General features: G+C 37.0%; 5 protein-coding genes across 6 annotated transcripts; 1 reads left to right on the plus strand and 4 right to left on the minus strand.

Moving 5' to 3' along the window:
* Positions 1-6,079: 6,079 nt before the first annotated feature.
* LOC136209099 (leucine-rich repeat receptor-like tyrosine-protein kinase PXC3) lies at positions 6,080-9,745 on the plus strand. Its single transcript, XM_066000479.1, has 2 exons — positions 6,080-8,894; positions 9,161-9,745. Exons 1-2 carry the CDS (start codon positions 6,554-6,556, stop codon positions 9,484-9,486), a joined length of 2,667 nt encoding a protein of 888 aa, XP_065856551.1. The 5' UTR covers positions 6,080-6,553; the 3' UTR covers positions 9,487-9,745.
* Positions 9,746-10,607: 862 nt separating this feature from the next.
* On the minus strand, positions 10,608-13,614 carry LOC136209052 (uncharacterized). The gene is made up of 3 exons (XM_066000402.1): positions 13,396-13,614; positions 11,048-11,148; positions 10,608-10,951 (listed from the first exon to the last, which is right to left on the minus strand). The coding sequence occupies exons 2-3, from the start codon at positions 11,139-11,141 to the stop codon at positions 10,806-10,808; spliced, it is 240 nt and encodes a 79-aa protein (XP_065856474.1). The 5' UTR covers positions 11,142-11,148; positions 13,396-13,614; the 3' UTR covers positions 10,608-10,805.
* Positions 13,615-30,164: 16,550 nt separating this feature from the next.
* Positions 30,165-37,609, minus strand: LOC136209269 (zinc finger AN1 and C2H2 domain-containing stress-associated protein 16). 2 transcript variants are annotated; one of them, XM_066000695.1, is made up of 3 exons: positions 37,410-37,609; positions 32,830-32,930; positions 30,165-31,213 (listed from the first exon to the last, which is right to left on the minus strand). In XM_066000695.1, exons 2-3 carry the CDS (start codon positions 32,926-32,928, stop codon positions 30,446-30,448), a joined length of 867 nt encoding a protein of 288 aa, XP_065856767.1. In that variant the 5' UTR covers positions 32,929-32,930; positions 37,410-37,609; the 3' UTR covers positions 30,165-30,445. The 2 variants fall into 2 exon arrangements, with proteins under 2 accessions (XP_065856767.1, XP_065856769.1); XM_066000697.1 differs by lacking the exon at positions 37,410-37,609 and adding an exon at positions 37,169-37,292.
* A 7,883-nt stretch (positions 37,610-45,492) lies between these two features.
* Positions 45,493-66,081, minus strand: LOC136209023 (protein SEMI-ROLLED LEAF 2). The gene is made up of 20 exons (XM_066000365.1): positions 65,898-66,081; positions 65,356-65,631; positions 64,508-64,582; positions 63,335-63,450; positions 62,593-62,707; positions 62,343-62,471; positions 58,986-59,033; positions 57,725-57,936; positions 57,442-57,638; positions 57,013-57,305; positions 56,659-56,808; positions 56,145-56,558; positions 53,580-53,729; positions 52,715-52,787; positions 47,287-47,414; positions 46,871-47,059; positions 46,680-46,778; positions 46,453-46,581; positions 46,118-46,309; positions 45,493-46,027 (listed from the first exon to the last, which is right to left on the minus strand). Exons 2-20 carry the CDS (start codon positions 65,500-65,502, stop codon positions 45,860-45,862), a joined length of 3,024 nt encoding a protein of 1,007 aa, XP_065856437.1. The 5' UTR covers positions 65,503-65,631; positions 65,898-66,081; the 3' UTR covers positions 45,493-45,859.
* Positions 66,082-86,996: 20,915 nt separating this feature from the next.
* On the minus strand, positions 86,997-92,623 carry LOC136209559 (cellulose synthase A catalytic subunit 3 [UDP-forming]-like). The gene is made up of 14 exons (XM_066001053.1): positions 92,257-92,623; positions 91,883-92,078; positions 91,574-91,794; positions 91,413-91,482; positions 91,112-91,316; positions 90,741-91,007; positions 90,304-90,649; positions 90,045-90,182; positions 89,796-89,921; positions 89,505-89,717; positions 89,105-89,366; positions 88,515-88,717; positions 87,945-88,295; positions 86,997-87,839 (listed from the first exon to the last, which is right to left on the minus strand). Exons 1-14 carry the CDS (start codon positions 92,284-92,286, stop codon positions 87,255-87,257), a joined length of 3,213 nt encoding a protein of 1,070 aa, XP_065857125.1. The 5' UTR covers positions 92,287-92,623; the 3' UTR covers positions 86,997-87,254.
* Positions 92,624-144,179: the final 51,556 nt, after the last annotated feature.

Genomic DNA, 144,179 nt, shown 5'->3' on the forward strand with positions numbered 1-144,179 from the left:
CGGTTTTCTTTTCCGATTTTCGGGACAGAAAACTAAAAACTAAAAAAAAATTAGTAGTTAGCGTATTGTTTTTTTGAACTTTAGCGTATTGTTTTTAGAAATATTTAGCGTATTTTTTGTAGAACTTTAGCATGTTGTTTTTAGAAATATTTAGCGGATTATATTTATAAATTTAGCTTGCTGTTTTTAGAAATTTAGTGTATTGCTTTTAGAAATTTTTTTATAAGTAACTGTTGAATGTTTATTTTCCAGCTTGACATTGAAGAGGGTTCCGGACATCACCATCCTTCTAGACGTGGCGTCACAGCCTCTGTTCGGAGGGAACGAGGAGCAGAGAGGCTCATGGCGGATGCTCAAAGGGCGCACGTGACAGTGCAGCGGCCCATGAGTGACGATGAGGATTATGTTACCATGGATGATGGTGAGGATTTTTCCGAGAGCGACCCTAGCCCAGTTCGTCGGGCGGCGAAGGGGAAGGGTGGTCGTGTCGAGTCATCTGGTAAATAATTTACATTTTTCTCATAATTTTTTTTATTAATTTACTTTACTATAGAAAAATGGTTTAAATGTTATACGTTTAATACTATTGTAGGGAGTAGTAAGCGTTCGAGGAATGTTGTAGACGATGACTGTGTTGTGACGGATCCGGTCCCCGGTGGACCAATTGATGGTACTATGATTCCCAGCTTCTTGGGGCATGTCGCTTCTACCATATGGATCAGACAGCTGAGGTCGGAGCTCAGGGGCCACACTAGAGCGACATTCTACAGGAAATTGAATGAGTGATATAAGAGCGCTCGTCCAGAGGTCAGAGCGCTTATACGGGGATCACAACTAGCACACCTCCCATATACCATGTACACACACATTGATATTCCCCTTATATGTGCTTTTGTGGAGCGGTGGCAGCCAGATACGTCATCATTTCACATGCCATTTGGGGAGATGACGATTATGCTGCATGACGTCTGGGAGATTCTACGTATCCCAGTGGAGGGGCGACTGATGTCTGCTAGCATTGGTGGGGAACATCTTCAGTCGGTAGTGATGGAGTTGTTTGGGGTGACTAAAAATGTGCTGCTGGCTTCCCATTGGAAAGGTGGCGGGGTATTCTGCACTTCAATTGTCTCTTTATGCTCTGTAGGTCGGATGTCTGAGTTTGAGGCTATCGGGTGGATGTTTTTGATGTTCGGTTCCACCTTGTTTATAGATAAGAGTGGCGACCGAATCCGACCCGCGTGCGTACTAGAGGTGCTGGATGGGGTAGAAGATGTGGCTGGATACTCCTAGGGCACAACTACACTAGCATACCTATACCGGCAGCTAGGTGCTGCTAGTAGAGGAGATTGTGGACATATAGCGGGTTGTCTGACTCTTTTGCAGGCGTGGATATATAAGTATTTCCCGTATTTCAGACCTCAGCGAGAGGGACTCACACCCCATCCGAACGCTCCCCGAGCTCGTATCTGGATCCCAACACAGCAGCCCAGGACAGAGACTCGTTTAAGAGATTTTCGTCTCCGTCTTGATAGATTGACAGCGGCGGATGTACGATTTCTACTTGTACAGTAATTTGAATAAACAGTAATTCAAATTCAGAAATTTCACTCAACAGTAATTTGAATAAACAGTAATTCCAATTAAACAGTACTTTCACTTAAACAGTAAGTTCACTAAAAAGTAATGACACTAAACGCCATATCCTGCAGCTCTTGATAATCTATCCCACTGTGCTCGCCGATCTGCATACAAAAGGTCCCATCCTTCAACGCTACTGTCACGATATATGTCCTAGTTAATTAATATCGGCGGCACTGGAAAATCTCTGGATAAATCCCAGAAGACTTTGTTTACCTTCGTGTTTATGCGAAGAAATAACGAGCTCGAAACCATTTTTTATTGCAATGTTTTTCGCCCATTGAATTGCTTCCATACTTGTTTGAAATAACGTGCTCGTTATGAAATAAGGACTATAATCGATTCCGTCTCCAACCCAAACTCTAGCTGCCTCCTGAAAATACATGCAAATATATATAAAAAATTGACAACTATATTCAGATTAGGTGCTAAACGGGTCCGTGGACCTCCTGCACATAAGCAGGCGGGTCCAGGACCCGCCAACATTCAAAGGGAGGCGGGTCCAGGACCCGCCCTGTTTTAATATAGACGGGTCGCTGGACCCGTCTCTACTTAAAATAGGGCGGGTCCTGGACCCGCCCTCGTCTAAAGCGGGGTGGGTCCGTGACCCGCCCCTGACGGAAAAAAAAATTAACTCTACAAAATTAAAAAAATTTAAAAATACATTAGATTGTTATCTCGTCTTCGGAGTTTTCATGTTCCGACGTTCTCGGATCCATAATTTTTGCTTATGTGCTTTGTTCAGGAGAGAGAAAGAGAGAGAGGAGGGTGATTTCAAATTTTTTTGGGAAATAATGGAAGGGGCATAATGGGTATGTAGGGGGGGCAGGGGCTGTAAAAAGGGAGCGGTATATGTTGAAACACCTTTCCACATGATTTTGATTTGACAAAATTATTTAATTAATGATAAAAATATTCTAACACATTAAATTTAAAATGCTTTGATTTATTACACTAATGTGTTTGTTCAATGTTGAGTTTAATTGTGTATAAAGACATTGAGATTAAAAAGCCCAAAGGCCCATAAAGTGGAAGTCAAGCCCAAGTCAACACACTAATACCATTCGGCCCAAGAGTTCAAAACGAAGCCGTATCAACTAAAACGACGACTCAGCATGAGAAGGATCGAGAAGCCTTCGTGGCAAAAGCTTCAAGAAGAAGCTGCTGAATTGGACGACAAAGCAGTCTGGACAGCGGCAGGCAATGTTCAACTTCTAGACAAAGTATTTCTACTTTGGGAAAAGTTCAGAAGGTGCAGAAAGCTGTCTCGTGGACTTTTTCTTAAATGGCGAAACATTCTGCCGAAGACTGACGAAGACAGAAGATGCAAGAATCCTATTGGCCAACGACGCTGAGCACGCCCAGAGTGACAACGACAGGAAGCCGTTTCTTTCCAACGATTATTTCGAAATTCGAAATGACCAGGTGCCTCAAGTGTCACTATATAAAGGCCATCCATTTGCTTCAATCGATGCAGAACTTCAAGAAGTCGAAACGCTGACCAAATCCATACTCGAAGATTCTGTGAGAAAAGCAAAGCAAATACCTTACACCAATGTCCATATTATTGTGTAAAAGTCTAGAGTGATTTCCAATCATCTAAAGTGTCTTAGCAATCGTTGTTTAGGACAAACACTTTATCATTTCTAGAAGAATAGAAAGGAGAGGCTGAGCACTCGGTTATAGTGCTCAGCGTAGTTATAGGAGTGAGTAGAGGTATAGAGGAAGGTACTCTTGTTATACTCAGCTTCTATTTGTAAAAGGTTTCGTGCTCTACCTTTAAAGAGCTCAGTAGAGAATTCAAAAAGCTCGGAACGAGTTTCGGGGATTGGACGTAGGCGGAGAGGCCGAACCAGGATAAGTCTGCTGAGTAATATCTTTCCAACCCTTAAACTCCTTTGATATATATATTGCTTGCTGTGAAAACTGACTAAGTAAAGAGCTAACGCTGAGTTTAGGAATAGACTCTAAGTGCTATTTCCTGACTCAAGTAAAGAAGCAGACTTAGTCACAAGTTGACTAAACTTGTGTCTTGAATCTACTTAGTGACGCTGTGTAATCATTTTCATAGGAAAAGAAGTCAGCCTTAACGGACAAAATTTTAAATAGTTCCTATCCCCCCCTTGGAACTAACTTGTCACGTTATAAGGGACCAACAGTATATAGTAACACCCTAATTGTAACATCATCAATAGTGCAATTTTACCATTACATTGATAAATATAACCAATTTCAGATATCATTAAAAAAAAGAGTAAATTTTAAATAAAATCTCTGTAGTTTTACAAATTTTCAGATAAAAGATTATGATTTATTTTTTTTTCAAAGTAAGATTGAAGTTTTCAACTTTAACAAAATAAAGACTTTTTCGATTGATACTATTAAAATCACTCTTAACGACTTCAAAAATGACATATTTTAAGAACTAATAATATTCTAAGCAACTTTAATTCTTCAACTTTTTTATTTTGAGATTATTTAGATGATGTTTGGTAAAGAGAGAAAGTTAATGTTTAGAGAGAGAAAGTTCCAAAAAAGATGATTTTCGAAAATCGAAAATGCAATTTCATAGCAAACATGACATTGAACAACTTTAATTCTTGAAAATTTTAATTTTCAGGTCATTAAGGATGGTTTTAATAGTATTAATCCAAAAGGTCATTATTTTATAAAAAGTGCGAAACCTCAATCATTGTTTTGATAAAAAGTAAACCACAGTCATTTATTTGAAAATTAGTGAAACCACAAAAGTTTTATTTGAAATTTATCCTAAAAAAAATATGTAGATATTATATTATCATGTTCTATATATGCATTACCAATCGGTTAAGAGGAAAAAAATTACATCATAAAACTGCTCTCAAATGCCAACGTTATAAGTATATATCCACCTTTTCTGGAAAAAATAAAGTTAAAATATTGAAGGATGAGGTACTGCATAAAAAATGCACACTAGTGGAGGAGGAATCTAGTTTTATGCTCTCTAGTGAATGGCCAAATTTGTGTCTTTATCAATTAATTTTTAGAATATCCTATCCTATCCTCCATTTTCCTAACTTTATTTTTCTTTTCAGTACATTCTGTTTAATTTTCTTTTTCTGAATTACAATGGTCCTGTTTGGTAAAGAGCGTTTTGAGATAAAAAGAGCGGTTTTGACCAACTTTAATGATTTGATCACTGAAACCGCTAATTGGAGTGTTTGGTGGAGAGAGGTTTAGGAGAGAGTTTTGGGATGAAAACGCTAATTTAGAAAAAACTCATTTTAGGAGCTTTTTCAATTAGCGTTTTGCAATATTAAAATTAATGGACTTCTTTAACCCTAATAGATAGACTCCTCCTCCAATATTAAAAAAAAATGCCCTTATTCGTCTTTTTGCACAAACCGCTATTATCAATCAGCTATTTTTTACCAAACAGGTCTACACAAACAGCTAGTCAAATCAGTTAACAACTAACAACTAATGTAATCAGCTAACAGCTAATTCCCAAACAAGGCCAATATCACAAATTACATTTAGCATAAATGGAATTCCATAATAAAAAAACTCTCCATGCACATTACTTTAATTTATAAAAAGGTTAAATGATTTTTTTTTTCAGTTTGTTCAATTTTTCAATTTGAGGTTCGTTAGACACCGTTAGTTTTTCAACCAATTAAAGTTTCTGCATACGTTACTCAAACTTGAGATCTTTAACTTAATGACTTAAGGACTTTAGAACATCTCTAACAATTTTTTAGTTTAGCTCTTAAGTGAAAATTTGAGAGAGGGAGAGTTAAAAATCAGCTTCGACAGCGCCTCTTAGTAGTTCCTCAAATCACTAACGAGGTGTTTATTAGAGAGGATAAAGACACGAGGATAAGGATAAAAGAATGAAATGAGTTATCCCATGTTTGTTTTACCGTTCCCTCAAATTCTATATCAAAGAAGGGGATTGTATAAGGAGGTGGGATAAGCTCCTGCGATTTTAATAGGATGAAAAAATCCTTTTTATCTCTCAAATTAATGTTATGTAGTTTAAATAAGTTTAAAATAGTAAAATGTATTATTTTATCTTTATCCTTATCTTACATACCAACCATTAAATAATAACTCCTAACTATCATATTTTTATACTTATTCCAATCCTTTATCATTATTTATATCTTAACTTTTATCATTATCCACATGCTAATAGAATATCAAACGGCCGTAAGAGCTTTCTCTTCACAACTTACTTAATAACTTATCATTGACGAGTTTCTTTTCTCACTATTAGTAAATAAGAAGTGAATACGAAAAATGTTATTTATTTATATTATTTTGTTTATTTTCTGTAGATGCTCTTAAACGGCTCAGGCTAATATTAATTAGGATTAAATGAATATTACTTATTATAATAAAGTAAAGGAAAAAAGTAATAGAAAAGAAATGGAAGAATAGACAGCATAATGATCAATGGAAATGTAGTAAGAACAGTATATTGTCCTTGAAAGTATCAAAAAAACCCATAATAGTTGCAGAGGAGAGGGAGATTTGTGCTTTCTTTCATTCACTCCTATCTGCTCTTTTCTCGTGAAAACATACATACTACTACTCCTACTACCTTTTTTGTCTCTCTATTTACTGTTTCTTCTTCTACTCTCCTTTCCTCCTCCTGCATTTTCTTAATAAAGTTTCTCTCTTTTTCTTCATCTTTTGCCTTTCCCCCTTTCATGTCCCTCTTTTTCCTTTCAATCGCATTTCTTTGATTCACTTCCTAATTTAAGGGTTTTCTCCGCTCTTCATCCAATAAATCTCAAATGGGTTTTCCTGCTTGAACTCCAATTTTACTCTTTTCTATCCAAAGAGAAGTGGGAGTTTGGTGCCTACTACCTAATGATGTTCGATGAAAAATTGATTTGAGAACTAACTGTTATTCAGATAGATTTCAGTAATGGCGTTTTTGTGTTTGTTCTATCTTTTGCTACTTGGGGTTTTATCAAAATCCCAGCTGGTGATTGCTCTGTTAAATGATCAAGCTACACTTTTAGCCATTAACAAAGAGCTTAAAGTTCCTGGGTGGGATGACAACACCACAAATTACTGCAACTGGGATGGGATATTCTGCAATTTGAATCATTCTTTTGTGGAAAGGCTTGTTCTTTCAAGGCTTCAACTTCGAGGTAATGTGAATTTGATCTCACAGCTCAAAGCTTTGAAGCAGCTTGATCTTTCTAGCAATAGTTTTCGTAGTTCAATTCCTTCAGCTTTTGGCACTTTATCTGAGCTTGAGTATCTTGATTTGTCTTCCAATAATTTTGAAGGCTCGATTCCAAAGGAGTTGGGTAGTCTTAGAAACCTTAAATCACTTAACCTTTCTAATAACAAGCTTGTAGGGGAGATTCCTAATGAGCTTCAAGGTCTACATATGTTAGAGGAATTTCAGATTTCTAGTAATAGCTTCAACGGTTCAATTCCATATTGGGTGGGTAATTTTACAAAGCTGAGAGTTTTTACTGCCTATGAGAATAAATTAGGTGGTGAAATTCCTGATAATCTAGGTTCAGTTTCTGAGCTGAAGTTGTTGAACCTTCATTCAAATCAGCTTGGAGGGTCAATTCCTAGGAGTATTTTTGCTATGGGGAAGTTGGAAGTATTGGTTCTTACACAGAATAGATTGAGTGGTGAAATTCCTCAACTAGTTGGAAAATGCAAAGGTCTTTCGAGTATCCGGATAGGAAACAATGAGCTTGTTGGAGTTATTCCTAAGGAAATTGGGAATGTTAGCAGTCTCACCTATTTTGAAGCTGATGACAATCATTTATCTGGAGAGATCATCTCAGAGTTCGCCCGGTGCTCGAATCTGACCCTTCTAAACCTGGCCTCAAATGGGTTTGCTGGAGTTATTCCTCCTGAACTTGGGAAGCTTGTGAATTTGCAGGAACTGATTCTTTCAGGGAATAGTCTGTTTGGAGATATCCCAGAATCAATTCTTGGATGCAAGAGTCTTAACAAGCTTGATCTCAGCAATAATAGATTCAATGGGACTATACCGAATGATATCTGCAACATGTCAAGATTGCAGTACTTGCTTTTAAGTCAGAATTCAATTAAGGGTGAGATACCTCATGAGATTGGAAACTGCATAAAACTGCTGGCATTGCAGATGGGCAGCAACTATTTGACTGGAACCATCCCTCCTGAGATTAGCCGCATCCGCAACTTACAGATAGCCCTAAATTTGAGTTATAATCATCTCCGTGGATCACTGCCGCCCGAATTAGGGAAACTTGACAAGCTAGTTTCCTTGGATGTCTCTAATAATCAGCTCTCTGGTACAATTCCACAATCATTCAAGGGCATGTTGAGCTTGATTGAGGTTAATTTCTCAAATAATCTGCTCAGTGGCCCTGTTCCTGCATTTGTACCTTTCCAAAAGAGTCCAAATTCAAGTTTCTCGAGGAACAAAGGGCTCTGTGGAGATCCATTGAGCTCGCTATGTGGAAATTCTTATGCTTTTGATCATGACAATTATCATCACAAGGTTTCTTACAGAATCATTCTAGCTGTTATTGGTTCTGGTTTGGCTGTTTTCGTCTCAGTAACTGTAATTGTCCTGCTGTTTATGATGAGGGAGAGGCAGGAAAAAGCAGCTAAAGCAGCGGGATTCGCTGAGAATGCAACCAATGACCAACCAACAATAGTAGCAGGGCATGTCTTTGTTGAAAATCTCAGACAAGCAGTAGATCTTGATGCTGTTGTTAAAGCAACTTCAAAGGATTCAAACAAGCTCATCAATGGAACTTTCAGCACGGTTTATAAGGCAGTTATGCCTTCCGGGATGATATTGTCAGTAAGAAGATTGAAATCAATGGACAGAACCATTATTCATCACCAGGGCAAGATGATTAGAGAGCTCGAGAGGCTGAGCAAGCTGTGTCATGATAATCTGATGCGGCCTATTGGATATGTAATTTATGAAGATGTTGCTCTTTTGGTGCATGATTATTTACCCAATGGGACATTATTTCAGCTTCTTCATGAATCTAGCAAGCAATCAGAATATGAACCTGACTGGCCTACGAGGTTATCCATTGCCATTGGAGTAGCAGAAGGGCTCGCTTTTCTTCATCATGTGGCCATCATACACCTTGACATTTCTTCAGGGAATGCCCTTTTAGATGCTAACTTCAAGCCCTTGATTGGGGAGATTGAGATCTCAAAACTCTTAGATCCCTCCAGAGGCACTGCAAGTATCAGTGCAGTTGCCGGTTCCTTCGGTTATATTCCCCCAGGTAGCTTTTTTTCTTCTTCTAGTTGAACATTTATCATTTCTAACCTTCTACCTTCATATGCATCCCTTGGTTTTCTTTAGATTTCTTTTTTTGATGAATTCTTAGTTTATTCATTTGGAAAAATGCCTTGGTTTATAGTAGTCTAGGCTTCATAATCAATATCTTATCTATTAATTCTAGTCTAAGCTGCTAGTACATTTCATACTTTTTAGTTACCTAATCATTCACGAATTGTTTTGTATCTGATGTTCGTTTTTGGCATCCAGAATATGCATATACAATGCAAGTTACAGCTCCAGGAAACGTGTACAGCTATGGGGTGGTGTTGCTTGAGATTCTAACAAGTCGACAACCGGTGGAAGAGGATTTTGGTGAGGGGGTAGATTTGGTGAAGTGGGTTCATGGAGCTCCAGCAAGAGGAGAGACTCCGGAGCAGATACTCGATGCAAAACTCAGCACGGTTTCCTTTGGTTGGAGAAGGGAGATGCTGGCAGCCCTTAAGGTGGCGTTACTCTGCACAGACACCACACCAGCCAAACGCCCTAAGATGAAGAAAGTAGTTGAAATGCTCCAAGAAATTAAGCAAAACTGATTTTACCTACTGCAAAGTTTTCAGAAGTATTTAGTTCAAATTGGGAATGCTTTGAAGAAGGTTGGATATCTTGCTTGTACTAAAATGTTTACGAGGGATGGAAGGTTTTCAGGTTTGAAAGGGAATACTCGGTGGTCTAGTGAAAAGTTTAGAGAGGTGATGGAGTTGCATATGTAGCATATTGTGCTACACTTGTAATACTGAAAGTTTCTGATTTTAAATTTCTGCTGGAAATACATGTCACAACCATTTATAATTTCTCCCTTGGCAGTTGAAATCATTGATAAGGTTGCCATTTACATATACTCAAGTGATAAATCATAAATCCTTGAATTGCCTAATTACTTGAAAAGGTCCTTCCATTTTACTTTTATCATTAGAGCAATTGGGCTGTTAAGAAGCATCAAATACAATAATTGATTTATGTGATTTCAAATAAACAAGAAAGGTCAACTGCAAAGTTGCAACAAGCCAGGAGCTAACTCTTCCTCTCCTTGGATATGCCTTTTCAAATAAGCTTAAGAACACATGAGTTCATGTATATTCTATGCACCACATGAGTTCATGTATATTCTATGCACCTACGCTTGCGCTAAACTTATTTCATTTTCTACATCATTAACAGATGCAATACTAAGATCCACTAAGCATTCGCATTCAGCACACTTAAAGTACAAAGATGAACCAGTTTTACGTTCTTTTTGTAAGATTTTAAGTTGAATCTTAGGGTTTGATTGGATGGGAGGTTTAGAGGGGTTAATAAGGGAAGGGTTAGTAAGGGTTGATAGAAACCCTTGTTTGGGAAGGGGAAGGGTTAGTAAGGGTTTTTACAAACCCATGTTTGGAACACAAAAAAAATTAGAAGGGTAAAGGTTTGGAGGGGTTTTGAAGGTTTTTTTTTAAAGAAATTTCATCCAATTTTCAACCCCCCAATTTGATGGGTTTGGAAGGGTTAGAAATTACCCTTCTTTCCCCTTCCTTACCTTTCCCTACCCTTCTCTACCCTTCTCTTCCCTTCATCCAATCAAGCCCTTAAGAACCAGAATTTCATTCTTCACTTTGAGCAAGAATCACATAAAAACATGCATATAAAAAGCATGCACACAAAGAAAACACGAACAGATTGAATGCTTTATGGATATGTTTCCATTTAGTAGAAGTAGCTGTACTTGTAAACAAAAGAAATTTCCAGGAAGAGCCTGAGATTATTTATGGGTTAAACAGGAGATCCCATCTCAATCTATACTTGCTGCTATGTCCATGCACTTAAAAGCAGACAGAACATTACTCATAAAGGAAAAACACAGGTAAAATTAAATTCAAGAATCACGGGGCTTCACAATGAAGTTTTGGCGACTGATAGGGTTCATTACTACTGGTGGTCCTGCAGTACGCGGCCATGCCTGAAATTTTTTGTCAGTTGCTTCCCACCAGCCCTTGTTTGACACTGTACCAGGGGTGGTACCTGCATAGAAATTTTTAAATAGAAATTGCAGTGAAACCCAGTCTTATAACAGTAACAGGCCAAAAATATACCTAAAGGGAGAAGATAGCAACTCACCTCCAAATAACTTCTTGTCAGAAATAACATGGTCACATACATATGCAACTGCAAATGACCCAGCAAGAGCAAGAGTTATTTTGGCTGCTGTCATTCTCAAACTGCAAAAGAAGTACCCATAGTTATTAAAGGCATAAGGCGCACTACGGCGCAAAGGGTCCTTGAGCCTTGGTGCACAGCGTCGGCACATTAAAAGAATAAAATTATATAGAACCACCATAAATGATATTATATCAAATATAAGAAGTTGTAATTAAAATCAGAATGCAAAAAATAAGAAGTCATGTCAATGTTAATAAATTCTAACATGCAATATATCTTATATTCTAAAGTTATTAGAGTATTCAACAAAATAGTAAATACTGAGTTGACTAATAGCTACTTATTAACAAAAGTCTCCAACTTCAAGTTATGCCTTTGTTTGCTTCTTTTTTCTGGTATTTTACCATTGTTGTCTGCTTCTTCTTTCCCTTTGTTTCACATTATGCATCTTTCTCTCTCTATTTCTTTTCCTTGATTATTCAGTTCGAATGTCTGTCTCCTTTCCTTTTGTTTATTTTTGGACACTAGATGTGTCTATTCCAACAGTGGAGATTGAACATGTGGGTCAGTAATATAGAACCATAAAATTAACTTGTGACACAAAAGGCGTGCCTCTGATAACCATGTCCAGGCGCGCCTCAGCGTTGCCAGAGCAATATCATCCGCCTAATAACTGTGGAAGTACCAACATAAAAAAAAAAGGAAGAGGAATGTTCATGCTTGTTTAAATGAAATTCTTGCCAACTTCAGCAAAACCTATAAGTTTTACAGGGGTAACCAACAATTTGTGACCTTTACCACAACTCCACAAATTTCCAAGTTCACATAACAACTTCTATGATCTATCTCTGTATGCCAGGGTTTTACTTCATCCAAAGGAGTAAGAAGCATCCCTTTCACCCATTTAAATGCATCAAGTAAGCCATTACTACAGAGAACAACATTTGCCACTCGTATCTTAGAATCAGTTGGTCAAGGCCCAAAGGAGTAAAGAAGCATACCTTGTACCCATTTAAATACATTTGGTCAAGTAATGCATTACTACACAAAACAACATTTGCCACTCATATCTTAGGACCAGTTGGTCAAGACACCATGTGTTAACCACTTGTAATGTGTACAATATCAAGTAACTATCATGACTCACTCCATCTTTAAACCAACCAACATAAGTATGGGAATGGGTTGAACTAACATTTTCAGTTTAATATCATAAATATGGGCATTAGAGGATTCAACTAAAAAGCTATCATAAAGTCCAAAAATTATCCGTACTTGATTAAAAGCTTAATTTTTCTAATTTCAAAAGAAGAAACAATCAGTCTTTAATATCTCCATGGCAAGAGCAGAATACCATTATAAAGAAAGGAATGTTACGAACATATAAACCTTTCATTCAATTGTGGTCCTGGATAGTACAGTTTTGAATTCCAATCGCACTGCCCGATCACATAAAAAACATATATACACACATCTCTCAAATTGAAGCAAGAAATGGTAATGCCCTATCAACAAGAGCATACAGAATCATTCACCTAAATATATGCCTGTCAGATATTTTTCAATGTCTAGACAAACTAATGGAACTGTTAAAAAGATGACAAATTGTCTAAACGCCACCAATCAACAACCAAAAGCACTCAGTTCCTTCAGTAATCCCTGGGACCCATTTCGCACAAAATTATTAGAAACACAGAGTTAACATCGTCAGTAACACAAACAGCATCACAATTTCTACGGAGAAAAACATAGTAAATCTAGTACTAAATGAAGTCCTCAAAACAAAAAGATGATAAAAATCAGATCCCCAGCAAATCAGAACATGTATAAACCTTGTTAGAAAGAGATAAAGATAAGAATTATCCGCAGATCTGTAAGCTAGGGTTTCACTGTAACTAAACAGAACATCATGAAATCAAAGAAATTAAAAACCTAAGAGCAAAAGAGGGAAACTCACCGAGAGTGATGGATTTACGAAATCTGAGGAGACGTAAATCCAAAATTCTTAACAGAATAGTGAATACCAAATATAAATCAAAAGCAAAAGTCTTAACATAATACCAAATATAAATCAGAATGAATTCTGAAAGCAGATTTTTAGATGCACGTTTTAGGAAAAACTACAGTTGACGAGAAGAAACATAATGAAATAGGAAGAAAGAGTACCAAATATAAATCAAAACCATTCATTTTTCTTTTATTATCAGTAAACTTTCTAGGAAAAACTCCATTTCATTTTCACAAATAGAATCGTTTCAAGTATTAACCAGCAAGCAAAAGAAATAGGAGCAGAAAGAGTTCAGTACCTCAATCTGTAAACAGCGGGTAGATTTCACTTTAGAGAGGAAACGGCGGTGAATCTGTCAGGTGAGACGACGGTGAACGGTGTGGATTTGAGAGTGAAAGGCTGGAAGCGATGCTGGGTTTGGGGTTTGGAGAGGATACTGCGGTGGTCGGTTGAGAGGAAACGTCGGCTGTGGCCGGTTGAGATTGAGAGGAAACTGTAAAAGCGCAAGAAAAGGAATGTTAAATACTGAGAGTCGGACCGATATCAAACCAAATTTATCATTGGGTTGTGGGTCACTCAGATCAACTAAATGACTCGATTTGATGAGTTTGAATATCGTTACTATTGGGTTAGGATATGCTTACTTTGTTTATAACAAAGTAAGCATTACTTTGTTTTATATATATATATATATATATATATATATATAGAGTTTATTAAACGAAATCGTTAAAATAAAATAAGGAGAGATATATCACACTCTACTACTTCTGATAAAAAAAAAAGAGAAGACCTAACTAAAGTATGCGCCACTCCATTCACAGAACGATCTATACATCTGCCAGAAATGTCATTGATACTAAAAATAGGACTTCTACAATTAACCATAAGAAAAATGAAAGTATGTTTGATGAATATGCTCCACCAATACGTATCTTACTTCATCCCCACACCACTCAAACTCTTGAGTTTAGTCAACCTGAAAGCCTCTCAAATAACAATAGCTTCACATTTCCTAACAGAAAAATTTCCAGCAATACGTTTTGAAAACGCACCATAGAAGCTACTAGTGATGTCCCTATGCACAACACCAACGGCTAATAGAAAAATTTCCAGCAATACGTTTTGTGTTTACTTTGAGCTTACCAATGGAAGGTTGAGATCAAACAATACTCATAGGGTCTCCACGGTGAAAACCAAGCATCTTGTCGACATTATTTTGTAATAATTGTGCATTTTACCCGTCTTTAAGCTCAACACAAGCCAAACGAAAGACAACAGTAACGTTAGCACTCCAGCCGTTTCACACCACCTCAATCCTACAACATCAAACACCCCACACAATTGAAACACATAAACAACATTTCTCTTCAGTTGACACAAACCAGACAACAAACGACTCCCTGTAAAATTTGAAATTATCCTCCACGAACAGCGGTTACAAACTGTTGTGGCAAAAGAACAGTTATAAATAATATGAATGCTAGATTCCAGCCCTCATTCGTACAAACAACACAACTGATCAATATTAATTAACATATTGACAAATTAAATTATCAGCCGTAGGGATCAAATTTTTATGAATTCTCCAAACTAAATTACGCACCTTTGATGGAATTTTGAGACCCCAAGCTGCTTCCAATAACTCCGACACTAATCCAAACATCCGTTAAAGATAATCGTATAACCACATTTAACAGAATAATTGTCATGCTGTTGATACCTCAAAAACCAATCTTACAATTATCATTTGTAGAGCAATGAATACTGAGAATATTGTTAACATCTTCCTGGTTAAAAATATTATTAATAATCTCATAATCTCATTTCCTCCTGTCTACTTCAAACAAAGATGAGACATTCTCATTAGCATGGACAAATGAATATAAAGTAGAAGGTAACTTATTAGTGTTGTTAAGTAGCCAAGCATCCCTGCTAATTCTAATGTTATTTCCATCACCCATCTAACGTCGACATCCATGAATTAGAATTGTTTGAGCTTGCCAAATGCTACTCCAAACAAAACTAGGATTCACATCTTTACTGGCATGAAGGAAGTTGTAGTCTTTAAAATAACGGGCTTTGGAAATACGAAAAACTAAAGAACTAGGCTCAGTGAGGAATCTCTACGCTTACTTCCCTAGCATGCCCAAATTAAAGATCCTCAATTTTTTGAAACCCAACCCCCCAGCTTCCTTTAACACACATAATTTGTCATATTCCATCCATATGATACATCTGCCTCCACTACACCACCAAAACCCATTAAACATCCTTTCTATTTCTTGGCAAAGGCCAACAAGAAATAAGAAGACACTTGATATGGACGTTTTATCCCTATCTTTTGGGTTAATTTACGGTTTATTTTTAAGCTAGGTTGTTAGGTTTAGTGCTAGTTTATTGCATATTTCACTAAATTAGCAACAACTAATAAATTATGTACCTTTAGTTGATTTTCGTCATTTTTAATAAATAAAATAAATAAATAAATCAAGTAATCTCGGTGTTCATAATTGTGCTTTGCAGGACAAACGTATAAGACGGAAAAGGCGATGAATAAACGTCCACGCGAAGCGCAACATGTACCACGCGTAGCCTAAATCAGTGAGAAGTGTTCGATAAGCGTCAGTAAATCATTTACGCGGAGCATGACCCTTTCCACGCAGAGCGTGGACCTTTTAGAGGACAAAAATATGACTTCAGAAGCTCATATACGCGGTGCGTAGGTATTCCACGCGGAGCGTAAGTGTCAGGTCACCTTGTTCACATTGAAGACAGATTTAACACATTTTCGTATTTTCATCGTATTTCCCTCATACGAACTCGGATTGAGGCGATTCAAAATGCGTTCGAAAGCTAAGAGAAAGATGTACAAGTGACTAATATTGTCATCTCCAAATTCGCAGCGAAATAGGCTCAGATAATTAATCTAAGTTGCTGGACGTGTTGAAGCTTAGGAAATCTTCCATGGGTGTGAAATATGCAAGGGAGAAAATAAGAAAATAATGAAGCATCACATGCTTCATTATTCTACATCAAATTCAAAGTCTTCCTACCACTTTTACACACATTCAAAGTCTCCATTCACATTGAAAGTCTTCATTCAAAGTCTTTTCTTCACACTATGTAATTACAATTATGACCCAAGCTTGATTTGTGTATAAAATAGGAGTGCTTGGTACTCATTTAGGGCGTAGTAAGTAGTATGTAGATGTAGTTTTAGATTTAGATTCAGAATTTTATATAACCAAACTCTACCACTTTGAGAGCTTGTTCACTTATTCCGTCACTCCGTCGAAGTTCCGTTCCATCCTCCTCCACCAAGCTCGAAAAGTTCCACCTCCAAGACCTAAGAGACGGCCTTGAGTCCTGTTAGCTAGTTCCAAGGGCCGATTCTTCCCTTTCTACTTGCTAATTAGCTTGCACTCTTCCTATGTACTAGGCTTGGTTGTATTCATATTTTTCCATTCCACATTTATAATATATGATTTGCAATTCCCGTTTCTCTATACGTGTTGATGTTTACTACTTGTTTTGATATTTTTAATTGATTATTGTGTAGGGGGAGTTCGATACCCGGCGCCCTTTGTACGGGTCATCTTTAGGGAACCATATAGGCGCTGCCCTACCGGGAGTAACATTCCGGAAACCGTAGGAATTGACAAGCCACGGAACTTACGGGCCCTAGTTTCTGATCCCCCGCATTAGACAGGCCTTGACTAGGAACCACGTAGTCTAAGTACTTCACGGGGTCGACCGAACTACACGTAGTCGTCTTTGCAAGAGTAAACCACCAATCTTATATGTTCGGAGTCTTTGCTTATCATATTTATATCTTATCATAACCCGTAGCGTTTTGGTTATATAAGTCTGTCTCACCATAGTTTAGGAGTAGTTTGTAGTTGTCGCCCAAACCAACCTAAAGTATTCACCGCCTAGATAACGAATAGAACCGAGTAGTTTAATACTTGTAGATATAAATCCCGTGGATTCGATACCCGGTCTTAACCGGATTATTACTTGATACGACGGGGTACACTTGCCCCTACGTAGTAGCGTCTAGTAGAGTTTTTCATCAACGCACACATCATATTTATCATCACCCATATAGCATCTACACATCCCATTGTCCCACATTACACTACTAGGCGCCGCACATCAACACTCATTACAAAATTTGGGATTTCTTGAAGGACAATCTTGAGTAGGACCTATTTTCCTACACGAGGAAGAAGTTTGCTATGTCAAGATTATAAACGGTGCACACACGATCCTTGATAAAACTTAACACCTCTCTTTTACTTCTACCCAAGGAAGGCCTAAATACCTTCCCTGATTATTCGTTTCAATAACTCCCAAAATACTATAGACATCATCATGAAATGAGACATGCACATTTCTACTAAATATAATAGCAATTTTATTAAAATTCACAACTTCTCCAGAAGCTAATTCATGCTCGTTAAACACCTCATGAACAATTTAAGCTGCAACTGATGAAGCTTAGAAAAACATATAACAATCATCAGCAAAGAACAAATGTCTAACATAAGGAGCTCCTACTGCTACTCTATAACCTTTCCAGAGGTTTTGCCTCTCTTTTTGCTTTATAAGAGAACTTATACTTTCACAAAAATAATAAAAAGGTAATGAGATAATTGATCACCTTGCCTCACTCCCATGTAAGGCACACTTGGACCGATTTCATAACCCTTAGAAACAATGTGATATTTGATTGAAGATATACAAATAAGGATCAAATTAACCCAATGAGTAGTGAAACCAAATTTAGAAAGCATATATTGCACATAACCCCACTCCAAATGATCACAAGCCTTACTCATATCAATCTTAAACGCAACAGTACCTTTAATGCTATGATTCTTGTTGGTCCCTTTTGATATAAGGATTAGTTCCTAGGGGGAGGGGATAAGGAACTATTTAAAATTTTTATCCTTTAAAGGCTGACTTAGTTCTTATATCACTTAAGATTTTTCTTTTAGCACTTGATATTGAGTGAGGTCAGAGGCAGCTTTAGTTAATCAAAGACTAAGGCTGCTTCTATGGTTGAGTCAGGAGATAGCACTAAAGAGTCTATTCCTGAACTCAGTATCAATAATTACAACTCAGCGTTATATTAGTTAAGCGTTTTACTAGGCACAATATAAAGCAAGCATATAAGGAGTTAACTGTTAGAAGATGATATTCAGCAGATTTATCCTGGTTCGGCCTCCTGCCTACGTCCAGTCCCCGGAATCCTTCCGAGCTTTAATCCACTACTAAGATCTTTTAGGTAGAGCACAAACCTCTTATAATAGATTTACAGAGTATCTTCCTCTACAAACCTATACTCAGTACTAAGAGTAGTTACAGAGTACCTTCCTCTATATCTACCTACACTTAGCACTAGCTACCTTTGAATGCTAACTACTCAGCAACTCAGAGTCTCCTCTCAATTTAAGAATTGATAATTTTGTTCTATTAACAAAGAACACTTGCATGATCTAGTTTAAACGTTTACATAAAGATTGGAATTGGTGTAAGATTGCTTTGCTTTTTGCATAGAAACTTCAAGTGAGAATTTGCTCAGCGGTTCGACTTGGTGAAGATCGGCATCGAATAAAGCAAATGAAGGGCCTATTTATAGTGATACCTAAGCCTTCAGTGATTTCGAATTTTGAATAACCACTGGAGGGAAACGGTTTTGCTATCCCTTTCGCTCCTCAGTGCTCAGAGTCTTTGACCAACAAGAATGTTGCGTTTTCTGTGTTGATCAGTGCTCAGATGCTTTTGGTCAGTAAGCGTTAGGTTGTCTCTCCATTCATGGCAAAGTCTCCTCGACAATCTTCTGTTGCATCTGAACTTTTCCTCAAATGGATTAGCTTTGTCTACAAGTTGGTTGAGTCAACTTCTTCTTGTCTCTTATCTGTTCTACTTAGCAGCTTCATTGTGAAGCAGTTAGCAAGCCTTCTGGATCCTTCTACCTGCTGGGCTGAGTTGATCCATAAGCTTGGATTTGTTGCTTGGGCTTTAGACTTGTCTTCATGGGCTTTGGGCCTTGGTCTTAATGTCTTTCAATACTAGTGAATTAAATACTCAACACTTGAACAAACACATTAGTAACAAATAAATAAAAGCATTTAAATTTAATGTGTTGGAATATTTTATCAATGGGATTTAATAATTTTATCAAATCAAAATCATTGTGGAAATGTGTTTCAATAATTCTTCCTTCTTAGATGATGAGTAGTCTCAAAAGAAATTAAAATATTGTCTATAATGGGTCTACCATGAATAAAAGCACTTTGTAGTAATATAAGATATCGATCCCATGAGGAACAAAGTTATTACTCACTATCACTTAATCTGTTTCTTTTGTTTACAGAAATCAAATTTAAGAAAGTTGTTAATTATCTAACTAAAACTAATCTAATTACTTGAATCTAAAGATCAAACTTAAATTTGCACTTGAATAATAGGTTAGAGACAGATGATAAGAACTTAATGATTTTCTTAATTATACTTATTCAATCTAACGATTACAAGTTAAGTTGTAAATATTTCTAATTTACTCTCTCGACATAAATTAGAGTACTTAGCAATGTAAAACGATGATACTAATTCTCAGTTCCACTTGTTGAATCAATTAATCAATCATAAATATTGCTAGTTAAATAATCAACATATGATAACTATCTTATTATCCTGATCTGTCTAGTGATAAAAGATAATCAATTCTTCATAAATTTCATTAAGGAATTGTTTCTCGATCATATTCCTAACTATAAAAAACAATTAAGAACTTACTTGAAACATGTATTATGAAAAGAATACTATAAGTTGAATTAAACGAAATTAAATAAACAAATTAAAGTAGATACTGATTATCATCCATAAAGATGAAAACATATAATGTAATTGAAAAGACAAGAAGTCGAGAAGAAGAAGAAGAAGAAGAAGAAGAAGAAGAAGAAGAAGAAGAAGAAGAAGAAGAAGAAGAATGAAGGATTATCACTCTATCCTTTTACAAGAATTTCTTCTGTGCTTCTTGTTCTCCAACTTTTCTTCAATATGTTAGAACATGTGTTTGATATTCAAATCCCTATTTCTCTCTACTTTTTGTGTTTTTTCCAAGTAATTAATGATCATAAATTCCAGAAATTATGTCATTTTAAAGGTGGAGACACCCCTCTAGAGAGACACGTCTTTTGGATGGAAGGATGTGATTTTTGACAAAGAGACATAACTTTTCAGAAATTCTAAAAAATTCCACGGACGCGTTCTTTTTCGCGAGCGTGTTTCTGAAAAATCCTGCAATCCAAGCTTTTTTTCCTTCCCAATCCTATAAGGCGAGCGCGTTTTTCTCACAGACGCGTTTCAGCTAATTTTCACATCAAACTATGAATTTCGATGCATCTTTGGCAATTTTCCTACACAAAATATAACACTAAAACAAAGATAAAATATTAACAAATCACATAAATAACACACTTAAATTACCAAAATTAAATACTAAACACTGAACAAAATATTAAGTGACAAGTGAAAAAGCTGCTAGATTGTAAGCATATTAAGGAAGTGGTTTATGCGAAGTGGATTGCTAATGTGGTATTGGTGAAAAAAGCGAATGGGAAATGGAGGATGTGTGTTGACTTTACTGATTTAAATAAGGCATGTCCGAAGGATTTGTATCCTCTTCCCTGCATTGATATTTTGATTGATTCAACCCCTGGATATGCAATCTATTCACTTTTGGATGCTGCAATTGGGTACCATCAGATTCCTATGAATCCCAAGGACCTCACGAATGTTTGCTTTCGGACTGACGAAGGAACTTATGGTTACAATGTGATGCCCTTCGGGTTAAAGAATGCAGGTGCAACTTACCAGAGTTGGTAAACAAAAATTTTGGAGATGTTATTGGGGATAAGGTGGAGGTGTATGTTGATGATATGATTGTTAAAAGTAGATTGGTGGAGGAGCATGCAGCGGATTTGGCTAAAGTTTTGGCTACATTATAAGAGCACAACTTGAAGCTAAATCCCGAGAAGTGTACCTTCGGTGTATCATCAAGAAATTTTTTGGGTTTTATGATTTTGCAAAGAGGAATCGAGGCAAATCCAGACAAAATTCAGGCGATCGTCAATATGGAGGCACCTAAAAGGATCAACGATGTTCAAAAGTGGAATGGAAAGATAAATGATTTGGGACGCTTCATCTCTTGTTCTGTAAGAAGATGTTTCTACAAAAGTTTAAAGGGGATGAAGAATTTTAAGTGGACTAGTGAGTGCTAGGCATCTTTTGATAAGTTGAAAGAATTTTTATCAACACCGCCACTTTTGAGTAGGCCCTTACCAAATGAAACATTATATCTATATATTAGTGTTTCAGAGGAGGCAGTGGGCACGGTTCTGGTCAGAGAAAAAGGATCAAAGCAATTTCCTGTTTATAATATAAGCAAGGTTTTAAGGTCGGCTGAGGTCCGGTATCCGAAGTTGGAAAAGTTAGCGTTTGGAGTGGTGTTTACGGCTCAGAAGTTAAGACACTATTTTTAGATCCATTCCATTGTGGTACGAACAGATATGCCGTTTTGGAAGGTTTTGCAGAGACCCAAAGCCGTAGGAAGGATTGCCGAATGGGCTTTAAAGCTCATCGAGTTTGATATCAGGTATGAACTGAGGAAGGCTTTTAAGGCTCAGGCCTTGGCAGATTTTTTGATAGAAATACCCAATGGTACAAATTTAATTCCTGATAAAACAAAGGTTTGGGAAATTTTTGTTGATGGAAGTTCAAATAAAAATGGATCGGGAATTGGTGTTTATGTGCGAGGACCTCAAGGAATTAGGTTTCGGTATCTGGCTTCATTGGGTTTCGTGGCTTCTAATAATGTGGCAGAGTACGAAGCTTTGCTGTAGGGATTGCGAATCTTGAACATTATTAAGCCAGACAGGGCGGTTTTGAAAAGTGATTCACAATTAGTGGTCTACCAATTAACGAAATTTTTTGAAACTCGCACTGAATCAATGAAGAAATACTTAGCATTGGTTAAAAATTTTCTCGTGGAAAGTAAGGCCGAAGGCCAAAGCCTGGAGGTTCAGAGAATTCCAAGAGAAGAAAATGAGGAGGCTGATTATTTGGCCAAGCTTGCTTCGACTCTAGACGGGTCCAGGAGTTGTTCTTGTAGAATCGAACGAATCCTTGCACCGAGCATTAATCAAGCTGAAGTCATGACCATCGATGGGTCTTCTAAATGGTACTATATTATTCTTACTTATCTGCTTACATGTGTTTTACCTAATGATAAGTTAGAAAGCGTAAAGATCCAAAGAAAGTCAGGAAGGTATTCGGTTGTTGAAGGCATTTTATACCCAAGGTCATTCGATCGGCCATGGTTGAAATGTATCAGATTCAATGAGGGAAAGCTCATTTTACAGGAAATTCATGAAGGAATATGTGAGGCACATGAAGGAAGAGATGCTCTGGCAAGAAAGACACAACTACTAGGGTTTTATTGGCCTCAAATGGTTGCAGATGCTGCTGATTTGGTTAAAAAATGTGAGCAATGTCAACAATTTGCACCAATTGTTCAATCACCGACAACGACTATGAGGGTAATCCAATCGGCATGGCGTTTGCAATTTAGGTAATTGATATCGTCGGAGCTTTCCCAAAAGCTAAGAATCAGAAGAAATTCTTAATAGTAGTAATCGATCATTTCACAAAATGGGCAGAGGCTGAAGCAGTAGCTTCCACCACTTCAACACAAATTATAACTTTTGTGGAAAAATGATTTTTTGCAGGTTTGGTGTCCCTCATACTATCATAACGGACAATGGCAAACAATTTGATTGTAAGGCATTTCGGGAATTTTGCAATTCTTTAAATATTAAACTTCGGTTCAGTAGCTCATCCGCAGAGTAATGGGATGACTGAGGTAACGAATAGAACCATTGTCCAAGGGTTGAAGAAATGTTTGGGCAAGGCAAAAGGTTCGTGGGTGGAAGAATTACAACATGTCCTATGGGCATATAGAACAACTCCATGAGCAGCAACAGGAGAAACACCTTTCTCTCTGACATATGGAGCCGAAGCCTTTGTCCCAGTGGAAATTGGGAGTCCAAGCCCAAGAGCAACGTATCATTCCGAAGAGGACAATGAGGAAAGAATAAAGATGAAACTTGATTACCTGGAGGAGAGAATGGAGCAAGCGGCTATCAAAACATCAGCTTATAAACAGAAAATCAAGGCAACTCATGACAAACGGGTTTGGCCTAGACAATTCTTTCAGGGAGATTTAGTAATGAGAAATGCCAAAGCTTCGCAGTCCAGGCAAGATAAAGAAAAACTGGAAAGAAACTGGGAAGGACCATTTCAGATTGAAGAATGTGTGGGTACTCATGCCTACAAGCTTCGGGAACTGAATGGAATGCAGTTACGTTAAGAAAGTTTTATCAGTAAACCTATCAAAAAGATAGTTTGATTCAGGCTTTGTTTAAATTTGCTCATCTTTGTAAGTTCAATAAATATTGTCAAATCCTACTTTTTCAAGTAGTCGATTCAATAAGAATATTCTTTCTATCAATTTTAAACATCCATGATTAGAGTTACTTAATGATTAAATTAAAAAAGCTAATCCTATGCATGCTAAAAGGATTCTAGCGAACAATCATTAAGCAAAAAACATTCTAATTAAGGGTAATAAAATTATAAAGAGTTTGGACAAAACAAAGATACTAGTACACTTCAAAGATCACGAGGATCAGGAAATTCATCAAGTAAGGGAACTTTGGGAACGTCTTCATGATCCTCTGGAGGAAATATGTTCACCCAGAAGTCAAAATGAGCATCAAGGTATATTTCACGAAGTTGACGCAAAAACCAAACTCTAAACTTCATAGATCGACTAACTGCTAAATCTCGGGCTTGAGCAAGAACTTCAAGCATATCCTGATTTAATCTGGTAATTGAACGGGCAAAAAGAGCAGTATTGAGTAGCCGATCCTCTTTGAGTAACTCAATTCTAGCACGAAGTGCCGAATTAGAGTCTCTGGCAAGATTTATTCCTTTCTTCAGAAGCTCAGTTCGTCCTTTCTCAACGTCCATTTCTTCTTGTGCCTTAAAGAGTAAAAGTTCTAAGTTTCCACACTTTTCAGATAAGGTATTCAACTCAATATTGAGTTCGGAAACCTTATCTTGAGTAGTATTCCTTTCCTTCAAAACTTCATCATAATCTGTTTAAAGGGCTTGGAGATTGTGTCGTTGTCTTCGGACAAGTTCATCCCTTTCCCGAACAAGCTCATTAAGATCATCTACATCTTTTGCTTTCTGCAAAGCAAGTTTTTCCCTCCTTTCGGTAGCCGCTTTTTCTGCCTTAGCTTCGACAAGCTCTTTCTTCAAAAGAAAAATGTCTGCAGCTTGTTTTTGGTTGATTCGATGAAGTTCGCTGTACTTTTCAGCAGTAGTCTAGTATTGGTCCACTAAAGTGGTGGTAGCTGCTTGATCCTAGAAGAAGAAGAAAAGTAAAAAACCTAGAATATAAATATAAAAAAAGAAGGAAAACAGCCGAAGGAATTACCAAAGCTTTTCTCTTCAGAACCTCTTCACAGGCAGAAAGAACGTTAATCTGTTCGAAATACTTTGTATCCCGGGGAATAACAGAAAGACGAGAGATGTCTCTTACTATCCCCAGAACATCAAGTGAAACTTGGTTCTCAAAAAGTTTCTTCCAAAGCTGCAAAAAATTGTTTTTTTTATAAAATATATAAAAGGATTAAGCAAGTAAAGAAAGTAAAAAGAGAGGATAGCTTACCTCAGGTCGATCATATTGTTGGAATTCGAAAAGTTCATTTAAATTAACAGTATCAGTAATCTGATTCACTGTTCGATAATTTACTCATTTCAAGGATTTTCTTCTCTTGGCAGAAGGCTCCTCAAAAGAGATTGAAATTGCCCTTTTGGTTGGCTTTGTTATTATAACTTCTAGGACGGCACTTTGTTCCATTTCTCTTTCAGTAAACCGCTCCAGCTGAACGGATTTTTCAGTATCAGATACATCAGAATCGGTATCTGAAAGAATACCTTGATTAAAAGCAGGCTCTAGAGCTTGGGAGGAGGAAGCAAAGTCTTTTTTCGAAGGTTGAGGTTGGGGTTTCATTGGTTGAAGATTGACCTTCGAAGAAGGAACGATCAAACTTGAGTTTTCAGGTAGATGAGTAGAAACTGCCATTTCTATTCATGTTTCAACCTCTGGAATTATAGGTGTAGCACCAAAAGGACCAAGGGATGGAGGAGTGTCCATTTGGATATTACTTCTGGTAGGAGGAATTGAAAAATTTACTGTTGGGATAACAACCTCCGGAGTAGTAGGCTCTAGAACCGAAGGAGGGGCAGGCTTCGGAAGAGAAGGTTTCTTCGTTTTATTGGAAGGGGTGGTTTCGGCTGCCTTCGCTGGTTTGGCCTTCGCAGTTTATGAAGGAATCCTTTCGGAGGTAATATTAGTTGCATCCAAATTCAGAGGTTGATTCTCAGTAGCAGGTGGTAGATTCTTCTTTGCAGCTTCTTCTCGTTTATGCGCTTTTCTCATTCGATCTAATATGGTCGCACGAGTAGACATGGTCAGAATGACCTGCAAAATAAAAGTAAAATAAGAATTAAGAATTAAATTGAGAAGATCACCTTCGGCGTCAATAAACATTTGAGTTTTGGGGTAGATAATCCCGAATCGCCGAGAGTAAAAGCAAGTTCGGCCTCGAGTCTGAAGGACTCTCAGCATTTCTTTGTAGTTCCAATCATATTTATAGTCTTCAATAAGAGAGCAAGAAGCTTCTTCGGCGGCAAACAAAGGCTGTTCGGGTTTCCAGGATGTAGACGAAGTCGGATTGGCATTCCATTTAGTGGAGAAAGGATATCCGCAAAGGGCGTAGGGGTTTCGGTTGAGGTCTAAGCCATTGGGTTCAATCCAAAACCATTTCGGTTTGAAATCCTTATGGCTCAGATCTTTGTCTTTAATGAAGCCACCGCGTCTGGTATGATATTTCTAGTATATCATATCGTCATTTCCCTTTTTTAAGGGTTTCCAGTAAAAACTAAAAAGAGGACCAGTAAGTTCTAAACCCATATCAAGACAAACTTCATTGAAACTTAACAGCTCCAGCCAAGCATTTGGAGTAATTTGACAGGGGCTAAGGTTAAACTCATTGAGCACAGAAACAACACCGTCGGCCAGATGGAAGGTCTTTTCCCATTCCAAAAATTGGAAAAAAATGCCTAATTTCAAAAGAGAAGGGGGAATATTGGCTCTTTCATTGGGAGACGGGAGGGATAAAGTCATGGTATTTAACCATTCGTATTGTTCCTTCAAAATCGTTAAATCTTTTTCAGTAAGAATGGATGGTTGGTCAGGAACCCTAGGGTTTAATTTCTTGGTTTTCTTAGGAATTTCGGGAATTTATTCATTTATCTCTTCTATGGGGGGATTCGGAAGAAGAAGTAAGGTTCTAGGTTCACGAATCTTTTTCGTAACAGCTTTAGGTGCCATGGAAATAAAGGAAGAAGAAGAAGAACTTACAGTTAGATCAAAGAAGTTGAAGAGGAGAGTTTTTTCTGCTTTTTCTTTCTAAAGAGCGATAAACGGAGAGTTCTTGTCAGGGCGTCTATTCAATATTAGTAGGAGGGGTAAGGTAGCGGCAGTAATGATGACAAAAGGTCAGGTTTGTCTTCTTTCAACACAGGTGACGTCGGCAGAACAACTGCATTAATGACGGATCAGTAAAGTAAATCCTAAAGGATGTATTCAAAATAAGCTTTTTTTTGGGGGGGGGGGATCCTGATATGGTAAATAATATCGGATAGGCCTCCGAAAAGCCCATAACTTACTCTTTGGGCCGACTCATTTAGGGTCCCCGAAAGAATCCAGTTACGAAATGAGGTTTTCAGACCTTATAAATACGCTAAGCTCAATTAGAGAGGGAATTTAGGTTCCAGACTAATATGATGTTGACACGTGTACATGAGTGGAAGTCCGAATCACTATAAATAGAGGTTCAGCACAAGGAGAAAGGTACACATTATTTCTATACTCTACAACTCATAATTTCCATCTTAAGTCCTTTATCCCCATATTGACTTAAGCTTCGAAGAGGGTTCGCCGGTCACCGACTCCCTATTTGACAGTGTTATGTTTTACAGGTCTTAAGGCGTGGTGATTTGATATTACGACATCACAAACTTTCACCACCTCTGCCCCTAATAAAAGGCCAAAAAGTCTAATAAAAAGCGAGATTCATCCCATCTGGCCTTAAAGCTTTATCGAGATGCATACTGAAAATAATAGTTCTTACTTCCTCCTTTGTCACCACACTAATAAGCTCTTCATTTTGATCTAAAGAAATAAAAGGATCAATACAATCTAGCACATCTACAGATAAATAATTAAAGAAAGTGAACAACTCTTTAAAATAATTGCACATTGTTTCACTTAAACCCCATTCCCAATCCATCCACACACCATCATAATCTCTCAATCTCTCAATTCTATTTCACTTCTTCCTTCCAGTTGCAAAAGAGTGGAAATACCTGGTATTCACATCCCCTCCACATTACTTCCAACAAATCTCCAAGGTTCCCAACAATTTGAAATACACCCCTTGCCTCTTCCTAAACTCTTTGTCTCTGATTACTTTGGCTTAATAGGCACCCAACCCCCTAAACTTGTAACTTTTTTTCACCTGGCCCTCTCAACTTAGGGGACAACCTCTCAACCCCCTCAACTCTCCAAAAACATCACATACAACCCCTTACACCCTTATGTTCGGTCAAAATATTGACCTGTGTAGAAAACGCGATTGACTGTTGACCACACCAATGCCACGTGTCATTTTTTATTAAATTTTTCCATTGAGACCCATGCTCGGCGAGCAAGCCCAATTGTGCTCGGCGAGCAAGTACCAGAGATGGATTTTGATCAGAATTCTTATGTCAGAATAGAAAATTTTAATAAAAAAAATGACACGTGACATTGGTGTGGTCAACAGTCAAGCGCGTTTTCTACACGGGTCAATATTTTGACCGAACATAGGGGTGTAAGGGGCTGTATGTGATGTTTTTGGAGAGTTGAGGGGGTTGAGAGGTTGTCCCCTAAGTTGAGGGGGCCAGGTGAAAAAAAGTTACAAGTTTAGGGGGTTGGGTGCCTATTAAGCCGATTACTTTTATACGCTTCACATCCTTCAAACAATTCTTAAACTTCCTTATATGCTCATCACCTCATTAGATAAGCTCCGTACTGCATTCACAAATTTTGTGTTGAAAAGGTAAGGAATTGCAACGACGCTTGAGCTCCTTGACAATATGACGACACCTTACATATTTGAGCCACACATTCTCAAATTTAAAGCATTTAACCCATACCTTGTGAGTTTGAGATTGCAGGTTAAGAAGCAGTGGCAAGTTATCCCACGAAGAGACATTCATGAATGTTACAATAGCGTTTGGAAACATATCGAGCCATGATACAATAAGAAAAAGCTCGGTCCAACTTATCCTCCACCCAATTAGCAGAACCCCTTCCTCTTTCCCAAGTAAAAGAAGGTCCAATAGAACCAGACCAATAAATCTACTATCAGCTATAGTATCTCGAAAACCTTGAAACAAAAATTGGGGATGAGGTACCCTACTCCTCTTTTCTTCAGGGGAAAGTAGATCGTTGAAATCCTCCATGTAACACTAGGAGGAGATTAACCTCTAAATTTCTTGACAAAGTGAATCGGGTAACAAGGAACATGACATCACATACTATGAGATAGATTAAGAGAGATTTAATCAAATTCTCCTTTCCCCTGTAGAGAGAAATTTTTCTTTCCATCCTTTCGAACATTTCTGAACCCTCTCCTTTATGGCACAAAAACAGCCTTCTTTGATCTTCTTACTAGGGTTGGCAAACTCAGATAATGAGGCAATTCTCATGTTTCACAAACTTGTAGCAGAGACATGATTTGTTATCCGATTTTTGATAATTGATTATATGCCCAGAAGATATCTCATACTTATTTAATATCTCTGGAATAGTTATAATCTCACTTATAGTTTCCCTCTCGAATGTCAGTGAATCATATGCCAAAATATATAAGCGAGATATACTCGAGCTCATACGGCTAACTTACACACCATAAAGTAATTCATCTCTTTCTGTCTTTCTGATATTGGCGGAAAATCCTTCAGTACATAAAAGCAACAAGTAGGAGGAAATTGGACCCATTTGACGAAGACCTTTTGAAGTACATTTGTTTCTGTCCCCGAATTTCAGCCATTCCACTTTAGCCTGCTGCTGCCAGTATAATTCCTCTCTCGGTGATTGGTCCGCGAGTTGTAAAGCCAATAAATCATCCTTAGTTTTAAGGTTAGGGTCGGTCCGATTTTGAAGAGCTTCAATTTTGACATTAATTCTTTTGATATTGTTTGCAACTACACCGAAAGAATTCCCATGCCAAGCTAGTAAAGCACCTACCACATTTTTAATTTTATGTTGAACATCCCTCGCTTGATTATCTTGTCAATTTTGTAAGATTATGTCTCTACAACTAGGCCCACGGCACCACATATTTTCAAAAGGAACATCTTTCGTCTCATATTGACTGCTTGAATCAATCAAAATTGGATCACCGGGGGAGATGAAAACTGTGTGACCAGGGAAGAGCAAACTCCATTCGTAGCTAAAAAGGAGTCTAAATGTTCCCAATTTGCATTGGAGTCCAATATTTTAGTTATCTTCATCCACCAAAACTACCTCCCCAATTCTAGAGGTATATCCCCTAATCGAACCCAAAACCTACAGAAATTCATATTCAGTTTAGAGAATTGTATCGCTCCTTACACTACCACGAGAATAACCGATCGTAATGCCAATAGGCATCCTTCATCACCCTCTCCTCATTTTTAACAAATAGCCTATTCCTACACTCATTGACACGAAATAGAAAATGCATTGGCTGTATTTTTTGATTTATCTTCATAAAAAAAATACATAAATACATATACAGTGTATTTATTATATAGGAGCTAGAAATTAAAAGGAAATTTAATGTAGTATATTATATAATTTGAATCTCCAGAAAAGTGAAAAATTCACAATCTTCTAGAAAAAAATAGTCAAAATTAATTAATTTGACCGTAACCAATTTACAGTACACACATAACCATTTTAGTCTTTTAGATTGTATGTTTGTTCAAGTTATAAAACTCTGTATAATGATATCATGAACAGAAGTCATTTACACTTCTGCCGCTTCACCCATTGAACATTTCAAAGTGAATCCCAGTAGCAATTTGCTGTTTCAATATATAATCAAAACTGTCTAAGCTTTTGAAGAACCAGCATGATCCTTCTCGACGTGCTCCACCAGTGCCGCAGGATCACGAAAACCTTTACTGCACTTAGGGCATACATCCATCGGCAACTTCAAGACTCGAGATTGGTTTCCACTGCTTTCATGCACCTTCTGCACATGTTCCACCAGGGTCGTAACTAAAGCAAATTTTGCACCACATTGTGGACACTCCTCTGCTCCACCGCTATCACTGCTTGGCCCTGCAGTATTCTTTGTTGTCTGCCAAGCTTGATTGATCTCTGTACCCAATTTTGTAATGCCTGCCTCAGCTGAAGCTCGAACACTCGAAGCTGCATTTCGAAAGGCTGTGGCCCACTTGGCTGAAGATGGAGCTGGTGTTTGATTGGGTTTTGATCCTTCATTCCTACTCCTATTTAAGAGACTCAGAAACTGAAAACTCGCCTCAGGTTTCTTGGGTCCAGGGCAACTGTGGTCAGGTCCAAACCGGTGCTTCAAGCAATGGTCTACAGTGCAATCCCTGCATTTGATTGTATTTGAGAATGTAAGCACCTCTCTACAACCACGGACAGGGCATTTTCTCTTCTTCGTGACCTTGTCGTAGTTTGATGGATCACATTCCGTATTAACATGAGTTTCCCATGAGATATTTGGGTCTTCATCAGCATTTAGGCGAACTCCTTTTGCACATAATGGACAGATAACAACAGTAACGTCCTTTTTATCAGCATTTGGACAGTTGTGTCTACCATAGCTTCTGTGCTCCAAACAAAATACCTACAAAAGCTTACAAATGTATATTGAACATAATCAGCAAGTCCTATAGCACATAAAACATGATATAAGGGCAGAACAAAATATACTATCAAAACAAACAAACAATCAAATCAAATGTAACTAGGGACAAAATTTTCAAAGTTATCTTATCAGAATATTGCGATCCAATTTTAAGCAACACACCACAGACAATGACATTCCTTGACATGATAATCAAAAAAGAGGCAAGACGAGCACAACTAATCTGCCCAAAAATTTCACTACTTATTTATTGCAAGAGAAATCAATCAAATGATGTTATCATACTAATTGTTAATGGCATTGCATGATCAATAATCTATATACTCAATGTAAGAATTAAGTATTTGGCAGCAAAACGAGGAAAAAGAATTAAGTATTTCGCTGTGATGGTACTATAACAATGAAAACTTTTTGTCCAATGCATCCAGCAGGTTGACTGTTTGTTAAGGATATTAGCAACATCAGGTACACAACTTCATAAAATCCAAACTGAAACTGCCTGATAGGCCTCCATTGGTCTCTTAAAGGTGAGTCCAACAAAAGAGACAACTCAATATTACTACCTTTGTCAGTTTTGTTTTCCTCAGTATTGAATACAGAAGAAGTATTGAGGTTTTATCATGCTGCCAGGTATTTGGGTCCTGCTATTACAGAAGGTATGGGTCTGAAGGAGGTAATTCATACTTGAAGGACATAGGACATCCATTTATTGAGGTGGAAATGGACTGCTTGGTGCTCTATAATGACTTGACTCACTGATTCCAATTATGATGGTTCTTACCTTAGTTTACTGGTTCAAGAAGGTCTGCAACTAAGTAGTTATTTGAGTTGTCATTTCAAGTTTATTACAACGAAAGGGGGTAACATTGCTGACTGCCTTGCCAAGCTAGTTAGGGAGAGAATGTGAGGGTGTGGCATAATAACTACCCAATATGCATCCAACATCTTCTAATTTCAAGTTAATTTAATACCTAAAAAATTGAAAACGATCAGGAATACTAATACAATGTCCAGCTTGGTGTGTGATTGCCACTCGAATTGCTGTTTGCTCTCAATTTGTTTGCTTTTGCAAAGTAAGCAAAATTCCAAAGCAAAAGAAAAGTTTTGGTGTAGCGAAGAGGTACTCAATTTCTCTCCAAAATAACATAAATTGAGCTTACAAACATTGGGCATAGAATCTAAAAAACGAATCAACCCATTCAACATCTTGCAGTGCTATTAAAAGTGCCACAACACGTGCTTCAATTTTAAATACATTGAGCATGCATTCAAGTGAAGCAAAATCTTTTCACTATTTTATTGAAACATTAACAGTTACTCTACTTCCAACCCCATTTTCAACCCTTCAAAACCTAAAGAATCAACTGGTCTCACAAGTCAACATATCGATGCAAAATCCTGGATTGCATGATATATTACTACTTTCATTCCAAAATTGGCTTTTCTTCTTCCAATTGAAATTGAAATCCAATCTCAAAACATAAAAAAACAAACAAAATATCAAACTTCAACTCCAACTCTCTCTCTCTCTCTCTCTCTATATATATATATATATATATATAACAATGGATAGGTTGAAAAAAAATGGAGGGTACCTGGCGACAAAGATCGCAAGTGAAAGGTAAGAAATCGATCAGCTTGCAATCCTCTTTAGTGCAATGTTGACCAAGATTTGGAAATTCTGGGGTTCCCATAACTGAAATTACAAATCCCAAAGTCAAATTATGAGAGAAATAAGATACAGTCAGGAAGGAAATATTTAGGACATAAGGAATAAGAATTTATTTTCAGAACTCAGTACAAGATTATGGAATTCAAAGTCCAAACCTTATTTTTCTTTTATCTGCTTAATTTTTTTTTTCTCTTGTTGTTTGAAGTCTGAGTATATAGGAGCCTGGAACACAAAGTTCGAAGAAAGATTCATAGCTCAAGTCACAGCTGGTTCCTCATTATTAATTTACTCGACTTGTTCCCTTATCTCTAAATCTTAAGCAATGAGGGTCTACTTTCATTTTCCATGACAGCCAAATAGAGATATGGATTATGAAACAAGATTTAGGGTGTTTCAGATATTACCTCTACTCTAGGAGCTTATCCCACTAATTGGGAAATTTCAAGGCCAAAATGTATAAAGCAACTAATTTTCAGGTGTACTAATCTCACCACTTTCTCTAATTATTTTTGTCTAAAATTATCGACTTAGTTAAATATTTTTATCAGCCGCTTCTTGAGTTAATCTATTGGTTTATTTGTCAAGGTTATTTCTTTTTCTTGTTTCCGTTTGCCTTTAACTCCGCCTGTGAGGGTCACTTGGTGGCCTTTACAGCCGGTCCCAAGCCCGGACAAAGGAGGAGGGTTGCGGTAGGTTTGTGGCGGCCAGCGTAAAACTTAGCCACATCTTATGACATGAACCATAATATAAATACCGTTGGGGCGTTCCCTACTCAGCGACGCGCTGCACTTCCTAGACCCGGGTGTAGTGATAAATGTGCAAGGGTTGCTAGGTCGTCGCCCCGAAGCGGCGCGCCACCCCAGGACCCGGGGGTGGTGTCAAATATGCAAGGGTTGCGGGTAAATAAGCTAGTCCACGGTAATGGTAGGGGTAGGGGTAAGGGTAGTAGGTTACGCTTTGGGACATGGAACATAGGTTCTTTGACAGGAAGATTAGCTGAAATTGTAGATGTTATGAAGAGGAGGAGAATAAATATATTATGCCTACAAGAAACCAAGTGGGTTGGAGCCAAGGCTAGAGAGATAGCTCCTTGGGGTTATAAGCTTTGGTACTCAGGAAAGGATAAGGGTAGAAATGGAGTAGGTATTCTTATTGATAGGGAGTATATTGATGAGGTAGTAGCGGTGTCTAGGAAGAGCGATAGAATTATGAGTGTTAAGCTAGTGATAGGGGATGAGGTTGTGAATGTCATTAGTGCATATGCGCCACAAATAGGATTAGATGTGTCTATAAGACAAGCTTTTTGGGATGACTTAGAGGAAGTGGTGCAACAGGTTCCTAGGGATGAAAAAATGGTACTAGGGGGTGATCTCAATGGACACGTGGGTTCTAGGCGAGATGGGTTTGAGAGTGTTCATGGAGGGTATGGTTTTGGAGATAAGAATGAAGCAGGAAATGATATTTTGGAATTCGCATCAGCCTATGACTTGAGTATCATGAACACATGGTTTATGAAGAGAACATCCCACTTAGTGACTTATCGGAGTGGCGGTAATGCGAGCCAAATTGACTTCTTCTTAGTAAGGAGTGCTTGGAGAAAGAGCTATATTGATTGTAAGGTGATCCCTGGTGAGAGTACGACAACCCAACATAGAGTAGTGGTGCTAGATTTTCGAAGTAGGAAATGTATAAGAAAACAAACACCTCAAGTAGAGACTAAGATTAAGTGGTGGAAATTGCAAGGGGAGAATCAACAAAAATTTGTGGATGAGATGACCAAAAAAGATATTTGGACTTGCAATATGGATTCAGATATAGATTCAATATGGAATAAGATGGAGCATAGTATAAGGGAAGTAGCGAAGGAAGTTCTAGGGGAATCTAAAGGTAGCATGCCACCGGGTAAGGACACATCTTGGTGGACAGAAGAAGTACGACAAGCAGTAAAGAGTAAGAGAGAATCCTATAAACTATTGGGGAAATGTAGGAGTGACGAGAACTACGAAAAATACAAAGAGGCTAAAAGGGAAGTAAAGAAGGTCATACGAGATGCTAGAGCAAAGGTGAATCGGGATCTGTATACAAGATTGGATACGAAAGAAGGGGAAAGAGACATATATAGAATTGCTCGGATGAGAGATAGGAAGACGCGAGATCTCGGAAAAGTTAAATGTGTGAAGGATGTGGACCAGAAAGTCCTAGTTGGAGATAAGGATATCAAGGAACGATGGAGGTCCTATTTTGATGACTTATTTAATGGAGATCGCCAACAAGATGTTGGAGATATAAGTATCCATCACGATATGATAAATCATGAATGCCTGCGGAGAATTCAAAAGGGTGAAGTCAAAATGGCATTAAGTAAGATGAAGTTGAAGAAAGCAGTAGGACCTGATGGCATCCCTATTGAGATTTGGAGATGTTTGGGAGAAAGAGGAATCGAATGGTTGACGACGTTCTTCAACAAAATTTGGAGAAACAATAAGATGCCATCAGAATGGAGGAAAAGTACCTTAATCCCTTTGTATAAGAACAAAGGCGATGTCCAAGATTGTGCCAACTATCGAGGAATCAAATTAATGAGTCACACTATGAAACTTTGGGAGCGAGTGATTGAACAAAGGCTAAGGAGGACGGTGAAGATCTCGGAAAACCAGTTTGGCTTTATGCCGGGAAGATCAACTATGGAAGCCATCCATCTAATGAGACAATTAATGGAGCACTATCGAAATAAGAAGAAAGACTTGCATATGGTTTTCATTGACTTGGAGAAAGCATATGATAAGGTACCAAGGGAAGTACTTTGGTGGGCCTTGATAAGGAAAGGCATTTCGCGGAAATATATTGACATCATAAAGGACATGTATGAGGGAGTATGCACGAGTGTACGTACTAGTGTTGGGAAAACTGAAGAGTTTCCTATTACGATTGGAGTGCATCAAGGTTCCGCACTAAGCCCATTTCTTTTTGCCATCGTTATGGATGAACTAACAAGTTCACTTCAAGATGGTATACCATGGTGCATGCTGTTTGCAGATGATATTGTGTTGGTTGATGAGACGAAAGAAGGAGTGGAGATGAAGTTGGAACTATGGAGGCAAACTCTAGAATCTAGAGGCTTTAAGTTGAGTCGAAGTAAGACAGAATATTTGGAGTGTAAGTTTAGCGGCCGTAGGAGTAGGGAGGCAGGGACAATCACCCTAGATGGGAGAGTTGTTCAGGCCTCGGATTGCTTCCGGTATTTAGGATCTATTATCCAAACGGATGGAGAAGTAGATGGAGATGTTGCCCATAGGATTAAAGCTGGTTGGTCGAAGTGGAAGAGTGCTACGGGTTTCCTTTGTGATCCCGGCATGCCTAATAGATTGAAGGGAAAATTCTACCGGACGGCAATTAGACCAGCATTGTTATATGGTACGGAGTGTTGGGTAGTGAAACACTGCCACATCCATAAGATGTCGGTGGCGGAGATGCGTATGTTGAGATGGATGTGTGGTCACACGAGAAAGGACCGGGTGCGTAATGAAATAATTAGGACAAAAGTAGGGGTTACATCTATTGAGAATAAAATGAGAGAAAACCGACTAAGGTGGTTTGGCCATGTAAGACGTAGAGCGCTTGATGCGCCGGTTAGGAGAACCGAAGAGTGGCAAAGGGATGTAGTGGTGAGGGGTAGGGGAAGACCTAAGCAAACTTGGAGGAGGGTGATCGAGAGTGATATGAGTTTATTGGGAATTGAGGAAAATATGGTAGTGGATAGGACGGAGTGGAGGGAGCGAATCTGTGTCGCTGACACGACTTGATTTTCACGGTTTTATATGATGGTTCATGTTAGCCGACCCCGAATCATTTCGGGACTAAGGCTTTGTTGTTGTTGTTGTTGTTTCCGTTTGCCTTTTAATCATTCATCATTGCCATGCATATCAAGGTAATTAATTACAAACTAAGAACTTTTATTCATCTATGCAAAATTTACATGATGTTTATTTGAAGGCTTGGTGATTTATTATTTTATATGATTGATGATGTATATATCTTATATATTTGAAGAATTCATTACTTAGAATCCTTGAAACCAATGCAGCAAACATTACATTCATCTGCAAAGTTTTTGGACAGATTTGTTAGAATCCCAGGATTACAAGCAGCATGAATAACACAAACAGCATCTCATTTTCCTCTCTATTAATATCAAATGGATCAGATTTAAATGATCAAGAAGAGATGCATAGTAAAGTTCATAGATGCAAAGCAACCATTACCATAACTCTACGAAGAGAAACATCAGAATCAAAAGAAATCAAGAAAATGAATTAGAATAATCCGCAAATCCGTCAGCTAGGGTTTGATTGCAAAGATCAGAGAAGCAAAATCCGAAAAAAAAAAGGAAAAAAGAAGAAGAAGAAGAAGAAGAAGAAGAAGAAGAAGAAGAAGAAGAAGAAGAAGAAGAAGAAGAAGAAGAAGTAGAAGAAGAGAGAGAGAGAGAGAGAAAGGGAAACTCACCTAGATTGATGGATTGTGAATCAGAGAAGGAAAATTGACCGCTACAAGTCTCTCTTGGTCTTGTGTATTGACTTATTGAAGCATTTGTGCAGAAGGCCTTACTTTTCTCCTCCAACGTCTAACAGAATGTGAGACGTACCAAATGCCGGATTTGAAGCATTCTACATTTTCTTATTTTTCCTCTTTTTCTATAATTTTATTCAAAAGGTGCTTGTTTTTTTTTTTTTTTTTTGAAACGAATTCAAAAGGTGCTTGTTAAACCAAACAATATTGGATTTGTTTTTTTTTTAAATAAAATAACAATATTGGATTCGTTAACTATGAAAGTGTTAGCAGACAAAAAAAAAAAAAAAACTCTATTCTTCTCCAGCAGCAACCAGGTTTTACAGTTTTTTTTTAGGGTGTTGTTAAACCCAGTCCAAATTTCCCACCTCTAGCTCTGTGAAAAGACGAAAATACCCTTTGAGATGGGAAATGGGAAAAAAACCTCTCCCGACACGCGGGCATGAGTTAATCACGCCTCACCCTGTGGTGAGGCGTGAGGTAAACACGCCTCACCACATGGTGAGGAGTGAGGCTATCACGTCCGCACCTACGGTGAGGCGTGATAGCCTCATGCCTCACCCTGTGGTGAGACGTGATTACCTTACGCCCGCATGAATAAATCCAAAAAAATTTGTTGATGATTGTGGTTAACTCGAATTATCCGTTTACAAATAAAAATTACGGCATTTTAACTCGGATTACCCTTTAACAAATAAAATTTAACAACATAAACATTAAAATAAAAATTAATAAACATAAAAAAGTACATATAATATCAAAAGTGTTAAAATGTATAAAGTTCTACTAAAATAATTTAGTTCGCCCGACGCCACGTGTCCATAAACTCATCCATCTCCCTCTTAATGAGTGGAGCATCCTCGTCAGATCGGTGGGTAGCCGCTAGTTGGGTGACACGCCACAACCAGCTAACCCACTGCAAAAATAAATAAATAAATATTAAAAAATAAACACATATAAACTAATACTAAATAATAATATTAAATAATAATAAACTTACAAATTCGCTGTTGGCGCGAGCATACTGGACCGGTCCATCCTGTGGTGCATGAAGGAGATGAGGATGCGAATATCGCATATACCAGTCCATGTAAGCAGGATCACAAGCAGTGGGATCGTATCCAACTGGCCGGCATCTCCTCCGATCAATGCCCCGAGCCGATGGAAATCTCCGCCATGTATCCTCAACTGTGACAGAGGAATGCGTGAGCCTGTACGATAAAGACCTCCATGGTCGTACTGCTTTATCAGGTCTAATACGCTCAGTTGGGATAGGCTGAGTATATCCGACCTGTCGCAACGCTCGATCCGGCATATACGGCTCGACGATGTCTCTACACCGTATCCAACCGGCATAGGACACTCGAAGCCGATCATCATCGGGGACAGGACCATAAGGCAACCACGTCACCTAAAAAAAATAATACTCAATAATAAATAATAATATACTATAAATAATACTTAAATTAATTATAAAATTTTATAAAATACATCTGCTGCCGTCATACTGTCCAGCTACCCGCGTATGGTATCTAGTCGGGCGGTCGTCTTGCCTGGTACCCCGACCTCCCATCTTAGTGCACGGGCATGGTCAGCTGGGATCACGTGAGCTAGTCTATGCAGCCGGAACACCGGAAAATACTCGTATATCCACGCCTGTTGTTGAGCGATTTCCGCAAGTGCACGGTTTCGCTTGTAGTAATAAAAAGATATCGATCCCACAGGGAACGTTTTTCAACAAAAACTTATTTATGTGTAGATTAAATACGACTTAAGGTTTATATAAAAAGATAATCGTTATTTGAAATTGGTTTTGAGACTGATAGAATAAGAATTAGGTTAGAATATGTAGAATGTTTAGAAATCAATTCTGTTTTGAGTATGAATTACAAAACAGAAACGTTTAGTGTTTAAAATAAGTGAATAATTGTGTTCGTTTGCATTAAGCAAAGAAAACAACTTTAAACTTTGTATAAATTATAAAAATGTAATAACGTAAACTCCTTCAATTAAAGGGCTTTGAACCGCAAACAATCCTCCTACAGTCGGGTTAGATTGCTACCTTAACCAAATTAATACTTATTTCCGATAAGCCGACTTAACGATCATATCTTCCTTAAGAATGAATTTGCTTAAGTGTTCAACAAAGTTTCCTTGTAAAGATATTGAATTTAACTACATTTTAATGAAAACACCAGAACTCACTTCCGATCATTTACAGAAGTGCTACATAAAAATTTATTGAATTTCATGAACTTTATTAGATGAAGTATGAATTTGATACAAGTTTACAGAGAATAAAAAGCATGGAAGCATTCGAACGACATTAGAGTTCGGGGTCGTCAATCCTTTCCTCAAACCTCGTCAAAGAGTTTGTCAGGCTCCAGGGTCGAATCCGCTACTCAATCTTCTCGCTGAATCTTCGGAATAGAGATGGTTCGTCAACTACCAGAATGTAAACTAATATAAACAGATCTTAATCTAAATCTAAATGCTATTGTGTATGTAATTATTTGATAAACAATGTGTGTACATCATATTGCTTTTTACAAAATCGAATTTCTAACTCTGAATCGTTTGACTCAGAATTTCTGCATTAATTCTATACTAAATCTTAACTCTAAAAAAATCATATCTTAACTCTGAAATCAACTCTCTATTTATAGATGTTGAAGAGTCGAGTCTAAGGAACGTGTCTGCTGCGAAGAGACATTCTTATCCAATCGAACGGACGCGCTTCTTTGAAAACGAACATGTGTAAGTTGTGCTGCCAAAATTTCTGAACTTACCGAGAATGGAAATTCTCGGCCGAGAATAGGGAAACAATTTTTCAGCCTTCGAACGAAAGGGGGGAAGTGTCTGGACGATGCGTTTCGCGACCGAGAATGGGGAATCTCGGTCGCGACACAGGTATTTTTTTCCGTCTCTGACTTCGTTCCTCGTCTTCGTTTCGGTGCGTTTGATTTTCGTCGTCTTTGACTCCTTTTGTAGGGGGTTTCCTTCGTTTTTGACCTCTTTTCGTTCCTATTCGGATTTTACCAAATATTTAGGTACCTTGCATGAAAGAAACATATTCGGACGTAAAAGTACGCTAAATAGATATAAACAGCACAAATTCGTAGTAAAACTGATGTAAATATTGATGATATTTTAGGTATATTTTGGGCTTAACACCTGTAGTAGGGTCAAACATCCGCATATACCAGAACAGTCTCCTCTGCTCGCTATCCCCAGCTGCCGGTACAACGTGGCAAGTGTAGCAGACCCCCATGAAAGTCCAGCTGCCCCTCTGACATCGCCGTAAACCTCAGCAAGATGGGCCGGCCTAATCATATCTCCACTCTTATCAACAAACAAAGTGGATCCGAGCATAAGCCACATCCATGATGTGGCCCGAGTAGCGTCATCCCTACCCTCGATGACAAGCCTGTGTACAGCATCAACAAATACACCTCCACCACTCCAGAGATGTCGGGTCGGCGACAGAAGCTGCTCCCGATCCACCCCCAACATCATCATGCACATGGCATGCAGCCGGTCAGTAGTGGGAGACTCGGACACCATCGCACCGTCGATCGGGATCCGAAGAATCTTCCATACATCATGCAGCTGGATAGTCATTTCCCCGAACGGCATGTGGAAGGAGTTCGTATCGGGCTGCCACCGCTCCACAAATACAGTCAACAGCGGAGTGTCGAGGTTCCTAAACATGATATGTGGAAGGTGAGACAACCCAGTCTTCTCGATCATATCCTTCAGCTGTAAAATGACACATATACAATTACTGAATGTTTTTGAGGTTTATAGTTACAAATTACAATAAATGTTGACAAACTAAATTATTCTTACCTCGGGTAACGCACCAGAAAACCACACCCACAAATCTCGGCATGCTGTTGATCTGTTGTAGCATGTCAGAAACGACCGAAACTCTCCTCTCAGCATCCGTGAGGCAACATGTCCTAGAAAACTAGGAATCACGGAACCATCAACGGGGCCACCATCCACCGGTCTACTAACAATCCAGCTCTCGTCCTCACTAGCTTTGGGACATTTGCTGGCCCCTGAAAGTTATAAAATTATACTAAAGTTATAAAATTATACTAAAGTTATACTAAAACTATTAAATTATACTAAAATTATAAAATTATACTAAAATTATACTAAAACTATTAAATTATACTAAATTTATAAAATTATACTAAAACTATTAAATTATACTAAAATTATACTAAATTTATAAAATTATACTAAAGTTATAAAATTATACTAAAACTATTAAATTATACTAAATTTATAAAATTATACTAAAGTTATAAAATTATACTAAAATTATACTAAAAAATACATGTACTCGCAAAGCGACCTCCTATGCGCTGGGTCGGCTGTCTAATCGGAGTCGGCTGCTCATTGACATACTCACCCTCGCGATCACGTGCAGCTGCAGACTGTCGCAGTACTTGGGCTACCACATCCAAGTAGTCCTCCACAGAATCGCTATCAGGCTCTTTGTCATCAAAATCTGTCGTCCCCTCTGATCCATGAATATCGGGCTGATCCACAATCGGACCCCTCTGCACCTGCTCCATCACAGCCCCTCTCCGCCTACGACCAGATATATCAATACCACGCAATCTCGTATGCCGTGGTGTATCATCCTCGTCGTCCATATCTAGACGACGAGCAGATAACGGGATGGATTTCCCCCCTTAGTAGGTCGATCCGTCTATAAAAAATTACACTAAATTAACCTAAAATTGTAACATATAAATTATAAATTAAACTAAATTAATTAAAATGTAAATATAATTTAAAAAAACACCCTCGGGCGTATGAACATCACGTCTGAACCACTGGTCGGGCGTATGAACATCACGTCCGACCTATGGTTCGGACGTTTGAACATCACGCCCGACCTATGGTTCGGGCATGTGGCTATCACGCCCGCACCACTGGTCGGGCGTGATGTTCTTACGCCGGAACCACATGTCGGGCGTGATGTTCATACGCCCGACTGCGATTCCGGCGATTTTTAAAAATATCCCACAGATCTCAAATTGAAGCGTAAATCAACAAAATAAAACTGTAAATCTTACCATTTTCGCTTTCCCTTTACGGCCTCTGTCACCATCCATGATTTGGTTCAAAAATTAGTCCGGATTTGATCGAAGAGTGTATAGGGTTCTTGAGAGGTTTTGTCTTTTTTCAATTTTTGTGCAAAGGGTAGTTCGGTCAATTCCCGAGGCTAGAGGTAGGAATTTATGGCTAGGTATAGTAATTCACTTTTTTTATCCGTTGGTAAGTCAATTCTTTATTTTGTTTTGTGTTATCATGTTTATTTTAATGGCTTATTGAAAGATCACGAAGTAATTCCTAGAGAAAGAAAATTATGAAATCGATTATGATAGATTGTGTTTCTCGTTGTTGTATCAAAACAGTTTCAAGCACGGTCTATTATTGTTCTGTCACGATATATAATATTAAAGATACAAATTCAAACTTCTCTAATATATTTCTGGATTATAATTTTTTTCTTACTTATATCAAGATTTACTATTTTTCCTATAAATAAAACAATTATTCTTCTTCTAAAAAAAATTATTAAGGAGAATTTTATGGTTACTTTTGTTTGTTTACAAAGTAACCACGATGGATTAATTACAAAACTCACTCAATTAAGAAGCTTGTTTATATTTTTAGACCTATTACAACACATATTACCAAACTAGACACTTTCATTGTTAACTTTTCCAAAATACCCTTACTATATAATTCAAACCATGAACTGCGAACAAGTTGTTATGCGAAGCAACTGCAAACACCTCTAAACGCAATTTTTGCTACTAACAACTGTTGCGATTTTTGATGAATTTTTGCGTCAAATTCAATGGTAAAGGTCGGAGAGTAGGTAAGTTTCAATCTCATTGCATCTAATAACAAGAAATCATGTAAGTTTTGGGATTTATTAGGGTTTACGGGTTTAGGTTATAGTTTTTAGTATGATTTAGCATTAGAGTTATATTCAGTAGTATGTTTATGCATTAGAAACTTATTTGGGATGTATTTGAATGATTGAATATGGTAGAAATACCCTTATTTCAGCAGCTCGATAGTTTTATAGTCATGAAAAACCTTCCACAGTGGAAGCAACTGTGGAGGAAATTCATATCAGTCGGTTGAATTTCCTCCGCAGTTGCTTCCACTATGCAAGGTTTTTCATGACTGCAAAAACAATTGAGTGGAAGAGTACCTTCGTACTCTCATACACTGCGAAGAGATTGCCGAAACTGCGAAGACAATTGTCTTTGTAGTTTTATTATCTGTTTCATAGTTGTTTCAACTGCGAAATATTTTAAACTTGTTTGTTTTCGCAGTTGGGTTAACTACAAAGTATTTTTGTTTTTCTTATTTCCCTTACACTAAATGCCATTTTTTTATAATGTGAAGGTTTCAACCAAAGGATTCTTCTAAGAAAGTGAAGGATGACTTGGAGGTAATGAAGAAAGTGAAGAGTAAATTGTCAAAAAAAAATCAGATTGAGTTGTTTCGGACATTTGGTGGATATGAAATTGTGCATATTATCTACTCTCATATGTCATGGTGTAACAACTAGATAGATTAGTCCACTTAAACCAAAATATAGAGAGATGTGGTTCAACGGCAAAAGAGTTGAACTAAAATTTGAAGATTGTGAGTTCGGACTTATCACCATGTTGAGATTTGGTGATATGAAACCAGGTTTGCAAAGGATGAGTGATTTAAAGAAGAAGAATAGATTGGAAGATATGTACTTTGGAGGAAGTCGAAGCATAACTCATAAATAAATATATGAAGCTTTCGAGAACACAAATTGGGATGACGAAGAAGACGGTGATGTAGTATTCATGGGATGTTGTAAGTCATACATAACATCTTCTTCGTTACTGATCCATCTCATTCGGTCGATAATAATATCATCGATTTCACTGACTTTCCTAAGCTGTTTGATGAGTTTTCATGTGGAGTAGTTGCTTGGGAGGAGACACATAGGACCATGGGAAAGGCTACAATTGGTTCTTCAAGAAAAGAAAAGTTTTGAGAATTTCAGCAAAGGAAAGATCGATAGCATCGTTCCATAACAACTAATGGTTTAGCACACATATTCCAGGTATGATTCGTATATATATTGTTGAATTTAGATTTGTATAGTTTAATTGATTTGAACTTTTGTACATGTTTGGATACTCGAAATATGGAAGGCGCTACGTAAATTATAAATTATATCTCAAGAGAGCAAGTTCCGTCCTCCCACGTGCAAGTAGATGGATAACGACAAAAAACCCGACATTAAAAAAAGTAGTGGAACTGTTCAGTATAAGTAAATAAAATGTTTTGGGTATATGTACACATTTAACATGTGTTTTGTCCAGTCTATACTTTTGTTTACAATTTGAGCTTTGGAAATTTGTTTTATAATCCTCTAGAGCTCTAGAATCCCAACTTATTATGGAGGATGATGAAAAAGTGTGTTATAAGAGACTCTATGACTATACCTCAACATTTCATTCATCTGATTTTTGATCTTGCAAGAAGATTGAAAAGTATTTTGCTTTACTTATTTATTTTGTAATTACAATACATTAATAAAAATTCCTGTTTTATTTATGTTCGGTTCTTTTGAGATTGCTATTCCATCTATCATCATAAAAGTTGCAACACTTTATCACTCATAAATAAGTGGAACAAAAGAGGCATCCTTAAAAAAAAAAAATGGTAAATTCATTTAGAAAGAATTCCTAAATTGGTCTTTTAAACTAAATGATGCATTATGAGCATATGGGACAACCTTTAAAACACCTATAGGAATGTTCCCTTACCGTTTGATCTATATAGGAAAGCATGTCCCCTTGCCCTAGAGCTTGAGCATAGGCCATAATGTTGTGCAACACTCAAAATAAATGACATTCTGATTTAAAATATTATACCTATTTGATTTATATTACTTAGTTATTACAAAATTTTATATATAATTAATTAAAAATAACATTAACCATTTCCATACTTTTCATAGCACATCATTCATTATAACAATGTAATACAGGTTTATAGCTAGTTGTATGTATGATCACAAGTTTGAAGTTTACACACCGCAAACATTGCACTGCAGGATAGAATAACATACAGATTAAGATTGGGGCATAAAGAGATGAATGCTTGATCAGAAGAACATGTACGTACATTCAGGAAAATTTGGAACACTTGCTGCACAAAAGAATAAAAAATGAAAAAATTGCAGAAAACAAGACACGAAAAGCTAAACAAACCACCGCATCTCAGCAGGTTTTCAACTGTTTCGTAACTTAAGCATCGAGTTTCTTGCCTGGCTTAGTAAGTAGTCTTTATCACAATCAGCAACCAGCAGCTTTCAGGAAGTTATCAAAAGGGCTTGACGATGGCAGCCTGAAGTGATCGGGTTGCTGTTGATACACGGCTCCACATGGCATCGGAACAGTCACAGTGGATAGTGTGTGTGAATTTAGAGTGAAATCCAAGTCAAGGAAAGGACTGCCAGCCTCCTGATTTTGACATTGAAACAAAATAAATTTATGAAAATCATAAACCAAAGCATCACATTGAACACCACAAGACGGGTAAAAAGAATTCACCTTCTTTGCCTTGTTGCTTTGATCCTGCTGACAGAAAGAAGAAGTTTCTGGCTTGACATGGGAGGTCATCACATTAGACATCTTCATTTGCTTTCCCGATATAAGTGCCTCACAGTGAAGGGCCATTTCCTTGTAAGTAATATCAGGTGCAGTTACAGACATTCTTCCAACTTGATGTGATTCATCCGTCACCTGTGCAAAAACAATGGACAGTCTATAACAACTATACATAAATGACAAAGTTCAAGAATGAGTAGTAGTATGCTAATATAAATTTTGAATAGAACAATGAGAAAATAAACTGAAACTAACAAACTAGGGCTCTGGTAACATACTGATTCTATAATTTGATTGACACTCAAAAGTTTGGAATTTTGGAAGACCAACTCCTTAGTAGGTTTGACCTGGACATCTAAAGAATCTGAAAAGAATTCATCTGCAGTGACAAGTGGAAGTGGACCACTCTGCATAATAAAATAGCCTCGATCAGCATTAAATGTAAAAAGTAAAGAGCGGGAATGACCTTTGTAACTCGTTTTGTTCTAGAAAAGGATAAAAAAACCTGATCAGTATGGGTATCCACAAACTGGCCTCCTAATGGACACACATCATCAGGTACAAAGTCATTCATGAGCTGCTCACGAGTATTGGAAAATTCTGACTGCAGACAAGATCATTAGTCATTAGTGGCTACACAGTAAACTAATTCAAAGGAAACCCATAACACTAGAATAACTCGATTAAAAGCTTTACGTCTGACAAATTCAAGCTCTTCATAATCTCAGATGCAAAGAATTCCCTGCTTTGCTCCCCAGTGATGTCTATTTCTGAAAGAAATTTTGATGCTGAATCATCATCGTCCTTAGATCCATAAATACTCGAAGGATGATCAGGAACAGCCTTTAACTTCTTATCATCAACCAAGTGCAGAAATGGATCAACCTGATACAAACAACAACAAATGCTTAGTCCCGAAATGATTCTGGATCAACCTGATACAGAACAAAAAAAATATAAAGTTCATCCACAAGAAGGGCACATGCAAACATTTAATAAAAGAATTGTCAGCAAACAAAAGAAATCGAAGATCCCTATGGTGGGCATATTTTAATTCAGCTACTTAATGTAAATCTATGTAAGAGCAATTTCATTTGCATCAATTGACTTGCCATTTTTCTTGTAAGAAGCTCCTTGGTAGAATGGACAAGTGAATTAATATCCTGTGCTTTTGATGACAATAAAAGCATCAAAGTTGCTAAAGTAAAGAGAGATCTTCCGCGTGATGGTGGGAGTGGCCCTGCCAAATGAAAATAAAATATGTTATGAGTTTGAGGAGTTAACATCAATTGATTAGACTGAAATTTAACTTGGTCATTCCCTGCTCTTTTATGCGTGAAAAAAGGGGGAAAACTATTGTTGACCAAACTTGAATTTTTTTTTTTTTTTTTTTTTGCTTGACAAGTTAAATCTTGTGTTTTCATGTTAAAAAATGATGGTAAAACCATCAGCCCATCTGTCAGTGCTGAAATGTAAGGTCAGACAAATATATCATGCCATCTAAACAGACTGACACCCATAAGGGTTTCACCATAACTTGCCAATAAATAGAAACACAATGTAGTGATTTGTTAAGAAAAAATCACAGCTTGCAAGTCAAAAGAAGGCCAAACCAAAGTTCTTTTCTTTTTTTCTGTACTTCCCCAGAAAACATGATGAAAGATTGTAATGTGCTACTCAACTCAATAATCTTAAATTTTGCACCATTTTTCGCTGTAATCCTAATGTCTAATTTTTGGCAGTTAAATATGTAATTTTGATTCTTTTCTTTTTAATTAATGTGATTATCTTCGGAGCAACTGAATTGGAATATTATTGCTTGATGAGATATGTAGGGTTTAGGCCATAATGTAGACTATTAGTTAACTTAACTTATATTCTGTGACTATTTGATGCGCAGCAGGCACCACATATCGCACCCCACAAAACAATAATCTTTATATTAGCATGTCATACCACGGTTTTCACAAACAATTGAAAGAAAAATATATTTTGATATTCAATTATGACACCCCTAAGACTTCTTATGTTTTTCATGAAATATTCTGCTAGCGTTTTAAGATTTTTTCCATTTATATAGTCAAATAAAATCTTAAAATTCCAAAAAAAAAATGATTCATAAACACAAAACATAAGAGAAAAAACTGAAATAACATGCTAGCAGTTATAAAACATTCTGTTAGCGTTTTTTTTTTTTCTTTTCTGTTTGTGCTTGGGTTTAAGTGAAAACTGGTCAGTACTCAACAACTGAAATAGAACTTCTGTTATTTTATTTTTCTCAAAAAAAATAAGCAAAATCAAATACGGATTAATGATGGTCAAACCTAAAGAGGTTATGTAATGAAGCCTATAATCTAATTATGCCAAACAACTTCTTGATAGGGCTTTTCTAGAGTTTGGACTCGTAAGTACAAAACACATACAATTCTTACCATAGATTCAATCACCAACATTAACCACATCAGTGGTCCATCTAGCATAACAAAAGATCTATTGACAAATTATAAATCTTATGGCTGACCTATACACATAAGGTTCAGGCTGAAATTGGCTCATCTCATCCGGAAGATACCAATCCATGCCAGATACAAGAGAGGTGAATTAGAGCGAAACTTGTTGTAAGTTTGATGTTAGGATACTATTTTTTTTTCCTTATTCTAAACGCATATACATAACTAATTTCCAGTCAAAATCATGCAAAAAAAAAGGATTAATTGACTGATGGTAACAAAACTTTGAAGTTAGAACAGAACTGTCCTCAAAATTTAATGGGCAACATAAAACTCATAACACTATAATTTGATTTCAAATAAAGGTAATTTTGGCCTGAAACAAGGCACTCCAAGACAAGAGAGTCCATCTTGCTTACACATTATTTTAAATTAAAGTCACGTTAAGAAAAATCAGCTTTTATTGTTTACTGATTCTCCTTCAGTAAATTGGCGGCACCATGTTTTTTAGAGTAAAAAACGTAAAAATGTCAAAAAGAAAGAATAGAAATCATATGGTTTTCTTCCCCATATATTTTTTTCACTAGATGTATATTTTTTTCTCCAAGATTGTGCCAACTATCGAGGAATCATACTAATGAGTCACATTATGAAACTTTGGGAGCGAGTGATCGAACAAAGGCTAAGGAGGAGGGTGAAGATCTCAGAAAACCAATTTGGCTTTATGCCGGGAAGATCAACTATGGAGGCCATTCATCTAATGAGACAATTAATGGAGCACTACCGAAATAAGAAAAAAGATTTGCATATGGTTTTCATGGGTAAATTTCATGAATTGTGTACAACCTTTGCCCTATTTCACACTTTGGTGTACAACCTTCATTATAGGTGACCTCCCACTATTGTGTACAAGAGGTAAAAATGACCGGTCAACGCTCAGTCAACGTGCCAGCTCATCTTTGACCGGTCAAAAACTAAAAAAAAAATCAACCATTTAATATGAAATTACTTATATGCCCCTATCTCTCCATCTATTCATCTTCTTCCCTTCATTTCTTTCTCTCTCTTCAAATTTCTCTCTCTAATCTCTTTCTCTCTCTAAAATCAAACTCTTATCAATTCTATTTCGCAAATGAGTAAAATTTCAAAAAGATTAAATGTAATAATAGTCACCAAATGTAACAAAGTCTAAATCAGTGACTTAGTGAAAATGTTCAAAATTCAGTTGTCACTCAGCAAACAAAAATTCAAGCCTTGTGGTGTAGAATAGTCTGAAGCTCACAAAAGTGGTCATTTAAGGGATTTCTTTTTTCAAAGAAAACACAATAAAATAAAATCTATTTGGTTTTTCCAGAACCATGTTATCATAATTTAATATCAAGCTCTTCCAACCAAATAACATCACTTCAACAGCTAAAACATGGTAAATCAGAAGGTCCATTTCTGTTTCTTGTTCTTCTATGCAATTCTTCTCACCTCATCTTGTAGGCAAAGAAGCATTTTGTCAGCAAAGAATCGTGTTGGTGTTGCCTGATTCATCTTTGGAGATTCTATATTTGATTCCGGCAACAATAACCATCTCAAAAATGCTGTCGGTCGGACTAATTTCTATCCCTACGGCCAAACGTTCTTCAACCGAAAGGTTCTCTGACGGTGTAATTCCTGATTATATTGGTAAGAATCAATTTAAAATTAAGACTCTAATATTAATACTCTTCATTGGCCTTAGTTTTTGGTCTTTTACAGCTGAGTATTTGAAGTTGCCTTTAATTCCGCCATTTCTTCAACTTGGAAGTCACCACTTTACAGATGGAGCTAATTTTGTATCAGGTGGGGCTGGTGTTCTGGTGGATACTTATGTAGGAGGAATTATGTGATTTTGACCCTTTACTTTTCTTATTCATAAATCGATTTCAACAATACCTCTACTATTTCCTTTTGTAGATATCGTAAAAGTAGTTTAAAGAGAGAGAAAGAGGTTAGAGAGAGAGGAGTTAGAGAGAGAAATTTGAGGAGAGAGAAAGAAATGGAGGGAAAAAGATGAATAGATGGAGAGATAAGGGCATATAAGTAATTTCACATTAAGTGGTTGAATTTTTTTGAGTTTTTGACCGGTCAAAGATGAGGTGGCGTGTTGACTGAGCGTTGACCGGTCATTTTTACCTGCTGTACACCATAATGGGAGGTCATCTATAAGTTCGTATATAAGTTCATAAAGGACATGTATGAGGGAGCGTGCACGAGTGTACGTACCAGTGTTGGGAAGACTGAAGAGTTCCCTATTACGATTGGAGCGCATCAAGGTTCCGCACTTAGTCCATTTCTTTTTGTCGTCGTTATGGATGAATTAACGAGTTCACTTCAAGACGGTATACTATGGTGCATGTTGTTTGCAAATGATATTATGTTGGTTGATGAGACGAAAGAAGGCGTGGAGAGGAAGTTGGAATTATGGAGACAAACTTTGGAATCTAGAGGCTTTAAGCCGAAGTAAGACGAAATATTTGGAGTGTAAGTCTAGCGGCGAAAAAAGGAGGGAGGCAGGGACAATCACCCTGGATGGGAGGCTTGTCCAGGGCTTGGATTGCTTCCGTTATTTAGGGTCTATTATTCAAACGGATGGAGAAGTGGATGGAGATGTTGTTCATAGGATTAAATCTGGTTGGTCGAAGTGGAAGAGTGTTACGAGTTTTCTTTGCGACCCCGATATGTCTAATAGATTGAAGGGAAAATTCTACCGCATGGCAATTAGACCTGCATTGTTATATGGTACGAAATATTGGGCAGTGAAACACTGTCACATTCATAAGATGGTGGTGGCGGAGATGCGAATGTTGTGATGGATGTGTGATCATACAAGAAAGGATCGGGTGACAGTTCATGTTAGCTAACCCCAAATCAGTTCGGGACTAAGGCTTTTTTGTTGTTGTTGTAATCTTCATCTTGAAACCCTAAAATGGCATTTACTTCCCAAATGTCTGATAATTTTGAAATTAGTGCATCCGCTAATGACATACAAGTTCAACTACTTGCTACAGCTGTGGTGAATCCAAGGAGGAGGCTCTAGTGATCATCCAGAAAGCAAGCATTCACAGACAGAGTTAGGAATGCACTCAACAACCAGATCTTAATTCTTTGATGTCTTATAGTGCTTTTTGACAAAGACTGTTGTTCATGACTAAAGAGAAAGGAAAGAGGAGCAAGGACACTAGATCTAGAAATGAAAATGGGGGAGAAAGTCGACAAGAACAGATGTGAGTCATGTGACATTGAAGAAAAGGATAGGAACATAACATTGATTGCAATAGAGTAGGGGATAATGAGAATAAAGGGTAATTTGGGAATTAGGGGACAAGTGGTTTTTGGGCTTAGCTGGAGTTTGTTGGAGAGAAGAGGAGTGTTGGTTATATATATATGAAAGGGTTTAGCTAGTGACAGGCAAATTTGGAGAATTCTATTTTCTGGGTCTCGGATTTCAGCTGAGAAAGAACTGCCCTGTCGGGGAAACGAGTTTGTTCTTTGTTCATTCCCGTTATCTTTTCCTTGTGTGTTAGTTAATGCACTGATTGTTCATCCATTAATCTTGTCTATGTATCAATTCCTGATCCTAGAGGTCTGGGATTTCATCAATGAAGTTCTTTTTTCCTGTTTTCGCGCATTTGTGTGAATTATTCTCTGTCTGAAAAGCCACTGCGCAATGGATTGGAGGCAATAGAAGCTTGATTGCTTGGAATTTCAGGAGAAGAAACTCTATCGAGAAAGGAATCAACGGGTTAGAAGTTAGTGTCAGGAAACTTTCCCATTCGCTTACCAAACTGAAACAGCGTGTCGTCTAAATTCAAATAACCCATATTCTCATTATCCTGTTCCCTATAAAATTGTCAACCTCAAAGTTCAAATTCTATTACAATGTTGAATCATGTAAACCAAGTGGACATTCTAGTTCTGGCCAAAATGATATTTTGTTTGAAACCAAATTACCATGAGTGAATTAACCATGACAGAACCCATCTACTAGTTTTTTCTTTTTTTCCAAAACTCATACGTAAAATCCATACAATTGCAAGTTGAACAAATTTGGAGAACTTACCTCTAGCAAGAGCAATGTTTCTCAAGGAAAATGCCAGCTGAAAACTTCGAACTAAAGATTCATGACTAGAATTCTGTGACAAAAGACAGTAAATTAATAAAGCAACCGCTACAAGAGAAAAGAATAAAAGATAGAGCTTGATTTGCTAACTGAAAAATTATCCAGCAATTAGATTTGAACTGTGGAATGAATTATTATCTTCAAAAGACATGACTTTACATCCTTTTCGAAGAATTTTCAGAAGAACTAAAGTTGTTTGTCAACGTCTCTTAAATTAAATTACTATGTAACCTATTTATATGTTGTAACACTTGAAAACTTGATAGATATCACAATAAGAAATTATAGAAATAGAGGAACAACAAAGTTGAAATATTGGATCACTCTACTAAAAAAACAGACCTAAGAGCCAAACAACAATAAAATTCTCCCCACTTCATCCTTCTTTCATCCTCCTAGAAATACCCCTTATAATTCCACCTCTACCCTCCAGCTCACCACCCATATAGGACACTATTAGGAATAACTAATTATACCCCATCTCACAATCACGTTCTCTTTCAGATTATGAAGCAGCCAGCAGCAACTATATACAAAAATACATTTCTAGCTATTGAAATTGGCCAATGAAGAGGAAAGAAAGACTTGGCCTGTAAGATAATTTGTCAATGTCAACCATGATAAATCAATTTGAAAGTTTCATGTAAAAACAAGAAAGAAAACATGCATAAATCTTATTGACAGACAAAACTACAGATGGTGAGCAGAAAAAGGGAAAAAGAAAAAAAGAATTTAAATCTCTAAAAGGCTCTAATCAACAATTTACATTCAGAAATATTATCCTGTGACATCATTAAGCAATTACCTTGGCTTGAGAGAACAGCAATACCAGGCCATATGTATGAGCGATAGCTTCATAGTTTTCTGGTGTATTTGCAGGAGAAATGGACTGTGCCCAAATTGATGACAACAGAAGACTAATCTGATGGCTACTCAACCTTAGAGAACCAGCCTCCTGAAGTTTAAAAATGATACAAGATTCAAGTACATGTCTATCATGGACTAAAATAGGACCAGCATATAACAACCAATTGTGAAATAATAGTTTATAGCGGGCAATAATCTGCTGCAAGAAAAAACATTGCTTAGATGCGATAGCATGATGCCTAAAGCTAGGGCTCTACTTGTGGACAAGATAAATTGAAGCTTTAGGGCCACTACAAGAAAAGTTCAGACAATGTTTGAATGTCGAATTCCAATTGATCATGAATCAGATAAACTAAAGCTTGGCTTATTTCGCTAAACAAGTTGAGCGGAGCTTCATCCAGTCTCATTCAAATGCTAGTTTGTTAGAGATGTAAAAAGAACTATGATGTTGCTTTCTTTGTTCCATAGGTTCCTGATCAAGGCATGAATTTTGTTGATGAATACAGATAAATGAGTTAAAAGAATCTCGTGGAGAAAACCCAATTATGGATTTATAACAAACAGTTGCTCTGTTACATCTTTATTAAAAAGAACATTCGTGTGGAATACTGCAATTACTTCAAAAGCTATTTGAGAATTTCTCAAAACTAATTAAAATATCTACAATATTTGTTTAAGATTTTCAATGGGTTTATCAATACTTGATCATTTCTACAGCTTTATGCATGACAATGCTTTAGTAACTACATCATAAATAATGTGAAACAAAATATAATATACTATGGAAGTAAAAAATATTTAAAAACCTAATGAACAAAAATGTCCCTATCCTTGTACATAAAAACCTAATGGCTGTTTATACTTTCTGGCTGAACTGTTAGTTTCCGATACTTGCAGCTTCTGTTATAATTAACCCCTTCTTGCTGATCCGGCAGTGAGTATGATGTCAAATTACATCAATACCAACTTCAAGAAATCCTTTATTAAGTAGAGCTTTGACAATTCACCAGTAGCTCAACTCATTTGCAATCCTAAGCCAACCCAAAATTCAATTCTACAGCCTTGATTGACTTCAGTTCTATACATGATACAATTTAACTGTTTCAAGTATCTATTATTATTTGAAGCTTTACGAATTCCTATATGAAGAAAAAGCGAATTTTCTAAGAAATTTCTTTATGGAGTAAAAAGAATATCCCAGCAAATATATGTTGGGCCCACGAGTTCACCAACAGCTCCACCATTAGTATGATATTGTCCGCTTTGGGCCAAGTCCGCGCACGGATTTGTTTTTTTGGGCTCCTTCCCAAAAGGCCTCATACTAATGTAGTTGGTGAACTTCTTTATAAACTATGCAACTCCCTTGAATCTTTCCAATGTGGGACTTGGGATGTATACCCAACAATCCTCCCCTCAGACCAAGGACCACAAGCCTCCCCTTCGGCGATAATCTGTCTAATCATCTTGTACCGCCGCCAACCCGCGAAACACGCCGCCTGACCACCGCAATATCAGGAAGACTTTCGACACAAGGCACCAAGCACAGATTTCCCACCGCGAGGTCACACTGAGAGCCTTCCACATCTCCTTAGATCTCATGCACATTCTCACAGCCGAACCATCGGCTCTAATACCATGTGTTGGGCCCACGAGTTCACCAACAGCTCCACCATTAGTATGTTATTGTCCGCTTTGGGCCAAGCCCGCACGGATTTGTTTTTTTGGGCTCCTTCCCAAAAGGCCTCATACTAATGTAGTTGGTGAACTTCTTTATAAACTATGCAACTCCCTTGAATCTTTCCAATGTGGGACTTGGGATGTATACCCAACAATATAAAACCAAAAAAAGTTTCCACAAGTTAGAAGAAATCCGAAAGGGATCATATGATAAAAACGATACTTGCATTTTGTAAGCCTCTACTGAATAACTGCCCATGGAACACCAAAAGGACCATATTGATATGGTGAGGTGACAAGCACTATCATGGAAATGTCTGTGTACCTCTAAGTTCTACTGCTACCACACTATTTAAGCCAAGAGCATATAGTGTAATGGGGCATATCATCACATGGTTCTTTGCACCTCAAAATTAAAAAGTTCAGTAATGCTTTATTTTAATACTATTTAACAATAGCTATTTGCACAACATTTAAAAGTTCTTACTAAGATAACATTTGCAAAACTGATAAATATAAATATCTGAAAATGCTCAATTATAGGGCTTTTTAGAACATTTATAGAGAGCAATAATATACCCATAGAATATCTTTAAATTATTAATAATGAAAAAAGAAACTGCCTACATACATAAAATCGTTGGACAAAGTGGTTAATTCGATTAGATGTAGTGCTCTAATTTTTTGTGATACCAAACATTTTATGATTTAATAGTTTCAGTATTCATAAAATTCAGTACTTTCAATTTTTAACACCTAAGTAGGAATACTATGCAAAGAATTATGACATAAAAATAAACAGGAAAATCCAAATGCCATAACTTACGGATTCCTTATTCGGAGCACTTTCAGAAATTTCATCTTCCATCGAAGGTGCATTAGGAGTTCTCATACTGTAGACTCGACTATATGATGATTTTAACCTATTCAGCATCCCATTCTTGACTCCAGCCTCAAGAACGACTGTTTCTTTGTCATGTTGGCAGTTATTTGCTGTTTTGGAAGTTTTCTCCATCCTTAACTTCTCAAAAAGGGCAGCTGAGGAAGAAAACACTGAGACAGTTCTCGAAAGTGATAGACTTAAGCCCTTCTTTGAGTCAGGATTAGTTGGGGATGAGCGAGGAGAAATTGAAGATGGAACTAGAACAACAGAAAAGATTCGGTGAGCTCCAAGTCGTATTTCATGGTCAGGATGGACCATAGCTGGGAGTATCTGATGAAATAAAGTCTCAGGGAATGCCTGAAAAAGAGATGACGAAACATGTAGTAGGATGAGCTAGAGAGATAAAAGTATACAATGAACTCAATACAAAAGCCATGCGTTATTACTTAGTACTTACCTTGTTTTGATATGACAAATTTGGTACTGAAGCTGCAATTTGAGCAGTACGATAAACAACAGAAATTGTTGTTCGGGCAATTAATGTAGGAGCAGAAATGCTCTCCAACATCATGGACATAACATCAAGAATCTGGCCGGAATCTCCAACCTGTGGACCAATAAAATCCAGTTATCATTTTAAATAACTAGAAGCAACTAGTCATAAAATGGCAACAAAAACTTTTAGGTGAAAACTGAGAAAAAAAAGGAGTACACCCTAATAGAGCATCCAACAAGTGTTTTCAGGTCCATTATTAGCCACAAATCTTTTCAGTGTAAAATTGATTCAAGCACCAATAGAGATGAGCACGACCTTATATGATAATTCCACAAGACATTTATCCACTGCTTCTCTAAAGTTTTCATTTGTACTTTTTGAATCAGCTCCCAATTTTTCATCATTAACTGAACAATGCATGCTCTTCCGCCAATGCCTCATGATATCACGTACTGCACCAATTATTGCTACAGAACACTCAACTTGTGCATGTTCAGCAAGAGATGTGGTAACCTCGACAATGTCAAGCTGTATGTTGGGTTGTTTTAAGACATTTTTGTGATCAAGATGTTTAACCAATGTGGACAGCAGAACATGTGTATTTTGCCCTTCAAAAATTGAAAAGAAAAAGAAATTGGGAAAGGGAATTATTTATCAAATTCCAACTAATATTATAGAAAAAATAAATTGCAAACTTTAGTATTGAACTCAATCGTGAAATGAAGTGATAGATTCCTTGATTACCAGAATCACCCATTAAAAGTTGCACATCTTTTAACACTGGGAGGGCCAGACCATATTTAGGAGACCATAAATTTGTATTATCAAAGTAGCGGAACAATGATTCCAAGACTCGGCGAATGCTTGTGGCCTCCTTTCCTAGCTGTGCCATGTTATGCAAGCACACTCTAGACCAAAAGGAAGGATTTTTTGCATCTTCACTGCCAAATAAGAGAATGATCAATTCTGAAAGGAAATTACTAAAATCACATACTTGCATGCATAGAAAGTTGAGCCAAAAGATTACACTGTAACATTTACTTCTCCTTTTTCATTAACAATTGCTTTCCAAGGAGGAATGCTCATTTGGACCTCTGGTTGACTGTTTTGAATCACATGACCCTCATTTTTTAGCACTTCTTGTACCCACCTATTAGGAGGAGGATCCTCCCTGTTGTTGTCAGGGGCCTCTGAATTTTTTTTGGGACTGCCATAATTTTCCAAGACAGCTGAAACAATCTGTATAATGATAAATAACACACATCAATCAATATTGAACAATCTGTATTAAAAATATTATTGCAGATTCTTTAAATTATGGAAGTACAGAATTGAAATAAAATGAGTTATATATTTTTGTTACTTAAAGAAAACACGAGCAGGCTTTTCTAATAGCAGTATGTAGACGAAAAACTTATCTTCTTTAGGCCCACTGTTCTATGGTACAAGTTGCACTAATTATATAGAGTTTAAAACATGCATTGGAACACTCATATCCAGTGCTTTCTTCGGAGGCCAGCTTGAAAACCATTTTATAGAGACATGATCATTTCTAGGAATACCCTCACTAGTTGCGTTATGCCAAAGGCAGGGATTTGAGCATGCTCGGAAATTATAACTTGCTTACTGTTTTTCTCTTTCTTTCTTTGGGTGTTTTTGCTTTTTAGTCACCTTTTTAAGCTTCTTTATCCTTGGCACAAAATGCAGTAACTTCAATTATTTGAATGCAAGATTAGTTTAATTAGTTATTTGCATGCAAGATTTATTTAATTGACCATAAACTTTTGATATGATTATTTATTAATAAGAAATTATAAATTGCTAGTCAAATTTGATATCCTAAAATACAAGTGCCCTGTCAGTGACAAAACTAACAGAAGATACCCTACTGGACACTAGAGATTAAAAAGAAGGAAAAATAATTAAACTGGGGTTCAATGAAGAAAGAAAGGTGTTCAGCCCATTAACCCTGGCTATATTGTAGGGCTTACTCTCTCTCTCTCACACACACACACTTCTTTTACTCTAACCAGAAAAAGAATATGAAAAAAGAACTGTCTTGACTGTTGTGAAACAAATGCATCAAACCATATTGGACTGATGCAATGAGAATCCAGAGAGTGAACAATTACAATAATTGTAAACCCTGCTCAATAAAAGAAGCGAAATAGATTTCAAATGATAACCTTTCCACCATCAGGACTGAGAAGATTTATATAAAGCTCATCAAGAGGCATGAAATAAGCAATGCACACACTACCATTTATTAAGTCAAAGAATCTGCTTACATTGTCAAAGTCCAACGAAATGTGAGAATGTTCACCCATCAATTGAACCTACATATGAAAAATATGAGCAATTCACAGTATAATTCTTGAAACAATGTATACATTTTTGTGCAAACATTACAAATGTAAATCAAATATGATGGTTTATTTATAATTCCAAAAGCTTCACTGGTTGCATATGATCAATGAACAGATCCTGGAGATGTAATGAAGAGAAATCTTGTAGTTGTAAATACAATGAACCCAAACTTACATTCCTTAAGTAATTGAATTGCCTTGAATCCATTTTCAGAGAACAGGGGACTTACTTCGTTTAGGTGTAACAATTTTAAAACAGCAAGCCAGTCCTAAGGTGGGCTCTTAAAGCTACTTGGAGCGAATTTGAAAGTGCTTTATAACTGCTACAGAATATACAGCTGTAGATAGCTTGATTATAGGGATTATATTAAAGTCTAGTTATTTCCATTCCTAGTTTAGAACATATTCTATGTATATATTCATGTACTGCTCCCTAATAAAAATATACTAAATATATCCAAATTACACTTCTTAAGTAGACAGGTGGTTCCTCCTTCGTCACGCCTTGTTTTCACCAAGTTTATTCTCATCATGTGCAACATTCTTCTGAGGAACATCTTGTCAGACCTGATATAAACTTTGCACCTCCCAACGAAGATCCCGCACCTACTACTTCGTCTTCAATTCTCAACCACCGTCACACTCTAGTCTTGACCTTCCTATTGCCATTTGTAAAGGTAAATGTACTTGTACTTACCTGTCTCTTCTTTTGTATCTTCCCATGTTACCCTCTGTCTTCTTTTATATCTTCCCATGCTTTATCACCTTCCTCCAGTCTTTTGTAGCCTCCTTAGACTCTGGTTGTTCCCACTTATGTTACTAAAGCATTGACTCATAATCGTTGGCATGCTGCTATGAAAACGTAAATGATCGCTTTAGAGCATAATCATACTTGGAATCTCATGTCTCTTCCTCCACAAAAATGAGTTAGTGGCTTTAAATGGATTTTCACTATTAAAATGAATCCCAATGGTTCTATTGCTCGCTTGGTTGCTAAGGGTTTTGCTCAAACTCAGTGGGCAGACTACTCCAAGACTTTTTCCTCCAGTTGCAAAACTTGCCATTGTCCGACTGTTCATTTCATTGACTGCTACTTATAGCTGGTCACTTCATCAATTTGATGTTACGAATGCATTCTTACATGGTAATTTACATAAAGATGTTTACATGGAGAAACCACCAGGGTATGTTGCTCAGCAGAAGTCGGGAAAAGTAAGTTAAGAAAGACTTTGTATGGATTGAAGCAATCTCTTTGTATGGATTGAAGCAATCTCCTTGTGCCTGTTTTTGGAGATCCAGTGATGCAGCGATTGAGTTTGGCATACAAAGAAGTGTATATGGTCACTTTGTTTTCTTTCCATCATCTAGTTCTAGGTGCATTTTAATAGTTGCATATGTGGATGGTATAATGATTATTGGGAGTGATAAAGCAGGGATCAAGAATTTGAAAGCATCCATTGGAACTTGAATTCCGACAAAGATTTAGAACCATTGCAATAATACTTTAGGAATTGAAGTTTCTTAGTTGTAAGGGAATATGCTCATTGCAAAGGAAATATTGCCTAGACTTATTAGATGGACTTGTGATACGCCTATGATTCCAAATGTATAGTTACAAGCTGAAGTTAGAGACTTAAAAATCCTAAAAAGTATACATAATTGTTGGAAAGTTTACTATCTCACCATAAGTCATCCTGATATTGTTGGGGGTCATTTCATGTCATCTCCTAAAACCTCACATTGGCATTGTTGTTAGTCATATTCTGAGATATCAGGATGTGATATCTTTTATCAAAATCATGGTCACCACACATTAAAAGGCTCCACAAATGCTGATTATGCGAGAGCTCCTACAAATCGGCGGTCTACTACTTGTTATTGTGTTTTTGCTGGGACAATCTCATCTCTTAGAAGAGTAAGAAGTAGAGTGTAATAGCCCGGTCAAGTACATAAGCTGATCACAGAGCTATGGCACAAACCACTTGTGAACTTGTATCACTTACTTGGTGAGGTTTGTTTAGTTTAAACCAATAAAATGTGGTGCGACGTGAAGCATGTGTTTCATCAAAAAACCAAGCATATACAAGTGGACTATCATTTCATTCGGGAAAAGCTAGAGGATGGATCAAGTGCAACTATACATGTTTTGGAACAAGGAGCCAGTTAGCTGATGTGTTCCAAAGATATTGGGTCACTTTGTATTTGTAACAAGTTGGGCATGATCAATATCTATGCTCTAGCTTGAGGGGAAGTTTTACAGAATATATAGTTGTAGATAGGTTGACTACATGGATTAGATTAAAATCTAGTTATTTCCTTTCCTAGTTTAGAACATATTCTCCTGTATATATTCATGTACTGATTCCTAATAGAAATATACTGAAGAATATATCCAAATTACAATAACAATTTGACCAAATCTGTTTTGTGTCAAACTAATCAAGTTTTAGCAATGGCATCTCTTCCATGCTCTAGAATATGCTGGAGCAAGCTTTAAGGCAGTCAACCAAGACCCTTGAGTTTAAAGTATCGGGACATTGTCGATATGGTTTAGATGAGTACTAGAGGTAAATGTCCACATTTGCAACCTCAACTCCATCAAGTAGGTGCAGTGAGGTGATAAGTTTTGAAACATTATAAATTAGGATAATATGAGCAACCCGTATATGTTTTATATGACTTCCACAATAATGACAGGTTGCATCAAGTTGAGGAAAACCATCACATGAAACAATTTACTCTACTTTCTAATGCCTGATATGCTATAACCTATGTAACTACAAATAAACAGTACAAGCTTCCTTTTTTAATTTTAATGAAATTACAGCATTGAATATTATTACGACCTAAATAAAGACAATAACCAGATATAGAACAACACGGGAAAGGAAGAAAGGTAGTCTTACTGGAACCCATGCACCATATCAATAGGTAATAAAATTGTGAAGTTAACACAAAATTTGCTTGCAACTTAAATATTAAGTCACAAATCAGTGATTTTGCCACTGCACTAGTTCCATAGACTTAGAAATGCAAAGTGTTCTACGATTATATTGCTCAGAACTTTTCCTAAAGAAAACATATACAATTCTATAATTGTAGATTTTCAAAGAGTAAATGGAAAAAAAAAATTAATAGCTCTCGCATACTGAATAATATGCTCAAAAGATGAATGAAAAAACCCTCTCCTTGGACTACGTACAGTAGCACTAATACATTTTGTGATTAATAACTAATTATTCATACTCCAAAACACAAAATTTATGAAAGAATAAATACCATTGAAGAAAGTGTTTTCAGCCCTGCTGAACGTAGATTTTGTGCCCTCTCTTCTTCTCCCGCCTCCTGAGCTAATTGACAGAGTCTAGGAATAAATCCTTCCAAATTGAATATGTAAGTTCCATCTTTCTGTAAAATTTGTTTAGATGGTATGAGGTTGATGTTTCCCACTGGGAGACCAGAATCTTAATAAGACTTGCAATCAGAGTTGAACACAATAGTTCAAAAAAATTCCATTGATAGCACTAACCTGACTATTCACAAAGTCAAAAAGAGTCTCACATCCTATAACCTGTAATTCATCCTGCTGCGTTTGATCGAATAGAGTATGAACAATGCTTAATAAACTACTTGCAAATAGAGGCCTGCAAAGTCATAAAATCATCTCTAATCGTAAAAGTAGCTGCATGTAGAGAGGTAAGAAGAAAAGGAATGAAAGCTAGAGAAAAAAGAAAAAAAAAAACTTGAAGAGATCCATATGAATAGTTGACTTTAACAATAGCTGTAGAGAGATGGATAAGCAATAGGTTTGGACAAAACAACACTACGTAGCTCTTGAGAATGCAATTTTGGATAACAAATTTTGAAATCTCAAATAGAAAATTTATTTGCTCTTCTAAATACTAGAGCATAATTTGTTCTCTGTATTGTAAAGAATTGCCAATTATACCAAATCTAGCAAGCTTAAGAAGAAACCAAATTCTTTGTGAAAGTTTCTTTTATCAACATTAAGAGACAAATTAGTTGAAGTTCTGATTACTGACGAAGCAACCCCCTCCAAAAAAAAAATCTAATAGACGTGTGCGACACCAGAGACAACTATCTATTGGCTTGGAAATTACTAAAAAATCTTTGATGAAACAAACTTGATGCAAAGATTTGTGCACCTAAATTTCAAACGATGTCCTTAAACAAATGGAGAAATAGTGTGAATGTTATGGGTTTAAATGATACACACATAACAAGAAAGTCCAAACATAGCAGGAACTCACAATTGCTCTTTACAAGAAGTCAACAATTTCTTGTAGATATACATCACGATTTTCGCTGATTGAAAGTTCTCATTCCTCAGTTCCTTGTAACACCTTTGTTCAAGAGAATTTGTGATCTGATCATCAAAATTGCAGCATCAATTAATGAAATAACATTGCACATTTCCTAATCAGCTCTTTATGTCTTCTGATATGGATGTTCAGATTAAAATTTTACGAACTGCATAAAAGGATAAGTCCAATGATATTATGAACAATAAGAAGACTTGAATTGTTCTTTTATCTCTTCTAAATTTTATTGTTCTAGCCATTTTAACAGAACAATATCATGTGTTGATGCACAAAAGAGACATAAGTTTACAACTTTTTAATGGAATTGAAAGACAAAAGAATGACACTTCATTTTGTTTAAAACATGTAAGTTTCAGATATGATTTTTTCATCTAACTATTCTCTCGTGCAATTAAGAAAAAGTTATGTAATTCCCAAAGATAAAGCAATCATTACTATTTGCTATTCACATGACAAAGACCATTTTTAGATGTTTCTGTCCATATATTGAAGAACTCTTAAGGTATACAAGCATAAGGTAATTTTAGAACAGGATTAGTACTCAAAGATAAAGCAAAAAGAAAAAGTTATGTAATTCCAAAGATAAAGCAACTATTACTATTTACTATTCACATGACAAAGACCATTTTTAGATGTCACTGTTCATATATTGAAGAGCCCTTAAGGTATACAAGCAGAAGATAATTTTAGAACAGGATTAATACTCAAATTACTTTCTTCCTGCGCGGTTGACTCACTTTTGTAAGTTTTACAACTTAACTTCACAAATAATTGTTAGCATTCTAAGCTTCAGAATAATTCATCTATATAATCCAGCACTCCTGATGCAAAACTTTTGACTGTCTGGTAAAACACTATAGCCGCTAGAGAGAAGAGATCATTCAAAATATGAGAATGATTCAAGGATGGTGCAGGTAATTAAGTTCATGATAAATGTTATTTGAAAGTGACGATATTAAAGCAAAACTAATTGCAAGTGAACTTACTGCGAAATGCCAATATAAGAAGTTAGGAACACACAAACAGGCACAAAATCTTAAAGAAAATGGGAAAGCTCATATTGATCCTACTTCATATAATCTGAATCCAAAAGAACAATACCTTTGGGATGCGAAGAGGGTTTTTCCCAGCATATTCACATAGTTTTCCGATATTCCGATCATTTGGCCCATCGGCCTGCCATTCAATATTTCACAAATAAAGAATCCACAAGGTCAGATGTTGATATAAGTAAATCACTTCGCAGAATAACTAAGTCAAAACTCCATATATATACATTGTGTGCTTGCTAAAAGAATCCAAAGCATCCTGGAGATCTCAATTACTTAGTGAATAGAAAGAAAGGTGCAGTGGTGTTGTGGAATCTAAATCATTCAAAGGTAGCAAAAAGCATACCTAAGCCCCACAAACTATTTCGCAAACAGGAAAAGTATGTCCAAATTCCACATGGAACCACGGAAAATGGTTTCATTCTGAATTTAAAAAAATGTTCGAAACTCTACTAATGCAGGAAGTGGACTATATTCAGTTCACGTGTGCCCAATGGCCCTCCTTTCTATCTCACGTATGTACAACTCATAGTTGGAAGAAAAAGCTTTTCACTCATTCCAAGTTCTAGTTTAACTTGCATAATGCTTGTTCGGATTAATTATAAAAGCAACAAAAATATCATCAATAAGATAATCCAGACGGGTTTGCTATCAGTTGGTGGTTCTAATTAAACATATACTTGCTAAATTAAAATACACATTATGCTGGTAGTTTAATGATCTAACAACTTAAAATGCTTCCAATCAGCTCAATATTTCAATAGAAAAAGGGAGCAACAGCAATGTTTAATCGATTGACTTCAAAAATGCAGGACAGAAATACACATGTCAATTCAGTGACGAATGTCAATTTCCATATCTCTATAAATTAGAATCATGCGTGAACCAGAGAATTCTAACCTGGTTTCGAGGAAAAATACCGGAGATGATCTTCTTGTACCTCTTGATTGGCTGTCTGGACCTTGCCCTCAAGGCAGGGCAAAAGAAACAAAGGCTACCGCATGCAGGCAACACTTGCCTCGAAACGACACCAGAAACTAAACTCATTTCATGCAAATCACTGAAAATGAGATTAATTTTCCCTCAAAAATGCACTTTCTTTCCCTTCTAAATCAAACGAAGGGAAAGAAAGGCTCGATCTCAAACCAGGGACAGCCTGCAAATTCAATTACCAGCCTGTAGATAAGAAATTTGCAGTCACATTGATCAAAATTGGTTATTAATTAATGCGGGTTGCGAAATTTAAAAGGAAAAAAAAAAAACAAAAAAACCTACTACAGAAAAGGGGGGAGAGATTGAAGCAAAATCGAGAATTACATAAAAACAAAATCCCCCCTGAACTACCAAAGTGGTGTATGAAAGTAAAAGAAAAAGGAAACTGAATCGGAAAAGGAGAAAAGGGAAAGAAAGGAAGATAGATAATAGGATAATTGAAAAATCACCTTCAGATCAGAAGCAGGAAAGCTGATCAGAGGCTGGAAATGGCTCTAAGCCATGGAAGGAAGGAAGACAGCGAAAATTAAGCATTTTGAGCACCGTTAAATTGAAAAAGTCTCTGTATGATGTAATATTATTAAAAAGGAAATAACTAAATTATTTCTAAAAATTGAAAAGAGAGCCGGCGCCATTGCCAGCCCCCTCAAATTATTGATTGCATTCTTCCAAAACCGTATCCGTATGATAGGAAGTGGACCCACCCCTTTGACCGTTAATTCCTACCTACCATCTTCTGTCCGCCTCCCTTGAGTCGAGGATCCCGCCACAATCAATTTTTCATTAGGTTAGGCCTGCTATCACATAATCTAAACTATACAACATTTTTTTAAAATTTGGACTACTATACAGTAGTTTCATTTATCAATATATATTTATGGATACATGCACATAATAAATGCATATCTATCTGTAATTCTGTATCAACACGCATATGTCTTGCACAATACACGTCCATTCTTGTCTTAATTAGCCAAAATTATGGGTACAAAGATTTTTTTGTAATATTTTATAGTAGAGTGGGAAATTGAAAGAGATCCGGACACCGAGATAATGGATCCGGAAGGAAATGTTCGACACTCATATGTAGAAAAATTTGGCGGTGAGAGATACGTTCAAGTTAGTCATGATCCAAGAGAGAAGGTAACAAAGAACGAAATCACTTTGTATTGGAATAGGAAACATACTGAAAAAGTCGGTTTCATCTTTAGACAAGCCTTATCGACATGTATAAAGATTTCTATCTAAGAAAGGAATCCTATAACCGACCTAATAAGGGGAGGATTCGGGAAGCGCATCCCTAGATATCTAGTAAGCATGAGGAAGAGATCCAGATCTGCTCAAGACCGAATTGGATATCCACTTATGTTATCAGAAGCTCCCCATAAATCGAGTTTAGTTTTTTAAGGCTAGAGCATGTGATTTGTCCTTCTCAAGGTTACACGTCATTTCCCTTTCTTTGAGATCTAACTCACCGATGGAAACATGAGACATGCCCATATAAAGGATTCAGAAATACGAAAAGATGCCTCCATCCATTATATGAGGCAGGGATTAAGTAAATCTCATTTAACCATTTTTAGAAAAAGATCTCGAATACTCTTTTGTCATCACCATCTTTCTTCCCTTTCTAGAGTACCAAGTAAGTCTCTTTCTTTTCATTTTTCTTTCATCTTTCCCTGGCTTCTAGATTGAAGGCCTCTACCCTAAGCCTAAAAATATTACAACAAGAATTAGAGATATGGCTTTCTCTGTGACCCAAGAACGAACAGAGGACTAGAAGGAATCATTCCTCTAGTTCAAAAGTGTAAGTGCATGGCTCCACGACCACTGAAAGGGTTCACCAACCACCGACAAACTTTTTTTCCATATTCTTCATCCATATTGTTATGGGCTTCACCTACCTCCTCCCTAAGACACTAGTTGAAGCACTTGGCTATCTAGGACTCTGTCCAACGCAAGTTCATCCAAACGCATAAATGGAACTGGTGGATGTCTACTAGATCTTCCATGGAATAAGTATTGTCCTTTTTGGGCGACTTCTGAATAATATCTTCTCTTTAGCTATTCGCCCAAAGATAGAGGATCATTTATATTTCACCAAGCTGGTTGGATTCTAATATTTCAAATAGTGAACCTCATCAGTCGAGGGCTAGAAGGACACATAAATGAAGGATGAAAAAAGTTGCCTTTAAGGAATCAGGGAAGGAGCAAGGTGAAGGTGGTGAAACCTGACCTCGCGGATACAGAGAAAAACAACTTATCAATTTTGACTCGGATCCCCGAGAGAAGACATAAGTACGAATTTGTTGTGAAGTCTTTCTTAGTAGGACTGTGCTGACAACCTGAGATACGTAAAACTAAGAATTTAATTTATCTGTAGATGAGGAAGCATGTAGCGCTTCTTGTCTTTCCTCCCATCTAATTGTTATTTTTCTATTGCTCCATGTAACTGAGCAATGGACGATTCGTTCCAAACCATTCTGAAGTGCATCGATTTTATTGACATATGAATAAAGGATGCAAAGGTGCAATGTGAGGAAGCAGCGCTAGAAAAAAGGGACGGGGAGAATCTATATCTGATAGTGGAAGATATGAAAGAGGGAGATGAGAACCCTTCTTTCTAATGCAAATCTCCTTTTGGCTCTTGACATAAGTCCAAAGCTAAAAATAAGAAGCTGGTAAGAAGTTGTTCACTTTTCTGATATCGTCCTCTCCTATTCGGGTCTTTCTACTTATCCATCCATCGTTTTAGTAAAATTCCAAGGGTAAGGGGTTGCCGCCCATTTTCACATTAGTCATAATTTCGTTCATTTTGAGTGTCTTTTTATCACTTTAGTGTTAATGTGTGTTAAAATTCACTTCAATTCACAATTTCACACACCGTCACGCAATTTTAATTTAATTCACGAGTTTTTAGTTAATTTTTTACACCCTCACACACCCTCACAAGATTGACAATTTACCTGAGTGAGTTACAGGGTAAGAACGAGAATGCATTACGTGAAGAAACAACAAAACGATGATTTTTGGACAGTTTGAGCCTATTGCAACAGATTTGCACAGAAGCATTGCAATAGGCTGGAAGAGCTGAAATTGCTCCAGGGGCAGGTCTCGGCGAGACCTCCCGAAATTGGCCCAAAAAGGCCAATTTCAGCGGCAGGTCTCGACGAGACCTGCTGTCTCCAGCCACTTGCACCGGGCGGCTCCTCTTCTCTATGCAACCCCATACCTCTCTTCAATTTGACTTCTCAATGACATTTAATGCACAAATTCAGTATTTTGGAGGCTACTAATCATCAAATTTAGAAATTCATCTTGATTGGAGCAAGATTTAGCCTATAAATAGATGAGATTTTGGAAGAGAAGACACACATTTTGCACCTTTTTACATAGTTTCTCCATTGTTGTTGTAGCCAAGTTTTGGGCAATTGTCAATACTCTAGTTTTAGTTGATTTTTGTAGTTCTGAAGTACAATTTCTTGTTTCAAACTCATTTCCTTTTAGTTTTGTAAGTTGATTTCATATTTAATCAAAAGTTTGCTCATCTTCCATTTCTTCATCTTCTACTTTCAATGAGTTTCACTTTATTTCAAGTTTTGTTTCCCCAATGACAATGAACTAATTCTTCCCGACCAGGGATGAGGGGAATCTTTCTAATGTTTTGAGTCAAGTTAGAAGTCTATTAGATAAACACATGAAAGGAATTCGATTTAAAAAACTAAGAACGTAAGCTTAATCCATATTTCAGTTAATCGCTTTTTACTCACCATAGTAACAAGAGGTTAACGGAAAACTAAATTCTTAGACTCGATAGAAAATCGAAGTGGTTTCTAGCACTACATTGCTAGGATTTCTCATTGAGCCTAAAGCTTTCTTATCGTATTTAAGTAACCATTGGCCCGGTTAAGTAAATAGGAGTGAAGAATAAGAACGAGGTGGCCTAAGGTCTTAGCACCGAGTTTCTTTTAGAAATCACCATCTTTAAAATCACGAATTTCTCTTCGGTGTCTTATTTCAATAGATTTCAGTGACTCAAACTTAGGAAGTGAACCCGACTCCCTAGTGTTTTACTCCACTGTTTTAACAACAAAAAATTTCGTCACTATAAACAACCAAAATCATCTTAATCCAATTGTTTAGACTTCAAAAACCTGTGGATAGTTAATGATTATGCGGAATCCATGTGGGATCGATCTTTATACAAAAGTATACTATATTACTTGGTACGATAGAGTGCACTTGCTCTAAAAAGCATGTATACGTTTTATACGCATCGTAAGGCTCAAGCCCCTACTAATTCATCGCTCGAATTCACAATTGAAAATCTCAATGTCGAGTTGTGGGTCAAGATTTTTATGAATGACACCATCCTCAAAGACCCCTAGGTTCTAGGCGACTCTCTCGGTCTTGCCACTCTGCCAAATGTTGAGGCCAAATACTGAGAGTATTCCTCGGAGGAGAATATTGTTTGCATGATCCATGTCGTATGTCGAGTAAGTGTTTCAGATCTTTCTCCTTCTCTAATCCTTCTTCCTTTTCTCACTTTTCTTTTCTATTATTTGTATATCCTTCCTCGTGCCAAAGTGTTATTGATGCAAGTGGCCGAACAAGTTGCTAAAGTTGATAAGGCCTCCGCGTCGAAGACCAAATGTAATCATCTTACGCAAGAGGTGACGAATCTTCAAAGAAATCTTCAAGCGGATGAGAAAGCAGGGGAACGACTAAAAAATAAGAAGGAAGCAGAAATGGGTCGATCTAAGGAGGAGTGAGTGCGGCTAGAGAAGGAGTCCATCAAGCCATTCGTAGTCCCAGTTCGAGCAGCCACAAAAGAACCATCGAGTCTTCATAACATCGCTATTACCAGATTTTCCAAGGATAGTGAAAGTGTTGTAATCAGTGCAGCAAGAGAGGGAATGATTATCTATTGATATTCTTGGTTCAAAATCTGGATAAAGTTGCATTCTTTGATTAAAAAAAACATCTTCTAGTATTCGGACTACTTGTCCAAAAAAAACTCACGTTTATTGAGATAATTCAATTCTGATTAGATTGTATATTTCCATTTTTATCAATCATCTCTATTTTGACATTCTTGAACAAATTGTGGTTCATGGTCCATATTTCTATCTATAATGTCGTTTCCACGTTATATTCAAAATCATTACTTGACATAATTGTAGATAGTTTTTTAAAAATAATTTTATATATAAATTTCCCAATAAAGGAGCCATCAAATTGGTATTAAATAAGGGTCAAATACATGAATATCATAACTAAGTACAAAATTACAACTAAGTTATATCACCAAACTTAATTCTTAATATGTCATTATTCTCTATATATTATGATTTTGCAACATAATTTAAGAAATCTAGACTTCAATTCATAAATCATAAACCCTAGAAAATATATTTTAGATTTCTAATTTATAAATTTTAATCCTTAAAATATATTAAAAGCACTGATTTTATTAGTTTTGCATAATCCAAAATTATGACTTGACATAGTTGTAAATAGTTTTAAAATATGAATTTCTGTGTAATTTTCCCATTAAATAATTGAACTGAAAAAGACCCGGCCCGGCCCATTTTCCAACTCAACTCTTGACAGGAGTTATTGAACATTAAAATAAATAAGCCCAAGAAAGAGTTGTTTTATCTATTTTTATCCATTATGTAAATTAGCACAAGGTTTTTTACAGAGTTGGTGCTGTGAAAATAATTACAGTTATCAAGGAAAAGGAATACAAGTTTGACAAAATAGGACAGACTGACATCTATAAACAAAATTCTCACATTTCTAAGACAAAAAGACAAACAAGCAAAGACAAAGTTTTGAAAAATGGTAAAAAAGTTAAATAATTACAGTTTGGTACTTGTTGGGGTTTGCATAATCAACATTAACATGTGATAAGTCATGACAAATTGACATCTTAGCCTACCCTTTCAACTTATATTTAAATGCCCTTTTGTGTCTTCAGAATCTCACTATGTTTGAATATAAAAATCCAAACTATTAATTTCATTAAATAGCTTTTTCACACATTTATTTTTTTTACTTATATTTATTTATGTGCTAATCTAAAATAAGACTATTAGTTGTTACTATTATACTGTCTCATAGTTCTACATGTTATTTATAACATGGAAATGGCTTAAATAATCATTATGAATGAGAGCTCTCTTTATTTCATCAAATAATTTGATTTGAGTGGTTTCTTCAACTTTATTGATATCTTACTATACTTAATTAAAATAATGAGAATAACCGTACGTGACAGAGTAAATACAGATTTAGACAAGTTGAAGAGTGTATCACTTTAAGTAAATTTAAAATGTTTATGAGCTACTTTAAGTAAGTTTAGAGAGCTACTAAGTTATTTTAAGTAAGTTTAAGAGATTATTTAAATCATTTTAAACAAGTTCAAGAATCAATACATCATTTTAAATAAGTTTAAAAACTAATTAAAAAGAGAGTTGTTAAAAATGAATGATCTGACACCAATCCTCCAACCATAAAGGATGCATGATCCACCAATATGAGAATTAGCGATGTAACAAAAACTTGACCCGTTTATATAATTACTACCTCTAATATCTATACAAACAAAACAAGATACAGAAGATTCACCTAACCTAACTATTAGTCTAAAAATAACTTTTATTATTATTATTATTATGATTTATGATTGCCTTGTATGTGCGACACAAAAAATGAAAATTATTAATAAAGAGAGAAAAAATATTTTAGTTCATATTCAATAAATTTAATGCAAATCAATTATTTCTTTAATATGTGTGATTTGATTAAATGTAACAGTTATTTTGAAATAGTGTGAGTAATATTTTTTTGGATTTGAAACACATACAACATATGCTTTGAAAAATGGAGTTGTATTGATAATTTAATCTAAGAGTCTCTCATACCATATCTGTTGTAATTCAAATCTTACATAATTACAACTTAATTCATCAGGAGCCCTTCAACATGACAAAAAAAATGAATGATGGACTTCTGAACGTACAGATGTCACGTTAACTAATCGAATTTGCTTAAAGCAATTTAATCGGCGTTTTCTGTGGGGAGAGTCTGGGGATGGGAGGAAGATTCACCTGGTCCCTTGGAAGGAAGCCTGCCAGCCTAAGAGCAGAGGGGGGTCTTGGTATAAGGCAAGCTAAGGACAATAATAAAGTCCTGTTAATGAAGCTTCTTTGGAGAATGTGGCAATCCCCCTCCTCCCTTTGGGTTCGTCTTCTGTGCGGCAAGTATAGGAAAGATAGAATCTTTGGTGGCCCGAAGGAGAGGGTTGTCAGCTGTTCCTTCCTCTGGAAAGGGCTTACTGCTGTTTTTGCTGAGTTCTGTACGGGGATTGGCTTGGAGGTGTGTTGGGGTTTTGTGTCCTATAGTCAATTGTTGTAGGATACAAACTTATTGTAATGAATTGTTCTTTATATCATTTGTTTTAAAGAGATATATATTTTATAACTATATAAAGGCAATCCCTTTTAAGCACTAAATAAAGTCTAATAAAAGGAAATCCGTAAGTTTGTTTAAAGTGATTATAAAGTGTTCATACAAGCATGAAGTGAGACAAAACTTTATAATAAACTAATAAACTTAAAACCACCCCAAGTCAAGTGATATATTTAGGATTGATATATCGCAGTTGAGACTTGTATGTAACAATGTCTTCTGTCCGACAGAAAGCTGATCTCACAAACTTCACATATATAGATATCTGGACAGTTACATAGATCCGGTGAAACGTTGTTCATTAGGATTAGGGATCCGACTTGAGATAACAGGATGGGTAGATTCATCCTTGTCAACTGTTCATCTCATTGGTATTAATAGGTATAACTAATCCTCAGACTCAAAGGAATGTTAATTGGTCATCCTGAATTACTGAATGTGAGACTTTGATCCTGTGGTCCCACGATCCTTAACAGAGATGACTCTGGGGTGTGAACTGCAAAGGTTGGGTGTCACAGGAAGTAATTTCAGGGTAGTTATACATTGGATTGAGCATTTATCACTCCCGATTAATGGGAGATACATCCAAGGATCGCTTGTGGAAGACTCGACTCTAAACCCTTGCAAGGTGATAGCTTAAGAGTAGAAATTCGGATTTCACTTAACCTATCTTTTTGAGTTGACTCGGCCAATAACAAGTAAAACGAACGTCTCGCTATATGTGACTTGACATTACCCATAGTCATAAGATTCAGTTCAAGGATGTAGTTGATAAAGGATCGTATTATACCGTAACTAATACGGAAGGGTTAGCGACAGAATCAACCTGTCTTCTTAACGGACTCTGGAGGAATGATTACGGACTTGCCAATAACATACTTTGTACATCATTCCGTTATGCAAGGGATTAAATATAATTCTTGAAGAAATTAATTTAATAGGTTGCATACGGCCAGAAGTAGTAAGGACCTAATGGATCACACATAAGACTTGGAACCAAAAGAGAGATGAATATGATTAATAGATGGAAGCCCAATTAAGCCCAGCAAGGCCCAAATACTAGGAGGGGGCCGAAATTTATATGTATTAGTAAGGAATTAATTTTATTCCATTAATCCTAATTAGATTAGGATTGTGAATTAAATTAATTAAGAGATAATTTAATTAGGAGTTTTAATTAGATTAATATACTCCTATTATTATCTAATTAGGTTATTTATTATTATCCTAAATATATTTGATATATTATAAGATAATAATTAGGAATCCTATTCCGAATGGAATTCCTATTAAGTAACCTATTCCTATCTAACTAGGGTTTAGATACAAGCTAATATATATACCCCCCTATAGTGAATTTCGACTAAGCCTATTCCTCCCCTATAAGTGATTTTCGAAATTGCTATTTTAGAGAGAGAAAAGAATTCTATTCCCAAGTTCGTGAACAATAATTCATACGGCATTCCATCGATTGATTAATCTTATTCATCCCTCTTTCTCTTTGATCTTGTGTTGGTTTGTTAGAGGCAATCTATTTTGGTTGCATCTCATAAGGGTTGATTTCATCTTAGCCTCACCGCATTAATCTTTGTGTTTGGAATCTCGGAGAAGAATTGTGGGCGCTTCTTTAACAATGGTAGATTGTTCATCGAAAGGTATTCCTTCCTATCCCTCTTTATAAGAAATAACGATTAACGGATCCTATGGTTAAAAGGAAGTAGGCTAAAATTTTTATATTTTCGCTGCTATACCTTAGCCTTAATTTCCTTCAGTGGTATCAGAGACATCGTTAAATCCGTTATTTCATATATGAAAATATAGAAGTTTTCAATAGGATTGAATAAATATTTATGGTTAGGATTAATTGACAAATAGTATTGATTGATTAATTCTAAATATAAATAAAGTTTTGATTAATTGTTAATTAAAACTGATTATGCTTATGTTCCTAATTATTTCGGTTGATAATCATTATAACAAAATCTATTAGTTTTATAGTTAGATTGATAAAATTAGTTTTATTAATTCTAAATGATAAAACGGAAATCTATTGTAGTTTTTCCTATTTCTGAAAATCGTTTTAAAATTGTTTTAGAACTGATATATATATATATATTTAATATTAAAAAAAAAATATGACAGCAGCCCGAGTCGCGCCTCACGGCGCGATTGGCCGCTATCACACGGCTGCTGCCTCGCGGCAGCGGCCGCGTGCAACGTAGGGCGCCGCTGCGGCAGCGCCCCGCGTGGCCAAAGGGGCTGCTGCCAATCGGCAGCAGCCCGCCCTCGGGCCCGGCCCGATACCCACTTGTTTTTAAATGTGTTTAAAATCGTTTTATGTTAAATGTAAATATATGTTTCAGAAATTAATAGTTTTCTGTTTTGATTATCGAATGAATAATTCGTTTAAATGTTTGTTTTTACCAATATGTAAATCAAAGTGTTAAATGAATTAAAATCAAAATAAATGGGACGAGCATAATCAACGTTTTATATGGTTATATTAATCTAAGGATTAATATAAAGATACAAAACGATTAGAAGTAAAATTGGATGAAAGTTAATTTGACGAGTTAATGTGATTAACCTAAATATTACATAAGCCGGTTATGTAATCAACCAATTAAATTTATTTAATTGAGTCTATGCATGTTTGGAGTTATGGACATATTTGGACCCTCTTCTAGTCTTTTGGTATTTTTGAAATAGGGTCTGCGCGTCCTGCCTTTCTACTATCTATTGTAATTTCTCCTCTCATCTAATTCCCTTCAATTCAGTTGAAGTTTTCTTATAGTAGTATAGAAATTAATATGTAATTTCAAGGCGCCAAGGAGAAGACGGAGGACCTAAAGAGAAATATGTAATAGTTAGTATTTCCTTAGGTTTGGCCTTTTATTCTGTCTCTGGCTCGACGGAATAATTTAGATGATATGTCCATAACGCCAATGTATGTGAATGTATGTATGTCTGATGTATGCTAAAGCAAATCAAGACTAAGTTAGATTATGAGACTTAAATAAAATCCCTCATTAAAAAGTTAAGTAAATAAGTAAGTTATTAAAATCGGTTGCCCCTCCCCAATATTATAATTCAGCCGGCAGTACTGGGGGCCTTTGGGTTGTTGAGTAAACTCAAGCTCGGGGTCTTATGGTAACACCTGAATTATCGAAAATCATTTTTCATGAATATGGGGTAATACTTAAATTAGATTATGATAATTGGATGAGTAAACTCATGTTGTCATAAACTAATGGGCAAAACGGTTGGGATTAATATGAATAGCATATTAGTTACTAATGTGGTTAGTAACCCAATAACCTAGGAATCACATTAAAGATGTGATTGATTGTATGAATCTACCTAATGAATGAGACTAGCTTGTTGAGTAAACTCAAGGCGAAATCTCAGGAGTTAGGATCCTAGCTCACTAAAGGATTTGTGAAATTCTTCGAATTAATATGGAGGGTTATTAATTTGGCAAAATAGTGGGAGCAATCTGAAATAAATTAAAAGGCCTATAATTTTAGATTGTTAAACTTTAAAGCAAATGAATGACATACGTTTACTCTTTCTCACTCTCAGGTTTTGTTTAAACACACACTCTTAAAATCATGACTAAAACCAATCTGCAAAACATCCTTACCGATAACAAATTGAATGGTTCAAACTTCACCGACTGGTTTCGTAACCTCAAAATTGTTTTGAAGTTCGAGAAAATTGGGTATGTACTTGATACATCGATACCCCCTGTCCCTAAAGATGATGCTCCCATCGAGGAAATTGATGCTTATCAGAAGCACAAGGTTGATGATGATCATGCCGCTTGCATCATACTTGCATCGATGACATCGGAATTACAAAGGCAACATGAGGAGATGAATGCCTATTCCATCATCATGCACCTAAAGGAATAGTTTGGGAAACAAACCAGGTGCGAACGCTACGAGATATCAAAACTGTTATATCGTTGCAGGATGCAAGAGGGCACATCTGTCATGACATATTGTGTCAAGATGATAGGCTATATTACCAAACTTTCTAGTATTGGATTTGTGATGGACAACGAATTAAGTACCTACTTGGTTCTTCAGTCCCTCCCAGAGAGTTATTCACAGTTCATCATGAACTACCAAATGAATGACTTGCAAACCTCTCTTGAAGAGCTTGCAAACATGCTCAAATCAGTTGAGCCCAATATGAAGAAAGACAAGGCCATACCGGCTCTTGTAATCGAGGGATCGAGGAAAAGAAAAGGGAAATTTCCCAATTCTAAACATCCCAAGAAAGGTAAGAAAGATGTGTCCAAGGGAAAGGAAGTTAAGAAGCCCAAAGGAGAGTGCCACTTCTGTGGTAAAGACGGGCATTGGAAGAGAAACTGCAAGGAGTATCTAGCCACCCTCAAGAAGGGAAAAGGCGATGCTTCTTCATCTGGTATGTTCTATATTGAAATAAATACGGTTTCATTGTCTGAATCTTGGGTACTTGATACCGGATGTGGATCTCATATTTGTACAAATATGCAGGAGCTAAAACAGACTAAGAAACTAAAGAAAGGAAGCATAAACTTGCGAGTGGGAAATGGAGCAAGAGTTGCCGCCCTCGCAATTGGAGATTACGTTTTACTTTTTCCCTCTGGGCTTGTAATAGAATTAAGGAATTGTTTATACGTTCCTGAGATGTCTCGTAACATTATTTCTATTAGCCGTCTTGTTGACGACGGTTTTCATATTTCAATAAAGAACAATAGTTGCAATTTTTATAAAGATTCGATCTTTTATTTTTCAGGAATATCACAAAATGGGATTTATGTGTTAGATGATAAAACTCCTGTTTTTGCAATTGATACCAAAAGACATAAGCTAGATAATTCAACTTACTTGTGGCATTGTCGTTTAGGCCATATAAACAAGAGACGCATGCTAAAGCTACATTCAGATGGGCTTATAGATCCAATCGATTCTGAATCATTGGAAACATGTGAATCATGTTTAAAAGGTAAAATGACAAAGACACCCTTTAGCAATAAAGGTGAGCGTGTATCAGACACTCTAGGACTCATTCATTCAGATGTATGTGGCCCTATGTCAGTCCAAGCAAGAGGAGGATTCAGATACTTCATTAGCTTCATAGATGACCATACTCGCTATGGTTATATCTACTTGATGAGGCACAAATCAGAAGCTTTTGACAAGTTCAAATGCTTCAAGAATGAAGTGGAAAATCAATTAGGAAAGAAAATAAAGACACTTCGATCTGATCGAGGTGGCGAATATCTTTCTGATGATTTTCTGAATTATCTAACTGAATGTGGGATATGCTCACAATGGACACCTCCCTATACACCACAACACAATGGTGTATCCGAGAGGAGAAACCGTACCCTATTAGATATGGTACGATCCATGATGAGCATGGCCTTACTTCCAAAGATGTTCTGGGGCTATGTCTTAGAAACTGCCCTCTTCACCCTAAATCGAGTACCAACTAAATCCGCTAGTTCCACGCCATATGAATTATTCATTGGTAGGAAACCCGTGTTCTCATTCATGAGAGTATGGGGTTGTTCAGCATATGTCAAACGCGTTGCGTCCGACAAATTAGATTCTAAATCTGATAAATGTTTCTTCATTGGATACCCTAAGGAAACTATGGGATATTACTTCTATCATCCAGATGATCAGAAAGTAATCGTATCCAAACACGCAACCTTCTTAGAGAAAGAGTTTCTCGAAGAAACACAAAAGGGAAGCGTGATTGAACTCGACGAAGTTCAAGAGGAAGAAACACCGACTGAAACAACGGAGGCGGTCGAGGTACCCGAAGGAGTCCCATTAGATGAGACTCCAGTGGCACCTATTCGTAGATCACGAAGAGTTCGTGAACTCCCAGTTAGATATGGTTTTCTAGTGGGAGATGATAACGAGGTTCCCGTGTTAGACGACGAACCCGAAAACTACGAAGAGGCTCTTACTAGTCCAGATTCTAAAGCATGGCTTGAGGCCATGGATTCTGAAATGGATTCCATGTATACTAACCAAGTTTGGACTTTGGTTGATCCACCCGAAGGGATAAAACCCATTGGGTGCAGGTGGATCTTCAAAAAGAAGACTGACATGGATGGAAAGGTTAGCACCTACAAGGCTAGGTTGGTAGCGAAAGGATATCGTCAAAAATAAGGTGTTGATTATGATGAAACCTTCTCTCCCGTTGCTATGTCCAAATCGATCAGAATCATGCTTGCAATTGCCGCTCATTTTGATTATGAGATTTGGCAAATGGATGTGAAAACAGCTTTCCTAAACGGAAACCTGCTTGAGGATGTATACATGATGCAACCTGAAGGTTTCATATCAAAGGATGCAAATAAAGTTTGCAAACTTCAGAGATCCATTTATGGACTCAAGCAAGCATCTAGAAGCTGGAACAAGCGTTTTGACGAAACCATAAAACAATTTGGTTTCGAACAAAATTGCGAAGAAGCTTGCATTTACAAGAAAGCAAGTGGGAGCTCTATAGCATTTCTTATACTATATGTGGACGATATACTGTTAATGGGAAATGACATTGCTCTATTACAGTCAGTGAAAATATGGTTATCCGGTAACTTCTCAATGAAAGACCTCGGTGAAGCAGCCTATATACTTGGTATAAAGATCTACAGGGATAGATCACGTAGACTGCTTGGTCTTTCACAGGCTACATACATTGAAAAGGTGCTAAATCGGTTTAGCATGCTTGAATCGAAACGAGGTAACTTACCCATGGTACATGGAGTAAAGTTAAACAACCATCAATGTCCTAAAACTGATGATGACAAACGACGCATGGCTGTAGTCCCGTACGCCAGCGCGATCGGTTCGATTATGTATGCTATGCTATGCACTAGACCCGACGTAGCATTCGCGTTATCTGTAACGAGTCGTTACCAAGGGAATCCGGGAGACGAGCATTGGATTGCCGTCAAGAACATTCTTAAGTACTTGAGAAGAACTAAAGATATGTTTCTAGTGTACGGAGAAGGAGATCTGAAAATACAAGGATTTTCAGACGCTAGTCATCTCACAGATGAGAATGATTTTAAATCCTAATCAGGATACCTGTTTATCCTAAATGGGGGCGCGGTCAGTTGGAAAAGTTCCAAGCAGGGAAGCGTAGCTTTCTCTACGACCGAGTCAGAGTACATCGCTGCTGCGGAAGCAGCAAAGGAAGCAGTTTGGATTAGAAAGTTCATTACAGAACTAGGTGTGGTGCCTGACATTGTCAATCCCATTACTCTGTACTGTGATAACAATGGAGCCATTGCGCAAGCAAAGGAACCACGGTCTCATAATGCATCCAAGCACTACCTAAAGCGATACCACATCATTAGAGAGATTGTGGCTAGAGGAGATGTGAGAATAGAAAGAGTACCTACAGAGGACAACGTTGCAGATCCGTTAACAAAGCCTTTAACCCAGAAAGTACATGATCGTCATTTAACTTCTACTGGGATAAGTTTTAGAAACAATTGGCTTTAGTCCAAGTGGGAGTATGTTGGGGTTTTGTGTCCTATAGTCAATTGTTGCAGGATACAAACTTATTGTAAATGAATTGTTCTTTATATCATTTGTTTTAATAAGATATATGTTTTATAACTATATAAAGGCAATCCCTTTTAAGCACTAAATAAAGTCTAATAAAAGGAAATCCGTAAGTTTGTTTAAAGTGATTATAAAGTGTTCATACAAGCATGAAGTGAGACAAAACTTTATAATAAACTAATAAACTTAAAACCACCCCAAGTCAAGTGATATATTTAGGATTGATATATCGCAGTTGAGACTTGTATGTAACAATGTCTTCTGTCCGACAGAAAGCTGATCTCACAAGCTTCACATATATAGATATCTGGACAGTTACATAGATCCGGTGAAACGTTGTTCATTAGGATTGGGGATCCGACTTGAGATAACAGGATGGGTAGATTTATCCTTGTCAACTGTTCATCTCATTGGTATTAATAGGTATAACTAATCATCAGACTCAAAGGAATGTTAATTGGTCATCCTGAATTACTGAATGTGAGACTTTGATCCTGTGGTCCCACGATCCTTAACAGAGATGACTCTGGGGTGTGAACTGCAAAGGTTGGGTGTCACAGGAAGTAATTTCAGGGTAGTTATACATTGGATTGAGCATTTATCACTCCCGATTAATGGGAGATACATCCAAGGATCGCTTGTGGAAGACTCGACTCTAAACCCTTGCAAGGTGATAGCTTAAGAGTAGAAATTCGGATTTCACTTAACCTATCTTTTTGAGTTGACTCGGCCAATAACAAGTAAAACGAACGTCTCACTATATGTGACTTGACATTACCTATAGTCATAAGATTCAGTTCAAGGATGTAGTTGATAAAGGATCGTATTATACCGTAACTAATACGAAAGGGTTAACGACAGAATCAACCTGTCTTCTTAACGGACTCTGGGGGAATGATTACGGACTTGCCAATAACATACTCTGTACATCATTCCATTATGCAAGGGATTAAATATAATTCTTGAAGAAATTAATTTAATAGGTTGCATACGGCCAGAAGTAGTAAGGACCTAATGGATCACACATAAGACTTGGAACCAAAAGAGAGATGAATATGATTAATAGATGGAAGCCCAATTAAGCCCAGTAAAGCCCAAATACTAGGAGGGGGCCGAAATTTATATGTATTAGTAAGGAATTAATTTTATTCCATTAATCCTAATTAGATTAGGATTGTGAATTAAATTAATTAAGAGATAATTTAATTAGGAGTTTTAATTAGATTAATATACTCCTATTATTATCCAATTAGGTTATTTATTATTATCCTAAATATATTTGATATATTATAAGATAATAATTAGGAATCCTATTCCGAATGGAATTCCTATTAAGTAACCTATTCCTATCTAACTAGGGTTTAGATACAAGCTAATATATATACCCCCCTGTAGTGAATTTCGACTAAGCCTATCCCTCCCCTATAAGTGATTTTCGAAATTGCTATTTTAGAGAGAGAAAAGAATTCTATTCCCAAGTTCGTGAACAAGAATTCATACGGAATTCCATCGATTGATTAATCTTATTCATCCCTCTTTCTCTTTGATCTTGTGTTGGTTTGTTAGAGGCAATCTATTTTGGTTGCATCTCATAAGGGTTGATTTCATCTTAGCCTCACCGCATTAATCTTTGTGTTTGGAATCTCGGAGAAGAATTGTGGGCGCTTCTTTAACAACGGTAGATTGTTCATCGAAAGGTATTCCTTCTTATCCCTCTTTATATGAAATAACGATTAACGAATCCTATGGTTAAAAGGAAGTAGGCTAAAATTTTTATATTTCCGCTGCTATACCTTAGCCTTAATTTCCTTCAAGATGGGTAATGGGAGATCCATTAGTTTCTGGTATGACACCTGGATTGGTGACAAACCGTTGATTGAGGTGTGCATCGCCCCTCCGCCGAATGATCTCCTCTCCTGGAGAATTGCTGATGTGGTGGACTCGGAGGGAGACTGGATCTGGTCTAAGTTCGACTCCTTTCTTAGCCTGGAGACCCTCCTTAATATTAGAGGTGTGAAGATTAGTAATCAGGAGGAGGATAAGGACAGACACTGCTGGGCCTTGACTAATAATGGTTCTTATTCTTGCAAATCGGCCTATGAAGCTTTTACCCCTAATAGGGCTGATCCTCCCTTGGAAATTTGGAAGTCCATTTGGGCCCTCAAAGTCCCCTACCGCATTAGGAGTTTCCTATGGCTGGGAGTCAAAGACAGGCTCCTCACGAATGCAGATAGACACAGAAGGCACTTGGCTGTATCTGGTGCCTGTAGCAGATGCAGCGGCCATGTGGAAACCTTGTGCCATGCTTTGAGGGATTGCCCGAATAGTAGGAAGGTTTGGGAAGGGGTCCTTCCTCACCACATCCTTCCTTCCTTTATGGGGTTCTCTGATATTGACTGGTTCTCTGAAGGCGTTAATGGGAATTTGTTGGCCAGTATGGAGCACGGGGCTATTCTCTTCGCTATTATTTGTCACCAAATGTGGAAATGGAGGAATGAAGAGTTATTTGCTGAGAAGACTGTCTTTATTCCTGACCTCCGGTTTTACTTCTCGAAAAAACTCTCTGTTATTACAAAGAGTTTTGAAGGAGAGCCCCTGGTTCACCCCTCCCCGGTTAAAGAGGTCCAGTTAGTTGGTTGGAGGAAGCCCAGGGAAGGGGTTGTCAAGTTGAATACGGATGGCTCCTGCCTTAGTAATGGCAGAATTGCTGTTGGTGGAGTTCTTCGGGATGCTGGTGGCGCCTGGCTGGCTGGGTTTACCCATAACTTAGGTACGGGCTCCTCCTTTACTGCGGAGCTCTAGGGGATTTTGTCTGGCATTAAACTCGCCATTCGCATGAGTGTTAAAAGACTTTCGGTGGAGTCTGACAATTTGGAGGCTATCAACAGGATTTCGGATAGACAGACTGTTTGTCTTAAGAGTCAGAATCTCATTAAAGCCATCTTGAGGCTTCGTCCTGCCTTCGATTCTCTTACCTTCTTCCATATTTATAGGAAGCAAAACCGCGTGGCGGATCGCTTGGCAGCTGCTGGGCATGGGGGGATGTTAGGTGTTTCTACCCTTTCCGTTCCTCCTTCTTTTCTGTTACCTTCTCTTCTTGAGGATATGATTGGGGTCAGTCTTCCTAGACTGATCCCGGGTTAGGTTTTTGTTTGTTTTTTTTTTCTTCCCTTCTTACCAAAAAAAAATTTACTTGAATTTATTTAAAATGACTTATTAGCCATCTAAAATGGCTTATAGTAATGTTGTGACTTGTGCAATTTTTTTTTTTGTGTTAAATTTGGGACCGGAAATATGAATTCACACATAGAGGGGCTAATTTTAACCATGTGGTCGGGAAGTAATTTTCCAATAGTCAACCCTTTAAAAATGGATAAAAAAATTTAGTCTTCAACAATCTAAAACTTCATCGTTTTAACATATTAGAAGTGAAAAAAATAACAGTATCCAATTTAAAAATGATAGACATTTTTATTTTTTTTAAAAATGTTATGAAGATAAAGAATTTGAAAGTAAAATTCAAATAAATAAAAGTTTTATTAAAAAATGAGCTTCAAACTAAACTACTTTGAATATTGAAATTATAATACAAATTATTAATATAAATAAATATTAGGAAGATTATAAAAATACGGCACCATACAACTCATAGGTGGAACCAGTAACCAAGGACCGGAGCGCCCGATCCCTGGGATGGTTCTACCACTGAACCCTGATGTATAAAAAAGAAAGTTTACAACTATACAAAAGTTCAATTGTAAATCGAAATCAATATTAATCCCTCCACTTAAATAATGTCACGTGCTGTTGAATTATCGGTAGACATAAACCGTAACCCTTATTCATAGGGGTGAGCAAAATAACCGGTAACCGATAACCGAACCGAAATCTTAGTGTGGTTCGGTTATTTTAACATTCTGGTTCGGTTTGGTTTTAATTTTAGCTTAATTTGGTATTTGGTTATCGGTTCGGTTATTGAAAAAAAATATCGGTGTAACCGATAACCGAACCGAACTCAATATATAAATATAAAAAATATAATTTTATCTTTTTATATATATAAATAAAAAGTCCTACCCTAAAAAATATATTTTTATCTTTGTATATGTATTTTGATGTAGTAGCCTTTAATTTATTCAATTGTAACTTTTATACAAAGATATTATTTGAAAACTAATTAAATAAAAATGTACAAAAAATTAAATATTTTGAGTTTTCGGTTATTCGGTTGGTAACTGAACCGAAAATTTTCGATTAAATCAAATTCGGTTACCAAACTTATTCGGTTCGGTTATAAAAATAGAACAAATTTCAATTCGATTAACCGACAGTTCGGTTCGGTTAGTAACCGAACCGAACCGATACTTACCCCTCTTAGCCGAACCGAACCTATGCTCACCCCTCCTTATTCAACCTGACTCATTGTAAATTTTGTTGAGAGACTGTTAAAAAAGAAAAGTTAAAAGGGGATTTTCCCATTCTCTGTCACTTTTTGTAACGTCATTTGGATGTTTTTAAAGGTGACATTGATTTCTCTGAATTGTCTCATTTTCCAACTTTATTTCTCCTCTTTCCTTTTCTCTGATAGCCTCCTATACCTTATTATACTCCCCAGTAGTACCACTACTATTTCCAGATGGGAATCTTGTCACACGACGGCTTGCAACCGATACTTGAGCCGCCGCCAGCGCTGCCTGACCCAAACCGCTACTCGCACCGATCAATAGAGACATTGGTGGTTGTGCTTGCTGTCATCACCATAGTAGGCGTTATTGCAGGTGTTATTGCTCGCCTTTGCGGCGGAAGGCATTACGGCGACCATGATATTGAAGGTTGGGTTGAAAGGAGATGCAGAAGTTGCATTGACGGCGGCCTCCCTCCTCCTCCTCCTCCGCCGCCTCCGCCTCCGCCTCCACCGCCGGAAGAATCAAAGGCACCGGCGGAAGAAGCAAAGAAGTAATAGATAAAACAGCGATCTAGTTAATGCATGATGATGAAAAGTTTTCAAGTAAATGATTTGCAGGAATATTAATTTAATTTCATACATTTAATTTAAATACTGTTGTACTAATTAGTAGTCATTTTCGTATCATATCATATATATTAGCAGCATATCATAGTGTTAATTAACAGTCAGTAATCATTTCTGTATAAATCTTTTTTCCATTTTGAACTCTATTTTCTGGTTGTGGCTATGCATTGATGAGGAGGTTCATTGTCCATTTTTCAGTATAATAAGTGAGTCTGTTTTGGGGATTTGGGGAGAGGGTAAGGGGAGGAGAAGCATTTTGTTGGTGTTACTAATGCAAACTTTTTGAATTTTGGGTTTATCCCAAACACTTCTAATCTTATTAGCTAATACACTTACGAAACAAACGGACAATGAATTTAGGGTCATTCATTTTCTTTCTCATTGTTTCTCTTTTTACATTCTTTTCTGTTATCCCTGTGCGAACCAAAAGCTACTAAATATTTAATTATGTTTCAAAAAAAATGTATTTGATTAAGAATGAAAAATAACTTTTATTAATCATTTTGAAAGAAAAATCAATTAGCAAATTGTTAGCTACAAACAAAAAACTGTAAATAGCAAATTGTTAGCTACAAACAAAAAACCCGTAAATATAAACAGTTGAACCGAACAAACATTTAAGAGTTAATTAAATTTACTAGCGGAACGGATAATGCAACTTTTATTCTTATCCCAATAAAGATAGAAACACTAGATGGAGGTTGTGATTTAAACCTAGCAAGCCAAGAAATTTTCATCTTCATAGTCTAGGTTTCGAACCCTTTTTTGTTTTGTTTTATTTTTTTTTCATTAAATAATTTTTTTGATGGATCCATTACGGTAGATTTAATAATTTCTTATTTATTTATAGTTTTTTAATTCTTTCTTCATGTATGATTGGTTGTGGTTATGAGCATTATCATGTTTTATTTTGTAGAAAAATAAAAGAGTTTTATTTATTATTACATAATTTTTAGATAAAAAAAAGACTATAAAGTCAATTTTGGATGGAGGGTGTTTTTTTTTTATCATCTGATGTATTTCCAGATTGTAGAAATATATACTGTTAAATTAATATCACAAAAAGAGCAAAGTTTGGGTCTTTTAAGACTACAAAATGAATGCATATTGTGTAGTGGCCAGGCGTATCATGATTTGAGGAACCCACCAAATACAAAATAAACATGGACATGGACATGGATGATCTTCCAGTGATTCTGCAGCTAGCCCCTTAAAGCAAAAGCAGATTTCAATTTGACTACATTTTCACTTTTTCAAAAGCCAAACCTTTTCCAACCCATAACTAACGTTCACCTCACCTTACTCTACTCATTGCCCTTTTAAATAATTACCGTTACTACTAGTAATCACTTTTGTTACAAATTGATACAAAATTACGCGTCAATGATCGATCATACAGTTGATTCGATTGAGATTATGAACTCGATTATACAGAATGAAGTGCAGAAAATTGTAGAAAATGGTCCTCAACTCAATGTATAAATAGCTTTGATATCATTAAATTAACAACTTATCTCAACATTATGTCACAAAATTAAATTAACAAAAGAAGGAAAGAATAATTAATGCAGCAAACCTATAAAGCTTTTATCTTATGAAACAAGTAGTAGTAGGTAGTATCACATTTCAACTACACAAAGCTAGTAACATATACCTTCCTTCATGTTCTTCCAATTGAGAAAGAACATCCCAAATCTTATTCCTGCATTTTCCAAACTCTAGCAGTTGATTCCGCACTCCTCCACATTTGGTCCAGTTACCCGAGTTGTGAAAGGATCGACACGAACCCAGAGCAGGGAGAAGATAGATGCAAGGAGAATTGACCATACAACAACAATTGTAGGTGTTCGGTTCTGACGACCCATCAAACCTTTAAGGAAGGGATACAGATGAACAATCACCCAGAAAGCGAAGAATAGCTTACCAAAGAGCGGACCCCAAGACTGATATCCGCTGTTAACGGCATAAGAAATTCCAGCAACTACTCCAACTAGATTAATAATAAGGAGGGTAGTTGGTGGGATGAGAAGAGTAGTCCATTTGAACAAATAAAGCTCAGCAAAATCACCATCTTCATCAGTTGCTTTAGAAGTGACAGTAAAATTGGTATCTATCCCTGCAAGTACTTTCAGCAGACCCTGGAAAACGGCGAATAGGTGAGCCGACACCCCTCCAATAACCCAAAACTGTTCGTTTCTCCACCATTCATCAATTCCAACACCACTCCATCTCATTTCCAGAATACCAGTGGCAAAGATTGAAAGAAAGAGGGATATGAACCAAATACTTGCAAGGTTACTAATCTGCAGTACCACAAAAACACACATCCAAAGATGTTTAGCTTAATCTGAGAAGCACATATCATAGCTATACTTTCTAAGACAAATCCAAAAATGATTAAGTTATACCTGTGGAATGATGAACTTTCCTGTCAGGAGACAGACAGCTGGCAATGTACAGTAGGCGAGAAGTGGAATGGAAGTGATGGGATAGATTGTGGTATTTACATAAGCGAATCTCTCGAGCCATTTTAGCCTTCCACTGTAACCATACCATATAGGGCAATGGCGACTAAAAAGAATTTCAACTGAACCTAAAGCCCACCGAAGCACTTGATTCAGACGATCGGAAAGATTGATAGGAGCAGATCCTTTAAAGGCTGCACGCTTTGGCATGCAATAGATTGATCTCCAACCACGAGCATGCATCTTGAATCCTGTAAGGATATCTTCTGTAACAGAACCATAAATCCATCCAATCTGCAAACAAAAAACCACTCATCATAACTTAGGAACTTTTGACTCAATATGCCATCAATATGCTACACAGTTTCTAACTGAACCATAACCATCAAAATAGTAAATTAGAAAAGAGAGATTCAGTGGTGTAGAAAGAACTAAAAGGTAAATAAACAACACATTTCTGTCCTTAATCTGAAGGTACAAGAAAAAGAAAAGGAAGAGAAGAGGTTAACTTACTTCGCTTCCCCAGTCTGTCTTGTCCTCATATCCACAGCTAATGACATGAATGGCTTCTTTAAGGAGAGCCTCTGGGGTGGCAGACTCAGGAACACCACCATTCTCCATAAGTGTTGAAGCTACAAATACAGCTGACTGACCGAACCTTTTCTCAAGTGTCATTTGTGACATGAGCAGCGACTTTTCATCATCAAATCCAGCTCCTGTTAAAGAGATTTGCAAAAAAAATTCAGTATCACAATAGAAAAAGAAAATAACGTATATCATCATTCAGATATCATGGCTAGATACTTCAAAAACATTTGTACTCTGGAAACTCCAGAAAGAAAAAACAAATTGTATTTTCGTCTTTGTTTTCCAATTCGTACAACTCCATGTACTTGTGTGTTTTGGGAAACAAGTACATCCTCACAATAAAACATATACAAATTTGAAAAAAAGAGAGCTAAGCTATCTAAGAACCAAATGACTTTCTGAAATAATTTGACATGGAACACAGTTCTTACGAATCGGTAAACTTGATAGGTAGGTTGATGTTTGTATATGTAATAGATTGAGTATGGTTAAGAACGACAAACTAAACTACTAACCTTCAACCCCTTCTTCTATATCTTCTAAGTTGAACACTGGTACAGTCGGGTCCATGTGCTTGCTTGACTTTTTACTAGAATTCTTTCTGCTTGACTTAGAACTCTTCTTTCGGGATCCACCAAAGCATGAAGAAAAGACTCCGACTCTTTTATGCTTAGGCTTGAGAGGGGGCTCATAGCCATACAAAGCTGTTCTATTGAAAACACAACCCGTGCCCACATATACTGGTCCTTGAATTCCATCCAGCCCTCTTAAATTAATCTAGTAGCAGATAATATTTCAACAAATAAAACTGCTGTTAATAATCATAACTTGCGACACATAACAGATCTGCATGTTTCATTTATCATGAAAAAAAACAGTAAAAGAATCATGGCAAAGATTGCCTCTATAGCTCACATCAAAGAAAACAGTGTTGCGATTTGCATATCGATCATTTCTATCGATCCCATCGAATCTTTGGGGAAATTGGACGTAACAAACTGATCTTCCCAGGTTAGGATCCATTAGAAAACACATTGCTTCTCTTAGCGCCTTACTATTGTTGATGTAATGATCACAGTCAAGATTTAACAAAAAGGGTCCATTGGTAAGGACTGCTGATACGCGCACCTGTATAGCGATAGAAAGATCCTTAACACTGACAACTTTACTGAAATAGAACACAAGATTCACTTACTAACTACTTACAAGAGAATTCATAGCACCAGCCTTTTTGTGATGTTGAAAACCAGGGCGCTTCTCACGAGATACATACACTAGTCGTGGAAGTTCATTACCCTCGCTGTCAAATCCACCACTGTGGCCTAAGAAAACCTGCAAATCATTATGAGAAAAAGCACAAATCAGACAAGGATTGATGAGTTTATAAAGCTTGAGTCCCTGCAATACATATTGAAAAGGCCTATAACATATAAACTTCAGTTACAAACAACAAACCTGGATCATTCCTGGATGATCTCTGGTGTTATTGCCAGGCCATGGTGTACCATCTTGCATCACCCATCCTTCATCAGGAACTTTCTGTGCCTTTGCAACAAGGCCATTAATACGAATTTTAAATTCTTCATACTCTCTCTGCAGCACATTTGTTTGGAGCAAAATATAATAATTAGCATAATGATACAGAGTAAGAATTATGCTAAACGTAATAATTCTAGGATAATATAAATATATGACTGAAACCAAAATGGCCTACCTTCATAGATCTGCGATCCTTTACAAATGAGGGATGAACCTTATCCTTTAAGTAGTCAATCTTCTGACAAAAGTACCATTCAGGAGCTCGTGGTTCAATGCTGTATTTCTTGCAGAAAGGAACCCACTTTCTAGCAAATTCTGATGTTTCAGACAGAGCTTCAAATGTCAGCATAGCGGCTCCATCATCAGAAACATAGCAAGAAACTTTGTCAACTGGGTAATCAACTGAAAGAATAGATAAGACTGTATTGGCTGTAACAAGGGGAGGTTCCTTTAATGGATCCACTGTACTGACAAAAATGTCAACAGAAGCCAATTGAGATGGCTCTCCTTCTTTCTCATATCTGTGAAACGTGAAAGAATTCATGACTATCATGGAAATTTCGATATGTAATACGAAAGCGGACGCAGATTAAAGGAAAATGTTTAAAATACCTTAGAGATAGCCTGTCAAGATATGTCTCACGGTTCACAGGAAGCCATTTGGGGAACTGATCCAAAATCCACGATATTGCGAACCATATTTCGCAGATAACAGATATCAACCACAAAGGATAGGCATCCCTCACTGGATTTGTTAGACGATAGTGCAAAAAAATGCATAGAATAACAAGCCGCAGAACTATAACCATCCTGTAAGGGTTTATCCTGGAGGAAGGAACAGAGACTTTCCTAGAGAGAGGCTGGCGCGCTTCATCATTCCTGTGTCATGACAATAAAGATATAGATATTAACAACCAACCAACTTAGATTCAAATACTAAATAAAAGGAAGAGTGACATATTGTACTCAGTTGAAGAACTTACAATAAAGTATCATCCATGAGCACATCTGTGCTGGCATCAAAATCTGCACCACCCCTGCCTTCCGATGGCGCATTACTAACACTCATTGGAGCAGCAGGATTCTTCTCTGGTTTCATCTTCCAACCATCAATCCTCTCTTTCCAGGCAACATTGCCAAACCCTGCCGATCCAGACTCTCTTGTTGGATCTCCAATCCTGATATTAACTGCAACCAAGTAGAGAAATGGCCTCAAATATTAGAACCAATGTAAAGAAACAATCAACAAAGATAATGTACATTCAAGTAAACATAGATCCTTACCTCGGCTGCTACTTACTGGAGAAGCCATTGAGTATCGCTCTGGAGAAGCAGCTGACAAGTCCCCAGAAACCTGAAATATAAATGTACTTGATATTTTCAACCAACATTTTGAAAAGGTTCGTTAAAAGGTCCAAACTATGGCGAAAAACCCTTCGACCTACCGAATGTCTACCAGCCAAATAAGGAATATGATTAAGAGAAACATCCTTCTCATAGTTTGTGGTCGGAACATAATCTTTCCGGCCAGAGCTTGAATCCCAGCCAAGCATTCGCTCTATCTTTTGCTTCTCATCATGAGTTCCTATGCCATTATTGGTTGACTTGTTCTCCACATCACTTAAATCGCCATCTTCAATTTCCTCACCTCGAATTGGAGGACTCCCTGGTTGTTATGAACAATCAAAATGTATCAGCAAGTAATTAGTTAACAGACCATAGTTGCAAAATGAGCAATTAATAGCAAGACAAACCTTTATGCCTCTTGTATTTGGTTTTGCATTGAGGACAAGACTGGTTACCGTCTTTCCTCTCATACTCATAACACGGACGACAAACAGGAAATGCACAGACATGGCAAGCAACAAAGGGCTCTCCATCCGCAGTCACACCAACATCATCACTGCAGATCTGGCAGACCTGGATGCCACTTTGTTTTACATTTTTCGGCTAAATCAAAAGCATAAAACAAACCCACAAGTCAATACCGAGATTAGAAAAAGAAATTCAATCTGAATTCTAGATATCACAATTGATTGATTGAACATTCTCAATTTCAGATGTTTTCAATGCTCTATAACGCACAATTTGGATCTAATAAGATGAAGCAAAGTTTGAGTACACTAACCCATCCTCCTCCATCTCCTTGCGCGTCCATTTTCTATTGAACCGCTCAAAAGCCAATCGACAGCCCAAAAGCTAGGACTATTGAAACCTCATGAATACACAAGGGTTTACTAGAAGTCACAAACTTCAATTAAATCGAGATGTAGGCATCAATTAGATTTTTAATCAAACCTAACCAAAAGGACAAAAACCAAATGGGGAAGGCTTAAAATTCACACCGACACTGAAAGAAAGAGAGAGACAGACAAGTACCGACATCTAGATCCATCCTATCTGTCCCCATTTCATTAAAATTTTAAATTAAATTCAGGAAGAAGAAATTAAAAAAGAAAAGCTGCAGAAAAAGAGAGTAAATTGATGGTTGTTGAAGGTGGAACTTGAAGTGTAAGTTATGGAGCAGTGGAGATATTATGGTGTAATATCTTACCACGTAAGCATAGAGACTTTGACTTTCTGATGTGGCAGTATTTGATTGGTTCTGTTCATTAACCGCAGTCACTTTTCTGTTTCACTGATGAAGCCGACAGAATTCGAACAAGCTGTGGGTAGATTGAGTGAATGACGGGTACTAGTCGCGGAAGGAAGGAAAGATTCGGTACTCGCTGTCTAAATATGGAACGGGGTCGCAGGCTTGATATGCGGGCAAGATCTACGCGTGGCGGCGTCTAGTACAAATTACGGGAGTGAAAATGAAAGGGTTGACTTGGGAGTCGTGAGCTGGCAGTTAATTTTACAGCCCAAATCTTCCAGTTTCGCCTTTATTTTTTCCTATTTTGTAGTATAATTTACAGTTTCATCTCATCTGATGGCGGGCGGGCGGGCGGTAACTAAATATTAGGGGTCAGTATGGGCAGATGCCAGTTGGTAGGAAAATAACGCTGTTAATGCAAAATGAATATACAATTACTTTGAATTTACAAGGCGTGTTACCTAATTGGTTAACGTGTTAACAAATGTTAGTACTAATTTTGATAACAAAAAAAAAAATCAAATGGTAACAGGAATTGAGGGTTGGGGTGAGCAGAACCGAACCAAAAATCTAAAGATCGAAAAAATCAGATCGAAAAAACCGAACTAAACCGGACCGAATTATATTTTAGTTTGAGTCGGTCTTAATTTTTAAGCTAGTTTGATTTTCGGTTCGGTCCAGTCCAAAACCGAAATACAATATGTACTACTTTTAGTTTTAAGGTTTCAAATTAATTAATTAATTATATATAGAAAAGAAAAAACAATTAAACATGTTTTTTCTCTCTCAACTAATTATATATACAAAAGAAAACTAATTATATAATTATTGTCTTTGTATAATTGTCTAGTTAGTAAAGGCACAAATAGTTGTAGATCTAGTGCTATATTTGGTCCAAACATGAATTAAACCGGACCGGACCGAAATAATTCGTTTCGGTCCAGACCAAACCGAATTATAATTTGATTTGGTCTTAAAAAATAAAGGTAATTTGGTTCGATTCAATTCGGTTTAGTTTGGTTTTTAGACCGAACCAGACTATGCTCACTCTCTTAGGGTGATGCATGCGCTAGATGCGGCACATCAGACGCTATCAAAAGCAGTCGAATCTGCTTTTGATTGTGGGTCCAACTCTCTTAATTATCTGTTTAATCCACATTTACATTATCAATTCAAATGTTTTAACTATAAAATATTAAAGTAATAAAGACTTGTGGTAGGGTATTTTTTTTGGCGTTATTTATGTTTAGGTGGAGCCAAAAATATCACAAAAATTGTTATTACCACTAAACATATTTTAAAGGCATATTCAAATTATAAATCTAGAAAGGGGAAAGGAAATTTAAACACTGATTGGGATGGGTTATACAAAGTGATGAAAGAAAATACGATTAACAATTTTCAAATGAGACAATTACAAAACTAACACATTTTAAGGTGTTGTTTTCTTTTCTAACTCATTTAGAAAAACTAACCAAAACTAACACATTTCAATAAGTAACTTCCAAGTTTACCCTCATCTTCTTCCTTAACATAACTGTGTCTTTGTCTTTCTCATTCTCTCTCTTTCTCGCGCTCTCTCTCTCTAAAGAACAGAACGACTACGAATACTACAACAATCAATCCAACCCACAGTTCATATAACAAAATTTCTACAATCATATAAGTTTTTCATTGGGTTTTAGTTTTATTGAAAAGATTTCAAGCTTAGCCCATTCATTGTTAAGGTGAACGGCGAACGGAAGAGGAGGAAGAAGTGACCCTTTTTCCGGCAACCTCGTCCCAATATATATTGTTTCTCTTCATTTTTCATATTTTTCCTGATCGTGCGAACCCAAAAAACAGTGGCACTGTTATCTGAAAATAGATTTTGGTTGGAATATCAGTTTCAGATTTTCCCCGACAGTGTCGATATCTGTAAATATTTGTCGATATCTGTAGATATCTGTAGATATATGTAGATATTTGTAGATATTTGTAGATATGTGTCGATATCTGTAGATATCTGTAGATATGTGTTGTCGATATATGTAGATATCTGTCGATATCGACAACACATATCTACAGATATCTATAGATATCGACAAATATCTACACATATCTACAGATATCTACAAATATGTACAGATATCGACAAATATCTACAGATATCGACACTATCGGGGAAAAATCTGAAACTGATATTCCAACCAAAATCCATTTTTAGATAACAATGATACTGTTTTTTGGGTTCGCACCACCAGGAAAAACATGAAAAAGGAAGAGAAACAATATATATTGGGACGAGATTGCCGGAAAAAGGGTCGCTTCTTCCTCCTCTTCCGTCCGCCGTTCACCTTAACGATGAATGGACTAAGTTGTAAATCTTTTCAATAAAAACTAAAACCCAATGAAAAACTTATATGATTGTAGAAATTTTGTTATATGAACTGTGGGTTGGATTGATTGTTATAGTATTCGTAGTCGTTCTGTTCTTTAGAGAGAGAGAGCGCGAGAAAGAGAGAGAATGGGAAAGACAAAGACACGGTTATGTTAAGGAAGAAGATGAGGGTAAACTTGGAAGTTACTTGTTGAAATGTGTTAGTTTTTCAAAATGAGTTAGAAAAGAAAACTAACACCTTAAAATGTGCTAGTTTTGTAATTGTCCCTTTTCAAATTGGAAAATGAAGATAATAGGAAACTGTCCTAAACTTGGAACATAGCACAACCTTAGCAATACCATCTCAAGAAATTAAGGAGATCGCAAAAATCGGTGTGTGTTTTTTATTACTTATAATTTACGTTTTCAAAGAGTTGAATATATACATGTTTCTTTAGAAGAAGAAAAATTTGGTCCTTTAAACGATATTCAATGAAAATTCTACGATTTCTTGTTATGTTAATATATGTAATGGATATAAACTTAAGGATCAAATTAAAAGCTATTAACTACACTTATTTCACTGATTCATTCTCTTAAATACACTGATTTCACTATATTAATTAAAAAGTATTAAAGATATGTAGGATCAATTATATATCATTTTAAATTTTAAATGAATTTGTATCTCATATAAGTATATACTTCCTCTGTTTTTAGTGTTGTTTATGAAAAAATATGAAGATTAAGGAGTATGAAATAAGTACCAAATTACCCCTCACTAAAACCATCATCTCTTCTTTAAACATTGTTTTACGTCTCTTTCCCACCATGTTCTACATGAATAGAATATACGTTTCCTCAACACTAATTAGCTACAAATAGACTCTTGAACTTTCATTATATCTTCATTATTGTGCCATTATTTTTGTTTTCATTTAATTTTTTTTGACAAAAAATAATCTTACAATAGAGATATTCTTGAAATTCCTCTAAAATTGAAGTATAAAAAATATGGCGCTATGGTTTTTCTGCCAATAATTTCAATTAAAAAACACGTAAAAAAATTATATTTCTTACACCTGTAAATTGATGCAACCAAATAGTAACAATATATACACAAACAAGATACTGTAACAATACAAATCTCATAGGACCAGATGACAATCTCAATCTTTTGTTTGATCTTAATGACAACCCTAACGCTTCAATGGTCGATATATCTTCTCCGGGGGAATTTGTCATTGGACTTAAATGTTGAGCAAGATGGGGAAGAAGTTGATGTACATCATGATCTCGATTTAAACTTGGATGCAGCCATTGAAGAGAATGACAATCATCATTTCGATTTGAACTTGGAAGCATCCATTTAAAGAAGATGAAGATCATAATTCTGATTTAAACTTGGAGGCAACCAATATTCATGCCACTCTCTTTTCTTTTTTTGTTTTCTTAAACTTTTAACATTGTATTCATGACAATCTTTTTTGTTTTTATTTTCTTAAACTTTCTTAAACACCAGTATATACTCAAATCAAATATTGTAACAATATAAATCTCTATGAACATCAAATGGTGGGGGAAGATAATTTTTTTGTTATATTCATGTTTGGTAATATATTGTTTACTTTTCTATAGAGAACACTATTTTCTTTATACCCAACCCATATACTTTCCTTAAGTTATTTTTTTACTTGGAGTACACATATATATCTCTGCATACTTTATTTTACAACTTACGATCTTGATGATTTGATAGGTTAGAATAGTTAAAATCTAACCAAAATTTGTGTCAAATTTAGTTTAAGAGGTTATTTACTTCAAAAAAAAAAAATTCAAAACCAAAGGAGTTAGTGAAGTACTTTGGAATTAGTCCATCATGTTATTAATATTTTTGATTATAAATCATATTTATTCATTCATTACATTGTATTTGTAGGTGCCTTCTATGGTTACTTTGTTTTTAACAAAGTACCATTACTTGGTGTGTTTTCACCATTGGATGATGGAGCATAAAATTAATCCAATGGTGAAAACACACAAAGTAATGCTTACTTTGTAAAAAACAAAGTAAGCATAGCCTTTACCTGTATTTGTATATACTTTCAAAGGCTCAAAACATATTTTGCATATATGCTTATATTTCCATGATTTTGAATTCTATAATTTATATATGTCTAAGTTTTCTTGTTTTAATATAACTTTCTATTCACATCAGTTTAGTTTATATGTATGAAATATCTTTAATTTTTTTTCCATGAATATTAAATATTTTACATCGCTATATATAACTCCTAGCATTACATTTTTTTAATAATCATGTGATTCATTATGTCATTCACATATCTATTCCATAACCTGATATGTAAATTAGTAACTATTCACTTATAAATTAACCATAACTAACCATATAGAATGACTTAACTAAATATCACTTTAAGTCCATTTTAATTAAACATTGTGGTTGATATTCCTCATTAGATGATTAGGTACATTCTACCTCCATGGATATTTTTTATCGGTAATGTGTTGATGGTTTTTATATATACATAATATTTCTAATATTGTCATCTTTAATTAATTTTTTATATTTCTTCGATATGCTAGTATCAACATGAAACAAAATTTGACCAATCCCGAATAAAAATTTATATACAATATGCTCCTACAAAAAAATCAAATGGAACATTAAGAAAATGGGCGACAAAAGAGGCATCATTAGCTTTATCGGTTCCCATTCATATTGTTCAACGAATTTAGAAACATTAAAAAATGTCTCCAATTGGTGATGTATCAAATAGGACAGCATCAAATTATGGCCGCAAAAAATTGCAAGTTGATCATGTTTGTCACACAAGAACCAGCTAAAAGGAGTAGTGTTAATAGAATTTTAGATGCTTTGGAGACTAAACTGACAAGTGTTGGCCAATATAACTATATAAATGCTAGAGGGGGTGAATATTATTTATCACCCTTTTAAAAATGATTTCTTTTACTTATTAAAATTATGTTCAATAATATTAATTTGCACATTTGAAAATATTTGTGAAATTTAAATAGATGTGCAAATTAATTATCTTTAGTGAAGGATAGTAAATATTGTCTTTAAAACCTTTTTGAGCAAATATAATAAAAAAAATGATCACAATGAAATATTTGCAAATAAAATGTAAAGATAACAATTTAATGAGTAGGGATAGAAAAGTTCAGCCACATGATATATATATATATATAGGTTCGGCAACTACGACCTACGTCTTGTCCCCGAGAGCACCTCTCGAGATTTTTCAATGTGATTCTTTTAACGGGTAAGAATCAAGCCTACGGTCCTTTTACAACTTAAAAGCTACCCAACCGAAAAGTATAAAAATAAACCTTGTGGTTTGAGTCATTTTAAACATAAACTACGTGGTTTAAAAGTTTGCAAACTGGCTTGTAGTTCATTTTGTTAGCAAACACAGTCCAAACTGACTAACGATGTTTAAAAAAAAAAGTCAAAAGTCAAATGATAAAGAGCTATTTTTATCTTTATATTTATTTATTTTATAAATTAACACCATTGTTATCTAATTATCACAAAAAAATCCAAAACAAAAAACAAATATCAAATTCACCAACGTCTCTCTTTAATTTATTTTCATGGTCTCTCTAAATATACTCACCCTCCCTCTCTATTTTCACTCTCTTATTGGAGTTGTACCAAAAATATTAAATGAAATTGAGAATCATCACATGTCTATCATTAATACCATTGTACAACTCAGAAATAAAATAATAAGATTATAGAAATTCTAATAACCTGTAACATCTTGGTCGTCGTAGACTCCTTTGTAAACAAAACCATGAATCCATCGACCAAATAATTGTTTAATTGTTAGTTTATGAGGATCTAATTCCCATTCTTCCTTGACGTTGCCTTTGGCATTGCTAGCTTCATATGCCTTTTTCTTTCGTGTGATCCACAATCAACCAAGATACCCATCCAATGATTCCAAACTATTGGAATTAATCATGGTTGCACTTGTATTACTATGCTTTACGTTTATTGAACTTTTCAAGCCTGTTAACAAAGATTTTTTTAAATATATATATAGTTATGGTTTCCTATTCCTTTTCCGAAATTGATCAAGATTATAAAATTTTATTAATTATGAATTTTATGTGAACTATTGTTATTCTTTAGGAAAGCTATTTCCGTATTAGCAAAAGGAGAGATCCATTATCATGGCAATTTCGGATAAATAGGAAATCAGGAGAAGGAGATTCTAAAATTTTGAATCACATGCACTAACACAAAATATTTGATATTTTTAGTACAACTTCATTAGCAGAGTAAAAATAGAGAGGGATAGTTAGTTTGTTTAGAGAGAGAATGAAAATAAATTAAAGAGAGATGTGAGAGAAGGAGAAGATGATGAATTTGATATTTTGTTTTTGGGATTTTTTCTCATAACTATATAATAAGGGAGTTAATTTATAAAATAAATAAATATAAAGATAAAAATAGCCATTTACCATTTGACTTTTGACTTTTTTTAACACCGTTAGTCAGTTTGAACTGTCTTTGCTAACAAAATGAACCACAATGTACCAGTTTGTAAACTTTTAAATCACCTAATTTATGTTTGAAAATGATCAAAATCACAAGGTTTATTTTTGTACTTTTCCCATAATATTATACCAAAGATATACTAAATATACCATTTAGTCTTTCGTGTTTGGTTTATTATGAAGTGTATAACAATAACATGTATATAAAAGAATTGATTATGAAATCTCTTTTAATAAACACTTTTATACATATATGATTATTTTTTAGTGATAAATATTTTAGTCTTTGTTAATGTACTAAAAAATAATTTATTTGTGATAAGCCTTTTAATTAGATATATACATGGAATACTATTATCTAAGGCTTAATTGGATTAATTGAAGTATAATAACATGTCTTAAAATATGATAATTTAATTATCAAAACCGTGCCTTTGACAATAACTTCATTGAATAGAGATATTATGAGATCATATTTTATTGAGAAACTTTTACCTTATATCAAGGAAAAATGACCAAGAGATGATAGAATACATCCAATATTCATTCAGCAAGATAATGCAAAGACACATATTAATCGTTATGATATTGACTTTTCTAAAGTAGCTTAAGTAAGATGGATTCAATATCTCATTAATGTGCTAACCTGCAAACTCTTTATATTTGAACATTTTGGACATTACCTTCTTTGACGCTATTCAAGCCTTATAAAATAAGGAGTTATATAAAACAATTGATGAGTTTGTTAATGCTATTGTGAGATCATTTGAGGATTTTGCTGTAATTAGGTCTAATCGTATTTTTTTGTCATTACAGTTGTGCATGACCGAATCATGAAAGCTGGAGGTTGCTATAGATACAAAATTCCATATATCAACAAAGCGAAGATGGAAAGCGATAGCAAACTTCATGTTCACTTGAATTGCGACCATGCATTAGTTCAAAACTTTATGAACTTTTTAAATTAAATGTATTAATTCAAAATGTTAAGAATTTTTTTATGTTGATTTTACACATTTTACTTTGTCATTTACAAAAATTCACAGTTACAATTTGATTAATTGGACTTTGAAAGAATTCAATGAATAATTGCATAAATAATCAATATCGCTACAAATAAAATAAAATACCATAAGCCATGTGATGTAAATATAAGAAATTGATAAACTGATAAATTCAAGTTTTTCTAGACAAGTTTATAAGTTCTTGATTTCGAGCTTGAAGCATTGATTTATTCTCTAACACAATTTAGCATTAGAATGGGTTCCTAGTACTTACCCAAGTTTTTGCAGTTTTAATATTGATAAAAGATGCTTGAAAAAGATTTAAATCCTTTTTTCATCTTATCAATATAAAGCAGATGACACAAATAACATTTACACCAAATATTTGTCATTGCCAATACTTAATTTGCATACATACAACTAGACTTGGACATGGACCGAGCTGGGTCGGGCATATCGGAAAGCCTGATGAGCCCAAGCCCAGTCCAGCCCCTAAGAAATTAGTCGGGCTCGGGCTGGGCTCGAGCCTAAGATATGAATCCTAAGCCCGCCCGTCCAAGCCCACCTGTATATTAAAAAAATACAATTAAATTTCAAATGTCACATCAACTTTCTCAATAAAAAAATAGTACACACAACATAACACAATACTTAATAAGTTTGGAAAAATTCTAATAAACTAATTGTCTATTGAAACATCAAATCCAAAATAAATTACAACATAACAATAAAAAGTAGCTATCTATAAATCAAAAGCACCAATATTACTTTTAGAGAGCAGAATCGTGTTGCTGATCGCTTGGCGGCGGCGGGCCATGAAGGGACGTTAGGCGTTACTACCCTTCCTGTTTCCCCTAGTTTCATCTCTCATCTTCTCTTAGAAGATAGGATTGAGGTTAGCTTCCCTAGGCTAATTCTTGGGTAGTTTGTTGTTATTCGTTTTTCTTTTCCTTTTCTACCAAAAAAAAAAAAAAGCACCAATATTACTTTCAAAATCATTGTCAGTTTCTTCATCATCTTCACTAGAACTACCCGAATCATCACGTCCGAACAAATTATCCTCATCTACAAAAAAAAAAAACAGAAAAATTAGAAATATAAAAACACAATAATATTGATATGAAACATAAAAAAAATTGTTGATTTACCTTGAGCTTTAAGCCAATCCCTCAAACACATAAGCACTTGAATTGTTTTAGACTTTAATGAGCTTCGTCTACTTGTTATGGATTTTTCTCCTATGCTAAAAGCAGATTCAGAAGCAACCGTACGAATAGGAATTGCCAAAATATCCCGAGCCATTCTTGCAAGTTGAGGATACCTCATAAAACTCTTATTCTAAAAACCTAAAACATCTAAATCTTCATCCAATTTATGAATGAGTTCACCCAAGTATAGATCCAATTCAGATTTCTCTATACAAAATGAAGTTTCTGCTACAAACATTTCATAATCACTATAAAGCTCACTAGTTTTACCACCAACTAAATTCTTTTTGACAGACCTTTCATCAGATGCTCTAGAACCAGAATCTTTATACTCCTCAAACAAAGCATGCAAATTATCACCAATCTTGGCAACATAGATCTTATCATTATCCTTACCGTAAATCTTGCTAAAACAATAACCTAAAAACTGCTATTTGTATCGAGGGTCTAACAATTTAGCACAACTCAATACCTCATTATACTCAAGCCAATACTTGTTAAATTTACTTTGCATAGGACCCACAATATTAGACATCACATTATTTTTCTATTGTACTACTTCTAACAATGCCTTTTGTATCATCCATACACCAATAAAATAAACATTTGCAGTAGGAGTTCGGACAGCAGAAAACATACAAGTCACATCATAAAACACATTCAGAAACTTATGAATAAGTGCCATATTATCCCACTCGGAACTTGAAAGTGAATAACAATTCATACCATGATCCCTACCACAAAAAGAAACTATTGCATCCCTGTAATACAACACATTATCTAGCATTTTAAAGGTTGAGTTCCATCTAACAGGCATGTCAAGTCTGAACTTTCTTGTTGTTTCCAATTCAAATGTCCTTTTTGCAATGTCAAAAAACTTTTTAGACCTCTTTGCTGACCTAGAGATAAATTTAACCATATCACAAATTTTGTCTAAAGGCTCCTTGATTACTGACAAACCGGATTGCACAATTAAATTAAGTATATGAGCACAACATTGTACATGGAAAAAATCACTATTCCTAATGAGAAACTTTTTTGCCACAAGATGATTCTTAACATTAGCAATCATGACATCATTATAACTCGCATTATCAACTATGATTGTAAGAATCTTAGTCTAAATATTCCATTCCAGTAAAGTCAAGGCAATCTCACCAGCAATACATCTACCATCAAATGGAGGGGTCAGAGCCTTAAAACATATAATTCTCTTTTGCAATTTCTGATCATTATCCACAAAATGAGCAGTGATACAAATAAATTCATCTCTTATATGTATACTCTTCCAATTATCAGTTGTTAAACATATTCGCCCATTTGAATTCTTAAACAACTCCTTCAATTTGTCTTTCTCACTAGCATGCATATTTTCAATATCTATCGTTAATGTCTTCTTACTAAATGCATCAAACTGAGAATTACATCTTGACATTATAAATCTAAAAGTCTTTCGCTCAACCGTAGTAAAAGCATAACCAGTATCAACAATAAAAAGACCAATGCTTTTACGCAAGTCATGATTGTCAAACTTATAAGTCCTAACACAACTTTTGCCTCCCTTTATTGTGGGATTAGTGGGAACTAAAAACTGTTTTATATCCTTGTTTACTTTCTTTGGACATTTCAATAAATGACGCCTCAAATGTAAGGTCCCACCTGTTGAACTAGAAGAAAGGATGCACTTACAGTACATGCAAGAAGCTTTGCTATCCATAAGCTCATCAAAGTGTTCCCAAACTTCCGATGTTCTCCAATGCTTTGAAGATTGGCTATCATTACTTTGATTTGTAGAAGGAACAACATCAGAACTTGACACTGTAGAAATATTTTGGTTCACGGGAACTTCAGAAACATTTTCATTCACTGGAATTTTATTACTAATTGAATCCAAAAAGCAATTAAACTAAGATAATAATTCACAAAACACAGAGATAATCTTCACTTGAATCAAACTATAAAATTCGTTACATCATACACAGAGATAATCTTCACTTGAATCAAACATAGAGATAATCTTCACTTGAATCAAACACAGAGATAAACTTCACTTGAATCAATTTTTATAAGGAAGTTGAAAGCTCATGATGTACTAATCTGACAGAATTTTCAAAACCGGAATTGGTTCTGGGTTTGGGAGATTTGAGTCAGAGAACAAAACCAGAAACGAAACGAAACAGAGAAAGAGAAACCATAAACGAAACATAGAGAACGAGATGAAACATAGAAAAACGAAATGAAAATGTGGAGAACAAAACCGAAACACAGAGAAACAAAACCAGAAACAAAACACAGAAAAATGAAAAACAACAAACGAAACACAGAGAAAAAGAAACAAGAAAATGAACCTTAAATGGTGGTGAATCACACAACAATCTTCCCTGTGGCGGTGAAGGAAGGTTCTTCTCTTTGTGTTTGTGCGGCGGTGGATGGAGGAGATTAGGTTTGGATTGGAAACGAAACACTTCAGCAAATTTTAAGTATTTATATTTATAAAACTATATTATAATTTATATTTATATAATATAATTTATATATAGTATATCGGGCCGGGCCCGATGTAAAATTTGTAAAACCCAAGCCCGCCCAATTTTTTACAGGCTTATATGGGCTTGGACCAGGTCGGGCCTGATAACATTTTTTGTGTGTCCAAACCCGGCTAAATGGGTCTGGGCCTGGCGGGCTCGCCGGCCCATGCCCAAGTCTACATACAACATATCACTCTAATCCAAGAAATCAATTATTAAATTTCATCTAGGAATACAAAAAGAAACATGTCTATTAACAACAAAATTGATACACAAAACAGAACATACCAAACTTTATAACTCTTCACAATCCATAATCCTAACAAAAATATTGATCTGAAATACTTCCATGTGAATTTTTAGAATTTAGGAACAAAAAATTTCAACATCATCGTTAAATTTTTTTGCTGAATATATTCTTCATCTTTATTATGTTTTTTTTGTCTTCTCCTCAATGGATTCAAAATTAATTTACTTCATTTGCAGGGATTTTTTTTGCTAAAGCTTTCTTTAAAGATCACATTTTTTATGCTAGTTCAGAAAACCATATTCCGTTCTTTCCAAACTCTTCATCTTCTTTCTTGGAGATTGAAATTTTATCTTTCTATTTGTCTTTCAAGTCTATGTTATGTTTAAATCAATAATTGTAAATAAAGGAAATAAAATCATAATCAGAATCAAATATGCAAAACATCATTTATTTATGAACTTGGTAACCATCTTTAAATGACACTTAAAAAAACGGAGGGAGTACATATCTGGAAACTAAGAGTTTAACTCCCACTACATATTCTACTTTATAAATACTAATTCCACAAAAATTCCATTGTTGTTATGTTTGAAAAAAACATCAAATTAAAGCATAAAAACTTATTTATTTACTTAATAATCTGTAAATGGTTTTCTTATTTTCAATATTACTTATCATTCGATTTTTTTTGTTATAGTAATAATACTTTTATTTATTCTTTAAAGTTGAACATGTCTTGGAAATATGATTTGGTTTCAGACATTAATTAAATAAAAGAGAAATGAAGGATTAAAATAAGAATGATATGATTATGATAAGTTCATAAAAGTATTGACATGGTCAGTATTTTTTGTTGAAACACCTTTCCACATGATTTTGATTTGACAAAATTATTTAAGTTAATCCCATGATTAAACAATTAAATTTAAGTGCTTTGATTTAATTGTACTAATGTGTTTGTTCAATGTTGAGTAAGTTAATTAACATGAACATGAACTAAAAGTTTATAAGACAAAGTCAGCAGACGCAAGTCACACAGCAGAAGCTGAGTAAAATGCAACTTAGCTTAGCGAAAGAAATGTCTTCTTCAGAAAAACTTGAAGGCGAAGCCGCTGAGTCAAGCTGAGTAGTCGTCAGGTCAGCGTCAATGATCCGTCAACTTAGAAGACAAGGTTTGACAATTTTCTGAAATAATCAGAAGTCTCAGAAATCTGTCTGGAAGACTTTTTCGAGAAAGAGCATGGACCATCTGACATTTGCTAGAAGACAAATCTGGCGTAAGAAGACTAACCTGGCAAACCTAGCTCCTGACGGAAACAGAAGACATGATTGGCCTGCAGCACTGAGTGCTGACCAAGTGATGACGAATGAAGACCGTTTCTGTTGGGGTTTAGTGTCCTATAGACAATTGTTCTAGGATACAAACTTAATGTAAATGAAGTGTTCTTTATATCGTCTGTTTTAATAAGATATATGTTTTCATAACTATATAAAGGCAATCCCTTTTAAGAACTAAATAAAGTCTAATAAAAGGAAATCCGTAAGTTTGTTTAAAGTGATTATAAAGTGTTCATACAAGCATGAAGTGAGACGAAACTTTATAATAAACTAATAAACTTAAAACCACCCCAAGTCAAGTAATATGTTTAGGATTGACATATCACTACTGAGACTTGCATGTAACAATGTCTTCTGTCGAGACAGAAAGCTCATCTCACAAGCTTCATATATACAGATATCTAAACAGTTACATGGATCCAATAAAAAGAAGTTCATTAGGATTGGGGACTGATGCGCCTTCCGTAAAGAAGACTTAATTACCCGAAGGAACATGGTATGAACGATAATAATGAAGTTAGGTTATTAGGTCTATTGATTAAAAACCTAATCTAAGTCACTTGTATTCAAGGCGATTAACCCTACTTACCCTCCTGAAGTTCCTAGTGCGTGATTCCCTTGTAAGGCCGAAACTAGGTCTAAGGCTCATCAATTTGGGCTTAATCAACTAAGAGGTCGTCAATCTCCTAGGCTCTAACTAGGTCAGATTCAGCTCACAATATGTGCCTACTAGATTTTGGGGCTTTTGAATGAGTTAAACCAATTGAATAAAGCGTAAGACAAAGATTAAACAAATAATCATAGAACAAAATAAGAGCTAAAATATTATTAAAGGCGAAGAACAATGTCACAGGATACAATTAGCCTAGGATTAATAGACTGTATCAAAGAGTACAAACAAGGAAAGATAAAAGGAGATACGAAAATCCCTTTCAGGGAACCTGTCTACTCTGCAGTCGGCTTCATAGGTCTTAAGGACGGACCTTAAATATTCCTCGGTGAACAGCTTTGAAGGAGCTTCAATGGAGGTTGAAGAAGATGGAGGAGATGGAGAGGAATTTCAAGGGGAAAGCTAAAGTAAATTACAATAATGAAAGATATATAATTTACAATGGAAAAGTTCTATTTATAGTTGTAGCTCGGGCCCTCTTTTTGACCTATTTCGTGTCCTTGTGCAGGTGGGAAGTCGTGGGACCGATCGTGGAGTCGTGGGACCGATAATGGCCAGCTCGTCGTGAGCTGGCATGGCCAGCTCGCCTGAGCAGGCCCCTGGAGGCCTGCTCGGCGAGCTGGCCCAAAGGCCAGTTCGTCGCGAGCTGGCATGGCCAGCTCGGCGAGGTGGCCTAAAAAGTCCAGTTCGACGAGCCGTTTTGCCCTGCACGCTTCCGCACGGTTGCTCGATGTTCCACGATGTAATTTTCGCCCGAATTTCCCCTGCGCATGCACGAAAACTCCAAATAACATTAGTCTCGAGGCTAAATTGACCCGCCAATCGCTTATTTTGCGCAAACGCTCCGTTTGGTGCGACTTTCGACGGATCAATTAGCTATAAAAGATAACAGAATTATAACATACATGCCATTTTGGCCTTATTTGCCTAAAATGATCAGAAAACGAGCCTAAACAACAAAAAGTTAATAAAACATTTCCAATTCCTAACTAACTCACACAAAGGCATATAAATGCGAGAATTGCTTGCTTATTCATGAAATAGCACTAAAAACCGTCCTAAAACCGTACCCAACGATAGGGGGTTTTGACCCCTATCAAACCTCCTCGCACTTAAAACTTTACTTGTCCCCAAGTAAACTAAAAAACTAAACCCGCAATCACAAGCAAGCTAGAAAACCTCCCGGTTTGACTAGGTGCTTGACACAATTTCGAGCATCTGTAATTACATGCATTCGGAAATACAAAGTAGAGACACGATATCCAAAAGCCTCATTTCAATTATCATAGGTCATATGTTTTAAGAAAAAGGACACATGTTCAATTAAACGAGCTTAAGGGGATCGCTAAGTAAAACACCTCACCATAGGTAGTTCACTCATTTCACACAATTTTTGTGGCTAAAGTGTTTACTCTCGGCTTATGTTCTTGCTTAGGATTACATTGATTTTGCACGTTCATCCGAGTTCCTCTACTATGCTATATGACTCCGATGATATAAAAAACAGCCTCGAATTGGGGTTGTAATGTGGTTAGAGGGTTAAAGGTACAACAAGGGTTAATAGTTCTAGCGCTAGAAAAACAAAGTTAAAATGGCTTTAGCGAGTATGAAGTGACTGAGCTTTTTATTCGTTATATTTTTTTTCTTTGAGACGTTTTGATTTTAAGAACTGGGGAATGAAGTTCTCCCTTTTTGTTCGTCTCTTTTCTTTTCTTTTTCTGTTTTTCTTTTTTTTTTCTTTTTCTCTTTTTTTTTGGATAGTATTGCTCAATCACTTCTTAGCCTTTTGGCTTGCTACTATAATGCCATAAACAAAGACAAAGCGCTAGAAGAAAACAAAGGCTCAATGTGAGCTTTGTAAAAACTTGGGTTAACTAACAAACCAAGTGATGGTTTGCAAAAAATTGGGTTAGAACGAAAGAAAAATCTACAAACTACAAAAATACAGGCTCAAAGGGGCTTCCTAGAGTGGATGAAAAAGAGAAAATAAGGTAAAGAAAAAGGTTAATTCTAATGAGGCTGATTTCATCGTCTACCATCTCAAATCATTGCATGTAGGTTCAACTTAGTATTAGGTGCAAAATCTGTAATCTTTCCACAAGTCAAAGCATTTCACACAAAAATGTCAAGAAAAAGAGCTTTTTGATGTTCGCTCTTGGGCTCAAATTCAACTCACAATTCTTTGGGTTTCAATTTTGTGTTTACTAGTTCTCCCCAAACTCAAGTTTAACATCACATGCCTTCAATTCTTAAGTTATCTACCTAAGTAATGATTTTAGCATTTCTTCAAAAGTAGGGTCTAAATGCAAACTTTAGCTCATGCTTTTACAGATACAAGGATTGTGTCCTACACCTAAACTAGTTGTCATGCAATCTTAGATTCGGTTCTCAGCCCTCAAGGACAAATAACGAAGTTTAGATTCGAAGGAGGTTCACGGTTTTAGGTCCTAAACATGCGAAAACATAAATAAAACCCAAAAACGCTAAACTAAACTAGACACGATGCAACAAAAATTTAAAAATTATACAATTTTTGTAAGTTTGTCTACCCCTCCTCCTGACACTAAAAATGTGCAATAAGTTCCAACATTGCATCACAAACCATAAAGTACAAGTGCAAAAAGTTAGGGTGGAGAAGACAACTTACTGATCGGCCGGGGGGGGGGGGGGGGGGGGTGGCCACAGCATGGTGTAGCGCTCACAGTAGTCTGTCGCTACATATTCAAGGCCTGTGAGCCTCCGGTCCATGTTCTGCTCGAAGTTAGTGAACCGTTGGTCCATTTGTTGAACAGTGTTGAAGGTCCGAAGGTTAAGGTCTCTCATTTCTGCCATCATGGTGTTGATGGCTTGGAATTGGGCCTCCGTCCCCGGCTCTTGGTGTTCCGTTTGGTCATCTGCTTCTGCAGCTTCTTCTCCCTCAGTTTCGTCGTGCTCTCTCTCTCTTTGTCGTGGTGGGTTTCTTGCCCATTTTCTTGCTCTCCCGCTTGAGCTTGCTCCTCCATATGGGTTCCTATTTAAAACTGCATGAAAAGTAGACCTTCCCAAAAATGTGGAGTTAAGCAAGGTGGGGTGGAAACCATCTTCGTTGATTTCCAAATTTTTGAATTGGTTATCAAGGAAGTTGGTTACCAAATGTCCAAGACCAAGTGATCCGCGTTTTCTACTTGTTTGGCTTTGAAAGCCTTCAAAGATGGCTTTGACATTATCAACGGGTTTATGATTAGCTACACACCACAATATGAGCAATTCCGTGCTCGAGACCTTATTGCTCTCGTTTTTGCCTAGCAAGTTATGAGCCACAAACTTGTGTATAAGGTTTAACAATGGGTCTAAGAGAGCGACCGGGCTAGCAGTGCGGGAGTCATAATCTGATGAGCCTGTTAATTGGAGCCAATCGTCATCTGGTGTCACGGGTTCCTCAAAACCCGAGACTGCCTCTGGGTGGTTATAGACTCCCATTAAAGCTGCTATCATAGTGTCACTGAGATGATAGGGTCTACCATTCAGTCTGAATGAATACTTTCCCGATCCTATGGGCGGTTCCTTTTTCAAGGTGGTCAGAAATTCCATAGTGTAGTTATAATACACTAGGGTCCCTTTTGTGGCCAGTTTATACCAGCCTTGGAATTTTAGGATTTCATTGAAATCCTTTTCCAAACCTATAGATGCTAGGTATGACTGATCAACAATGATTCGAGTTGCAAGGTCCTGCTTAGAGAACCGTGCGTACAACAACCCCTCACGCTCATCAACTAGTCCAAAAGTAGGATTATACTTAGCTTGGAGGGCGTCGCTGAATTCGACGTCAGAGTCGGCTTCATTGTTAACCGTGATCTTGGCCTTGCCTTTCCTGCCCATAGTACCTGAGAGATAGACCAAACGGACTAGTTAGATTTTCTTCACGAACATAAACATAAACCCCCAAACAACCAACAATTAGGCATAAACCATAGCTTAGAAACTTAGGGACCAAAACCATGAGTTTTCAGTCCCTAAGTAATTTACCCGTAATTCCAAATTCGTGCAAAATCAAGGATGCCCAGTGACCAAAATGCGTTAAGAATGTGATATAGAATTCCATTGGCAAGTTTTTAACTATAAACTGAATAGTTGGACTTTGAGCTAAAATGGAGATTTTACCCAAATTGAGCAATTTCTCCAAATATTCACAAATTAAGAAAAAAATCATACCCAAACCACATATTGATCATAATGTTACTATATATTGCAAGAATATCAAGAATTAAAAGCAAATAAAAGGTTATTTGAGAAAAAAGATAAAAAAACCCAAAACTTAGGTTTATCTCAAATCTCAAAAATTAACATCCTAAACTAAAATCTAAACCTAGAAACATGTTAGAAATAAAAAATAGGTAAGAATCCTTACCTTAGTTGTTGAATTCGGGTTAGTATGGAGGATTTGGGGGGTTAGGTTTGTGAAAGAAAAAGAAAGGAAGGAAAGAAAGAAAGAAAGAAAGAAAGAAAGAAGGAGGTAAGGAAGGGGATGATGAGTCATCCCCTAACCTTATCTTTTTTTTTAATTCGGGATTTTTAGAAATCCCGAACGGCCCTGTGTCGGCTGAGCTGGCTGGCTCGGCCGACCGGTTGGGCGAGCAGGGCGTCAGCGCCCTGCTCGCCCGAGCTGGGGTGCTGGGTGATTTTTTTTTTTTTTAGAGTATGGAGAGTGCAAAACTTGACAAATTAATTACCAAAACGAAAATTATGAAAATAACAACCAAAATTAACAAAAAGAAAAGAAAAGATGCAGAAATAAATGTTCAAGTTTTAGATTTAAACCGAGGAGAACTCGATTTCTCCCCCTTACTCAATCCTTTCTCAGGATCTTTGGATTCTTCTCCGTTGTGCTTGGGAGAGAACCTTGTGGCCTTTCCTGCCTGTCCCTATTGATCTGGGCTACCTGATTGCTCAGATCCTTGCAGAAAGCTTCATTGTTGGCGAGCCTAGCCGAAATTTCCTTCAAGAGAGTAACCACCTCGTCAGATTCCTTAGGAGGTTGCATTGGCCCTTGGTTTTGTTGTTGATATGGGGGCATGCCAAGCCCCTGCTCTCTATGTTCCTGAACAAAACCGCTGGGAGGTCGAAGCACATTCAGATTTGAATTCCCGTAAGATAGGTTCGGGTGCTGAGGCCTCCTATAGTTGTTATTGTTGTTGTAGGAGTTGGGGTTGTTGGGGTTGTAGTTGTTATAGTTTTGGTTGTACCTCGGTTGCCCCCCAACATAATTGACCATCTCCACCCCATCTCCAGCGAAAGGGCTCCCTGCCTGACAGTCCTTTCCATGGTAGTCGCTGCCACAGTGCACACAGGTGGGAGGTTGGCTGAATTTTGCCAACAGGACGTCCATCTCCCTACTCAAATCCGCAACACTCGGATTTTGTTCTTGTTCTTCCACAGCAAACACCCGCTGCCTTGTGGGGCCAGCGAGTTTCTCCTCTTACCACTGTACACTCTTCCTAGCCAGCTCGTTAATCATGTCATACGCCTTTGTTGCTGTCTTTCTGAACAAATCTCCACCCGCTGCGGAGTCCACAATAGCCCTGTTAGTGGGTGTCAATCCGTGATAGAAGACGCTCACCAATTGATTCTTGGGTATGTCATGATGAGGGCACATGCGCAACATTTTTCTGAATCGGGTGCAAGATGTGTGGAGCGCTTCGTGCTCGGGTTGGTGGAAGGATGTGATCTCACCCCTGAGCATTGCTGACTTCGAGGGAGGAAAGTAGTAGGACAAGAATTCCTTCTCCAATCCTGCCCAAGTTGTGATTGATCCGGGCTCCAGCGTTCTTAGCCATTCCAAAGCTTGCCCAGTTAAAGAAAATGGGAACAACTTCAGCCTAGCAGCATCTTGGGGAACCCCATTTGTTCTCGCAGTGTCTGCGCACATTAGGAAGCGATCCAGATGATCATTTGGGCTCTCATGTGCCTCCCCTCCAAACAATCCGGTCTGTTGAATCAAGTGAATTATGCCCGACTTAATTTCGTATTTATTGGCCGGAATATTCAGAGCGACAATGCCGGACAGATGCTGGTGTCGGTGTGGTGCCAGGATCTCACTCATCAGATGAGTGTCAGTTTCTGGTCCGGTGTTCTCAGTGTTCCGTTCAGTGTTCCGTTCATTGTCAGTCATTTTGATAGGCTCGATGATCTCGTCTTGCTTCAGTTTTCCAATCTGTTTGCTCCTGCGAAGAGTACATTCAAGTTCAGGGTTAAGAGGGACACACGGTATTCCCGCTGATCTTGTAGGCATATGCTGAGAAGAAATAAATACAAGAAATAAATGAAAGCAGAAATTTTTCCTATGAAAGAAAAGTATACACATCATACAAGGTCGCACAGTTTTATACAAGTATTCTTTTTGGTTTATATTGACAGATATAGATTGGTGTACATGGTACAAACTAGTAGAGATAAACAAGTATGTATAAGTATGAATCAGAATATGAACAAATATAAATATAAGAATGAACAAGTATAAAAGGTATAAACAAGCACAGACAGACAAGTATAGATGAATTTAACAAGTATAAATATATGTTTGTATAAATAAGTATAAATAAGAATAGGTATAAACAACTACGCATGTTATGAGAAAACACGGTAGATATAAACAAGTATAGAAAGGTCATATATACTGAGGTATAAACGAATAAACAAGTATTTGCATATATAAGTATGAATATGAACAAGTATAAGTGATATAAACAAGTATAGATGATATAAACAAAGGATATTTACAATGAATGCCTAAACTAACAAATCGACCTTTGGTTCGATATTGCAGAAGAAATAAATCCCCGGCAACGGCGACAAAAACTTGATGCGCCTTCTGTAAAGAAGACTCACTAAGGGATAAGTGTACCCCGTCGTTATCAAGTAATAAATCTGGAAAGTCCAGGTATCGAATTCACAGGATTTATTTACCACAAGTATCGAACTACTTGGTCTCAGGTGTTATCTAGGCTTTGTGGGTTTTGAGTTTGTTTGTTTAAGTTAATCTACTCCTAGGTTGAATTATACTACTCCTAGCTAGATTATACTAATTATAACTAAGTTATTCTACGCCTAATTAAGTTAAACTACTCCTAATTAAGTTATACTACTCCTAGGTGATCTTTCACAAATGCAATTACCTGAAGGAACAAGGTATGAACGATAATAATGAAGTTAGGTTATTAGGTCTATTGATTAAAAACCTAATCTAAGTCACTTGTATTCAAGGCGATTAACCCTAATTACCCTCCTGAAGTTCCTAGTGCGTGATTCCCTTGTAAGGCCGAAACTAGGTCTAAGGCTCAGCAATTTGGGCTTAATCAACTCAGAGGTCGTCAATCTCCTAGGCTCTGACTAGGTCAGATTCAGCTCACAATATGTGCCTACTAGATTTTGGGGCTTTTGAATGAGTTAAACCAATTGAATAAAGCGTAAAACAAAGATTAAACAAATAATCATAGAACAAAATAAGAGCTAAAATATTATTAAAGGCGAAGAACAATGTCACAGGATACAATTAGCCTAGGATTCATAGACTGTATCAAAGAGTACAAACAAGGAAAGATAAAAGGAGATACGAAAATCCCTTTCAGGGAACCTGTCTACTCTGCAGTCGGCTTCCTAGGTCTTAAGGACGGACCTTGAATGTTCCTTGGTGAACAGCTTTGAAGGAGCTTCAATGGAGGTTGAAGAAGATGGAGGAGATGGAGAGGAATTTCAAGGGGAAAGCTAAAGTAAATTACAATAATGAAAGATATCTAATTTACAATGGAAAAGTTCTATTTATAGTTGTAGCTCGGGCCCTCTTTTTGACCTATTTCGTGTCCTTGTGCAGGTGGGAAGTCGTGGGACCGGTCGTGGAGTCGTGGGGTCAAAACTGACTTTTTTGACCAATTCCCGCAGGTCAGCTCGCCCGAGCTGGCCTATAATGGCCAGCTCGCCCGAGCAGGCCTAAAAAGGCCAGTTCGACGAGCCGTTTTGCCCTGCACGCTTCCGCACGGTTGCTCGATGTTCCACGATGTAATTTTCGCCTGAATTTCCCCTGCGCATGCATGAAAACTCCAAATAACATTAGTCTCGAGGCTAAATTGACCCGCCAATCGCTTATTTTGCACAAACGCTCCGTTTGGTGCGACTTTCGGCGGATCAATTAGCTATAAAAGATAACGGAATTATAACATACATGCCATTTTGGCCTTATTTGCCTAAAATGATCAGAAAACGAGCCTAAACAACAAAAATTTAATAAAACATTTCCAATTCCTAACTAACTCACACAAAGGCATATAAATGCGAGAATTGCTCGCTTATTCATGAAATAGCACTAAAAACCGTCCTAAAACTGTACCCAAAGATATGGGTTTTTGACCCCTATCAGGGACCCGACTTGAGATAACAGGATGTGTAGATTCATCCTTGGCACCTGTTCATCTCATTGGTATTAGTAGGTATAAGTAATCCTCAGACTCAAAGGAATGTTAATTAGTAATTCTGGATTACGGAATGTGACGCTTTGATCCTGTTGTAACACGATCCATAACAGAGATGACTCTGGGGTGTGAACGGCAGACGTTGGGTATCACAGGAAGTAATTGCAAGATATTTATACATTGGATTAAGCATTTAACACTCCCGATAAATGGGAGATATATCTATGGATCGCTTGTGGAAGACTTGACTCTAAATCCTTGCAAGGTGATAGCTTAAGACTTGAAATACAGATTTCACTTAACCTATCTAATTGGAGTTGACTCGGCATGTACAAGTAAAACGAACGTCTCGATATATGTGACTTGACATTATCCATAGTCATAAGATTCAGTTCAAGGATGTAGTTGATAAAGGATAGAATTATACTGTAACTAATACGGAAAGGTCAACGACAGAATCAACCTATCTTCTTATAGCTCTGGGGGAATGTTTCGGATTTGCCAATCACATTTTGCGTACTCATTCCGTTATGCAAAGGTTAAATATAATTCTGTGAAAATTAATTTAATAGTTGCATACGGCTAGAAGCAATAAGAACCTAATGGGTCACACATAAGACTTGGAACCCAAAAGAGAAATGGATGTTAATTAATTGATGGAAGCCCAACTGAGTCCACTAAGGCTCAGTATATAGGGTGGGGCGATTTTATGTATATAAAATACATAAACATTTAATTTGATTTTAAACAATTCTAATTAGATTATAATTGTGAATTAAATTAATTAAAGGATAAATAAGTTAGGAGTTTTAATTAGATTAAATTGCTCCTATTATTATCCTATAAGGTTACTATTATTATCTTTATACTTAAGATATAATTATAGATAATAAATAAGAATTATATTCTGAATTAAATTCTTATTCAGTAACCTAATTCTATCTAACTAGGGTTTAGATACAAGAGAATATAAATACCCCTATATGTGAATTTTTGAAATTGATAGAGCAAACCGGGAGAGAGAATTTTCGACCCACACCATAAGGACGAGATTATCCACCGTTTCCTTCCGTTCAATTGATTACATCTCTTTTCTCTTTATCCTTGATCTTGTGTTGATTAATTAGAGACAATCTATTTTGGTTGTTATATACGGTTGATTCTAACTTGATCTTCAATTGTTTTGTTTTGTGCTTGGGAACTTGAAGTAAGAGTTGTGGGCACTTCGTTTGCAACGGTAGATAGAACTTCTAAAAGGTATTTCTTTCTATTCCTCTTTATATGAAATAACGATTAACGGATCTTGGGTTAATGGAAATAGGTTAAAATTTTTATATTTCCGCTGCCAAACGTTAGCCTATTTTTCCTTCAGTTTCCCCACAACGGCTATGTCGGGATTCAAATCATTGGCGCCTCAAAGATCACTATAAAAAGGCCAATTCATCACTTGGATTATATACAAGACAGACAAGCAAATCTTCATCAAGTCAATTCATTTGCAAAATCCAAAATAGAAGCTGTCTGAAAAAGAAAAAGCAAGCTCTTACACACCAACTCCTATTTTTGTGTAAAAGTCTATAGTGATTTTATTCATCTAAAGTGTTCTTCACTAAGTGAGAACAAATCTTGTATCATTTGTAAAAGGTTAGAGAAGCTGAGTACTCGGTTATAGTACACAGTGGTAGAGAAAAAAGCTGCGTACTCGGTTATAGCACTCAATGGTAGATAGGATTGAGTAGACGAATAGAGGACACTACTCTTGCATACTCAGTTGCTATTGTAAAAGGTTTGTGCTCTACCTTTAAAGATCTCAGTAGAGGATTGAAAAAGCTCGGAAGGATTCTGGGGACTGGACGTAGGCGGAGAGGCCGAACCAGGATAAGTCTACTGAGTAACTTCTAACCCTTTCTCTTGATATATATATATATATATATATATATATATATATATATGTATGTTTTGCTTGCTTAACATTACTCAGTAAAATAATCTGTACATGCTGAAGTTGAGTAATCTGAGTGCTGAGTTGGAAACTAACTTAAGTGTTACTTCCCAACTCTCGATTGAAACAGCTTTAGTCAGTGTCTGTCTAAAACTGTCTCACACCACACTCAGCCGTGATGACCTAAAACTAAGTTAAAGTATCAAATCTTAAATTAAGTCAGCATTAATTAAGAAAAAGTTAAAATAGTTCCTAACCCCACCCCCCATTGGAACTAACTCTACTACGTTACACGGGACCAACAAGTGGTATCAGAGCCTAACAGCTCACTATTCAAGATAAAACTATCTTGAGCTGATCCCTGTAATGGCTGAGAACAGCACTTGTTTCCTTCCAGAAAATCAAACAACTCAGATACTCCCTGAGGGATTATCTATTAGTCGGACTCCACTGTTCTTCGGGTCAAACTATACGTTTTGGAAGAACAGGATGAAAAACTTCATTCAGGCAACGAATATGAGTGCATGGCTAGCTATAGTCCAAGGCCCTTTTGTTCCCTATGAAACTATTGATGGTGTAAAAACTGTCAAAAACGAGGCCAAATGGTCAGAAGATGACCTTAAGAAATTACAAAATAATGCTTCGGCTATAAACATGCTTCACTGTGCTTTAGATGCTGTAGAATACAATAAGATTTCAGGTTGTGAGTCAGCACAAGAAATCTGGAAAAAGCTGGAGGTAACCTATGAAGGAACCAGCAAGGTTGAAGAGTCCAAGGTGAATCAATATATGTGGTTGTACGAGCTGTTCGAGATGAATGACAATGAAGACATCTCTGAAATGAATGCAAGATTCACTAACATAATCAATGAGCTTAAGAGACTCGACAAGAACTTCACTGAAGAAGAACAAGTGAACAAAATTCTAAGAAGTCTTCCCAAAAGCTGGCAGGCTAAGAAGACAGCTGTCGAAGAAGCTCGGGACCTGACTACTTACAAATATGATGAACTCATTGGATCTCTGCTGACCCACGAGATTTCAATGAAGAATTTCGAAGTAAAAGAAAAGTCTGAAGACAAGAAACAAAAATCTCTTGTCATGAAAGCTGACTCAACTGATGCTGACTCATCAGATGATGAGGAAATGGCCATGTTCACTAGAAAAATAAAGAAGCTGTTTCGAAAAAATGACAAATATAGCAAAAGGCCATTGAAGAGGAATGACAAATACAAAGCTGAGTCAAGTGACAGCAGACACAAGAAAGGCAGCTCAAAACCAGTCACCTGCTTTGAATGTCATCAAGCTGGACACATTAAGGCAAACTGTCCTACCTTAAAGAAAGATAAGAAGAGCAGTAAAAAGGCAATGGTGGCAACCTGGAGCGATAGTGATGAGTCAACATCATCAGAAGCTGATGCCACTGAGTCAGCCAACATCTGTTTCATGGCTGACGAGTATGCTGACCTCTGTCATTCTGAGCAAGCTGACCTCTCCGGTGAATCTGACCATGAGGAACACACACCTGAGGTAATGTCTCTACCTTTGCTCAGAAATGAAATGACTAATTCCCTGAGTGATCTCTATACACTTATCAAAAAGTGTAACAAGAAAATACAAGCACTCAGTAGGCGATGTGATGAGATTGAGGAGGTCAAGCTGAGTGATCTCCGACATCTTCTCCAGGACAATACCAGGCAAGATGAAAATTTAAAAATCATGCATAGGTTTGTCTCTGAAGTCCTATCAGATTCTAAGAAACTGAGGAAGGACATCACATTCATATAGAACCAGCTGAGTTCATCGGCAAAGAAAAGGTTCTATCCAAAAGCTGAGTACTCAAGTACTAGTTAGCAAAGATGGAATACTCAGCAGTATGGTTAATGTGACTATTATGGAAAGAAAGGACACACCACAAATGTGTGTTGGTGTGCTCAGCACCAACGTGTTGACCAAAAATGGAAATACCCCCAAAGGGAAGTGTATTGTGACTTTTGTGGGAAAAATGGCCACACTATAAATGTATGTCGTCACAAAAATTAAATATGATGTATCACCTGTTGACTCTAACAAACGAGGACCCAAAAAGACTTGGGTACCTAAAGATAACTAGTTACATTACAGGTGAGCCTGAGGTGTGCTGAGAAGTCAAAGCTATGGTACATTGACAGCGCATGCTCAAGGCATATGACTGGTGATGAAACTCAGTTCATCACACTTGCACATAAACGAGGAGGAAATGTAAGTTTTGGAGACAACAAAAAGGGTAAGATAGTAGGGTCAGGTACTGTTGGTGGTAATCCTACTATTGAGTCAGTCTCCCTAGTCAGAGGACTTGAATATAACCTATTGAGCGTAGCTCAGCTGTGTGACAGTGGTAGAAAGGTTGTATTCAATGCTACTGGGTGTAAAATACTCGAGGGTAAAACAAATGAGTTGATTTTAACTGTACCTCATGTTGACAACATTTTCATGCTAAACTTAGAAAAGAAGTTTTCAAAGAATATATGCTTAGTGTCAAAGGTAGATAATTCCTGGCTATGACATAGGAGACTTGGTCATGTAAGCATGGACCTCCTTGCCAAATTAGCAAGAAAGCAATTAGTTGAGGGACTGCCCAAACTCAGGTTTGAAAAGGATCAATTATGCAATGCTTGTCAGCAAGGAAAAAAAACTAAGAAATCTTTTCAAAGTAAAAATATAGTCTCAACCAAGCGTCCATTAGAGTTACTACACTTGGATCTTTTCGGACCAGTCCAGCCGCTGAGCTTGGGTGGTAAGAAATTTTCCCTGGTCATTGTAGATGACTTTTCTCGGTACACTTGGGTCATCCTGCTGAGTAGGAAGGATGAAGCTTTTGAGATGTTCTCAACATTGGTTAGAAAACTTGAAAATGATAAAGACCTAAAATTAGCTCACATCCGAAGTGATAATGGCGGAGAATTCAAAAAACAAAAATTTGATGAATTCTGTGAAGTCAGCAGCATTGACCATAATTTTTCTGCTCCTAGAACTCCTCAACAAAATGGGGTAGTTGAAAGAAAGAATAGAACCTTAGTTGAAATAGCCAGGACAATGCTGAGTGAGAATAGGCTTCCAAAGTATTTCTGGGGTGAAGCTGTCAACACAGCTTCCTATATACTCAATAGGGCTCTAGTCAGACCTATACTTAAGAAAACCCCCTATGAACTTTGGAAAGGACGAAAACCCAACATTGGATATTTTCGTGCCTTTGGTTGCAAATGTTTTGTTCTAAATACTAAAGACAACCTTGCTAAGTTTGATTCAAAAGCTGACGAAGCCATATTCTTAGGCTACTCAACAAACAATAAAGCATATAGGGTGTTTAATAAACGAACTCAGGTCTTAGAAGAGTCTGTACATATTGAGTTCGATGAAACTAACTGATAAGTGTCCAAAACGACAAGTTTATTATGTTCATTTTGTGAATATTCCATTCTTACTCGTGTCGTTTTAGGCCCTTTTTACTTGTTTTGTTGCATAAGTGGTTTCAGGGATCAAATTGGAGAAAAGGAGACTTGGAAGGCTGTTTTGGACCTTTTCTTACTCAAGTTCAGCTTTGCGGGCGTAACATGCTTAGTCTTGCCCAAGACTAAGAGGGTCGACTTATTCAGATCGCCAAGTCAGCAGAATCATCAACTAACTTATCTCCACAGTTTCAACAGCATGTTTTGAACGAAAGAAATCCCTGTAAACAAGGAGAGAACCCAGGAGATTGAAGATTCTTGGATTAACACTATAAAAGAAACCCACATTTGCTTTTGGAGATACTTTTGGATTTTGATAGTTCCTTGTTAGGGTTTTTGTAAGCTTTTGGCAGAATTTCTTGTTTTCATTTTTACATTCATTATTTTGTAGCTATCATAGTCGATTCATGGCTATGAGTAGCTAAACTCCTATATCGATTTAGGGATTAATCAAAGGCTAGTATTATTTCCTATTGTGAGATTGTCATTCTTAAGTTCATTAATCTAATTTTCTTACCCGTTTACATGTTCATCGATCTATAAAATCAGACCTTCAACGGAAGTTTAGACTTTAGTTCGGCCGGGCTTCGGTCTCCTCATTCGTTGAATCGATGTTAGGGTTTAGGATTCGTAATCATCTGAATTCTTAACATATATTAAGCGTATGAATACGTAATTTGGTTTGAATCGGAATCGCTAAGAATCCGGTTAACTTAGGTTGGGTCCTTCTAATTCCTAATGCTTTTGACAGATTGAATTCTAAGCGCTAAGCTAGAACTGTCTGTCAATTAGGAGCTTATCTTTAGGCGCTCTAGGATTTGCTTTACAACTAAGGAAGGATTAGGTCGGGAATGAATAAGGAACGGCTATAACCAACCCGGGTCATGTTTATTATGAGATTTTCACACTTTCAATGATCAAAAGGAAATAAATACTGGGTCTGCGGTTATCCCTTAATCGGTTTCCAACCTGATAAGAGTACACCCCTTTTCTTTTAATTGCAATTTCAACTTTACAAAGTGAATCTAAATCAATCAATCAACCATTCACCCCCATTTACATTCATTTCGATTTAATTATTATACGAACAATCAGTATTAATCCTTAGGGTACGATCTCTATTTATCCTATCTACGAATCAGTAGTCAGTCAGTAAATAACTGTTTATTTGGTGGATTCGACACCCATCACTAACCCTACAGGGAAGATAAGTCAGCCTGTCGAAGATGACCCATGCTCAGCTTCCGCTGACCAAAATGGAGCCGCTGAGTCACTACCCCAAGGGCTGACCAAAGGTAAAAACGAACCTCAAATTATCTTTGCTGACCAATATAATCCTGTAGAGATTGTTGAAACACCTACCCCTGAAGACACTACATTGCCAAAAGAGATCAAGGTTCCAAGAGGACACTCTGAAAGTAGCATCCTTGATGCCGCCGAGAACACCCTGATGATGAGAAATCAACTCAGGATATATCTCAGCAACGTAACCTTCGTGTCAGTTCTTGAACCAAGAAACTTCTCTGAAGCTGAGAACGATGAATTCTGGATAAATGCAATGCAAAAGGAGCTCGATCAATTCAAAAGAAACGAAGTATGGGATTTAGTGCCTAAACCAAGGAATCAAAAGACCATAGGAACAAAATGGGTATTTCGTAATAAGCTAGATGAACAAGGAAACATAGTCAGGAACAAAGCCAGAGTTGTAGCTCAAGGTTACAGTCAGCAGGAAGGTATTGACTATGGTGAGACCTTTGCCCCTGTAGCTAGATTAGAAGCTATAAGAATATTGTGTGCATATGCTAGCTTTATGAATTTTAAATTGTTCCAAATGGATGTCAAAAGTTCATTTCTTAATGGAGTTATAAATGAAGAGGTTTATGTTAGTCAGCCTCAAGGGTTTGAGGATCCAAAGTTCCCAAACCATGTTTATAAACTAAAAAAGGCTTTGTACGGCCTGAAGCAAGCACCATGTGCTTGGTATGAAATGCTGACCAGCTTCCCGCTGACCAGAAACTATGTCAGAGGAAAAGCTGACACAACTATATTCATTAAGAAAAAGGGTAAAGATACCCTGCTGGCACAAATATATGTTGATGATATTATTTTTGGTGCTACTAATGAGTTAATGTGCAAGAAATTTAGCAAGCAGATGCAAACTAAGTTTGAGATGTCTATGATGGGAGAACTCCTTGGACTTCAAATCAAACAAGGCAAAAACGACATCTTTATCAGCTAGAATAAATATGCCAAGGAGATATTGAAGAAATTCGAAATGGAAAATTGTAAGCCAATATCTACCCCAATGGGTACTGACACTGTACTTTGTGCTGACGAAAAAGGTAAGTCAGTAGACAACAAGTTGTACCGAGGTATGATAGGCTCTCTACTCTATCTAACGGCAAGTAGGCCAGATATACAGTACTCAGTATGTTATTGTGCAAGATATCAAGCTGACCCTAAGGAATCTCATTACATAGCTGTAAAAAGAATCCTTAGATATTTGCAAAGCTCAGTGAATGCAGGTTTATGGTATCCTAATACAAATAACTTCACACTCATTGGATACACTGGCGCTGACTATGGATGAGATAAGCTTGAGCGGAAAAGTACTTCAGGAGGATGTCATTTCCTTGGAAGCTGTCTAGTATCTTGGTTCAGTAAGAAGCAATCGTCAGTTGCCCTGTCAACAACTGAAGCTGAGTACATTGCTGCTGGAAGCTGTGTTGCTCAAGTCTTGTGGATCAAGCAACAGCTGGATGACTATGGAGTTAAGACTAAAACAATTAAAGTCAAATGTGACAACAAAAGTGCCATTAACTTATCAAAGAATCCAATCCAGCATAGCAGGATGAAGCATGTCAGCATTAGGCATCACTTCATCAGAGATCATGTACTCAAAGGTGAGATCAAGCTGACCTATGTTCCAACAGATGAACAGCTTGCAGATATCTTCACGAAGCCATTGGCTCGTGAGCAGTTTAGCATATTAAGGGAAGCTATCGGTATGTCTAATCCTCTTCAATAAATTTCTGAGTAAAATGAATGTTGAGTGATTATAATATGCCGAGTGATTATCACATGTTGAGTAACTGTCATATGCTGAGTAAATATGAATGCTATGAAATCACTATATGCTGAGTTGCTATACATGTTGAGTGATTGCTAGATGCTAAGTTACTACACATGCTGAGTATCCCTTCTACACTAAACTATACACTCAGAACTTCAAACGTTTAGTATCTTAAATGCTGAGTTAAATAACTTGAACAATTAATGCTTGCACGCGTATTTAAGTAGCTACCTAGGGTGACGTAAGTGTAATGATTAGAAAACCATGCGCCGAATGTGTCATTAATGTCAGAGTTAAATGCCATTGATTGATTCAAATTCCACCGCCATTCTAACCTATCAGATCAACACGCACCGACTATAAATAGTGGACGATTTCTCACTATTCACCTTACGCTTGAAAAATTTCCCACTCGATCTCTTTCTCAAATTCCCAATTCTTCTGAGTTTCTTAAGAACTTCCCAAGAACACCATGTCTAACGATTCCCAGAACCGTTCAAGTGACCAATACAATGACAACCGCTCTGACATTAATCCTCCTTCTCCAGCTGAGCAGGAGTATCAAGAAACATCTTCCTCCGAGTCCCAACAACAAACCCATGGTCAGCTTGACCAGCTCATGGACGAGGTCAGCATCCTCGGTGAAAACCCACGTACTAACCAATCAACTCCTTCGAAGAAGAAGAAGGAGAAGAAAAACAAGAAACCCAAGGAAAGGAAGTTCTTTCCAGTCTTCAGCAGTATCAAGAACCTCAACGTCTTCCATTCCCGATGGTTCTCTAAAAGCTTCGTCGAAGCTGAGAAACCATTCTGCGAGTGGATCTCAAAGAACGGATGGACTACCCTCTTCTCTCTCCCTGGAACAACCTACCCACAACTAGTGAAGGAATTCTATGCAAACCTGAAAGTAGCTGACGATGACGTCGACTATATGGTAACTCAGGTCAAGAACAAGGAGATCATCATCACCCCTTCCTATCTTTCCATTCTACTAGACCTCAAGGAAGAAGGAGCGAAGCTGAGGAGAACAAATGATTATAAGCATGTTGAGTACGAGGCTGAGTTCTGTAAACCAAGAACCACATTGGTGAAGTCTCCAGCATAAGTTTGGGTCAGCCTCAAAGACAAGCACACTACATACTGACCAACTACCTTTTCCCAAAGGTCAATGCTGCCTCCTCCGCATCTAACTTTGAACAATGCTTTATCTGGCATATGCTTAAGTACAAACCATCAACATGCCCGTTTTTCTCATCGGGGCCTTCCAACGCAGCACCGGGATCCTCAGGATGGGTTCTCTCATCACCAAAATTCTCCAGGATCATAAGATCAGCTTAAAGGGGGAAATAGATGTAGAGGCACTGAGATCACCTCAGGAATCCTGTTCGGGCTAGCTCACAGCCTTCCTTTCAAATCTAAGAAAGGAAAGGAAACTATGGTTGAAGAAGCACCTGCTGAGCTACCCAAGAAGGACAAGAAGAGGAAAGCTGACCCATCCTCAACACCAAAAGCTAAAAATATTAATCAAACTGTGAAGAAGATAAGGCTGGTGGTGAGAGAGAAGAAAGCTGCTGCTACTGAGTCAGCTCAAAAGAAACCAGAGTCAGCTGAAAGAAAGAAAAAGAGAGCTAGCCTGAGGAAGAAAGTGAGGAGACACCTGAGTAACCTCTAAAGAGGAAGAAAACCTCTGGGATGACGCCGTTGGATGCTGCTCCACTCGATTTCGTCATCTCAAAGGATTCACATTGCCTGCGAGCTCAGGGAATTGATCTGGAAAAGACTCCTTGCAGTCAGGAGGAAGAGCAAGGTTGTACAGAGGAATAGACTGAAGCTGACAAGTCTAAATCTGCTGAACCCAGTAACACAGTTGCTGCTGAGCATGCTGTTGAACAAGGAGCTGAGTCTCTAGTGAAGAACAAGGTTGTTGAGGACCTTTATGCTGACTTTGGACTTAACTCCTCCCCTGAGTCCCCTGAACACACACTTGCTGACCCCTCACCCAAAACTAAATAGTCAAAGATCAGCAGTGAAAAGCGGTTCAAACGGAAGGCACAAAAGCCTAACCTTATAGACATCTTGGATGAATCTCCGCTAAGGGACCCTATTACTGACATGACTGGGTTCCATTTCAACTTCTTCACCAACATCACGGAACCCTCTCCAAGTCAGGTTCCGGAAAAGCAAGCATCTGTTTCTCAAACTGAGGAACAAGCCGACCCAGAAATTCCCAAGGGTCAAGTTTCCGCCGACACCGCTGCTCCACCTTCCACTAAGCAAGTGCTCGAAGTCCCTACTGCTCAACTCAATGAGCAAGTCTTGGGAAATCCTACTAAAGACAACTTTGAGTTACCTCAAACTCAACCACAAGTCTCCACTCAAGTTGACACTGAGTAGGTAAATACTTCTGCTGAGCAAACACTTCCAACTCCTACTGAGCAGATAGTCAGTCAGTCAGCTCCTGCTGCTGGCGTTCATAATAAGGATGCCACTCATGACCAAGCTGACACTTCTACTTCTGGTTAGCAACCCAATATCAATATCCCGGTTGCTGATAAAGAAACGGCCCCTGAGACTTCATAGAACCATACTGAAGATGATTCCTACAACTTCCTTAACGCCTCTGAGTCAAGACGTTGAATCATCAACTCAGCCTATATGCTTCTACAAGCAATTGATCAGTCTCAAGCCACTGCTACTGGGTCCACTCCTGCTGAGCCAACTCAACTTTCATCCATCACGCAACTTTTGACCGAACTCAAAGGTCTGAAGGAGCTGATGAACGTTATGACCTCCTTCGTCTCTCAGCAGCCCAAGCAAGAATTTATGGTCAAGCTAGCGGAGCTTCAGCTTATGATGGTAAATCACATGGACTCAATTGAAGGGAAAATCAATGCCCTATCTACCGTGAACTCATCATTCGCAACTTCTGCTGAAGTCACTCAGCATTTCACCCAGCTGACCGCTGAGCTAACCGGAGCTCGAGACCTCGTTTCCTCCTCTTTTCAATGCACAATTGAACAAGTAGCTGAAGTTGTGCGCCTACTCAGCTTAACCAGAGAAGATATGGAAACTGACCAGGCCAAGACCAACGACATCTACTATGCACTAAAATGACTCTTGACCATGTCCATCATCTGAACACTCAGCGTCATATCTACGATGCTTCCATGCTCAAGATGTATTATTAGAAGTATGCTAGGATGACCAATTCCGTTACTTGGATCGGGAAGTCACTTGAGTTTCTACTAAGTATTCTCAACGCTCATATTACGATCCCCGCATCCTGTATGGCAGATGGCATCCAGGTCTTCAATGGTCTCAAAGAAAGTACGAGTCACATGCAACAATATTCAGCTATCTTGACTCGTGCTGTTTAGAGGGGTCAGTTTTATGCTTCTGCCCCTCAGCCCAGTGATGTTGGCAAAACGGGGGAGAAAGGTACGCAACAAGCAGAAGGAACTCAACAAAAGAAACATCATCCCGGCTCAACTTCTGCTGCCCCCGACAAGCAAACCCAGCAACAAGACCCTAGTCAGCAACCGAAATCCAAGTCCAGATAAATTCAAGTCAACCTTAGAAAATAGAATTCTTAGTTAGCTTGATTTTGTTTAGATACTTTGTTGTTGACATATTTCTTTGTTGCTGAATACTATCATACAAGCATCTTTTCACATACTTGTCTTTTATCTATGATGCTTTATAAGTTGTGCTAAATGCTGACCTTTCTCATATAACTACTCATTGAACAAAATAAATTGAAACTTGTGAATATAAAAAGTTATACAAGTACTTGGCCACTGAGCAAAACTACTCAGTCCCAATTAATATACTCAGCTTACCTTAACTCTGATACCTGAACTTGACAAAGTATTAAAACTGAATAAAGGAAAAATGTTCCAAGTATTGACCTACTTCTAAAGCTGACCTTAGACTCATTTCGATTAAATCTTAGAAGGTTTAGAATTGAACTAAGTCAGTGGATTCAAGCCTTAGTTTCACTCGATTAGATCTTAGAAGGTTTAGAGTTGAACTAACTCAGTAGATCCGACCCTTACGGGGGAGTATTTTCAGAAGAATAGAAAAGATCAACTATCATGGGGGAGCTCAACACTGAGTTCCTTACTAAATACTTTTGCCAACATCAAAATGGGGGAGTTTGTTGAAACACCTTTCCACGTGATTTTGATTTGACAAAATTATTTAAGTTAATCCCATGATTAAACAATTAAATTTAAGTGCTTTGATTTAATTGTACTAATGTGTTTGTTCAATGTTGAGTAAGTTAATTAACAAGAACAAGAACTAAAAGTATATAAGACAAAGTCAGCAGACGCAAGTCACACAGCAGAAGCTGAGTAAAATGCAACTCAGCTTAGCGAAAGAAATGTCTTCTTCAGAAAAGCTTGAAGGCGAAGCCGCTGAGTCAAGCTGAGTAGTCGTCAGGTCAGCGTCAATGATCTGTCAACTTGGAAGACAAGGTTTGACAATTTTCTGAAATAATCAGAAGTCTCAGAAATCTATCTGGAAGACTTTTTCGAGAAAAAGCATGGACCATCTGACATTTGCTAGAAGACAAACCTGGCGTAAGAAGACAAACCTGGCAAACCTGGCTCCTGACGGAAACAGAAGACAGGATTGGCCTGCAGCACTGAGTGCTGACCAAGTGATGACGAATAAAGACCGTTTCCCCACAACGACTATATTGGGATTCAAATCATTGGCGCCTCAAAGATCACTATAAAAGGCCAATTCATCACTTGGATTATATACAAGACAGATAAGCAAATCTTCATCAAGTCAATTCATTTGCAAAATCCAAAATAGAAGATGTCTGAAAAAGAAAAAGCAAGCTCTTACACCAACTCCTATTTTTGTGTAAAAGTCTATAGTGATTTTATTCATCTAAAGTGTTCTTCACTAAGTGATAACAAATCTTGTATCATTTGTAAAAGGTTAGAGAAGCTGAGTACTCGGTTATAGTACTCAGTGGTAGAGAAAAGCTGAGTACTCGGTTATAGTACTCAGTGGTAGATAGGATTGAGTAGACGAATAGAGGACGGTACTCTTGCATACTCAGTTGCTATTGTAAAAGGTTTGTGCTCTACCTTTAAAGAGCTCAGTAGAGGATTGAAAAAGCTCGGAAGGATTTCGGGGACTGGACGTAGGCGGAGAGGCCGAACCAGGATAAGTCTGCTGAGTAACTTCTAACCCTTTCTCTTGATATATATATATATATATATATATATATATATATATATATATATATATATATATATATATATATAGGGGTGAGATCCAGCGTGACAAGGGCTTAAGTTGTGACAATAAGCTTATTGTGTGACACAACAAAACTATGTCGTTTTGGCAATAGAATTCTAACAAAAAACACGCGTCAATTCTCCTCTGTTCATCACAGGAAAAACGCGCGAATCAAACTCATTCTTCAACATTCTTGATCGATTTTCTTCTCTCACAATCATCGATCGGTTTCTAATCTGAGATTAAACTCTGATTTTCTTCTACGTTGAATTATCGATCGATTTCCTACTATCAACATTACTGATCGATTCTCTTGACATCAACAATATCGATTGATTTCTCATCTGTATTCATATAATTCAATCTGAATATGGAATACGAACACCAAAATATGGAATCTGAAGACACAAATCAGTGCAATATGGCACAGACCACAACATCATCTGCAGGTATTTTGCTGTTAGCTGAAACTTTACATTTATGTGATATATATGGATTTGTTGATAATAGATTCATCTGAAATTTATCTGATATATATGGATTTCTTGATAATAGTTGTTATAAAATTATTTTCAAGCTTGATAATAGCTTTCTTACAGTAATGAGCAAACAAAAACTATACTGTAAATTCTAACAAATTGTAATTCTTGTTCCATGTGAATATATTGTTGGTCCCTTGTAAGGTTGCAAAGATAGTTCCAAGGGGGGGGGGGGGTTAGGAACTATTTTACCCTTTTTAAATAATTAGGGCAAACTTCTTTTTCTTAAGAAGGAAGTATATGACAGCGGCACTGAGCAATCAGCAAGACACTGGCTTAGTCAACTGGTGACTAGGTCAGTTTCGTTGCTTAAGTCAGGAAATAGCACTTAGAGTCTATTCCTGAACTAAGTCGTTTGCAGCGCACAACTCAGCTTGACCTCTTTTACTTGGTCAGTTTTAGTTTGTTTTAAGCAAGCAATGTATTAAGGAGTTAAGGGTTAGAGATACTTCACTCAGCGGAGTTATCCAGGTTCGGCTTCTTCTAAGCCTACGTCCTGTCCCCGGAACACGTTCCGAGATTTTCAATTCACTACTGAGCTCTTTAAAGGTAGAGACTCAAAAACCCTTTACAAATCAGAAGCTGAGTATAACAAGAGTACCTTCCTCTATACCTCTACTCACTTCTACTCTAATTCACTAAGTACTAAAACCGAGTACTCAGCTTCTCCTTTCTAATTCTAGAAATGATTAAGATTTGCCCTAAACAACAATTGCTAGAACACCTTAGATGATTGAGGATCAATCACTCTAGACTTTTACACAGATGTGAAAATTGTCGTGTAAGATTTGCTTTGCTTTTGGATGCAGAACTTTTGTATACGTTTGGTCAGCGTAACGGCTTTTGCTCAAAGTTCTGTATGGAATAAGGATTCTGAATGCTCTATTTATAGAGAGCTGTGAGAGCTTCTGGTTATTTCAAATTTCGAAATAACCGTTGGAGGGAAACGGCTTCATGTCATTTTCACTCAGTCTGTTCAGCAGTTCTCTTAGCCAATCAGATTCTAGCATCTTCTGTTCTTCGGTCAGTGTGGCAGTATGTTCCTCCAAATCTGGTAATGTCAAACAGATAGCTTCCTGCATCTTCTGTTCTTTACCAAAAGAGGAAATACTTGGTCTGGAAGCTGCTTTGTGGTCAGCGGCTGTCTTGTACGTTTTGTCGAGACAGCTCAGCAGCTTCTTACCGAAGTTATCTACGTGGATCTTCTGGATCCTTCACTGCTGAGCTGCGTTTCAATACTCAACGACAGCGTTTTGTAATACGCGGGCTGAGTGATCTTGGCCTTGTTTGACTTGGGCTTTGACTTTCATATAGGGCTTGGGCCTTATGATCTTTATGTCTTGTAACAATTATAAACTCAACATTGAACACACACATTAGTAACAATAAATCAAAGCATTTAAACTTAGTGTGTTATAGAATATTTAATTGTACTTAAATAATTTTGTCAAATCAAAATCCTGTGGAAAGGTGTTTCAACAAACTCCCCCATTTTGATGTTGGCAAAACTATTCAGCAAGGAACTCAGCATTGAGCTCCCCCATGATAGTTTACCTATTTGACTAAGTAAACTCCCCCATCAGGGTTGAGCTACTGACTTAGTTTTATTCTAAACATTTTAAGGTTTAATTGAATAAGTCTAAGATCAGTTTTCAAGTATAGATCAGCTTGTGGGATATATTCTATTTTACTCAGTTTTAGCGGAAGTGTAGTATAGTAAAAGAGCGCTGAGTAATTAATTTGTTCAATGGTTGATTTTAGACAAGTTCAAACATTAATTTTTTACGCAGCATACATTCAGCAAGTATTTTACTCGTTTACTGAGTTCAATTTGTACTTAGAAGATGCATTCATAATACTTAGCATGAAAGGATAAATAACACAAGTTGAGTCGACAATGCATGCAGGTATTGTATTAAATAACATAGGATAGTCAGCATACATAATACATGTTACAAGAAGGAAGAAATAAGCTAAGTGTAAACTTAGCTTCTGATTTAACTAAGTTTTTTTTTTATCTATTTCTTCTTCTTTTGCTGACTGCCTTCAGCTTGAGTTCTGCGCTGATCTTTCTTCTCCCCCGTTTTGCCAGCACCGGGTGGAGGCAACTTGAAGGAATCCAAAAGAACAGCTCTGGAGAGCTCAGCAGAGAAGGACTTCAAACGATCAGCACTTTCATCTATGCCATCAAAGATAGGAGCACCGTTGCTGAGGACCTCAGGACTAATACGGATATCAGCAGCACTGAGCATACTGAGTACATAAGCTTGTCCTTTTCCCAGCCATGTAATTGTGTCTGTCAGCGCAGCAAAGGAGTTGTGGAAGGTTTTGAGAAGTGAAGTATCATAGTGCTCACGCTGAAGATTCGTGTGTCTAACATGGTCGAATATCTTCTGGGAATTGGTCAGTATTTGATCCTGTTTGAGCTGGTTGGTGTCCATTTCTTCCTTGTGGAGATTAAGTAGACGAACTGCCTCACTGAGTTGCTCCATTGAGCATTGAGATGTGTTTGCAAGCTGTGCATTAGTCTTGTTTTGTTCAGTATGGAGCTGAGCAAACAACATCTTTAACTCAGAGGAAGTGGCGAGATTTGGGTTCGCAGCTGACAGGTTCTGGATCTGGGAAGATAAAGAAGTGAGACACTGTACTGTTGTCAGCTGGATCTCAGCCAACTTAGCAATTGAATCCTGCCTAGCTTGCTGTGTTTGTGAAGATAGTAGAATACTCAGCAGGTCCTTGAGTTCCTTAACTTCATTGAGAAGTTGAGTTACTTGAGAAGGCTGAGTAGTTTCTATATGGGAAATGGCAGCAGCAGGAGGAGTTGAATGCTGAATATCTCTAATCAGAGCCTGCACTGAGTCAATGATTCTTTGACTGGACTCAGTAACATTGATTGTGGCCTGAGAGATGGCAGTTTGACCAGATAGAGAAGAGGTTGCTGGGTCAGGGACTGGGGTTATTGTTGGGTTCTGCGCAAGTGTTGATTGGATAGTTGTTGGGTTAGCAGGTTCAACCTCAGTGGAACAGTCAGGTTGGATGGGTTCAGAGCTGACTGGTGCTATGTTTTCTTCGAGATTTTTTTCGGCTTGTTCCTGAGTAGAAACAGAGGCTTGTTTTTCTGCTGCTTGTGAAGGTTGAGGAGATGGTGCAGAAGGAATTGGCTTCCGGAAGAAGGTCATCTTGACCTTGGATGGATCATGCACTGGTGTGCTGACTGGTTGGTCTAAGATGCTGGCCTTTACCAGTCTTCTTCTGGTCTTTTGTACAGGAGGAGGGTCAGCTTGAGATGGAGAGTCGTCTACATTCTGATCAGCAGTGTGCTGGTTAATTGGCTCATGATGTTGTTCAACTCCATTAGCTGACTCAGTGTGAGCTTGGTCAGCTTGATCATGGTCACTAGCTGTCCTTTCAGAGTCAGCTTCCTTCTCTTGCTCCTGTGCATGTCCTTCATCCTCAGTGTCTTCATTCTCAAGCTCTTCCTCGAGCTGAGTGACGAAATGTTCGTCTAGGTCCACCTCATCTTCCTATTGCTCAGTTTCTTCAGCATGATGCTGAGCATAATGTGAGTCCGAAGTGACTACGAAGTCAAATGGAAGGACGTTGATGGGTGAAAGAGTAAAAGTCTTCTGCTTCTTCTGAGGAGGATCAGTTGTATCCTCAGTTGCAGGCTCATCTTGCCTGCTGTGCTTTTCAGCTGACTGAGTTTTGTCTTGGTTTGACTCAGTAACTGATTTGGTCTTTTTGGACTTAGGCTCAGCTTCCTTAGATGGAGTGCCAGTGGGCTTCCTTTTTCTTGTGGCTGGAGCTTTAGTCCGTTTTCCTTTTGCTGGAACAATCACCTCAGCAGGTAGCACTTCCTCAGCTTGCTCCTCTGGCTGCTCAATAAATTTTCCCTTCTTCAAAGGTTGGTTGAATTTGAGAGCACGCAGTGATGCTGCTGTGATCTCAGATCCTTTCACACAGGTTTCTCCTTGTAAGTCAACCTTGTGGTCAACTAGAATCTTTGTGATCAGCGAACCTAGCCTTAGATTGTTCGTGCTACGCAGGAATCCAGCTATTAGAAACACTGGCATGTTTATCGGTTTGTAGGTCAGCATGTGCCAGATAAAGCACATCTCGAAGTGGGAGGCTGAGCTGGTGCAGTTGACCTTCTGGTAGATCAGTTGGACCAGCTGGAAGTGGGCCATCTTCTGATGCTGACCCATGGACGAGCTGGATACTTCTCCAATGTACCCAGCAGGCTTACAGAAGGTTTCATCATAGTAGATGTCCTCCTGATCACCATTTCTTCTTAACTCAGCACCCTCAGTCTTGAGGCTGAGTAAGGATCCCAAATACGTTGGGTTGATGAAAATGGTCTTTCCCTTGACTTCAGTGACTAAGTAGTCATGGTCCTTTACGTCAGCTTTGAGGTTATGGTAGAATTCCATAACCAGGTCAGGATAGGTGGGGAATCGTAGGGAGAACAACTCAGTCCAGCCGTTGTTCTTTATCCAGTCACAGAACGGTTGTTCTGAGTCAATGAAGGTCTGAGATACCCAACGAGAAGGTTCCACTTTCCATTCTCGAACATTCTTGAATACGCAAATGTACTGTCTAGGTTTAGCTGGTTTTCCCTGAGCTTGAGTGGCTTTTCCTTTTCCATGTCCAGTAGCTTTGGATGGAGAAGGCTGAGTGGAGGTTTTGTTTGTCTGTTCATCGGTGGTGGCCTTGGAACGACCGGCACCGGAGATGTTGAAAGAGGCTTGAGTCATTTTAGGAGTTCTGAAGTTCTTAAGTTCGTAAGGAAATTCTGAAGCTTTTGAAAGTTCAGTACGCGTAAAGAGAAGGTAGTGGGGAAATACCCACTATTTATAGATTTTTAATTCAGGTTTCCGTTTGAATTTAGGTCGGTTTTGCCCTTGGGTTGTCCAATCGGCAGAAACCCTGACATTTATGACACTTTATGACATATTCGGCGCATGCATTGTACATGTGTCATTACGCGTGCGTTTGCATTGAATGCTAATGATTACCTTTACTCAGCATTTGTTGGTACAAACGTTTCATATTCCGAGTGGTCAGTTTTGTGCAGCGGATAGTGGGAGTAATTAGTTACTCGGTCTGAGATAACTTACTCAGTGTGCATTAGTTACTGTGCATGTGATTTTGACATATATTCTTTAAAACACTCAGCATGTTAACATTCATTCAGCATGCATTATATCACATTTTTACCTAGGAATTTAAGACAGTGGATTAAACATACCAATGGCTTCTCTCAGTATGCTGAATTGCTCTCGTGCTAGAGGCTTTGTAAAGATATCAGCGAGCTGCTCATCTGTTGGCACATAGGTCAGCTTGATTTCTTCCTTGAGTACATGATCTCTGATGAAGTGATGTCTTATGCTGACATGCTTCATCCTGCTGTGCTGGATTGGGTTCTTTGAGAGGTCAATTGCACTTTTGTTGTCGCATTTAACTTCATTTGTCTTTGTTTGTACACCATAGTCTTCAAGCTGTTGCTTAATCCATAGGACTTGAGCAACACAGCTTCCAGCAGCAATGTACTCAGCTTCAGTGGTGGACAGGGCTACTGACGCATGCTTCTTACTGAACCAAGATACAAGACAGCTTCCTAGGAAATGGCATCCTCCAGAGGTGCTTTTTCTTTCCAGCTTGTCTCGTCCATAGTCAGCGTCAGTGTATCCGATGAGTGTAAAGTCATGAGTATTTGGATACCACAAGCCTGCATTTACTGAGCTTTGCAAATATCTAAGGATCCTTTTTACAGCAATGTAATGGGATTCCTTAGGGTTAGCCTGATATCTAGCACAATAACATACTGAGAACTGAATGTCCGGCCTACTTGCTGTTAAGTAAAGTAGAGAGCCAATCATACCTCGATACAACTTGCTGTCTACTGACTTACCATTTTCGTCAGCACAGAGGACAGTGTCAGTGCCCATAGGAGTGGATATTGGCTTACAATGTTCTAGTTCATATTTCTTCAATATCTCCTTGGCATATTTAGCTTGACTGATGAATATGCCATTCTTTCCTTGTTTAATTTGAAGTCCAAGGAAGAAGTTGAGTTCTCCCATCATTGACATCTCGAACTCAGTCTGCATTTGCTTACCAAATTCCTTGCACATAGATTCATTAGTAGCACCAAATATAATGTCATCTACATATATTTGAGCCATCAGGGTATCTTTACCCTTTCTCTTAATGAATAAGGTTGTATCAGCTTGACCCCTGACATAGTTTCTAGTCAGTAAGAAGTTGGTCAGCCTCTCATACCAAGCACGTGGTGCTTGCTTGAGGCCATACAGAGCCTTTTTGAGTTTATAAACATGGTTTGGGAACTTAGGATCCTCAAACCCTGGAGGCTGATTGACATAGACCTCCTCGTTTATTACTCCATTAAGAAATGCACTCTTAACATCCATTTGAAACAATTTAAATTCATATAAGATGCATATGCACATAAAATCCTAATTACTTCTAGCCTTGCCACTGGGGCAAAGGTCTCACCATAGTAAATACCTTCTTGCTGACTGTAGCCCTGAGCTACAAGCCGTGCTTTGTTTCTGACTACGTTTCCTTGTTCATCCAGCTTGTTCCTGAAGACCCATCTGGTTCCAATGGTCTTCTGGCTTCTTGGATGTGGCACTAGCTCCCATACATTATTCCTTCTGAATTGGTCCAGTTCCTCTTGCATGGCATTCATCCAGAATTCGTCATGCTCAGCTTCAGCAAAGTTCTTCAGCTCCTGAACTGAGACAAAGGCTACATTGCCGAGATACTTCCTGAGTTGATTCCTTGTCATCAGGGTATTTCCAGCTGAGTCAAGAATTGCATTTTCTGAATGCCCTCTTGGGACTCTTATCTCCTTGGGTAGATTTGTGTCTTGTTCTATTTGTATTTCAACATTCTCTGCAGAAGTAGATTGGTCAGCGAAAACAATCTTAGGTTCACTCTTACTCTTGGTCAGCCGCTTTGTGAAGGACTCAGTAGCTGGTTCTTGATCAGCAGGTGCTGAGTTTGGTTCATCTTCTGTCAGCGGCTGGTATCTTCCTGCAGGGTCAGTTTCATCGAATTGCACATGTATAGACTCTTCTAATACTTAGGTTCTCTTATTAAAAACTCTGTATGCTTTGCTGTTTGTTGAGTAGCCTAGAAAGATAGCCTCATCAGCTTTTGAATCAAATTTGGCTAAGCTATCTTTGGTATTTAAAATGAAACATCTACAGCCAAAGGCACGAAAGTATCCAATGTTGGGCTTTCGTCCTTTCCAAAGTTCATAAGGGGTTTTCTTAAGTATAGGTCTAACTAGAGCCCTGTTGAGAATATAGCATGCTGTGTTAACAGCTTCTCCCCAAAAATACTTTGGAAGCCTATGCTCATCCAGCATTGTCCTGGCTATTTCAACCAGAGTTCTGTTCTTCCTTTCTATAACCCCATTTTGCTGAGGTGTTCTAGGAGCAGAAAAATTGTGGTCAATGCCGCTGGCTTCACAGAATTCAACAAACTTTTGGTTTTTTGAATTCTCCACCGTTATCACTACGGATATGAGCTAATTTTAGGTCTTTTTCATTTTCAATTTTTCTAACCAAATTTGAAAATGTCTCAAAGGTCTCATCCTTGCTGGTCAGCAAGATAACCCACGTATACCGAGAGAAGTCATCTACAATGACCAAGGAAAATCTTCTTCCACCCAGACTCAGCGGCTGGACTAGACCAAAGAGATCCAAGTATAGTAACTCTAACGGACGTTTAGTTGAGACAATATTTTTACTATGAAAAGATTGTTTGGTTTGTTTTCCAGCTTGTCAAGCGTGGCATAGTTGATCTTTTTGAAATTTAAGTCCAGGCAGTCCCTCAACCAATTGCTTTCTTGCTAATTTGGCCAGGAGGTCCATGCTTACATGACCAAGTCTCCTGTGCCATAGCCAGGAATTTTCTTCCTTTGTGACTAAGCATACAGTTTTTGAAAACTTCTTTTGTAGGTTCAGCATGAAGACATTATCTATCCGAGGGGCAGTTAAAATTAACTCATTTGTTTTTCCCTCATATATTTTACATCCAGTATCATCAAATATAACTTTTCTCCCATTATCACATAGCTGAGCTACGCTGAGTAAGTTATATTTGAGTCCGCTGACTAGGGAGACAGATTCAATAGTGGGATTACCTCCAACGGTGCCTGATCCTACTATCTTACCCTTTCTGTTGTCTCCAAAACTTACGCTTCCTCCTCGTTTACATTCAAACGTGATGAACTGAGTTTCATCACCCGTCATATGCCTTGAGCATGCGCTGTCAATATACCACATTTTTGACTTCTCGGCACATCTCAGGCTTACCTGCATTGTGATCAGTTTCCTTTAGGTACCCAATTCTTTTTGGATCCTGACTTGTTAGGTTCAACAGGTAAAGCATCATATTTTATTTTGTGGCGACATATATTGATAGTATGGCCACTTTTTCCACAGAAGTCACAACTGACCTTCTGTTTAGGATTCTTTACTGACTTGTCAGCACCCCAGTGCTGAGCGTGCAAGCACACCTTAGTGGTGTGTCCTAACTTCCCACAAAAGTCACACTGGACTCTTCGCTGGGGATTTCGTCTCTGCTGAGTACCTTGGTACTGAGTACCTTGATACTGAGTTCTCAGAGGAAAATTGTTTTTGTTTGGAACCTTTAATTGGTTATGAATGGTTGTGACATCCTTCCTCAGTTTCTTTGAAACTGACTGGACTTCAGAGACAGACTCATGAATGATTTTCATATTTTCATGCAAAACTGAGTTGTCCTGAAGAAGGTATCTGAGGTCACTCAGTTTGACCTCTTCTACTTCATCACAACGCCGGCTGAGTGCTTTAATCTTCTTGTTACACTTTTTGACAAGTGTATAGAGATCACTCAGGGCATTACCCATTTCATTTCTGAGTTGAGAGAGTGAGATTACCTCATTAGATTGCTCTTCATAATCTGACTCATCAGATTGGTCAGCATGCTCAGAAATGCATGGCTCAGCAAGTTCGTCAGCCATGAAGCATATCTCGCTGACTCTGTGGCCTCAGCTTCAGTTGATGAAGAATCATCACTGTCACTCCATGTTGCCACCATTGCCTTTTTGCCATTCTTTTTGTCTTTCCTCAGCGTTGGGCAGCTTGACTTGATGTGGCCGGTTTGATGGCACTCAAAACATGTAATGGGCTTTGAGCTGTCCTTCTTGAATTTGCTGTCACTTGAGTCAGCCTTATATTTATCAAATTTTCTATAAGGCTTCTTGGAGTGTTTGTCATTTCTTTTGAACAGTCTCTTCATTTTTCTTGTGAACATTGCCATCTCCTCATCGTCAGTTGAGCCATCATCAGTTGAATCAGCTTTCATGACAAGTGACTTCTGCTTCTTGTCTTCGGATTTTTCTTTCACCTCGAAATTCTTCATAGATATCTCATGAGTCAGCAGTGAGACGATGAGTTCATCATATTTGTAGATGGTTAAATCCTGAGCTTCTTCAACGGCTGTCTTCTTGGCTTGCCAGTCTTTAGGAAGACTTCTGAGTATCTTCTTGACTTGTTCTTCCTCAGTGAAGATTTTTCCAAGTCTTTTGAGCTCATTTATGATGTTGGTGAATCTTGCATTCATTTCAAAAATCCCCTCATCATTGTTCATTTCGAACAGCTCATACAATCTCATCTGCTGGTTGACCTTGGACTCCTTCACCTTGTTGGTTCCTTCGTAGGTGACCTCCAGCTTCTTCCAGATCTCCTGTGCTGACTCACAACCTGATATTTTGTTGTACTCTGCAGCATCCAGCGCACAGTGAAGCATATTTATAGCCGAAGCATGATTTTATAGCTTCTTGAGATCATCCTCTGTCCATTCAACCTCAGCTTTAACAACTGACTGGCCAGCAACAACTTTCACAGGTACAAACGGGCCTTGGACTATAGATAGCCAGGCACTCATGTTTGTAGCTTGAATGAAGTTCTTCATCCTATTCTTCCAAAAGGTATAGTTTGACCCGAAGAATAGGGGAGGCCTAGTAATGGACAGCCCCTCAGGTAATATCTGAGTTGTCTGGTTTCCAGGGAGAAACTGAGTGCTGTTTTCACCCATGGTATGGATCAACTCAAGGTTGTTAAACCTTTAGTAATGAGCTTTTGGGCTCTGATACCACTTGTTGGTCCCTTGTAAGGTTGCAAAGATAGTTCCAAGGGGGGGTTAGGAACTATTTTACCCTTTTTAAATAATTAGGGCAAACTTCTTTTTCTTAAGAAGAAAGTATATGACAGCGGCACTGAGCAATCAGCAAGACACTGGCTTAGTCAACTGGTGACTAGGTCAGTTTCGTTGCTTAAGTCAGGAAATAGCACTTAGAGTCTATTCCTGAACTAAGTCGTTTGCAGCGCACAACTCAGCTTGACCTCTTTTACTTGGTCAGTTTTAGTTTGTTTTAAGCAAGCAATGTATTAAGGAGTTAAGGGTTAGAGATACTTCACTCAGCGGAGTTATCCAGGTTCGGCTTCTTCTAAGCCTACGTCCTGTCCCCGGAACATGTTCCGAGATTTCCAATTCACTACTGAGCTCTTTAAAGGTAGAGACTCAAAAACCCTTTACAAATCAGAAGCTGAGTATAACAAGAGTACCTTCCTCTATACCTCTACTCACTTCTACTCTAATTCACTAAGTACTAAAACCGAGTACTCAGCTTCTCCTTTCTAATTCTAGAAATGATTAAGATTTGCCCTAAACAACAATTGCTAGAACACCTTAGATGATTGAGGATCAATCACTCTAGACTTTTACACAGATGTGAAAATTGTCGTGTAAGATTTGCTTTGCTTTTGGATGCAGAACTTTTGTATACGTTTGGTCAGCGTAACGGCTTTTGCTCAAAGTTCTGTATGGAATAAGGATTCTGAATGCTCTATTTATAGAGAGCTGTGAGAGCTTCTGGTTATTTCAAATTTCGAAATAACCGTTGGAGTGAAACGGCTTCATGTCGTTTTCACTCAGTCTGTTCAGCAGTTCTCTTAGCCAATCAGATTCTAGCATCTTCTGTTCTTCGGTCAGTGTGGTAGTATGTTCCTCCAAATCTGGTAATGTCAAACAGACAGCTTCCTGCGTCTTCTGTTCTTTACCAAAAGAGGAAATACTTGGTCTGGAAGCTGCTTTGTGGTCAGCGGCTGTCTTGTACGTTTTGTCGAGACAGCTCAGCAGCTTCTTAGCGAAGTTATCTACGCGGATCTTCTAGATCCTTCACTGCTGAGCTGCGTTTCAATACTCAACGGCAGCGTTTTGTAATACGCGGGCTGAGTGATCTTGGCCTTGTTTGACTTGGGCTTTGACTTTCATATAGGGCTTGGGCCTTATGATCTTTATGTCTTGTAACAATTATAAACTCAACATTGAACACACACATTAGTAACAATAAATCAAAGCATTTAAACTTAGTGTGTTATAGAATATTTAATTGTACTTAAATAATTTTGTCAAATCAAAATCCTGTGGAAAGGTGTTTCAACATATATCATTTGTTCAATATTAATATATTATTTGTTCAAACTAGATATACTAATTGTTCCGAACTAATGTAACATTTGTTCAAAATACATATTTGTCCTAATCTCAACTCTCTTACCTGTTTTGTAGATTTGCTTTCGCCTAGTTACTCTTCTACTGCAATTGTACCTTACACACCAGAAGTAATCACAAGACTCAGCCCTAACGGAACAAAAATATGGATTCCTAATTGTTCAAATGAGTTAAAACCTGCTCTTGGAATGATATTTGAGAATTATAATAAAGCTCAAGAATTCTACAAATCATATGCTTGTGCTGCTGGATTTAATAGTAGGATATCAACTTCAAGAAAGAAACAAGGTGTTATAAAAGAACAATTTTTTGTATGCAATAAAGAAGGTTACAAATATCACAAAAGAAAAGTAACATCCAGTGATATAAAAACCAGAAAAAGGACACTCAGTCGCGTAGGATGCAGTGCTAAAATGATTATCAAACTTTCCGACAAAGGAAACTATGAAGTGACACAGTTTAAAGAAGAACATAATCATCTTCTATACACTCCAGGATGTGTACAATATCAAAAAGAGGGCAGGAACATGAATCTTCTACTGAAAAAGATGGTAGTTAATAATGCAAAGGTAAAAAATCTTCTTCATAATTGTTATGCATTATAAATAATGTATTCTATTTACTTATAGAATTTTACTCATTTCATCTAAAAATAAATGAATTCTGATTTGGTTGAACAGATGAATGTTGGTCCTCTAAGAACTTATAGACAAGCAAAGGAACTTTATGGAGGATATGAAAATATTGGTGCATCGAAGATAGATTTTAAAAACTTCCAGAGAGACTTGAAAGCATATATTAAGGATTCAGATGCACAAATGTTTGTAGATAATTTTCAGAAAAAAAAGGAGATATGGAGTGCATTATTTTTCGAATTTGAAGTAGATCAAGAAGGCAGACTCTGTAGAGCTTTATGGGCAGACCCTGTATGTATCAAAAACTACGCTCTTTATGGCGATACGGTCTCATTTGACACAACATATAGCACAAACAGGTACTACATAATAATCTTTGGCATAAAATTTTAGTTTTCTGCATTTCATATACTGATTTTGAAACACAAAAATTGTATCATGTTCTTCAAATAGAAAACTTATTTTTATGTTACAATGAACATGTATAATATGATATTTGGACCATTTACTGGGGTTGACAACCACAAAAAATGTATTACATTTGCATCTTGTTTCGTGGCTAACGAAGATATTGCATCATTTGAGTGGATTTTTAAAACATTTCTGAAAGCAATGGACAACAATGAGCCGACTTGCTTGATAACAGACCAAGATCCAACAATGATAGTTGCAATAAAAAATGTTTTTAAAAAAACAGAACACAGATTTTGCATGTGGCACATTATGAAGAAGATGTCAGACAAAATAGGTACGAAAAATAATTCTATACTATTTATTTTCTAGGGTAAATTCCAAAAAAAAACCCTGTGGTTTGATGTTGTTCCAAATAAACCCTTGTGGTTTGGTTTTACAAAAAAAAAGGACCGTGGTTTCGCCGTTACCCGAAAAACGGAAATTGACTTAACACCGTTAAAAATGCTGACGTGGCAAGTGGCAGAGTTGGAAATTCGATTTTTTTTTAATTTTTTTTTTTTTTTTTTTCTTTTTCTTTTTCTTTCCCCTCTCCCTTCTTCTTCCTTCTCTCCTCCTCCTTCTTCCTTCTCTCTTCTTCTTCTTCTTCTTCTTCTTTTTTTTTTAAAACATTTCTGAAATTTAATTTTTTTTTCTTTTTCTTTTTCTTTTTCTTTTTCTTTTCCTTTTCCTCCTTCTTCTTCTTCTTCTTATCCTCCTCCTCCTCCTCCTCCTCTTTCTTCCCTTCTTCTTCTTCTTCTTCTTCTTCTTCCTTTTTCTCCCCTCCTCCATTCTTCTTCTTCTTCATCCCTCTTCTTCTTTCTTTATTTTTTTTAAGTTTCGGAAATTTTCAGATTTCCGAAAATTTCCAGATTTCTTCGGAAATCTGGAAATTTTCCAGATTTCTGGAAATTTTCCAGAAATCTGGAAAATTTCTAGATTTCTAAATCTCCTTAAACCTTTTCACTTTCATTAATTAATCACATAATTATCCAATCAAACCCCCAAATTACTCACAGAGATTCGATCCTGATATGTCAGATCGCCCAATTCTCATACTATCAATTCTGTTCCTCAGCTTGTTATGGCATCCGATTTCGCTCATCGTGTTCATACTCATGATGTCTGCTTGGTTGTTCCTCTATTTTCTCCGGGATGATCCGTTGATCATGTTTGGGGTTTTGATGGATGATAAAATGGTAATGGGAGTTTTGTTGGGTGTAACTGTTGTTCTTCTTTTTTTTACGGATGTAACTAATAACATTGTGTCAGCACTAGTGTTAGGGGTTGGGGTAGTTTGTGTTCATGGAGGATTTAGAAAGGTAGATGATTTGATGTATATGGGGGGAGGAGGAGATGAGGAGCATGGGTTTCAATCGCTTAAACTTCCTCTTAAAAATCCAGCTTCTTCTTCTTTTTCTGTATCCTAAATCATCCATCATTTTATTTTATAGATTTTTGTTTTTCTTAAATTGTTAGTTTTGTTGATTATTTTGATTTCGGAAATAATCAAAACAGGCGAAATCGGGCGCTTCTTATCGGAGTTACTTATGCTAAGTGGAAATATAAACTTAAAGGAACTGTAAATGATGTGAAGAATATGAGGAAAATTTCCAAATTTCAGAAATTTAAAAAAAAAAAAAGAAGAAGAAGAAGAAGAAGAAGAAGAAGAGAGAAGGAAGAAGGAGGAGGAGAGAAGGAAGAAGAAGGGAGAGGGGAAAGAAAAAGAAAAAGGAAAAGAAAAAGAAAAAGAAAAAAAAAATTAAAAAAAAAATCGAATTTCCAACTCTGCCCCTTGCCACGTTAGCATTTTTAACGGTGTTAAGTCAATTTCCGTTTTTTGGGTAACGGCGAAACCACGGTCCTTTTTTTTGTAAAACCAAACCACAAGGGTTTATTTGGAACAACATCAAACCACAGGGGTTTTTTTTTTGGAATTTACCCTATTTTCTATTGTCTCATTCAATAAATACAATGTTAAAATATAATACATGTGTTGTTCAATATGAATACATAAAATGTTCCAAAATGATATATGTGTTGTTCAATACGCATACATTAATTTTATTCTAAACTCTATTCTTACAAATACAGGAAGACAAATAATGCAAGAAACAGATTTTATTACAAA

This window comes from Euphorbia lathyris, chromosome 10 (assembly GCF_963576675.1).
Source record: "Euphorbia lathyris chromosome 10, ddEupLath1.1, whole genome shotgun sequence".
NCBI lineage: Eukaryota > Viridiplantae > Streptophyta > Magnoliopsida > Malpighiales > Euphorbiaceae > Euphorbia > Euphorbia lathyris.

Bases quoted from the DNA above. Each gene is read 5' to 3' on its own strand.
- LOC136209023 (XM_066000365.1), bottom strand. From the start codon at position 65,502: ATGAGTTTAGTTTCTGGTGTCGTTTCGAGGCAAGTGTTGCCTGCATGC. The intron at 57,306-57,441 runs GTAATCAAGGAA...CAATTTTTGAAG, and splicing joins ACTTTTAATGGGTGATTCTG to GGCAAAATACACATGTTCTG. The intron at 56,559-56,658 runs GTAAGTACTAAG...TCTCTTTTTCAG, and splicing joins ATTTGTCATATCAAAACAAG to GCATTCCCTGAGACTTTATT.
- LOC136209052 (XM_066000402.1), bottom strand. From the start codon at position 11,141: ATGACAGCAGCCAAAATAACTCTTGCTCTTGCTGGGTCATTTGCAGTT. The intron at 10,952-11,047 runs GTGAGTTGCTAT...ATTTCTATGCAG, and splicing joins TGACAAGAAGTTATTTGGAG to GTACCACCCCTGGTACAGTG.
- LOC136209269 (XM_066000695.1), bottom strand. From the start codon at position 32,928: ATGGGAACCCCAGAATTTCCAAATCTTGGTCAACATTGCACTAAAGAG. The intron at 31,214-32,829 runs GTACCCTCCATT...AAGCTTTTGTAG, and splicing joins CTTGCGATCTTTGTCGCCAG to GTATTTTGTTTGGAGCACAG.
- LOC136209099 (XM_066000479.1), top strand. From the start codon at position 6,554: ATGGCGTTTTTGTGTTTGTTCTATCTTTTGCTACTTGGGGTTTTATCA. The intron at 8,895-9,160 runs GTAGCTTTTTTT...TTTGGCATCCAG, and splicing joins CTTCGGTTATATTCCCCCAG to AATATGCATATACAATGCAA.
- LOC136209559 (XM_066001053.1), bottom strand. From the start codon at position 92,286: ATGGACGCGCAAGGAGATGGAGGAGGATGG. The intron at 90,183-90,303 runs GTAGGCCATTTT...AATGTGCTGCAG, and splicing joins AGGATCGCAGATCTATGAAG to AGAGAGTATGAAGAATTTAA. The intron at 87,840-87,944 runs GTATAACTTAAT...GTGGTACTGCAG, and splicing joins GAAAGTTCATCATTCCACAG to ATTAGTAACCTTGCAAGTAT.